Raw genomic sequence first — 144,179 nt, 5'->3', positions numbered from 1 at the left:
TTTTAAATGTAGTGTACCATGGTAAGGTGGGAACAATGACTGTTTTTCAGTTTTTTCTGGTACTATTTATCACAAACATTTACATTGTGCTTCTCTCTCATGCTACTTACCAGGCTGCAGTGTTTTGTTTTGTTTTTTCCTGCTGCTATCATAGAAAGAAACAGATGAGAATAAGCATCATTATGAAGGGCAAACAGCAATATAATACACTTCAGCCTAGAAGTCACATATCCTTTTAATATTTTCTTACTTCAATAGTTACTCACCCATCTCTCCAAGTATTGTCGATTTCACAGCCAACACATTTTTCTATACTAAACACTTCTCCACTGAATGCAGGCTCAGCATGAATTAACTTCTGTACCCTAAGACTGAGGTACTTTAGCCACAAAATACAGAGCCTGTTCAATAGTATCAAACTCCTTCACTTGAACGTGCACTGAAATTGATCATAAACTATTCTTGACATCAATGAGTGCAAAAATCCCCCATTGATTTCAGTGATGTTTCCACATAGTAAATAATGGCTGGATCCGGCAGTGTATATTTTATAAATACATATAGCAAAAAATAATACTCCATTCAGCTACATACACAATCCTGTTTTACTAAACTTTATTTTTAGAAATAGAAGCAAGGAGAGGTTCATTATCAAAAGTTGATTTAAAAGAAAAAAAGTCTACTCAACATAGAAAAAATAAATGGATAAGTAGATGGATGTCTAGGAAGAGTATGAAGATGACTACCTCTCCCATGAAACAGAAAGTATGTCCAAGCTGTTTGCTTATGTGGGTAACTTTCTACCCAAGTACCTCCTGCTTCTGTTCACTTAAAGAAAGATAAAAGACATTTGGAGATTCATTCACCAGCAACCACATACCACACAACAGAACCACTAACCCAGGAACATATCCTTGCAACAAAGCCCATTGCCACCTGTGCCCACATATCTATTCAGGGGACACCATCATAGGGCCTAATCACATCAGCCACACTATCAGAGGCTCGTTCACCTGCGCATCTACCAATGTGATATATGCCATCATGTGCCAGAAATGCCCCTCTGCCATGTACATTGTTCAAACTGGACAGTCTCTATGTAAAAGAATAAATGGACACAAATCAGATGTCAAGAATGATAACATTCATAAACCAGTCGGAGAACACTTCAATCTCTCTGGTCACTCGATTACAGACCTAAAGGTCGTAATATTACAACAAAAAGACTTCAAAAACAGACTCCAAGGAGAGACTGCTGAATTGGAATTAATTTGCAAACTGGATACAATTAACTTAGGCTTGAATAGAGACTGGGAGTGGATGTGTCATTACACAAAGTAAAACTATTCCCTCCCCCCCACCCCCACTGCTCCTCAGACGTTCCTGTTAACTGCTGGCAAAGACCCACCTTGATTATCACTACAAAAGGTTTTCTCCTCCCCCGCCTCACTCTCCTGCTGGTAATAGCTCATCTAAAGTGGTCGCTCTCCTTACAATGTGTATGATGACACCCATTTTTTCATGTTCTGTGTGTATATAAATCTCCTCCCTGTATTTTCCACTGAATGCATCTGATGAAGTGAGCTGTAGCTCACGAAAGCTTATGCTCAAATAAATTGGTTAGTCTCAAAGGTGCCACTAGTACTCCCTTTCTTACAGCTAGATTGTGACTCTGGACAAAATGAAATTCAAGCCAGCCAGCTCTAGCTCTAGGGTTGGCGTAGCAACCCAATGCTCATTGACTGCCTAAACTCAATGTAACCCCCCAAGCAACATAGGAAGTTTGGGACAGAGCCAAGTATTAAACCCAGATCTCCTTAGTAAGTCCAGGGAACTTAATCACAAGACTATCCTTCCTGTTTGCAAGCTCTCATTGCTGAAGAGTGTTCCTTATTGACATTGTGGCATTATAGTTCAATACAATGCAGAATATGGGGTGGGGAGAGGGTTAGTACAAAAGTGGTATGGTATGGGTGTCATCCAGGAAGAAGAAATGTATAGAAGGTAAAATAGCTGCCAGCACATACTGCAGTGTAACAGCTGCCGGTTCTGTGTGTTTACAAAAAAACCCAAAAAACAACTACCACACACACACAAATCCTTCACAAATTATTGTTCTTTATTAGTAAAATCAACATTTTGAATGCTTAAGAGCATTTCCAACAGTAAAGAAATCTTTTCAAGTTGAAGAAAGGATGAGCTACAGACTTAAAAAAAAATCTAGTACACCTTGGATGGCACATAAAAATTGATGTAATTCTATCAGCTTCCAAAAACCTTGTAGCTATGATTCTATAGCAAAATTATTAGTTTGTTTTTATTCAAAGAGTGGCACATCTGCATTTCAGTATTTCCCCAGGCTTCAACACATTCTGCTCTGACTACAATTACACAGAACCTCTCATCCTATGACATACATTTCACTTTCATTTTATTTTTGTCTTACAGGGATTTTTTTTCATGCTAGGGATTTTTTTGTGCTCATATTTGCATTTGAAATGTTTTCTGCTTTACTGATATGGAGTTGCTTTATTTTTAAATATTTTTAAAGGAGATATCCTGTTTCCATCAAAAAGATACGCAATTCCTCTGTGATAATACTGTATCTTACTTAGTAATATGACTATTGGTAGAACTGAACTGCTCCATGTTTAGATCATGTATCTCCAGTATTTCTTTATACATTCACTGTGTTTTATACATACCATTTAGAAAGGTTACTTTGAGGATGAGTGCATGGGTAACATATGGTTTTAAGCAACAATTTTTAGGGTCTCCAAAAACAACTTATGGGATGCTGCACTTGAAATATAGCTGTGAAGGTTTAGGGTAGGTTTGAGCCTAGACATACTTACTAATACAGACAGAATGAGTACATTGATATGGACAATTTCTTTACCATTTTGTACTTTCAGAAGTATGCCTCTGGAAAAAGATATTTCCATGAATTATCAATGCTCTTTTACTGGCACTTGTAGATTTCTCAATTTGGCAATCTGTGTAGGGTCTGCAGGGACTGTATCTAGTACCTACAAATAGTGGACATTCAATTCTTCTACTGGGGAACAAAAAAGTATTCTTCGAACCTGTATGCAATTTATTTTGGAGATTCTGGTAGTTATTCTTGTTAGAAAACACAAACCTTCAGTGAAGGTTTCCATGTGACAATAGATTGCTAATCTTGGCCAGAGCCTCATGTTGTTATGCTCAAAATGCCATTGACACAAAACACGTTTGTCAGAAATCGAGGTTCCTGAGCATAGATTAGTGTAAACCCTAGACTTAATGTCATACACATTTGGAAGCAAAATTCAACTGTTTGGTTTAATTTTAAAGACCTTTTACAGTAGAAAAATTTGCTAATCACTAGACTCAGGGAAATTAGAAATAGACAAGGGGACTTAGGTTTATATAGTCCAGCCCCCTTAGAGTGCCAGTTATTACCTACACTATGGGTAATATACATTTAGCAGAACCAATCTAGGATCACTTTGGAAGCCATTGAAAATTGCTACAAATTTTTCAATTTGTTTATAATCAAAATCAGCACCTTGAATTGCACTCAAAGCTTGTCATGATTTGGATCCTTTCTTGCGTATCCTAGAGATAACTCCTCTTGCAATGATCAGCTGACAGTTCCTAAATATGTTCATTATCTGAAGGCACTTTAAAGCAGAGGAGAGAGCAGGTATTAGCTCAGGAGCATGAAAACATACCTCTAATGCTTCATGGCAGAGGGAAAAGCCTGCACAAATAACCTTAACCACACTCCTTTAGATGGCTGGGAAAAAAATTGTTGAAAAAGGTGCTGTAGAAATGTATAATGCGAGGGAAAGGTTCTCAGTCCCTATCCAAAAACCATGGAATTGATCAGTTTTATGCCTCTTTACTTCACTTCTTCCTCCAGTTTTACAAATTGCTCTCATTTTACTCTCTTGTTCATCCTCCTTCCCTGAACAGTTACAGATCACCTTTCCCCCACCTGCAGCTCTGGTTCCTCCTCTACTTATCCTTTTTGTTCCCTTAGTAACCCCAATATTCTCTTCTTTTTATTCTTTCTACTTCCCTCGCGCCCCCAATCAGTCCTTATTTCTCCATTCTTGTTGACCATTTGTTCCTCTACTCCTTTATAAGGCCCAATTTGTTCATACACTTTCCCTAGGAATGACTAGTTTTCCAGCATGAAGCCCTGGTTTTTAGTGGATATACAAATGAGATAGCCACACAAGCTCTCACTCCTGGGGCAAAGATTACTTTGCCAATATGCTGCCCTCACGTCTGATCTGAAATGAATTGGAAAGGGATGAGTGCATACTGCAATCACTTTTGGTATTTTTAAAAAGAAAAAAGTAACCTAAAATGTATGTATTTGGCTACTGTATCTGCAAAATACATTTTGTAGAATGGTTATACAGCTTTGTACTTAATTTTGTGTGCCATATGTCTAAGTACAGCAAAAAGTTCTTTATGTTACTTGGTCAAGAGTGCAGTAACAGGGAAAAGGGTCTCTCACTCTCCCTTTCTTTCTTGGGCCTTTATCTACTATATAGCACAACATCGGCTCTCCAGATAACCCTCCCTACCCACTTGCTAGTAGGGGTAGGGGGGAAGTTGGAGAGGGACAAGGAGTGGTCAGAACTCTCACTCAGAGCAAGAGGAGTGCAGAGACTGTGTGGCCACCCAAACAAGGGGAGATGTATCATTTACTGGGTGTCTAAGCCCTGGTCTACACTAGGAGTTTAGGTCGAATTTAGCAGCGTTAAATCGATGTAAACCTGCACCCGTCCACATGATGAAGCCCTTTTTTTCGACTTAAAGGGCTCTTAAAATCGATTTCCTTACTCCACGCCTGACAAGTGGATTAGCACTTAAATCGGCCTTGCCGGGTTGAATTTGGGGTACTGTGGATGCAATTAGTCGGTATTGGCCTCCGGGAGCTATCCCAGAGTGCTCTATTGTGACTGCTCTGGACAGCACTCTCAACTCAGATGCACTGGCCAGGTAGACAGGAAAAGGCCCGCAAACTTTTGAATTTCAATTTCCTGTTTGCATGGTCACCTGCAGCTTGCCACGCTGGCCAGAGCTCATCAGCAGAGGTGACCATGATGGAGTCCCAGAATCGCAAAAGTGCTCCAGCATGGACCGAACGGGAGGTACGGGATCTGATCGCTGTATGGGGAGAGGAATCCGTGCTATCAGAACTCCGTTCCAGTTTTCGAAATGCCAAAACTTTTGTCAAAATCTCCCAGGACATGAAGGACAGAGGCCATAACAGGGACCCGAAGCAATGCTGCATGAAACTTAAGGAGCTGAGGCAAGCCTACCAGAAAACCAGAGAGGCAAACGGCCGCTCCGGGTCACAGCCCCAAACAAGCCGCTTCTATGATGAGCTGCATGCCATTTTAGGGAGTTCAGCCACCACTACCCGAGCCGTGTTGTTTGACTCCTTCAATGGAGATGGAAGCAACACAGAAGCACGTTTTGGGGACGAGGAAGATGATGATGATGAAGTTGTAAATAGCTTCACAGCAAGCAAGCGGAGAAACCGGTTTTCCTGACAGCCAGGAACTGTTTCTCACCCTGGACCTGGAGGCAGTCCCCCCGGACCCACCCAAGGCTGCCTCCCGGACCCACCAGGCGGAGAAGGGACCTCTGGTGAGTGTACATTTTAAAATACTATACATGGTTTAAAAGCAAGCACGTTTAATGATTAATTTGCCCTGGCATTCGCGGCTCTCCTGGATGTACTCCCAAAGCCTTTGCAAAAGGTTTCTGCGGTGGGCAGCCTTATTCCGTCCACCATGGTAGGACACTTTACCACACCAGGCCAGTAGCACATACTCAGGAATCATTGTAGAACACAGCATTGCAGTGTATGTTTGCTGGCATTCAAACAACATCCGTTCTTTATCTCCCTGAGTTATCCTCAGGAGAGTGATATCATTCATGGTCACCTGGTTGAAATAGGGTGCTTTTCTTAAGGGGACATTCAGAGGTGCCCGTTCCTGCTGAGCTGTTTGCCTGTGGCTGAACAGAAATGTTCCCCGCTGTTAGCCATGGGGAGGGGGGAGGGGCTAGCCACGTGGTGGGGGGAGGCAAAATGCGACCTTGGAACGAAAGCACATGTGCTGTGTATGTAATGTTAACAGCAAGGTTTACCGTGAAAGAGTATACCCATTGTTCTAGAAAATGTGTCTTTATAAATACCACTGTCTCTTTTTTTTTTTTCTCCACCAACTGCATGTGTTTCAAGCATCACAGGATCTTCTCCTTCCCAGAGGCTAGTGAAGATTAGATGGCGAAAAAAACGCACTCGTGATGAAATGTTCTCTGAGCTCATGCTGTCCTCCCACACTGACATAGCACAGACGAATGCATGGAGGCAGACAATGTCAGAGTGCAGGAAAGCACAAAATGACCGGGAGGAGAGGTGGCGGGATGAAGAGAGTAAAGTGGCGGGCTGAAGAGAGTAAGTGGCGGGCTGAAGAGAGGGCTGAAGCTGAAAGGTGGCAGCAGTGTGATGAGAGGAGGCAGGATTCAATGCTGAGGCTGCTGGAGGATCAAACCAATATGCTCCAGCGTATAGTTGAGCTGCAGGAAAGGCAGCAGGACCACAGACCGCCGCTACAACCCCTGTGTAACCAACCACCCTCCTCCCCAAGTTCCATAGCCTCCTCACCCAGACGCCCAAGAACGCGGTGTGGGGGCCTCCGGCCACCCGGGCACTCCACCCCAGAGGATTGCCCAAGCAACAGAAGGCTGGCATTCAATAAGTTTTAAAGTTATAAACTTTTAAAGTGCTGTGTGGCCTTGTCCTTCCCTCCTCCACCACCCTTCGTGGTGCTTCTCTCCTCCACCACCCCTCCTGGGCTACCTTGCTAGTTATCCCCCTATTTGTGTGATGAATGAATAAAAATGCATGAATGTGAAGCTACAATGACTTTATTGCCTCTGACAGCAGTGATCGAAGGGAGGAGGGAAGGGTGGTTAGCTTACAGGGAAGTAGAGTGAACCAAGGGGCGTGGGGTTTCATCAAGGAGAAACAAACAGAACTTTCACACCCTAGCCTGTCCAGTCATGAAACTGGTTTTCAAAGCTTCTCTGATGCGCACCATGCCCTCCTGTGCTCTTCTAGCTGCCCTGGTGTCTGGCTGTGCGAAACCAGCAGCCAGGCCATTTGCCTCAACCTCTCACCCCGCCATAAACGTCTCCCCCTTACTCTCACAGATATTGTGGAGCGCACAGCAAGCAGTAATAACAGTGGGAATATTGGCTTTGCTGAGGTCTAACCGAGTCAGTAAACTGCGCCAGCATGCTTTTAAACATCCAAATGCACATTCTACCACCATTCTGCACTTGCTCAGCCTGTAGTTGAACAGCTCCTGACTACTGTCCAGGCTTCCTGTGTATGGCTTCATGAGCCATGGCATTAAGGGGTGGGCTGGGTCCCCAAGGATAACTATAGGCATTTCAACATCCCCAAAGGTTATTTTCTGGTCTGGGAATAAAGTCCCTTCTTGCAGCTTTTGAAACGGACCAGAGTTCCTGAAGATGCGAGCATCATGTACCTTTCCCGGCCATCCCACGTTGATGGGTGAAACGTCCCTTGTGATCCACCAGAGCTTGCAGCACTATTGAAAAGTACCCCTTGAGGTTTATGTACTTGCCGGCTTGGTGCTCTGGTGCCAAGATAGGGATATGGGTTCCGTCTATGGCCCCACCACAGTTAGGGAATCCCATTCCAGCAAAGCCACCCACTATGACCTGCACATTTTCCAGGGTCACTACCCTTGATATCAGCAGATCTTTGATTGCGTTGGCTACTTGCATCACAGCAGCCCCCACAGTAGGTTGCCCACTCCAAATTGATTCCTGACTGATCGGTAGCTGTCTGGCGTTGCAGGCTTCCACAGGGCTATTGCCACTCACTTCTCAACTGTGAGGGCTGCTCTCATCTTGGTATTCTTGCGCCTCAGGGCAGGGGAAAGCAAGTCATGAAGTTCCAGGAAAGTGCCCTTACGCATGCGAAAGTTTCGCAACCACTGGGAATCATCCCAGACCTGCAACACTATGCGGTCCCACCAGTCTGTGCTTGTTTCCCGAGCCCAGAATCGGCGTTCCACCACATGAACCTGCCCCATTAGCACCATGATGCCCACATTTCCAGGGCCCGTGCTTTGAGAGAAGTCTGTGTCCATGTCCTCATCACTCATGTCACCTTGCTGACGTTGCCTACTCACCCAGTATCGCTTTGCCAGGTTCTGGTGCTGCATATACTGCTGGATAAATGTGTGTGGTGTTTAATGTACTCCTAATTGCCAAAATGATCTGAGCGGGCTCCATGCTTGCCGTGGTATGGCATCTGCACAGAAAAAAGGCGCGGAACAATTGTCTGCCGTTGCCCTGACAGAGGGAGGGGTGACTGACAACATGGCTTACAGGGTTGGCTTACAGGGAATTAAAATCAACAAAGGGGGTGGCTTTGTGAGAAACTGAATGGCCCCCTCAAGGATAGAACTCAAAACCCCAAGGATAGAACTCAAAACTGGGTTTAGCAGGCCGTTGATTTCACAGAGGGAAGGAGGGAGGGAGGAGAAAATGAATACAAAACAAATCTGGTCTATTTCTTGTTTTGAGCCGCTTCATCTATCTTTACACATCTTGCTGGCAGCAGACTGTGCAGTACGACCGCTAGCCATCATCATCTCCTGGGTGCTCGGCAGAAGACAGTGCAATATGACGACTAGCCATCATCTTCTGCTAGCTGAAGGTTACCTGCCAGTAGGACTCAATCGCCATGAGATGAAACAAGGGAAATGACCTGGCTGAATCACTCCCATGTTTGCCCGGTTAAAAGAGCACCCAAGATTATGTCGATGATGGCTACCAGTCACATTGCACTGTCTGCTGCCAAAAGGAAATAAACTGCTGCTGTGTAGCAATGCAGTACCATGTCTGCCAGCACCCAGGAGACATATGGTGACGGTTAGCTGAGCGGGCTCCATGCTTGCCGTGGTATGGCGTCTGCACAGGTAACTCAAGAAAAAAGGCGCAAAACGATTGTCTGCCCTTGCTTTCACGGAGGGAGGGTGGGAATGGGGGCCTGACGATATGTACACAGAACCACCCGCGACAATATTTTAGCCCCATCAGGCACTGGGATTTCTACCCAGAATTCAAATGGGTGGCGGAGACTGTGGGAACTGTGGGATAGCCACCCACAGTGCAATGCTCCAGAAGTCGACGGTTGCCTCGGTACTGTGGACACACTCCGCTGACTACATGCACTTACAGCATTTGTGTGGGGACACACACAATCAACTGTATAAAAACGCTTTCTACAAAACCGACTTCTATAAATTCGTCCTAATTTCGTAGTGTAGACATACCCTAATACACATAAGATACTATACCATTATGTACTGATCCAAGAGAGAAAAATAATTCTTGAATGAGTCTTTCTAGTTTGTTACACAAATAATGTTTTAAAACAACAACTTAAAGATACATATTTTTTTCTGACAGGCCTGTTTTTTGACAGTGAGTTTTATGCATGTGAAAGTAAATTATAAGTCCTAGAAATGGAAGTGTTGGGTGCCAGACTTCAGCTGTCTTAGCAGTAGTGTCATTACTGAGATGAACCTTCGTTCCAAGCTTAAACTGAATCCAAACTCTTTTCTTATCTTTAATTAAAAAAAAGTTAAGAACATTTTCTATTATTTTTCTTTTCCATGTACCTATTCCTTCTTTGGTTCCAATCAGGACAGGAGCGTGGAGGTTCTGAACTACCACAAGAAAAGCTGTCCTCAAGGTATTTTCAACATGAATGGAAGGGGAGAAAACAGAAAGTGGTACTGTAAGTTTCCTGGGAAACTTGTTCTCCTGGGGGTTCCATCCCAATTGTTCAGCTTCACCAGGATCATTTCAGATTCAGAAAACAACCTGTACTTTTGTGGTGCTTGTCTAAAGCAAACTGGACCTCTGAAATTTTTGAAGTTAGTCCTTAACTACTTAATATGTCTATTGATTACCCTGTTGTCCTGTCTACCACTTCAGCAGTATCCAGAACCTAATATCTATTGTATTTTCCCTGCAGACTGGAACAAAGGTAAAGACTGCAAAATGTAACCTATGAGAACAAGAAAATAAAAAGAAAATTGAGAGAGAAAAGAATATATATTTTTTCAAAGGTGATAACGTCTTAACCAATTATGCCACTTAGTACTACAATGATCACACCCACCACCACCACCACCTCCAAAGGGGGCATTAGAGCCTTCTAATAACGATTAAAGATTTCTTTACAAATTAAGGAATGAAACAGCATTTTCTTCTAGACCCCTGCCTGGAAATTTTTTTTATTGCATTATTATAAGTAGTTTGTTGAGTTTAATGCATCTCCCTCTGCTAATTCAAGTGCTATATTTCTCTCTATGCTGCTACAATACCTCGAACAGCATACATTTTAAATGATTGAAATGAATTCAAGTCTCAAACCTTCATGACTAAGCCAAGGGAAAAATATAACTAAAAGAAAAATGAGTTTTAAGTAGAAAGAATGCGGACAGAATAGGAGAAATGCCAACAATTTATAGAGGATACCAACAAATTTTTAAAAATTACTGAGGTGGGAACAAGCAGAATTTGCTCATGTTTTTTAAGACGCAAATGGTCATGCATAGAAGGCAGTTCGTTCTTATACCATAAGATAGACCAACTATATGTTCTTCTTCCCTATCCAAAATACTACACAAGCTTTTAGTAGAGTTCTACTTAGATATTATAGACAATGAAAATAATTTTATATGGATTATTATATTAAACACATTATAACTTGGCTTTTTAGGCGGGCTTTTGTGAACAGTGGCCTCATTCATTTCAATAAGAAGAATTCTTTGAATGAAACATGAGTAGACTAAAGGGCTTTAGGTGTCTAGCTGCCACTTAAGATGCCTAAGCCTAAAATTTAGATAATCAAAATCCCCATTCAACTGCCACCTCAAGCTAAAGGCACCTACAATTCCCTAGGCATTTAAGCTTCTGGTGATAGAGTCTTAATGGCACCTAAAAATCTACCATTGGGCACATGAACAGCCACCGAAGCCCTGATGCCCAGTATCTACTTCATGATTAAACTCTCAAATTTGGCATTTTTCTGCTCATCTCACCTAGTGTGTCCAATCCAGTGGGCAAGCTCAAAAGCTCTCTTAGAGCATCCCTACAGGATCCACCCCTCAGTGAAGGGAACATCTAGCAATGGCATAATCACTAGGCTATGGGGTATTTTGAGGTGGGTCTTTATCTTTCCTGTCAAAGCTTTGTCCTGAATCCTTAAATATTGTACTTTGTACTGCATTGTTAAATATTCATTGTGGCAGGGAAGCAACTCAGTCTATAGCCCAATGGTAGGACACTTACCTGGAATTGGGGTGGGGATGGAACCAAGTTCAAGTTGCTGCTCCAATCACTATTTAAGTATTTTATTCACTATGGAATGGCTCCACCAGGAAAGATTGAGACCCCCACATTGCAGAAACCCACATCGCAGAAGACACTATAGACCAGTTGTCGTAGAAGACCTGGGTCAATTCCTTCCTTCTTTCAGGCAGAGTGGGGCTTTGAATCTGTGTGAGTTGTCTCACTACTGAGCTATTCGGTATAAAGGGGCACTCCACCTCAGTTCTTGGTGAGAAAGGACTGACCTAGGTTAGGCACCCATCTCCTGGAAAGGGTTAATGGCTGTGAATCCCTAGTGAAGATAGGTGCCTCCCTCAAGCCCAGAGTTAGGCACATAAGTCTGTGACTAGGATGAAGTTAAGGTCAGACCCTTTCTTTGGCATTTCCTATTGGTTATTTTAGGCAACTCCCCGCTCAGTTTGCCCGATCCCATTCTTAGGCATCTAACTCACCCTGTGCACTGCATAGGGAGCCTGGACACCTACCTGGGCTGTGGATTTCACAAGATGGCAGGGCACCTACAATTAAGCATTACAGTGCAGAGCCTAAATTCCTTGTGTGAAAGTAGCCCCACAGCTCATAACTTTGAATTTGGAGAAATTTTAGGATTTAAGTAATCCAGAAAACCACTCTAGGCTAGTTGCTTTGAAATTAAAAGCCATTAGTCTACTTATGTTTTTTAAGCATTAGCTTACCATCTTTATGATTGCATGATATAGCTTCTTGGCATTGTTATCTTAAAAATTTGGCATAAAACCAAAGTCCTGACCACTTACATTCATTAAAGATTCCATAGCAATTCATCTAAATTAGGGGCATGTATCCTAAAACTCATGCCAAATCAGTATAGTTTGCTACAAATTTAAATCCAACCCTATAGATATCAAAATGTATACATTTCCCCCCCAAAAGTAATCAGTAGGCCATAGTTTCAGAACCACTGGGTTATTTCATTCTGCCAGTTTAAAATTCCTTTGTTTCTTTAATTGGATACATTCATTTGGCTCACTACTAGTCACGGTGTGGATGCTAGCATTATTTTAATGGTGCCTCCCCTGAGGTGATGGCATTTTGATGGTGAGTAAGGTGATGTGATCCTTACATCTATATGTACAATATTTGAGTCCTGAGCTTGAAAACCTATGCATGCAGGTGGGCTGTTACCTCCATGTGGAACCCCTTTGGAGTCAGTGGGGCTCCACCCAGGTGGGGCAGTCCACTTGCACAAAGCCAGCTGCTAGAATGGGAGCCATAGTTTCTCATTCTGTGAAGCAATTTGAGGCTTATGAAGGGTACTAGATAAACCAATGTTAACAATAGTGATGAGGATAAAGATGGTAATTACTATTCTTGTTCCTTTATCCATCCATATGCAGACCTGGTGACCTTCAGAAATGCTGTAAGGCTGTTTAGTTTACCAGGATACATCTGATGGGGTGGACTGACTGATGTGGATTGGGAAGTGGAGATCTTATTTATAATGTTTTTTACATTTAATGGATATCAATCCACTAGAATATGGATTAATTTTATTTATAAATAGTGTAGAGGTTGCTAGAGCATGGGATAGGTGTTTTCCATCAGTGTGATGATTCATAATTTGGGAGCAAAGTTGCTGATGACACTGATTTACACAAGCTAATCAGGTATCAAAAATAATATAAGTCACTGTTTGGTACTGAAGAAACTGATGCTACTTTGTTTTTCAAATAACTAACTAAATGAATCAACTTTCTTGTACCAGTTTGAACACAGTCCACAATACTGTTAGCTTCTGTACTGAGACTCCCCATGTAGCTGCTCTGTATGACAGGCCTCATGTCACTATAGAAGTCCTCAGTTACATGTGAGAAGCAGATAAGCCTTCCAAAAGCCCAGTAATAACTAAGAATATAAGTAAAGAGTGATATTGTTTTGTGTCTGTCTGTGAGAGACAACAGCAGCAACAGTATTGGGAGTCTAAGTGTGACAGCTGACATAGGACTTTGGAGCAGAACTGTTTTTTTTCCTTCTTCAAAGGTAGAAATCTTCAAGCCAGAGAGATGACATTTTTCTAAAGTAGAGGTTTCATCAAGGATTCAGCCAAAAGCTTTACCATGGCAACTACTATACCTCAAAAAGCCAATTGATGTAAACGGAGAGATTAGAATAGAGCTGTGTAATTTAACTCTTTTTCCCAGCACGTCAGTGCATCTGATTGCCACAAAGTGGGCATGTTTTTTGCTCAAGCCCCGCTTCACTGCCCCCTGCCAAAAAACCCTTCATCACACCACAAGGAGGATGTGGAGGGGTACATTACATGTACCTTACCAAAATGAAAGAGATCACAATAAAAAAGCATTTGTCAACTATTACCAACACAATGGTTTCTGAAAGCAGTTTTTCCTTATGTTTGGAAATGGAAATAACTTTGAAATCTCCTGGATATTTTAGTGGTGGCCAATATGTGCCAGAAGTGTCCTATCTGATGTTTGCCATTACAGACGACTTCGGCAACTTGGCCAGGAGCTAACGGGCCACAATTTACTGTGGACTGCAGGTTCCAGCATGTTTCATTCAACCTGCCTGGTTGCATTACATGCTGTGGTCTTTGGTCTTTGTGTGCTGCACTTTTGTATAACAGATTAGGGTGGCCATGTTGTAGAACCCATGAGCCACATCTGGCTACTCCTAATGCACATCTTCAGCCACACACTGGGCTTTCTGTTTGCTCTTAAAATTAGCAAAGCAATGACAGCTTTAAAACCTATTTTTACCTTCTAAGAGTGCTAAATATTGATGCAGAATGAAACATATATAATAGCAAGTAAAGATGCACACTAACACAGGTATACCTGTACCCAGCTTAATCAAAAGACATTTAATGTTGATGAAGACAAATATAGCAGATGTGTCCTGACCCTCCATTCATTTGAATGATGTTCTATTAATATAGCTGCTCAGACATCAGCACATTCTCTAAAAGCCGTTTGATGTTAGTGAAGGGTATAGAAGCTCCTTAATCAGTGTCACTAAGTGCTTCTACATAGTCCTTTAAGATACAACTACTATGTGTAATTTATGACATGACAAATGCTGGTTTTCAGATGTATTTAGAAGTGGTGCTGACTGTAGCTATGTTGAAGGGAGAAGCCCTTGGTTAGGCTGATATAATTGTGTCCCTAGAGGGTGTTGATTTTTCACATCTCTGAGCAATGTACTGATACCAATATAAGTTTATAATATAGACCTGTCCTTATTGTGCAGCATGTTGGGGTGTAACTCTGTGTGCAGTGTATTAACTGTTGTACTGCTTAATGGAAATAGCTGAAAAAATAAGGTGGGTTTGTTTCAGTAAGTATCTAAACCCGTTGTGAACAAAAAGCCAAGTTCAAATACTCTAGTATCTTCCCCAACAAAAGCCATTGATATGCTTGGGGTTGGGTGGAGCTTCATTGAAGCTTGTGGGTATAGCAGTCATCCTTTATTCAGGACAAATATAAAAGCAAATCAAAAGGGGTAACACTATTGTTATACAACACTATAATCTGCTCTTATATGATAGTGCCTGGCATACACAAGGTATTTCAAGATGCTTTATAATCCATACACAGGACCAATTGAAGCCCTCCCTGTGAAATCGTTTGATTGGGACCTAACACATAGTCCTACACATATATTTAATAAACAATCTTTTCCTTCCTGCCACTACTCCATTGCTCTATTCAACTCCAGCTGGGACTGTTCAGTTCTTTTTGGGGTAGAATGAGCAACATGCCTGGAATTAGTGTGAGAATCTGTAGTGGTGCTAGGGAATGGGTGTTAAACAGAAGACAAGAAATCAGCCGGGGACAACACCATGATTCTCAAGGTGGCACAAGTTATTACCATGGAGCTCTGCCAGCCTAAAGTAATTCAAACTCCGCACTGATCTAGATGGGTATCGGCATTGTAGCATGAGCAGTAGACATCACGTTAGTACTTCAGACTGTGGCTGGTGGACTGGAACTACATGAAATAGGAACTCTCTGCACCTGCAGTTTCAGCAGCAGGTCTGAAGGGATTCTCCCCATAAAAATAATCTCTGAATAAATCTTTATTATACAGCTCCCACACCTCTTCCATACTATTTTCTATCCTGTTGATCCAGAGTTCCATGAGGGGGGAAAACACGTTTTTTGGGCTTTTTTACATTATTCATAATACTCTTCACTAATGCAGCAAAGAGTTCTGTGGCACCTTATAGTCTAACAGATTGGAGCATAAGCTTTCGTGGGTGAATACCCGCTTTATCGGATGCATGTAGTGTTTTACAGCTTTGAAGCACTGCAAAACACATGAACTACGTAATTAAACTATTAAAATACACCTCATGAAACTTTTTATAAAACAGGCCTGATAATAATTAAACTAGCACAAAAATGATGTTGGCAATAAATACTGTAGGATGTAGAGATTCTGTTAGAGTCAGGCAAATAGTTCATTCAGGTCAGAGGTACAGCTACATGCTTTCATCTCAGACTCTACAGCATGTCTTTTTTTCTGTGCTCTTGTGTGCCTCTGCCCTGCCTCCTCTCCTCAGAGCGGAAAGTAATCTCCTACAGAAAGGCATCAGCTACACTAGTATATGGGACAGAATGTAAATGATAGAAAGCAATGTTACCACAAATCCTGCAAAAAAGTGATTTTCCAGTCCTAGAAATCAATAAAAAGAATGTTAGAAAATTACTGAACCTAAAGCAAGCTCTGAGAACTAAAGATGTGTAAGAGATTAGATGTGAAAGGTCTATGTATTCTTTACAAGCAAAGATTGGGTCTGGGCAGCTGCAAGTGGCTGGAGAGAGAGAAGAAATGTAGGGGCAGACACAAATACAGTCACAAAGATCTGGCTGTGTGGCTCCAGTTAACAGGAGACAGAAGCTGCATTTTCTATCTTTGCTGTTCTTTTCTTCCCCTCTTCTGTGTGTTTGTCTTTTAGGAAAAAGGAATCAGATTTTAAAAGCAACATCCCCAGCCCTCCTATAGTAATTTCTTCTATTTTTCCCCAAAAAGACCGTTACCACCATTTTTATACCTTTTGAAAGACTGTCAAACAAGAGCATTTTCCTTATGAAAAAGGGTTAAAAGATGTTTAATAATGTGTGTAAATGTGCATGGCCATCCCTCCTGGTCAATCTCTGAGGGAGGCCATGCATCCTTGCAGTCATGCCATTGTCATGGCACTCAATCGCGGGGGGGGGGGGGGGGGGGGAATTAGCTCTCTTTAAAGCTGAGGCAACTCGAGCTGGGCTGAGCAGTATTGAAACTATGGTTCCAGGCCATCAGACCGAGTGGAGCACCAAACAAGTTGGGGGTTCTGGCCTGCAGGCAGGGCAGAGCAACAAGGCGTCAGATGACTTGGCCCCTGACAGCCGACAAATGCTAGCATCTTGACCTTGAGTGAGGAGACTGCCAACCCACGGGTAGGCTGCCACCCCTACTCCACCAGGTCCCAGCCCAGGGCCCTAGCAGTGGTGGAGTGTTCCGCCACTGGGTCAGCAGGGATTCGCCCACAAACATGCTGACCTAGAATCTGGCCAAGACCCAACCAGGCTGTAGTCTTTTTTCCCTTGGATACTTCTCATGTCCTCTTTGTGTGGTACCTCCATTTTGTGGGTGTCCTCTGTCTCTCTGGGGTAGGTGGCCAGCAGTTGCTCCATGAGCTCCTCAGTGTCTTGGTTGACCCATAAGTCTGAGAAGTTCTTGGTACAGCTGTGGTCCTCTTCAGGCTCCAGCAGCAAGCAGGCTACATCTGTCTTCCTTAGTGGCTCCAGCCCAACTGAGCTGCAGGGCCCGCCTTTTATACTGCCACTTCCTGTCCCACCCCATAGCTTCCAGTGAAGTGGGTGTGACCTTCCTGGCTCTACAAATCAAGGGGCAGGTTCTGGTCCCTCTTTGTCAATCTCTGAGGGAGGCCATGCCTCCTCACTACAGTGTGGTTGCCATGATATAAAACAGGTTGACTCTATATCAAACCATATTTATAACTGTTTACTGTTATAAAAAAGAGTCATATTAACACCGGTGACTCTTTGGGCCCTTTATTCAATCTAAATTAATAAAACAGACTAAATCAATGGAGAAATGACCTAGGATCAGGTAATCCCGTCCCTTAGAGAAACGTGGGGGAAGAGGTTAGAAAAGACAGAAAACTCTACAAGGAAAATCTAGTAGAGTTTTCAAGATGCAGTGTCCTCTTGTTTGAGGGCTGCAGCATAGGGAGGAGGCAGAGCCGTTCAAACCTTTATATCTAGAAGATCCACAGAGAAGGAAACCCCAGATTTACATAGTAGCAACAAAGGGGACACTAAAAGAGTTAATACTGCTTTAAGCAGTTATTTTGTTATGCATAATTGCTTTCCCTCATCCTAGATATTTAGAAAGTATTGTTAATGATCAACGTTTTGGCTGTATTCCTTATTTTCTTTGAGGTAGAATCCATCTGATTGCAGCAATGTCATGAATAGCACAGAAAATGTTCTACAGGTTATATGCTCCTCTGTAGATAACCCTAAACCACAATATCAATATATATGTGTACAGAATGTACCCATGTCCACATCCTACATACTATTTTAATAATCTTTGCACAAAGTATGCCTTGTGAGGTATCATTTGAAAACTCAAAATTTGCTGGTCATTACTGTTTTGATAAAATGTGTGTGGCAACATAGCATAACCTCACATGCAATTCCATTGTATGGTGTTCTTACCACGTGTTCAAACCAAACTGAGCTTGGCAAACAGGTCTGTCTCAAACAAAGGATTGTGTGCTCTATTTAATTTTCTTTCAAACAGTAAACAGTTGTCAAACAGGGGAGGAAAAGCAGCAGGGAACATCCTTCTATATAGACTCTGTCTCCTGAATCTCAGCTGGAAATGTGTTTGTTTGTTTTTTTTCCAAAAGGGGGACTAACTCTAAAAAGGAGGGTTAGAATATAGGTATGCAGGTCTGCCTGTAAAGGCCTATACTTTAAGAACTTAGGGTATGTCTATATTACCTGCCAGACTGGCAGGCAGCAATTGATCCAGCGGCAGTCAATTTATCACGTCTAGTCTAGACCCCAAGCGCTGTCCCGTCAACTCCTGTACTCCACCAGAGCGAGAGGTACAGGTGGGGTTGATGGGTGAGCGTCAGCAGTCGACTCACCACAGTGAAGACACCGTGGTGAGTAGATCTAAGTACGTCAACTTCAGCTATGTTATTCACGTAGCTGAATTTGCATAACTTAGATCGACACCCCCACCCCCAGGTATAGACCAGGCCTTAGGTGTATTTTTATCACTTAGCTAGTTATAGAGGTATAAAACAAAGAATCAAAATCACAAGTCCGCCTGTGTATGGTCCTTCTCTCACTAGGATAGTCTGAGGCCTTGTTCTTAGGCTTAATCCACAATAAATACTTAAAAGTACTATGGTCCTTGTCCCCACCCTAACTTCAGCCCCATATTGTTTAAATATATTTTTAAAAATAGATAAGCTCTTCCATTCAGAGACCATATCCCCTTCACTTCATTATTGACCTATCTATTGACCTATTGACTATCGACCTAGAACTATTGTGGTAGTCACAGATCAGTGCCACACGAGCTAAGCACTGTACAAACAGAACAAAAACTTTGTACAAACAGAACAAAAACTCTGTTTCAAAGAGTTTACTATTGAAGTATAAGAGGAAAGATAACAGATGAATACAAGAAACAGATAGAGGATAATAAGGAAATAAGGCAATACTGATCAGCACAAAGTAGCAGTCACAGCACACCAGCTGCCTAGTCACTGTCACAATTTTAGTAGGCCTCACAATATAGAGGAGATTCTTAACGATGGACAGGAAAGACAATGAGGTGGCTTTGCACAGGTTTATGGACAAATTCTCCCATGGATAATGGATGGCATGGGAGAAAGTGCTTGTTCAAAAACATAATCTATGAAAGGTGATATCACCATAGGAGTGGTGATGTAGGTCATTGTCCGCAGATTATTTATTGCAGTAGTATAAATTATCACTCATTCTATTTAACGTCTAACATTTTCCAAAGATTACACAAGTATTTTAGCTCAGGAATTACCAGAAGTTACTACAACTTTCCTTTTTTTTGGGTTACTGACAAAGTAAAGTACTGAGATCCTGGGATAAGCCCACTGAACAAAGTTGAATAGACATACTCCATTCCCCCTTTTTAAAATATATTTACCTACCTCAGGCATGTTGTGAGGATTAGTTATGTAATACTTGTGCAGACTTTTGAAAATATGAAGTGCTATTTCAGTGCTGTTGTAGTAGCAGAAGTATTCTGAGTAGACACTGATAGATGTGACAGAACACTTGAGTTACATCATGACATTTAAGTACACCCTATGACAGTATTTCTTGTACCAGACCAATACCTCTTCTAGTCCTCTGATCACATGCTAGTAGTCTGTAAAGAGCGAACAGCAGACGTGCCACTGGTTTCTCTGTACTTTCAGCTAGTTCTTTGAGTTGAGGATCTTCATTGCAGAGAAAAGCCTTGATGCCTCTAAAAGCTGCTAGAAGGAAGGAGGCAGAACTCAGGTGCCTTCCTCCTCTAAGCACAGCTGCTATGTAAGTAAAAGAGATGTGGAAACACCATCAGTACTGGAGCTTCCAGCAGGACAGGAGCCAGGAAATATCAACAAGACCAGAGCTCCTAGTGAGAGAAGGGAACAAGGCAACTAGGAGGGCCAGGTGCCAGATGCAGGTATAGGGAGATGGTAGTGGGAGGAAGGCAGGAACAGAATGGATGGTATGGGGAGGAGGACACAGTTCTAATACCTTTTTCCAACAAGTTCAAACCCCTTGTTGCATGAAAATCCATTAACAATGGTGTAGCTATCTTTTCCTAGTATTTTTTTATATGCAATTGCTGTGCTTGCCACAGGAATGTTATGTGGACCATTTCTCCTTCCACTCACACAGTCATGTACAGAAAGGCTAATGAGTCACAAGAGGCTCTCTACCGAGATGTGGTCCTTGTGATGAAAATATTTGATAGTCCATGTACTAGAGAAAGAATTACTTTCCCAATATTACTAAAAACATCCCGCAGTTGAAAGTTAAGTTTGTTCTGTAAGACTAGAGTTCCAGTCTGCTATGGGGGAGGCCAAGCCCACGATAAGTTAAAGGTGGTTTGGCGTTTCAGAGTTCAGATGTTCTTCACTCAGATTGAGATTAGGAAGGAAAGAGGATGAGAGGATAAAGAAAGCCAAAAGGATCTTCCACCATATGGTAGATATTCTGCAAACCCTGCTGAAGGCTGAGCTCAGGAACCAAGACAAGACCCTAAAGAGAAAGTGGAAATAAAACATATCCAGGCTAACAAAATGTCAGCTATAGCTCAGAATCAAATGAAGATTTTGCAGCGTTAACTGAAAAACATTCCAGTTCAACTAGATGAGGTTGTCTAATGGATTAATAATTTATGAGCAATTTGTGCTGAATTTTGTGTTTTTGTCATGAAGTATCCTGCAATGGATTGTGATTTTTTTTCCCATATTCTTCCAACTTACGGTCTAACTATCTTGTATGAACAATTCTCAGACTGAAACTGGCTTACAAATAGTTAATTGTGTTTCATATTTAAAATATGAATTGTTCTGAATGGAGATATCACACACTTTCTTGTATTCCCTGATTGGGTAAGATGACACTGATCATCATATTTCTGCTAGTTATACTCATGATTAGGAATTCAAAATTCACTTTCTACATTTTTCATTTATTTTTTTTCTTTCTGCCTGTAAATTAATTTGCTAGACTATTAATAGAAAACAGCCACAAATGGGATATGAACACAAACTAAGTGAACCTTTTAACTAACTTGGAATAAGTATCTACTGAAAGTGTTTTGCAGTATTCTCTCAGTTCATTTCCAGAGCTAAGGCAAAAATCTCCATAACAGAGAAATCAGTTGCAAGAGGAGTAGGAGTTTGAAGCTACATTTGAACAGCTAAGGATAGATATAGTAGAAAGAGAGATTATTAAAACCAGTGAGGGTACAACTGTTAGATTCCCACAACATCAAGCAGCATCACATGTGATGTTACGTATTACATATAGACTCTTATTTGAAATTATTTTCTCTCTCTTACTTGCTGTGCTAACTGCAAATATGTACAGTAATGTTGCTGTTGGAGAAATGCAACAATGAAATCAAAAGGAGTGCTAAATGTGCCTATAACTGTCCACTTTAAAAAATGTTTTTATTTACTAAATGCATCCGACGAAGTGAGCTGTAGCTCACGAAAGCTTATGCTCAAATAAATTGGTTAGTCTCTAAGGTGCCACAAGTACTCCTTTTCTTTTTGCGGATACAGACTAACACGGCTGCTGAGGTACTGTGTGTCTTTGGTGTCAGTGTCAGACCTTCCCAACGATATTTTGCATTTACTTCACTTTGGGTTCAGGGTTTGTGGGATCACTGGATCAGGTTGTAAATGTATAAAATGAAAAATATTTGCTCAGAACACACGCAGATTAAAGGCAGTGATTTATCAAATGAAGCTATTTTCTCCAATATCAACTGAGATACCAGCTTGATGAGTCTATCAACTACTTTCCAGTTTCATACTTTCATGCTGACTCCCTTCCCTACTAAACTCAGGTGCTGCTCATACCACCGTCCTTGATGCCTTTCACCTACACAGACACCTGGCAATCAGCTAGCTTGTGTGTAGAAGTACCGAGGGCATGTCAACACTATAAACTTAAGTCAACCTACGTTAGGTTGACTTACATCCACCACAATAATTACTGAGGTGGTTTCATGTCCACACTACTTTCCCATTGGTGGTGCGCATCCTCACTAGGAACACTTCCACTCACTTAAGAGGGTCAGTGTGGGGGGCTGAGAGCCAGGGCTCTCAGCTCCATGCACAGCTCCCTGCTGGTAGCACAGCTCCCCCCTTCTCCACTGCCAGCTCCCCACCAGGAACAGGGCAGCCTCACCAGGCTTCTTGGCTCTCTGCCAGGAAGGGGTAACTGCACCAGGCTTCTTGCTCCCTGCTCCCCACCAGGAATGGGGCAGCCAACTGGACACCGGGAGCCAAGAAGCCTGGAGGGGCAGCCGGATTCCCACGGGGCAATCCATGCCTAGAGTCTGGTCAGCTGCTGTGCCCCTGGAGGGGAGTGGGAAGCTGAGAGCCAGGGTTTCAGCATGGCTCCCCACAGCTTGGACCAGGCAGCAGCCCAACTGGGGAGCCAGCTTTCTTGTCAATTTCATGGCTCTAGCCATTTCTTTTCCTCAGTGCCATGCAGATTAGAGGAGCTGCATACTTCATGTTTCCACATACCAGCATTGACTTGCTGCTCCATGACTTAGTCAAACACAAACTGAAGCCTAAAGTCATTGGGATCTCATGACTTTTGAAGTGGTTTCTCAGCCTGCTGATCTCTTCACCAGCCACACCATGTACTTAGCTTCTCTAGAGTCAGTTTGGACAATTCTATAATCTGAACTACTCAACTCACCAGTGGTGATGTAGTAAAATCCACAATGTATATGATAACCAGTAACTAGCATATTCAGAAGTAGGGATCATTTCTATATTATCTTCTTGTATTGTGGTAGAACAGAGGCTCCAGCCCCATCATCCTGGGGACCTGTAAAAAATGTATAAGAGATGGCCCCTGCATCAAATATCTGACAGTCAAACATACGAGAAACAGGCGAATAAGACAGATAGGGGAGCACAAGGGTCTAAAATGAATCTTTGCATTAGTCTTAAAATGTTTTTTTTAACATAAAATAATTTTCATGTGCTTCCATAAAACTGAGATTCTGCTCTTGCTTGTTCAGAACTGGACTTTAGTTTAAAGTTATGAAAAATTATAATAAAACCAGTTTTCAGAATTTGCTACAATACAGAACTCAGACAAAGTTTACCAAACAGCCTTCTCCTATACAACTGTGCACATTATCCAGAGTCCTAATCTGCATCCATCCTGCTGTTTCATGCATGAACCTCCCCAGAGGAAAGAGTCCAGATGCGCAGACAACATGTTGATGGTATATCTGCTGTCGATAGAATCAAGTCATCCCGACGGTTTTGTGATGTGAACATATTGGTGCTAGCTAGCTGCCCCCAGTACAAAGCCACCTGCACCCTGTAGCTATGTATGTGGCATCAGTAGTCCATGCCACTGCTTGCTGCCACCCACGCTACCCTATTATTGTTTTTAGCATGCTAGCTTGGTAAGAGCTAGCTCACATATGTCTACACAATCTAGGAATCACACCTCCAGCTCCAAGTGTGGGCATACCCTCCGAGTTCAAATATACCACAAAGATCACCTTGAATGGTAATAGAATTAAAGAGCCTTTCATGTCCAGAAAACTAATTCAATTCATCTCAGGCTAGTAGTAACTCAGTGTTCTACCAATGATTTCTGGTGGACTATATGAAAGAAATTGATGGTCTTGGTCCATTTTTAAGTAAACCAGATTCCAGAAGTCATTTGGCACTGACTGAATACTCTCGTTGACTTTCTCAGTCAAGAGACTCCAAGAATTGAATACTTATGGAGACCAAATTACTATATTCTCTTTAAATGTAGCTGAAGAATAGGTACACAGATACCATGTTGATGGATGTGGAGTATGAGCCTGAATACACTAGACCAGGGGTGGGCAAAGTGTGGCCCGCGGGCCAGATACAGCCTCTCAGGGCTTTGGATCCGGCCCATGGATTTGCCACTCCCGTGGTGCCATGGGCCCCACTCCGCTCTGAGAAGCGGCCAGCACCACATCCCTGCGGCCCCTGGGGGCGGGAGGGGCAACCATAATATAATTAAATTTAACTTTGTGTGGGGTGGGGGAGAATACCAAAGAAGCCCACCACAGTAGCATTTAACTTCAGAAAGGGGAACTATACAAACATGAAGAGACTATTTAAATGAAAATTAAAAGGATTAGTCATCAGAGTGAAATGCCTGTATAACGCATGGAAACTTGTTTAAAACACCATAGTAGAGGCTCAGATTAAATGTATACTCCCAAATTAAAAAAAAAATAGTAAAAGGACCAAAAAATGCCTCCCTGGGTAAACAGAGTAAAAGAGGTGGTTAGAGGCAAAAAGGCATCCTTTAAAAATTGGCAGTCAAATCCTACTGAAGAAAATAGAAATGAGCATAAACTCTGGCAAGTCAAGTGTAAAAGTATAATTTAGCAGGCCAAAAAATAAGTTGAAGAGAAATTAGCAGAAGACTCAAAACCTAAAACAGCAACAACAAAAAATTAAGTACCCTAAAAGCAGGAAGCCTGCAAACAAACGATCTGTGGGACCACCAGACAATCAAGGTGTTAATGGAGCATTCAAGGAAGACAAGGTCATTGCAGAGAAGCTAAGTGAATTCTTTGCATTGGTCTTCACTGAAGAAGCTGTGAAGGAAGTACCCACACCAGAGCCTTTCTTTCAGGTGAAAAATCTGAGGAACTGTCCCAGATTGAGGTGTCAATAAGGAGGTTTTGGAACAAGTTGAAAAATTAAACAGTAATAAGTCACTAGGAGTAGATGGTGTTCTGAAAGAGTTCTGAAGGAACTCAAGTATGAAATTGCAGAACTACTAACTGTAATATGTAACCCATCACTGAAATCAGCTTTGTACCAGATGACTGGAGGATAGCTAATACAATGCCAATTTAAAAAAAAAAAAAAAAGACTCCAGAAGTGATCCTGGCAATTACAGGCTGGCAAGCCTAACTTCAGTACCAGGCAAAATGGTTAAAAATATAGTAAAGAACAGAATTATCAGAAACAAGATTTGTTGGGGGAAGAATCAATATGACTTTTGTAAAGGGAAATCAGATCTCACCAATGTATTAGAATATTTTGAGGGAGGTCAAACATGTGGACAAGGATGATCCAGTGGATATAGTGTACTTGGACTTTCAGAAAGCTTTTGACAAGGTACCTCAGTAAAAGGCTCTTCAGCAAACTAAGCAGTCATGGAATAAGAAGGATGGTCCTCTCATGGATTAATAACTGATTAAAAGATAGGAAAAGGGTGGGAATAAATGGCCAGTTTTCAGAATAGAGAAGTAAATAGCAGAGTCCCTCAAGGATCTGTTCTGGGACCAGTGCTGTTCAACATATTCATTAATGATCTAGCAAAGGGGTAAACAGTGAGGTGGCAAAGTTTGCAGATGATACAAAATAACTCAAGATAGTTAAATCCAAATCAGCCTGTGAAGAGTTACAAAGGGATCTCACAAAACTGGGTGACTAGGCAGCAAGATGGCAGGTGAAATTCAATGTTGATAAATGCAAAGTAATGCACATTGGAAAACATACTCCCAACCATACATACAAAGTGCTGGGGTCTAAATTAGCTGTTTTCACTCAAGAAAGATCTTGGAGTCATTGTGGACAGTTCTCTGAAAACATCTGCTCAATATGCAGTGGCTGTCAAAAAAATACAGCCAAACCACAACAAAGCCAAAATGTACAGAATGTTAGGAGCCATTAGGAAAAGGCTGGAGAACCAGAGAATCATAGGACCCCGAGAGGTCTTCTAGTCCAGTCCCCTGCACTCAAGGCAGGACTATGTATTATCTAGACCATCCCTCACAGATGTTTGTCTAACCTGCTCTTAAAAATCTCCAGTGACGGAGATTCCACAACCTTCATAAGCAATTTATTCCAGTGCTGGGTACCACCCTGACAGGAAGATTTTTCCCAATGTCCAACCTAAACTGCCCTTGTTGCAATTTAAGACATCACTTCTTGTCCTATCCTCAGAGGTTAAGAAGAACAATTTTTCTCCCTCATCCTTGTAACAACATTTTATGTACTTGAAAACTGTTGTGTCGCTCCCTCCCCCCAGACTTCTCTTCTCCAGACTAATCAAACCCTTTTTTTTCTTTCAATCTTCACTCATAGGTCATGTTTTCTAGACCTTTCAGCAATTTTAGTTGTTCTTTTCTGGACTTTCTCCAATTTGTCCACATCTTTCCTGAAATGTGGCACCCAGAACTAAACACAATACTCAAGTTGAGGCCTAATCAGCATGGAGTAGCACTGATTAATTACTTTTGGTGTCTTGCTTACAACACTTCTGCTAATGCAGCCCAGAAAGATGTTTTATTTTTTTGCAACAGTGTTAACTGTTGACTGATATTTAGCTTGTGATCCACCATACCCATTTCTGCAGTAGTCCTTCCTATGCAGTCATTTATCATTTTGTATGTGGGCAACTGATTGTTCCTTCCTAAATGAAGTATTTTGCATTTTTTCCTTATTGAATTTTATCCTATTTACTTTGGACCAGTTCTCCAGTTTGTCCAGATCATTTTGAATTTTGATCCTATCCTCCAAAGCACTTGCAACCCCTTCCAGCTTGGTATCATCCACAAACTTTAATGAGTGTACTCTATGCCATTATCTATGCCATTGAAGAAAATATTGAACAGAACCAGACCCAGAACCAATCTCTTCTGGACCCTATTTGATATGCCCTTCCAGCTTGTTGTTAACCAGTGATAACTACTCTCTGGGAAAGGTTTTCCAACCAGTTATGCACCCACCTTATAGTAGCTCCATCTAGGTTGTATTTCCCTAGTTTGTTTATGAGAAGGTCATTCAAGACAGTCAATATATACCACATCTACCACTTCCCCTCTATCCACAAGGCTTGTTACCCTGTCAAAGAAATCTATTAGGTTAGTTTGACGTGATTTGTTCTTGACAAATGCACGTTATTACTTATGTCCTTATTATCTTCTAGGTGTAGGCAAATTGATTGCTTAATTATTTACTCCATTATCTTTCTGGGTACTGAAGTTAAGCTGACCGGTCTGTAATTCCCTGGGTTGTCCTTATTTTCCTTTTTTATAGACGGGCAAATATAGTGTCATTTTCCAGTCCTCTGGAATCTCTCCCATCTTTAAGGACTTTTCAAAGATAATTACTAGTGGCTCAGATATCTCCTCAGTCAGCTCCTTGAGTACTCTAGGATGTATTTCATCATGCCTTCTTGACTTGAAAACATCTAACTTGTCTAAGTAATTTTTAACTTGTTCTTTCCCTATTTTAGCCTCTGATCCTATCTCATTTTCATTAGCATTCATTTAGATGTCAGTTGCTACTAAACTTTTTGGTGAAAAACAAGCAAAAAGCCATTTAGCACTTTTGCCATTTTCACATTTTAAGTTATTGTTTTCCCCCCCTCATTCCCTACCCTGTTTTTGGTATTGCTCTTGCTTCTAATGTATTTGTAGAAAGTTTTCTTGTTACTTTTTATGTCTCTAGTTAGTTTAATCTTGTTTTGTGCCTTGACCTTTCTATTTTTGTCCTTATATGCTTGCGTTGTTTATATTCATCCTTCATAATTTGACCTAGTTTCCACTTTTTGTAGGACTCTTTTGAGCTTCAGATCATTGAAGATAAGACAATGGATATCATAATGTCACTATATAAATCCATGATACACCCACATCCTGAATACTGTGTGCAGTTCTAGTTGACCCATCTCAAAGAAAGATATTAGAAATAGAAAATGTACAGAGAAGGGCAACAAAAGTGATTCATTGTATGATAAAGCTTCCATATGAGGAGAGATTTAAAAAGACTGGGAATGTTCAGTTTGGAATACAGATGACTAAGGGAGAGGGGTGGGTATGTGATATGAGAGAGGTCTATAAAATCCTGAGTGGTGTGGAGAAAGTAAATAAAGAAGTGGTTTTTTGTACCCCTTCACAGAACATCAGAATGGGAGTCACATGGTGAAATGAATGGGTAGCAGGTTTAAAACAGAAAGAAAGTACTTCTTCATAAAATGCACAGTCAATCCATAGAACTCGTTGTCAGGGGATGGTGTGAAGGCCAAAAATATAACTGGGTTCAAAAACAAATTAGATACATTCATGGAGGATAGGTCCATCAATGACTGTATGGAACTACCTGCTCTGAGTGTCTCTAAGCCTCTAATTGCCAGATGTTGGGACTGGACAACAGAAGATGGATTACTTGACATTGCCCAGTTCTATTCATTCCCTTTGAAGCATCTGGCATTGGCCACTCTCAGAAAACAGGATACTGGACTAGATGGACCAATCGTCTGACATAGTATGGTCATTTTTATGCCATTTATTCTGTGTGAACTGTCTGCTGCATTGATTTTAATTGTTTAGTAAATTTAAAAATGATTGGTCTTATTACCTTTTTTTTTGGCCAAATGTTGAATTTTTACTTTTTGCAGCATTACATTGAAGGGGATGGGGCAGCAAAAGGGAAAAAAAGTTAGCATATTTGGCTAAAAAGAAAAGGAAAAACACAGAAAAAGGGGCTTTATTAAACATACTAATCTATCAAGAACAATGCAGCAGAAAGATTTCACAAAGAACGAATTCAAAATAAGTTTTAACATTTGAAAAGAAGCTTCAGGAAACTTGATGAAGACAATAAAGCAACAGAGAGAGACACACAACAAACTACTGAAATTTGATAACTTACAGGGCTTGAACCTAAAGATAGGGTTATTAGCTGAGTCCCCACTCAGAGTGCTGGCTCCTGTGAATCCCATTTCTATCCCCACATATTGTATAGGGAGCTAGATGAATTCCACTAGATGGCAGGGTCCTAAAAGTTAAGCATTGCATTGCTCAGCCTAAGTCCTCCTTTTTGACCTTCGGTAACTAGAATAGATAAAATTTTCTACTCGGAGGTGGAAGCCATTTTGGATATTTAGGATTCCCTGTACCCCCATTTGCATCTTTACTTTCTTCCATTTCTCTTCTTGCCACTTCCTATCAGATCATTTGTCTTGCAGCTGACTCAGTCTGTTCGTGTGATGACAGGGGATAATAACTGATTTCATTATGAAACTCAAGATTTAAAAAAACCAAACACATAAATATATTAAATATAGCCAATTTTAAAAAGAAATACTTGTAAATGTTTTAGTGGCCATAAGGCACAACAGGAATATTATATTCCAAACTCTGTTTTGTTTTGCTGAAGTCATTCATCACAAGTTATATTGATAAAACCACCCCTGGAGTTCATTATTGTTTCAATGCAGTCACTGACCTTCCACAAAAAAAGAAAGTGGTTTGTACAAATCATGACTGTTTTCCATTAATTCCAAGTTCTCTTTAATATTCTGAAGGGAGCAGATCTTTGCCAGAGCTTAGAGATGGTTATTGGACTAAGCTGATTATCATATTTTTCATTTTATAATTTTCTCTTTGGGCTAAAATTACTGCCTTAAAATAATTTCCAAAATACCCATTATTACACTGTATGTCTTTATTTCTAACAGTAAATCATTAAATAATTAGCTTCACATATTTCCACAGGAGGACTTCTGTTCCAAGTAGAAGTGGTTAAAATTATGAAAGTACCAAGAGGGTCAATACTCTGCAGAGATTTAGCAGTTCTTATACAGGGCTCAGATTTGCTTGAAAGGAAAATCTGTAACCATTTTTTTAATGTCAGGTAACTGAAATGAAGCAACTTTTCATGCCCACAAGGTTTTGGGGTGTGAAAATCATAATTCAAAACATTTCCTTACGTCATGAACTACTACTATCTGATTAAATTTTTAAAAATCATGTTTATTGATATCACGGCAGCATTATTCATTGTTTTGTGGTCTCTGCCTTCTCCTCCTCCAAGAATGGATATTTGAAGCAGAAGCATGCTGCATGCTGCCTTACAAATCGGAGGTCTGATATTGCATATCACATCCCATTAAAATCCACTACAGGATTAGGGCCATAATTCTCATTTATTTCATTCTTGAGGCACCGATGGAGGAGAGGGCAAGGGCTTTAAGCTACCTTTTGTGCCCTTTATATTCTCAGATTGTGCAAAGTTCTGTCTAGGAATAAATTAGCGCAACCCAAGGGCCATTTTAGCTTTGCAACCCAGGGGCCTCATTATTAAAGAAGACCAAAACCAAGCTGGTGTATTATTCCTTGAAATGAGCAGACTCTAAATACAAAATAAAAAGGGAGACGTGTTTTTTAATGGCTTTTTTACACTTGAGTTAGAAGAATTTTAAACCCTCATAGTATTTAAGCAGGCTTTGTGCAGGGGAGTTATGCAGGTTGACAGAAAGTTTAATGGAATCCTCTTAATCAAATGAGAGGTAGGGTGTAGAGCACTGTGATGAGATGTACAACTCTTCCTTTGCCTCTCTGCAGCCCTGCCACACTCCACTCTAGGGAGGGGCCCTGCCAATTCCAACAGCAGTCTGGGATTTGGTCAATTAGGGACAGATTTTTAGAGGTATTTAGCATTTCTCTCCTCAGCATTGCAAGTCTGAGGTGAGTAACACCTAAATACCTTTACAAATCTGGGTCTTAGTTCCCCAAAACAGTTTAAGATCAATTCAGGGATATACTACTCATTATAATTATTTTGCAACCTTTGTAAACAGTATCATTCAAACAACCAAACAAAATCTTTTTTTAAACATGTAAGCTCATTAGTCTCCCATGAATTGTATGCCAGTCCCAATTTTCATAAATAGAATATTGATTTTATGTACAATGCTTTATATAATTAAAATCAATTGATCAGTTGAATCAATATAAGGTTCTTTCAATATGATTCTAATACATAGAAATTATGTTGTTAAGCCATATAAAAACATTATTAAGCAAGTAGTAAAAAAGGATTTCTGTTGACTCATGTAAATTCCCCACCCAGACAAGGTAATTTAAAGAATCTGAGCTTTAACCACCAATCCTGCAATGATTAATATGCACATATAATGGTCCATACTCGGAGGCTGGTTAGAAAGTGTGGCCTATTGCTCAGGGTCACAACCAGTGACCCGCAGGGAGTTGTTGGTAGGGGAGCTGGGCCCTTCCCATTTCACCGGGCTCTGACAGAGGGCCTTTTAGAGCTACCAGTGATCTCGCAACTGAGGCTGCCCTCCCTGGACCGCTTCCTATCTCCCTCCCTAGCCTAGCTTAGTCCAAGGCTTTTCCCCACTGAGGTAGTCCAAATCAAGAAAATTAAAAGGGATTACCAATGTCCAGGGTCCATATGTGGGGCAGAGGGGAAATTTCCATTTGTCCCAAAGGGTCCTTCCTGAGGGAAGGGAGGACCCACCCCAAAAATAGGAACCTTGGAGATTCCAGCCTTCCCTCTGCACTGCCGGAAGTGTGGGCTGCAGGTCTGCTCTCTTCCAGGTCTGCTGCCAAATGACCTGTTTTTCCATCAGGTGGAGCATTTGCTGCAGGTATGGTGGGGCAGGGCTGGCTGGGCCCAAAATAATTCCTTACCCCCTTTTTGCCCAGTGTGGGGTTTGTACACCCCATCACAGCATGTTACAGTGTAAACTTCAGTGGGATTAGTCACATGAGTAAAATAACACGTTCATAGCTCTTTGCAAGATAATACTATAGTTTAAGAATCAATGTATACATTTGCATACTCCTCATTGAAGTTCATGGGATTTGTGTGAAAATCCACAAGCATAATTTGACTCTAAAAGGATGTAAACTTCCATCCAATTTACAACTTTGTCTCCAAAGTGTTTTCTAGACTTCCTTTGAATATCCAAGTAAAAAAATCAAACATACCATCTCCTTCCATTCCATCTAAATCTTTGAAAGATTTGTGACCTCAGATGACACCTTTGAGAGTTGTTAACAATAGACAAAAAGAAAAGGAGTACTTGTGGCACCTTAAAGACTAACCAATTTATTTGAGCATGAGCTTTCGTGAGCTACAGTGAGCTGTAGCTCACAAAAGCTCATGCTCAAATAAATTGGTTAGTCTCCAAGGTGCCACAAGTACTCCTTTTCTTTTTGCGAATACAGACTAACACGGCTGTTACTCTGAAACCTAACAATAGACAGACACCTTTTTTGCATTGTCAGTTTACTCAAAGGAGAAAAAATATTTTTTAATCATTAACCACTTTATAAGACAACAAAATTATTAACATATATCATAAATAAGTTCTTCCTTTCTCTTAATGTTAAAATAGTATGCCTTGTTATTTTCAGGACCACGAAACATGGCTCAGTAATTGAACAAACATATTGTAATGGTTGGTTTCTCGGTCAACCTTACATCACAAAAAGCATCAGCCTGAGAATAGTTACTCAGACTTTAAGGTCAGAAAGGACCATCATGAACATCTATTCTGATCTCCTGCACATTGTAGGCCACAGAACCTAACCCACCCACTCCTGTAATAGGCCATAGCCTCTGGCTGAGTTACAGAAGTCCTAGAATCTGGATTTAAAAGACTAAATTACACATAATCCACCATTTCCTTTAGTTCACATCAGCAAATGACCTATGCCCCATGCTGCCCCATGATTTCTGCCAATCTGACCTGGGGGAAATTTCTTCCTGACCCCAAATATGGCAATCAGTTAGACCCTGAGCATGTAGGAGAATCCCATTAACCAGACAACTGGCCAAAGAATTCTCATTGGAATCAGCAACTCTCATCAAACTGAGCTTGTTTCTTTTCCTACTTATCTACATGTTTGGATAAATAACTTCCATCCCCATGAGTTGGAAGTGTAAGATGCTTACTCCTCACATAGGTGCAGGTTTTTAAAGCAATATTCTTGAGTAGCCATAAGGAGTCTCTTTGAATAGGACATATATGTACATAGTGCTTTTTAAGAGGAAGAAATCTCCATCAACTGCAATACCACCACAATGGAATCAAAGGGAACTAATCAACAGGAAAACTAATTTTTAACTTTATAATAAATAAATCAGTCTGGATGCCACTCAATGTGGATGCCCTCCACCTGCCTATTCACACACCCCCTTCATGATGCTCAGCTATTCTGGATGAACATAAACTGCCAGGAAATGCCCAAACCAGAGGTAATTTTTTATTAATATATACAGCAACACTTTGTTCACTTATTACTTCTACTAATTATTTGGATTATTGTAGCACCTAAGAGCCCCAGTCATGGGCCAGAACCCCTTCATGCTAGGTGCTGTACAGACACAGGAAAAAAATACATTCTCTGCACCAAGGATTTCACAATAAATTATAAGACAAGAGACAACAGATGGATATGGATGGAAGGGGAAAGATAAGTAAACAATGAGACAATATTAGTCAGCCTAGTAGGCAGGGGTCTCTGTACGCTACCAGCTTACACTGTCAACTGTTTTTCTGTTTTTTCTTTTAGTCATCAGAGCAAATGACAATTCTGAGGAGGGATCTGAAGGTAGATAATAAAGTGGCTTTGCAAACGTCTAACAGCCAATATCTCCTAAGCAGACATGCCAAACCCGTGGAAAAAAACTGCAGAAATTGAGCTTGTTTTGGGCTTAATTGGTTTGTGCGTTGCTTATTGGCTAGTTTTTGGCTTGTAGCTTGTTGCTTGTTGTAGCAAGCAGGGGCAGGATAGTGGGGAGAGAGAGTCAAGTGTGCACAGCAGATGCATTACAGTCCCCGACTGCATGCCAGGGGGATCTAGTCACACAGAGTGTTGGGGTTCTTAGGGATTGGTTTGTTTTGGCCTTGTTTTGAAATGGGATTAGCTTGATTTTTGGCTCATTGTGAAAGTTGGGGTGTTTATTTACTGCATGAAAGTTGGCAACTGTGCTCCTAAGTATGTGTGGCAGCATGGGAGAAAGCATGAAGGTGTCTGAAAACTTAACAAGGAGGCAGTGGAGGCTGGCATCATGGCTGGTCATATGTGAGCATCTACACCTCAGTAGCAAAAGACTGAGCACTAAAGAGAGTATTCTGTCCCTGTTGCCCAATAAGCAATGACATTAAACAGTTCCATTAATTACCATATATGATGCCCAATCCACTTACCATGAAATAGGAGTTGGATCAGACCCATAGTGAGAAGTAAAGACTTCCATTTCTTATCAGGTTTGTGTTTTACTGAATGTTTTAGACGATTGGTCAGAAAATGAGAAGATGAGGAGAGAAGAGCTAAAACATAGTTGTTCCTTTTATGATCCCAGATGCAAAACAAAAATTATTAAAAAGGGAAAAGGAAATGATTTTAATTTGAGTTTAAAATACACTGATCAAACTTGAAAAACATAAGATACTCCATATTCTTATACACCATGAGTCCAAATCCAAAGCTTGCAAAAAAACAAGCCATGGCCACTGAGATTTTGCCAAAACCGAAATGCCTCCTTCGTCCTGTCTATGCACAGAGGACCTGAAGAAGGGCTCCTTACAGTTCGAAAACATGTCTCTTTCACCAACAGAAGTGGGTGAAATAGAAGATAATGCCTCAGTCACCTTGTCTCTCTATTCTTAGAATTATTTAAACTATCATGGAAATGCAGCCACCTCTGATAATCCCAAATGTAGTAATAAATACTGTATTTCTATTTCATCAGTGTAAAGATATTGACAGATGGCTTAATTTGGAAGAAAATCGACAGATTTGATTGTTTCCTGTTAACAGTTTGTTAAATAAAACAAAAGGAAAGTGCAAAGCATACTGTAGCTATCATCCATCTGGTCAAAGCTAAATTTAATTTATTCCAAAATATGGATTTAAAAATTGTTACTCCAATTTGTATTTAAAATATTTAGAGATGTAATTAGGAAGAGATATTTACAAGGATGTTGACTGATGTTTTAATTTAAATTTATAATTTATATATAATGACATTTTATGTTACAAAATAAGAAGAAAACAACTCATTAAAACTAAAAGCAAGAAAAATCTGATTACTATATCATTCTGTTCTACACATTAATATCACTTCTTTTCAGGAGAAAAAAAATCTGGAAGATACTTAGGGACTTTGTTAAATCCTAGAGGAATCTAAGAGTTTGATTTATTTAAATAAATGAGGAATTCAGGACTTTGAGACATGATTCTACCAGTACTTGCTCTCATTGAATAGTGCCTTATTCTGCAAGTAGTTCCACTGATTTCAGAGATGGGACTGCTCCCAGAGTTAAGTATTATTTAACATGAGTGAGGGTGGCAGAATCAGAACCTTTGACTTCTTTCTTCCTCTTTATAGTTTATCTGATAATGTATCTGATTATTCAGTGCTATCTGAGATAAATGAAAATAAAAACTCAGCACATAAGTAAACCAACCAATCATCCAGACATTTTTTTTCCATAAACCCCACTGCCAGAACCAACCTCAAAAATGGGGAAAAAAATGAAGTCCTCTTTCCCCTCTTCCTCTTTTGATTTTTGGCACTTTGGTTATCCTCTCTGCCACCCAGGCTCACAGTTTTCTGCTCTGTTGTGCTGACTCTCTTCCTTTCCTCATACTTCACCCATGCTGTCACCAAATCCTACTAGTTCTTCCTCCGTAACATCTTCGAAATCTATCTTTTCCCCTCCATCCCGACCTTTCAATACCATATCTATGCCAGTCACATCATTCCCCTTTTTGTATCTATTGACTGGCCTCCCTTTGGCTTCAAAGTAAGGGTCAGACTTACCTTTCAGGCCTTGCATACATGTTGGTTGTCATATATTTCTGCCCCAGTATTGCCAACCTGGGCATTCAAAAAATAAAGATAAAAATCAAGAGGTTGGCTTAAATATCCTGAGATATATAAAAATAAAATAAATACAAAACCAAAGTTATTTATTTCTCTTCTGATTTTGAGCCTTTATTGTAAATTCAGCTCATACGTTCAGGCTTTTCTCCACAACCATGAGGACTAGAAACATTTTATTAATTTATTATATTATTGATGAAAGCAGAGATTCTCACAAAATCTCTTGACTATGAAAGCTAAAATAAGTATCTTGAAACTTTCCATAAAACCATGAGAGTTGACAACACAGCTACTCTTACCCTCACTCCCTTCACTCACCAAGAGCCTCCCTCAAATCAGTTTGCTTTGGGTTTGACTATTCTCTCACCGGTTTTGGTAATCTGGAGTAATGCTGTTGAAAAATCAATAGGTTTTGCTCAGCCTGAAATGAATGACGATGTTGTCACAAGGGAGGGAGTAGACAATGACAATATATTCTGCTAATCTCATGAGAGAATTAGATGGGGAAAGTATTAAGAAATAACTAAAGAATATTTATGTTCTAGCAGTAGTTACCTTAGTTCAAACAAAAAGAAAAGGAGTACTTGTGGCACCTTAGCGACTAACCAATTTATTTGAGCATGAGCTTTCGTGAGCTACAGCTCACTTCATCAGATGCATACCGTGGAAACTGCAGCAGACTTTATATATACACAGAGAATATGAAACAATACCTCCTCCCACCCCACTGTCCTGCTGGTAATAGCTTATCTAAAGTAATCTTCAGGTTAGGCCATTTCCAGCACAAATCCAGGTTTTCTCACCCTCCACCCCCCCACACAAATTCACTCTCCTGCTGGTGATAGCCCATCCAAAGTGACAACTCTTTACACAATGTGCATGATAATGAAGTTAGGCCATTTCCTGCACAAATCCAGGTTCTCTCACTCCCTCACCCCCCTCCAAAAACCCACCCCCATACACACACAAACTCACTCTCCTGCTGGTAATAGCTCATCCAAACTGACCACTCTCCAAGTTTAAATCCAAGTTAAACCAGAACATCTGGGGGGAGGGGGGGTTAGGAAAAAACAAGAGGAAATAGGCTACCTTGCATAATGACTTAGCCACTCCCAGTCTCTATTTAAGCCTAAATTAATAGTATCCAATTTGCAAATGAATTCCAATTCAGCAGTTTCTCGCTGGAGTCTGGATTTGAAGTTTTTTTGTTTTAAGATAGCGACCTTCATGTCTGTGATTGCGTGACCAGAGAGATTGAAGTGTTCTCCGACTGGTTTATGAATGGTATAATTCTTGACATCTGATTTGTGTCCATTTATTCTTTTACGTAGAGACTGTCCAGTTTGACCAATGTACATGGCAGAGGGGCATTGCTGGCACATGATGGCATAAATCACATTGGTGGATGTGCAGGTGAACGAGCCTCTGATAGTGTGGCTGATGTTATTAGGCCCTGTGATGGTGTCCCCTGAATAGATATGTGGGCACAATTGGCAACGGGCTTTGTTGCAAGGATAAGTTCCTGGGTTAGTGGTTCTGTTGTGTGGTATGTGGTTGTTGGTGAGTATTTGCTTCAGGTTGCGGGGCTGTCTGTAGGCAAGGACTGGCCTGTCTCCCAAGATCTGTGAGAGTGTTGGGTCATCCTTTAGGATAGGTTGTAGATCCTTAATAATGCGTTGGAGGGGTTTTAGTTGGGGGCTGAAGGTGACGGCTAGTGGCATTCTGTTATTTTCTTTGTTAGGCCTGTCCTGTAGTAGGTAACTTCTGGGAACTCTTCTGGCTCTATCAATCTGTTTCTTTACTTCCGCAGGTGGGTACTGTAGTTGTAAGAAAGCTTGACAGAGATCTTGTAGGTGTTTGTCTCTGTCTGAGGGGTTGGAGCAAATGCGGTTGTATCGCAGAGCTTGGCTGTAGACGATGGATCGTGTGGTGTGGTCAGGGTGAAAGCTGGAGGCATGCAGGTAGGAATAGCGGTCAGTAGGTTTCCGGTATAGGGTGGTGTTTATGTGACCATTGTTTATTAGCACTGTAGTGTCCAGGAAGTGGATCTCTTGTGTGGACTGGACCAGGCTGAGGTTGGTGGTGGGATGGAAATTGTTGAAATCATGGTGGAATTCCTCAAGGGCTTCTTTTCCATGGGTCCAGATGATGAAGATGTCATCAATATAGCGCAAGTAGAGTAGGGGCTTTAGGGGACGAGAGCTGAGGAAGCGTTGTTCTAAATCAGCCATAAAAATGTTGGCATACTGTGGGGCCATGCGGGTACCCATAGCAGTGCCGCTGATCTGAAGGTATACATTGTCCCCAAATGTGAAATAGTTATGGGTAAGGACAAAGTCACAAAGTTCAGCCACCAGGTTAGCCGTGACATTATCGGGGATAGTGTTCCTGACGGCTTGTAGTCCATCTTTGTGTGGAATGTTGGTGTAGAGGGCTTCTACATCCATAGTGGCCAGGATGGTGTTATCAGGAAGATCACCGATGGATTGAAGTTTCCTCAGGAAGTCAGTGGTGTCTCGAAGGTAGCTGGGAGTGCTGGTAGCGTAGGGCCTGAGGAGGGAGTCTACATAGCCAGACAATCCTGCTGTCAGGGTGCCAATGCCTGAAATGATGGGGCGCCCAGGAGTTCCAGGTTTATGGATCTTGGGTAGTAGATAGAATATCCCAGGTCGGGGTTCCAGGGGTGTGTCTGTGCAGATTTGATCTTGTGCTTTTTCAGGAAGTTTCTTGAGCAAATGCTGTAGTTGCTTTTGGTAACTCTCAGTGGTAACTCTCAGTCTTATCCTTGCAACAAAGCCCGTTGCCAATTGTGCCCACATATCTATTCAGGGGACACCATCACAGGACCTAATAACATCAGCCACACTATCAGAGGCTCGTTCACCTGCACATCCACCAATGTGATTTATGCCATCATGTGCCAGCAATGCCCCTCTGCCATGTACATTGGTCAAACTGGACAGTCTCTACGTAAAAGAATAAATGGACACAAATCAGATGTCAAGAATTATAACATTCATAAACCAGTCGGAGAACACTTCAATCTCTCTGGTCACGCAATCACAGACATGAAGGTCGCTATCTTAAAACAAAAAAACTTCAAATCCAGACTCCAGCGAGAAACTGCTGAATTGGAATTCATTTGCAAATTGGATACTATTAATTTAGGCTTAAATAGAGACTGGGAGTGGCTAAGTCATTATGCAAGGTAGCCTATTTCCTCTTGTTTTTTCCTACCCCCCCCCCCAGATGTTCTGGTTTAACTTGGATTTAAACTTGGAGAGTGGTCAGTTTGGATGAGCTATTACCAGCAGGAGAGTGAGTTTGTGTGTGTATGGGGGTGGGTTTTTGGAGGGGGGTGAGGGAGTGAGAGAACCTGGATTTGTGCAGGAAATGGCCTAACTTCATTATCATGCACATTGTGTAAAGAGTTGTCACTTTGGATGGGCTATCACCAGCAGGAGAGTGAATTTGTGTGGGGGGGGGGAGGGTGAGAAAACCTGGATTTGTGCTGGAAATGGCCTAACCTGAAGATTACTTTAGATAAGCTATTACCAGCAGGACAGTGGGGTGGGAGGAGGTATTGTTTCATATTCTCTGTGTATATATAAAGTCTGCTGCAGTTTCCACGGTATGCATCTGATGAAGTGAGCTGTAGCTCACGAAAGCTCATGCTCAAATAAATTGGTTAGTCGCTAAGGTGCCACAAGTACTCCTTTTCTTTTTGCGAATACAGACTAACACGTCTGTTACTCTGAAACCTTAGTTCAAACAGTACTGCCAGTCAGGAAACACTAGCTTCTGCAGATTCCATAGGATTAGGAACAACAAACCTGAAGAAATAAAGGTTGAAAGTCACAGCATTGCTCCTATCCTGCATGCGGTTAAAAGGGCTGGAGTGGCATAAAGGGACTCTAAATGCCCCTGGCACAGGAACTGGGGAAGACAGTTGGAAGTCTGCCTTCTGAGGAACCCTTCACAAGCGTAGGGTGTAGGGAGTGGTAGGGGCATTTAAGAGGCAAGGCTGGACCGTTCCACACTGCAGAGAGTTCAGGTAATGCTTTAGCCTGAAGGCCTCTTCGTGTATGTCTACACTGCAATTAAAAACTCATTGCTGGACCATTCCAGCTGGCTCAGGCTAAAGCGGGTATTTAATTGTGGTGTAGACATTCAGGCCTGGGCTGCAGCCTGAGATCTGGGACCCTCCTACCTTGCTGAGTCCTAGAGCCTGGGCCCTAAACATCCACACCATAATCAAACAGCCTCTTAGCCCAAGCCCCTAACAGACACATTTTTGGGGACTGTATGGGTCATGGGATGATCAGGTTTGCCACTTACCACTGTGGCAAAGAGAATGATGTATCCACTCTCACATAGAGGTAGACCATCCAGAAAAGGCCAACTGTGTTTTATCTGACCTGTGGACAGATAAAGGACTTAGAACACGCTTAATGTGAATCTACTCGAGTTTCATGAACACTGCATTCATAGTATCTTCAACCCCTAACCCTCAATCCCTACAGACACAAACAAAAACAAAAATATCCACCCTTGTTCAATATCCAGCTTGGTTGCATATTTGAAGAAAAACAATTAAACTCATAATTAAACTCACTTCAAATTTATTTGAATACATTTTCTGTATTTCAGGCATACATGATGAAGAAATCACTTGTAGATTCCCCACTTTCTCTCTCGTCCAGTATGAGCACACAAACGTGTGGTGGAGGTGAAAACTTATATCAAAGGCCATCCTAAAATGAAACAACAACAGTATTGGACATTGGGAACATTGTTAGTGTAATTTTCTGTTTTCTTGTAGACTGTAATGCCCCAAATGCACTCATTTATAAACTTACCAGGTGTACATTTATCTGTTCTGAACATTTGCTAATTGTGTAGGCCTTGACAGAATTAGTCTACTGAAAAAAGAATGTGTGTCAATGTATTGAAAGAAAGAGAGCCCACTTTAGGATTGTGATAATTTTCTAAGGTTTTTTTTTAAAGGTGAGAAAATGACACAAATGGCAGCTAATGCCTAATGCGTCAACGTTGCCAGGTAACTGACTAGAGATGTGTCAGTGAGAGCCGTCTGAATATGATAGATTCAGCAGAAGTAATACAGCATCAGGATGGTAAGACTAAACTCATTACTATCTTGTATTTATCTTTTTTGAAATTTAAGAATGAAAATTTATATTTTTTCTTTGCATTTTAGCACAATAGGAATAAAGAAGATGTAGCTAGGGTGTACTGTGTGCTTAAGACCAAATTTTGAGAATGATATTTTAAACACTGTAGCAGTTATTCTGGGGGTGATAGGTATGCCTCCTAATTATTAAAGAGATTAGGATAATTAAAATAACCCACCCTGATTCATATATATATATTGACAAATTAGGCCGTGATATACAAAGCACAAGCACTTAAGCATAAGCTTAATGTATGTCAGTGGGACTAATCATATGCCAAAAGTTAAGGATGAACTACATAAGCAGTTTGCTGGATCAGAGTCTAAGAAAAGGAGAATTTACTTAAGAACATATGAATGGCCATACTAAGTCCATCTAGCCCAGTCTCCTTTCTTCCAACAGTGGCCAATGTCAGGTGCTTCAGAGGGAATGAACAGAACAGTCAGACAATCATTGAATAATCCATCCTGTCGTCCACTCCCAGCTTCTGGCAGAGGCTACGGACACCCAGAGCATGGGGTTGCATCCCTGACCATCTTGTCTAATAGCCATTGATGGCCTTATTCTCCATGAACTTATCTAATTATTTTTTGAACCTTGTTGTAGTTTTGGCCTTCACAACATCCCCTGGCAACGAGTTCCACAGGTTGACTGCATTGTGTGAAGAATTACTTCCTTTCATTTGTTTTAAACCTGCTACTTATTAATTTCATTGGGTGACCCCTGATTCTTGTGTCACGTGAAGTAGTAAACACTTCTTTATTCATTTCTACACTGATGATTTTATAAACCTCTATCATATCCCCTCTTAGTGGTCTCTTTTCCAAGCTGACAAGTCCCAGTCTTTTTAATCTCTCTTCACACAGAAGCTGTTCCATACCTTTAATCATTTTTGTTGCCCTTCTCTCTATCTTTTCCAATGCAAATATATTTTTTGTGATGGGGTGACCAGAACTGACAGCAGTATTCACAGTGTGGATGTATCATGGGTTTATGTAGTAGCATGATATTTACTGTCTTATTATCTATCCCTTTTCTAAGGGTTGTTGGCTCCAAGGGCCAGGTCCTGATGTGCCCAACTGAAATCAGGACAATGCATCGACTATACCATTATCAATCCCAGGCATATGCTTGGCAGAGAAACATATGTGAAGATTTAAACACTAACATTAATGCCCTTACTAACCTCATAACCTTCAGTGCTCTGGAGGACTTGCAATTGATAAAATTTACTATTACCATGTTGCCACTCCAAAAACTCTTGTGTTTGCAAATCTGTTCCTCAAATAGTTACTGCTACCACAAAATGGTAAAAAAATCCTTTCCTGTACCCCTTTGTATCCTATCTGAGTGCCATTTCTGGACATACCACCTGTTTTTACAAAATACTCAAACTTTTTCCTCCAGATGCATCAAAAGGAATCTTTAAATCTGCCTCTATCATTCCTTCTTTCCTCCAAAAAGACACTCCATTAAATTGGATAAGAAACTGTTCCCAAACCCCCAAATACTCCATCAGCTCTGTATTAACCCTTATAAAGTGGCTGGGCTTTGATATTTCCACAGTGGCAGCTTAGTCTGGTGCAAAATCCCTGCCCTAGGAGCACCACTCGGCATGCAAAGCTAAGATACCCAATAATTGACTTTAGATCCCACAGTGTAACCCCCTTTGCTGCTCTAGTCTTCACAATCAATCCCAAAGTTTCTCTCATCTTATTCTGAGGGAGTCTAGATATACCAGCCCATGCATCTAAGAATGTCCCCAGATAGGTCAGCTTCACAGAGGGTCCCTTTGTTTTTCCATTGGCCAAAGGTGCCACCAACCTACCAGCCAGGACCTGAAATGTAGCCAGTAGGGTGGAACCCTCCTCAGGATCTGCCCTGCCTGCATTCAAATAGTGTACCACTTGGTACAAACCAGACTCCCACACCACTGCTTGTTTCAGTATTGCATAGAATTTTTCAAACACTGAGCAGGAAATGGATAATCTCATTGAAAGTGATTTATTAAAATAAAACTGACCCTCAAAACAGAAACCCAAAAGGGTAAAACTGGAAGGATTCACTGGCAGTATTCGGAAAGCCAACTTGATGTCACATTTTTCCACCACACCCTCACACTCTGCCCCTCCCCCCCCCCCACGCCCCAGGTCTTAATCATGAGAACAATCTGATCAAAAGAAGAACACTGTGGTAAACATAATTCAGTGCATATGACCATTTACTGAATTACCCCAGGGGTATGACAAGTGGTGGATCAAACAGGTGCTACCTTGGAAACCAAGCTCAGGGGAGAAACCCAGACATTCTTCATAGTTAAACGACTGAATAAACCTGAAACTGTTGGTGATTTTTTCCCCCCATGCAATCTTTTCTTACAGTGTGCCCCTAATTCCTCTATTGGCTTCAAATTTTTAGACATTGCATGACCTCTTACCTCTATACAGGGAATCCTAAACCCTGAAGCAAACCCTTCCCATAATTATGCCCTATCTGTCTTGTTAGTATAATCCCAAAGTAATACCCATAACACATTGATTTTAACAGACAAAGCTTGTTCCATTAACCCCCTGCCAGCTCCTCCATCCCGACTTTCCTCTTTCCTCACCTCCATCCTCAGTTTTGTAACCTGGGGTCTTCTTCAAAAGCTACAGCCATTGCAGGCTGTGTGGGCCCCAAAGTATCATAGAATCATAGAATATCAGGATTGGAAGGGACCTCAGGAGGTCATCTAGTCCAACCCCCTGCTCAAAAGCAGGACCCATGCCCAATTAAATCATCCCAGCCAGGGCTTTGTCAAGCCTGACCTTAAAAACTTCTAAGGAAGGAGATTCCACCACCTCCCTAGGCAACGCATTCCAGTGTTTCACCACCCTCCTAGTGAAAAAGTTTTTCCTAATATCCAACCTAAACCTCCCCCCCCTGCAACTTGAGACCATTACTCCTTGTCCTGTCCTCTTCCACCACCGAGAATAGTCTAGAACCATCCTCTCTGGAATCACCTCTCAGGTAGTTGAAAGCAGCTATCAAATCCCCCCTCATTCTTCTCTTCCGCAGACTAAACAATCCCAGTTCCCTCAGCCTCTCCTCATAAGTCATGTGTTCCAGACACCTAATCATTTTTGTTGCCCTTCGCTGGACTCTTTCCAATTTATCCACATCCTTCTTGTAGTGTGGGGCCCAAAACTGGACACAGTACTCCAGATGAGGCCTCACCAATGTTGAATATAGGAGGACGATCACGTCCCTCGATCTGCTCGCTATGCCCCTACTTATACATCCCAAAATGCCATTGGCCTTCTTGGCAACAAGGGCACACTGCTGACTCATATCCAGCTTCTCGTCCACTGTCACCCCTAGGTCCTTTTCCGCAGAACTGCTGCCTAGCCATTCGGTCCCTAGTCTGTAGCTGTGCCTTGGGTTCTTCCGTCCTAAGTGCAGGACCCTGCACTTATCCTTATTGAACCTCATCAGATTTCTTTTGGCCCAATCTTCCAATTTGTCTAGGTCCCTCTGTATCCTATCCCTGCCCTCCAGTGTATCTACCACTCCTCCCAGTTTAGTATCATCCGCAAATTTGCTGAGAGTGCAATCCACACCATCCTCCAGATCATTTATGAAGATATTGAACAAAACCGGCCCCAGGACCGACCCCTGGGGCACTCCACTTGACACCGGCTGCCAACTAGACATGGAGCCATTGATCACTACCCGTTGAGCCCGACAATCTAGCCAACTTTCTACCCACCTTATAGTGCATTCATCCAGCCCGTACTTCTTTAACTTGCTGACAAGAATACTGTGGGAGACCATGTCAAAAGCTTTGCTAAAGTCAAGAAACAATACATCCACTGCTTTCCCTTCATCCACAGAACCAGTAATCTCATCATAGAAGGCGATTAGATTAGTCAGGCATGACCTTCCCTTGGTGAATCCATGCTGACTGTTCCTGATCACTTTCCTCTCATGTAAGTGCTTCAGGATTGATTCTTTGAGGACCTGCTCCATGATTTTTCCGGGGACTGAAGTGAGGCTGACTGGCCTGTAGTTCCCAGGATCCTCCTTCTTCTCTTTTTTAAGTACACCTTGCAGGCATGTTTAAATTTCCAGATGCTCTGAAAAAAAGACCAGCAAATGTTATTCAGTGCATCGGTCTGGTGAGTTTTCCGAGTGATAAATAGGCCGCTTTCAGTCTGAACACCTAAGAACATAAGAATGGCCATACTGGATCAGACCAAAGGTCTGGATCAGACCAAAGGTCCATCAAGCCCAGCATCCTGTCTACCGACAGTGGTCAATGGCTCCCATGGTGTCATCCACTCCATCCAGTGCATCTGATGTGGGATGTGATTGTCCCCATAGGCACTGACTCCATGGGTGCTCCGGGGCTGGAGCACCCATGGGGAAAAATTAGTGGGTGCTGAGCACCCACCAGCATGAGTCAACTGTTTACGGGGCCGGTGGGGGCCCGCGGGCCCCATCAACTGTTCAGCAGGGCTGTTGGGGAACCCCACCACCACCACCCCGCCTCCTTCTGCTGCCTGCTTCTTGTGGACAGCAGGCTGCTTTCTGTGGCTCTGCAGCTGAGCAGCTCCCAGCCTCGCTTCAACCTCAGCCAACAAAAGGCAGTAGCAGCAGCAGCAGCAGCAGATAAGTGTATTTCAAAGGGGGTCTTGGGGTGAGAGTGGCTGGCGGGGGAACTGAAACCCCTTCCCAGGTGGCTGTGCTGAGAGCTGGCACCTGGCTGCTGGTGGGGTGGCTGTCTGCATGGTGGGGGGCGGGGCCCACCAGCTGCTGCCCAGCTCTCTGCATCTGGCAGGGGGCTCAGTCAGAGGTGTCTCCAAAAACATCCCCCAGACTCCCGCAGCACAGAGAGACTGAGAGTACCAGCCCCCACTGGGAAGCTGGACCGGGACGGGCATGATTGTGGGGGGTGACATCTCCTGGGCTGCTGCGGCGTGTGGTGCCCCCCTGCTTGCCTTCCCTGCCCAAGCAGAGATGCCTGCCTCTTGGGGTCAGTGGCCATGTCCATGCAGGGTGTTTGGTCCGCCTCCCTGGCATCTGGGTGGCTGCCTCTTACAGGGGTTGGGGGTTGGAAGGGAAGAGGCAGTGGGGAAGGGATGTGGGGGCGGGGGGAAGAGGGAAACTCAAGCTTTCAGGGGAAACCTTCCAAGCAGTGCAATCTCCGCCTTGGGGTGTGGATGGAATAGTCTCCCAAGGGAAGGGCTAGTGTGTGACCCCGGGGTACAATCTGGGCTGGAACTATCTCCTGTTTAGTCCATGTGCTCTGGCAAACACAAGTCCAAGCATCATGTTGGGGGGCATTGCTGAGTCCCAGGGTTGAGTAATTCTCTGGTGATGGTCATTGAATTGCTAATTGTCATTCACTTGTTGCACAACGGCTGGATATGGTTGTGTAACATCCACCCAGCTATTTGGTCAAGTGCCTTGTTGTTTCTGGGGAGTTGCCTTCTGGGCTACTCCCAAATTTGCAGCATATTTCATTAACACCATACAGCACAATCTCATAATTTCATACAGTTTAATGATGTACATATTTCGACAGAACAGTAGGTTTGAGCAAATCTTAACCTTTCCCATGATACCTTACATGGCACGTTTTATATGAAATATAAAGAATATATACAAATGATGAATATGGGGCTTACAGAGCACAGCACGCCACTCCCCCAAGGTATAGAGCAGTGGCTCTCCAACTTTTTTACTGGTGACCCCTTTCCCATAGCAAGCCTCTGAGTGCGACCCCCACCCTTATAAATTAAAAACACGTTTTATATATTTAACATCATTGTAAATGCTGGAGGCAAAGCAGGGTTGGGATGGAGGTTGACAGCTCGCGACCCCACCACGTAATAACCTCGCAACCCCCTGAGGGGTCCCAACCCCCAGTTTGAGAACCCCGGTATAGAGTGTCACAGCTAGGAACCCCAAGGCTTGGGACTTTTAAAAAGAGACTGGACAAAACATGCAGTAAGGATCAGCCCTGCATTGGCAGGGAGATGGACTGAGCCAGGATGATCACAGAGGGCTTTTTCCCCTGTAACTTCCATAATTCCATCCCACTCTCCTGGGAGTACAAATTCTGGTACTAAAGACCTGGTGCCTGGATCCCATATTGCCTTACACTGGGATTGGGAATTAATGCCCTGATGTACAACTCCTCCCGTTGGGCCAGTGTAGATCCTGCTGTTAGTACAGCTATTTGCAAGTGCCCTTGTGTTTAGCTGAACCCTTGGACTCAGTCCCTGAGCATAGCCCCACTAAACTGAGAGCTAAACTGACACCATTATCCTGCTGTGTGGATCCCAGTGTGCTTGTCCTGTGAGTTTTTGGCATGCACCTGTGGCTGTATTTATCTCATTGTGCTGGTAGTGCTACTTCCTTGGTGTAATGATGACATTCTGCTAAGATGAATCCTGAAAATAGTGCCCTGGTGTGATGGTCACTCTGTGCTGTTCTTGTGAATCCTGCATTTTTGTATGCTGTGTTGTTGTAGCCCTGTTGCTCCCAGGAAATTAGAGAGACAAGGTGAGTGAGGTAATATCTTTTATTGGAGCAACTTTTGTTTGTGAGAGAGAGACAAGCTTTGGAGCTTTCACAGAGTTCTTCTTCCTGAAGAAGAGTTCTGTGAAAGCTCAACAGCTTGTCTCTCTCACCAACAGAAGCTGGTCTAATAAAAGATATTACCTCACCCACCTTTCTTCTCTAATGTGAATAGCCTCCCTCCAAAACTGGCAGAGGTGCTCGGAGCAGGGAGCGGAGAGGAGCAAGCGGTGGGCAGGCGGGGGAAGGGGCGGACGGGGGGTGGGGCCTCAGGAGGGCACCCACGAGCAAAACCAAAAGTCAGCACCTATGATTGTCCCACTAAATCCCAGCCTGTGTTGCAGCCCCAGCTCAACTTAGTTTAACCAAGCCATGACCCCCAAATGTACTATGCACTTGCCTGATTATATTCATATACTTGGACAACACTGGGCTTCTTTCCAGGAACTGCTCTACCAACATAAATTTAAAAGCTGTGTTCCAATTTCCCCAGGTTCTAGCCAAGCTTGGACACTTGGCTTTGTCATTGCTTTGTTTGTCCTGGCCCATCTTACTGTCTGTCATAGCTTCCCTGTGGAGCAATCACAAAATGTCTATTTATTCACCTCTCAATATCTTATCTTTAGTATTGGAGAGAAGGTGACCTCCCACTTGGTCTGACACTTCTGCCTAGCCATATTCCTGGCTAATCTGCCTGGAACCCAGAACATACTGCAGTCCCTTGGATACTCTCAGAACAATGATCCTACCCCATGAATTAACATTCCCTGTTGGGGGAGGGGAGCTTCTGAAATTTTCTTCCGTATTAATGTCTCCCACCCCACTGAATGGGAACTGCAGCATCTGGTTATCTCCCATATCCCAAACCTGAGTCCTTGCAGCGTGACTGGGACCACCTCTGCCTGACTCCACTCTGAGATAAGCCCCCAACCTCTGACATAATTGTAAATTAGTCTGCATCAGATATGAAAGCTATTGCCTTTGAGGTAGTTGTACTAAACTGAGCCACCTGGGGCCTCATCCCCACAATACTGTAGGTTCACCACCACCACTCCTGCTGAGCTTTATTCCAATAGGCTGATTGTTTCTGTAGCTACAGCCCGGGTGGGGTAAGTGGCTGCTCCCCCACACCCTGCTTGTATTCCCAGTTGGGAGCCATAGGTCATATCCCTGTGGCATGCCACTCCTCCCCCTAAGATTCCCAACTGTGGCACTGGATGAGAGGTGATTAAAATCACCATTCCCAGATCCACCATCCTGCTCCCTCCCACCCGAGAGGCTCTTCAATGTGTGTAGCACCATGCTATCCTCAGCCATGTCTATTACACTTCTCTGCCTTGAATTCTTTTGCCCCTCAGTCACCCTTTGGTGTCTTTCTAACTCACCCTTACCCGCCATCTGGGTGTCCGGATAACCACAGCTGTAGTTATATTTGGCACTTAAAAATCATGATGCAATACAAATACTTAGAATGAAACAAGTGAACCCTAGCACTCTAGGGTAAGTGGCTTAAAATAACACATTTTCACCCCTAAAGAGGTAAGCTATAAACTCCCTTTTGCTCCCTGTGTCTGTCTTCAAAGGATTTGCTGCTGTACTTGAGAAAGTAATAACATTTAGTTATTAAATGTCTCTTTCTTGTGAAGCTGCTCAGGGGTCTGCACAATAATTTAAAATACCTTAAAATGTAGTAAGAGCATATAAACAGGTAAAAAGATGGCCGGTATGGTGTCATTTTAAAAATGGAGAGTTGTTCTTATATATAAGTCCAATATGTAAAAACTAAAGAGTACTGAATGAGCTTATGATTACCAGTATAGCAAGCAAAAAAGTTCATGAAGGTCAAACAAAAATACATTTGTTTGTATGATTCTCAAAAGCCTGCTTATTCCCCATGCCTAAGAAAAAATACTGGATTCTGTTTAATGTTAAGCATACAGGATGAATTGACAATACAATTAAATGATCCAAAAAAGTGTAATCCAAAAAAGTCTAATACAGGAAAACAATTTTACTTACGTAGACAGATGGGGATGTTATTAAATACGTAACACATAAGTGCTGCAATCTTTAACACACTGGTTAAGTAAAGAGGTGTTTGTATACTTTGGAGAAACAGTATCGCTATCTTCAGGGGCTCTTAGGGATGAATCTGTAATTCATAATTTATTAATGTTTTCTGGTGCTCCTCATGAAAAATGAATAATATTCTACATAGTCTACAGGCAGAGATACATAATACTAGTAAGTGGCTTTTTGTAGGTTATGCAAATAAAATTAAATCTGATCTATAGGACTGAACATACGAATAAATATAGCCAAGATCCAATTTTTCTTAACATTTTGATACTTTGCCATCTCTAGCAAAAAGGTCTCTTTGTGTGGATACTTATTTGCATGCTGAATTCTTTTTAAGTCAGCGGGACTCTGCAGTACTAATGATTCACATGTGCAGACTCTTTGCCTAATTTCTTGAAATACACTATACACATAACCCCACTAAAATGTTACAACAAAAAGTGAACTGTCAGTAATCTATTTGGCAAGGATCAACAGAGAATATGCTAGAACACCAGTGTTCATAAACCTTTGCAAAATAAAAATGATGTCGTGATTTGGGAATTAGAATTCCTGGTTTGTCTGGCTTTTACTTTGTTTTCAACCAGGAAAAGTAACATCTGACTATTCTCGTGGAAAAGGGTTAGAGTTTACATAGTAATATCTGGTTTTGTCCAGTGATAAAAATGATTACCCATTGACTTCAAAAGCATGTGATCATCAAGAATTCTCAAATCCTAAAATTCCATAGAAAAATGTCTTCCCACCAGCTGTACACAGGATTATATAAACATTTGTCTGTTACCGAAGTGTGTTATGTTGTAACTCAGATGAAGCTGTACAGCAGTTGTAACTCTAAAACAAACTACAGAATATAAATAAAAACAAAAGTTAAATTAGTAACAGCAGAAATTTTTAAATATTTAATATAGATGAACAACTTTGAATAAACTAGATGGCTTGCTTCAGTCTTCCATCTGAACTCACGTGCCATTTTCTGACAGAAAAGCACACAGGTAGCCACGCTTCCATGTGGAGGAAAAGACAGAAAGGTCATGGTCACCATTATCATTCATCAAGTCGTTATTGACTTACTATCTCTTCAGCTTACTTAGGGGGGTCATATTGATCAGCCTCTGTCAGTCTCAGTAAGCCTCAGTCCACAGTATTAAAAGGGGATTTTAGTGCCACAATTATAACAAACTGAATTGACCTGGAGGATGCAAGACAACAGTCAAAGCCAAACATAAGTAACAATGCACGTCGCTCTATAGGAATATATTAAATGACATGCATTTGTGCAGTCCAAGCATCTTAGAAAAAAGAAATCGTTCCTGTCAATGCCTCTTTACTGCAATGCAGCTTTTGTCAATTTCTCTTATTCATTCAAGTTACAATTTTCCCAGCTTAAAGTAAAAACTTCAATATGAAATAAAATACATCTATTTGTGAAGAATATTTTATATATTTTAAATGAGCAAACAATTAACCTGGAAGCTTCCATCTGGAGAGACTAATACAGTTTAGGACACAGGAAATGTTGTTCCACATATAAAAGTGTGATAATAGCAGGAAATGCATAGTTATTGACAGATATGGTCCAAATTGTTTGAGAATTTGGTACAAACCCCAGTTTCATTATTCAATTAAAAAACAACACAACAACTACCCTTACCTAATAACTCTGAAGGTCTCCTGGCTTCCTGAATCAGTAATGTGCTAAGTAGCACTTCCTATTACAGCATTAAACAACTTCCTTCCTGGAAATATCAGTAAAATAACAGCTGTCACTGAAACATCAGAACCACTCTCAATTACAAAGATACTGGAAAAACTAGCAGGTATTTCAGAAAACTGTTTTGAAATGGCACTTTTAAATATTTAAGCCTTCTTTGGTAAATATTTATCTGAATAGTGGCCTGATCCCGCTCTCATTAAAGGCAATGGGAATTTTGTCACTCACTTCAATGAGAGCAGGCCTTTACATGTTCAAAGTAATTACTACAATTTCTCTTTAATTTCCCTTAAAGCTCCTAGTTACATCACACCAATGAGGAAATGCAATTTAGCTTTAATATGCCAGACACAGTAAGAAAGCTACTTAAAAAAACAAACAACCCCTCGAAAAGCCTCACTCATTGTTCCTTTTTCTGAAGGAAAAAGCACTGCACTAAAGTGAAGGAAAGGGATAGCAGTTCAACAGAAGATCCAAACATACCCACTTCAGTCTGAGAACCAGATTCACTTGCACTGGTGTAAAACAGGGATTACTCCACTGATACCACTTTACTTACACCAGGCACAGAAGTAATGGGGAAGGAGAATTAGCCCTGACTTTTTAAGTATGGCCACTTCAAAGGAGGCCACGTTCTTCTTGTTGGTGGTTCTCTCTTGTTGGCAGTTTGATCAGCTGCCAGGATTTCTAAATGTCAGCTGCAATATCCACATCTTTAGGTGAAAGCTTGAGGCTGTCTAAAATGTGTTTATCGCCAGAAAATGGAGTATGTAAAAATGTCACTCAACAGATCTGCTTCCCATGTGTATTCAGACTCACACCTGCTTAGTTTAGCTTTCACTACATTTTACTTGGGTTGTCACTGAAGAGCTGACATAGCTATAGGAAAGGGAGTAAGACGGCCCCCAGAAGAATTTCTAACTAGTTCCAATTCTAGAATTTTTATTACTTGTGATAATGCAGAAGCCTGATTTTCAGGCTACGCTGGTTGTTACTACCCTCACTTCTCTTCCTCCCCCTCCTACCCCCACCTTGTTACATGTGAAACTAAGCACATTTGAGGACACAGTTTGTGCACAGGCACTTTTCAAAATATAATCACACCAAAAAAAATCACCATTTTTGGACAGCCCCACTTGTCAACATAAACATTACCTATTGATTCTGATTTTAATCTGAGGGGTATTCATACACTGTGCCTAGTACAGCACAGCACAGTCGAATTTCATAACTATCAGAAGCAGTTTATAACTTTGACTCATCAAGAACTTGGAGACAATGAGCCAGATCCAGCCCATAAATCATATCAGAACTTGTTAGTTATGTCTAAGGTAACACGAATGGAAGGCATCAAGCTTTTTAATTTAATGCCTATGGAAAATTCAGACCTCACACACCATATAGCAGGGTAGTGAGCACAGGCCATACTAAAAATTGGTTTGGCTTTCCAAAGTCACTTTTAAAAAAATCTTTTCAAAAGACCTTATAACCCATGACATTATCCAAGCCTAATCCAGATAAATTATTCTTCTCTAAAGAAATTATATCTTTCTAGCCTTTACAGTGCAAAAGATCTTCAGCCATGTTGCTCCATCCTTCCATATCATGCACAATTCCCTTGTGAATGGGGGCTTTTCCCTGCAACGCACATAGTGGATAAAGCAGTATTTAACCATGTCAACTGCACCCCTTCATAATCCTTGACAAGACTAACAGTAAAAAAATTCATAATGAGGAAAACAATGCATTAGCACTCTCCTTTTACACCAGTGTATTCCTATTCAACTAATCACATCATATAATTGTTCAATTTCACAGCTGGACATTCAAGTCTTATTACAAAATCAACCAATACAACTCATGTCTTTCACACATTTTAGAGAACGTAGCCATCATTTTCCATACACTCTTGTGTTTAGGTACAGCTAAATATACTTCAGCAGAATCCGTATTTCCACATGCAGTTGTACTATTGTTAACCAGTCTCAGGGGATGTTCACTTTTCTGTCCATCTCCAGGGTTCTTAAGAGCCAGAGGGGCAACAATCCCTACTGAGCAAACAAACTCAGCTATTGTCCAAATGGCTTTGCGGTTTTGGGAAGCGCTTAATTCTCCTTTCAGCACATTCTTAAAGTTCTTGGTAGCCTTATGTCAAACAACATTTTGTATAAAATAGGAAGATTAATATAAAAATCTTTAGAGAATTCATGATACTGAAAACAGAGGTGTCATCTGGTAGTCTACGCCCTTGAAGCTACCCATTGGGAAGAGAGACAATAGATCCAAAAAAACAACCCGCATCTCAGGACTGTAGTTAAATGTAGGGGTTGTTTCATAGTTGATGCTTCCTATTTCAGCTATATTAATAATGAATTTATTTCCACAGTTAGGATAAATGTATCCTCCAGCAGGAATTTTGAGACTCCTAGAGCAGATGAGTTTATTATTTGCTGATGTCCCTCTAGATTAAATGGAAGAGTTATCTTTCATCAGATGCCCTTATATCATAAACTAGTTGTGCATTTCCGCTTTTTAGCTCATTTTTATTAGTGTTATAGTGACCACCCTTCACTGAAAGCAGGGCATTGTTCAGGCTTGCCGGAGGAAGACAGGAGTGCTTTATGGAGGGGAGTGTGAGAACAAGATCAGAAACTGCTGCAAAAAGTTTTGCAGCACTGACTCCCCGCTTGGAACGCAAGGGTGGAAGGCTTTAAAGGTGCAAACTCTGGCACTGGAAACCCCTTTCTCCATGAAGCAGGCAAGACAGATTCAAGCACATGTGTGAGATATGCCTTGGGATCCATTCGGCCCGTTCTTGCCGGAGTGGTAGGGGACAATCGCAAGGGGAAAACAGGATTGGGGGTGGGTGGAGTTCCAACCACAGGTTTGGCTCAGCTGAAGCAGGTCATGAGGTGCAGAACACAGGCAGGGTAGGGAAGCAAGCTGGGAGCAGTCCAATGGGCATGGACACCACTGGCAATTAGGCTTAAGGGTTCAGAGTTTCCTATGGTATTACCCTAATAAAGCACATGTGGCATATTTGGGGGGGGGTTAACTTTGGGATTTCAGATCCCCTTTTCAGGGAGTAGCACCCATGTAAGTTAAAGCCTATTCCGTCCAAGCATGTGCCCGCCATTGGCATCGCTCAAGTAGATGCCGCTGGTGTTATGAAGCTGTGGCATATGGGGATCTGGGAGGCTGAGCACCTATATGGCCCATCAGGAAGGGATGAGTGTTGCAGTACATGGCATTGGCAACTCAGCTGTGGGAGTCCTTGATGATCCCTGTGTAGTGCAAAGGGCAACCGAGTTCACTGGGGGGAAGAGGAGTTCACCGATCAAACTTGGGGGATAACATGTTTTTGGCTGCTATACAAAAGGCCACTGGGAGATGTCTGGGACCCTGACTAGGTGTGGGGGAGGAGGCAGCCAAGCTAATTGCTGTCACCTCCTTGTGGCAGATGTCCAGTGCAGCTACTTCATAGGGAAGGCATCCAGAGTCCAGATAAATGGCCTGGTAAAGGACTTAAAAAGGAGCTGCTGGTTAACAAATAGAGCAGTGTGGGGTTTGGGGCTCCTATGGTTGGAATGGCAGAGAGCCAACCCCCCTTTCTTATAGCCCACCTTACCCCTCCTACGAGGCGGGTGTGGATGGTAAGGTCCCAGCAGTGGATTTGCTGGAGGGACCTGGATGGAAAAAGAGGGTGAAACTGGTGGAAGCCCCCCACCTGGGTAATTACTAATCAAACAGGGTTTACCTGCACTGTACATTGTTATCTGCCAGGTAGTCCCAGACATCTAATAATAAAGTTGCGGCCTGATTAAATCTATATCAAGTGTCTTCTGTCCTTCTTTCAGTATAGCTGGACAATCTCCTTCCCCAATTTCTATTAATCACCTTTTTCTTCTCTTCTCACAACTTGCTTGTAATCACCACATTGTTTCAAAACTTGTTGTATTCATAAAACTGTTAATAATGCTGTTGTAGTCAAGTGAAATTTTTGATGACTTGTATTCAATTTGAGCCATTCACATTTGCCTGGTTTCTAGTTTTGTTACAAATTCTGGGTGCAATCCTGCGTCCATTAAAGTCAATGGCAAAACGTCAGTGGAGACAACTTCAAACCTGTCTCAAACAGAGTATGTGGAAAAGTTTCCCCAGATTTGTGATTTTTATTTTTCTTTGCAAGTTTTTGGAGAATCAGAGTTAAGCTTCAAGAGAACTCATGCTGAATATTGGATGAATCTAGGCAAAAGTAAGGGTTTCCATTTAAACCCAAAGAAAATTATTTTCACATTGTTTCAACCTGAAAATGATCAAAAATTTAATGTTTTTAAATTGATGGGTTTGTTTGAAGTCAAAATGAAACCAGAGTGTTGGGAGGTTGAAAGAGGTGTTGAAACTGAAAAACCCAAACTGCAAAAAAGTTCACACGAACCACTGCAAGCTGAAACCACAGTTTTCACAGCTCTAGGGATAAATTGCCTAAGATTAGAGCCCATAATACCTATTATTTTGTATTGCCACTTCAATGAAAAAAATACAGGCTAGCTAACAGAAAATACCTAGCTAGCCTAAAAGCAAACGTGGAGAATTATATGTTTAAAATGACACTACTAGCAAACAAAATACATCTCATATATGAGAAAAAAAAAACCTAACAATAAACATGATGCCTATAAAAATGAAAAAGTTCATCCCATCAAATTCATCCCAGATTGAACTCCATTAATTTAAACCAGGGGGTGAAATGCCAAAATATTTGAGGAGTGGAAATGTTTTAACATATAACAATATTAAAATAATAGAAACATTAAATCCTGGGAATATGTAATATTAGCTCACTAGCAGAAATATTATGTCTTTGTATTTTTCCTATGCTGTTTCAACAAAAGGAAATAGTTGGGTTATTGTCTGTTCTTGGTTTATATTGAATATTTATATAAAAATATAAAGAATCATTGGGCAGAAATAAATACCAATGTAGTTTTTCCTCTTGCTCTTTCTTGACCTTTGAGTTGATATTATGCAGACTTTGTGTCTTCCATTTTCAACAAAGGCTCTTCTCAGAGAACTTCCAAGCAGTCATCTTAGGACTAAACTAAAAGTAACCTCTTTTTATGTGCTCTAGAATAATATTCCAGCAGTTGTTTAAAGTGTTGAAAAAATCTTTCTTTAAACCTTGTTTCAATTTGACTTCTAGATGAGACTTCTATCAATTGTTGCAAACTGCATTTAGAAGGAACCGTGGCTTGTTTAAAATATGCACCTCTCTTCAATGAAAAGATTCTCGGTCATGTTTATACCTGCTGTAAGCAGGTCCAATTCCATTGTCCCAGACATGCAGGAGGAATGACAAGATCTGAGGGCTGTGATTTAAATAGGCCACAACTTTATTCACTTAGCTCATTTGAGAATACCCAGTAATAACTTGTACACTGCAGGTGATCCATCCTTCCTTCCTTCATTATTTCCACCTATTTGGGAGGGCTACCAACAGCCCTCCCCCACTCTCAGCCTGGTCTCAGCCCATTGCCCTCCCGCTTCCCCCCACGAAGGGAAAGGGGCTGGGAAATGGGGGTTATGTCCTTGCTGTAACAGTTCTTAGGAGCCCCAGTGCATTCCCCATCTTCTTTAAGGGATGTTTTCCCGAATTACAGTTTATCAGGGAAACAAACTCCTTATAGAACAAGTACCTGCACAGGACACCAGCTACCAGGAAGCACCAGCAATGAGCTAGACTGCCTCCCTACACTCCTAGTCAAGTTTCCAGATGGGGAGGGAACTGCTAACTAACATCAGCCAAAAACATATCCATATCCAGTTGGAGAGATGCACTCCTCATCCTTAAATAACTCACGTGTCCAAATGATATTTTTGATGGGTAATTACCAGTTTTCCTTGTTCTCATACAAATGTTGCCACCTTCCGATTCACATATCTTCAGGACTTTTCAATCTCTGGAAGCCTGGTGGCTCCTTGTCATGTCATCTGCAGGAGCATTTCAGACTATTTCCCACAGTCACCCAAGGGAAAGGTCTTGGATCTGTCCAAAATCTCTGTGCCCCAATGACTAAGTCAACCCTCTTACAAAATCACAAATAGTTCATCTGGGTAAAAACTATCATGTCCAGTGGCTGCCAAAGTGTGTCAGAGGGGCATCAGCTGGTCCCAAGCCAACTCCAGATCAATTTACTATTTTGGTCCAGCTTTAAACCCCTAGGTGAACTCTCTGCCCAAATGTGTTCTCAGTAGGCAAAGCTGGATATGTCTACACTGAAATCAGACACCAGCAGCTTGTCCCTGCCAGCTGACTCAGGCTCGGGAGGGCTTGGGTTAAGAGGCAGTTTAATTGCAGTGCAGATGTTTGGGCTCAGGTTGGAGCCCAGGTCTCTAGGAGTCTGTGAGGTGCCAGAGGGCTGCAGCCCAAGCCTGAATGTCTACACCACAGTTAAAGAGCCCCTTAACCAAAGCCCAAGTCGGCTGGCACAGGCCAGCTCCAGGTTTTCAAATGCCGTGTAGACATACCCATTGTGTCTGCAGATCCATACACTATCTCACCTGGCTTGTTCCCAAAAATTTGATAAATAGTAAAATTAACAGTTCACATCACTGGACTGATTGCAAACTGGAGTCCTCATGTATGCCCTAAACGCATTTAGATTTCAACACCCGATTACCTATGTTCCTCTAACTCTTAATCTGTCCCCAAAGAGACACTGCCACCAAGATGGGAAAGAATTCTACTTTATTAGCCCCTTGTGTATCCAATCCACAGGACATTTCTGAGCATATCACCTTCCCTGGTGAAAAACCTCAACCCCCCCCACCCCCCACCCCCCCACCCCCCGGCATGCATTAGAGTGAATTTTTAGATTGACTCCTAGCATCCATTCCTGTCTCCAAAAGGAAACCACACCATATTAACATGATTTAGGAACCATTCCCACACTCAAATATTCCTTTGTTTCTGTACTCTTATAAATTAGCTGGACCTAATTATCTACAGGTGATGGATGAGAGATGGCCACAAAATGACCATTCTGAGGCCATTCTGTTTTAAGTGTATTGTATGTTAACCATTTTGCAATATTCTGGCACTTCTGGGTGGAGGGGGTGACATTTTTTATAAACAAAATACAATACATTATCATAATTATATGCAAATATTTAGAGGACACAGTTTCCAAAGTCTCCAGGGGGAAAAAACGGACACCTATTCAGCATTCCTTTGAAACTGAACTCATATATTTCTCCTGAGATATTCAATATACATCAACAGAGCTAGCACTGGTTTGTGATCAATGATACTGAAGTAGCTAAACAATTTTATCTCCAAAAGGCTGTCCCCCAAACAATAATTGACTTGTCAATTCACAGTATTTCACTAGCATTTAAAAAATATCCTTGTATCCCAAAAAATATATTTTTCTGCATTTTTAAATTAGCCAAAATGAGAGTTTGTGCACTATACTGAGTTCATGCTTGCGTGTATGCAGAATATGTTAGAGAATTCATAAGCTAAAAGCATTGTAAAAAAACAAAAAGAAATATACCATGCTGACATATTATTGCCAGGGAAAAGGAAGCATCAATATGGTAATAATTTCAAACATCCAATATTAACTAGTTACAGTATTGCTATAATTTGCAGAACTTGGGGATTTTAAAGTTCTCATGGTATGAACTAGGGTGTTTTGTTGTCAGCTAGATTTAGAATCCTGGTTCTCTGCAGACCGTGGGCCATATCATGCCCGTGCACAGAAAAACTAATAGCTGAAAAGGAAGAAACGTGGGGAAATGCCAGACCTAAAAACTCCAGAGCCTGCATTGTGATTTATTAATGCTGGCTGAGAGGTCTGGATGAGAGAATTTATTTAAATAGCTTTCTTTAAAAATCAGTGTGCCTGCTTTCAAATACCATCCTTGTAGCAACTTCACTTCTTTCCTCATTCTTCTGTGCTCTTTATTTCTTCTCAAGAGATACTAAGGTTTCTATAGATTGCTTGAGGCACTGCAAAAGCGACAAAGTGCACCAAAATGAAGCAGTCTCAAAGCCTTGCTTACACTACATTCATTGTATTCTGTTTCAAGTTGATGCTAACTTCTCAGTCCTGAGCCCTCTTATGCCTTCTCCAATTACACTAGGGAAGAAAATCTTGGAAAACAAACCTCTCCTCAAAAACAAATATTTTACTATAAAGGATTATGCCAGAAGATTCACTAAAATAACCTAATGTATGCTAATAGTCTGTCACAAAGATTTAGACATGATTCAGCAAGCACTTCAGACCATGCCTAATTTTAAGCATGAGTGTAAGTACTTTGCTGAATTGGGTCATAAGGCTCAAAAGTTAGTTGGCCTTCAAGTCTAACATTTTGAAATACAAACTCCCAAAATAAATGTGCAGTTCAGTTCAGTGAATCAATACCTTTTTTTAGTACTTGTACTTAAATTTGTTTGTGATGATCTTGATTCACTTCTGTAACATGTGAAGTGAAAATATTCATGAATGAATAGTTGGAATGAGTATACTTTCAGTGATATTTTAAGATTTTATATATGGAACATGTGGAACTTCTCTCTTCCTGATTTCTATTAATCTAGTATGAAACCATTTGTTCTCTTCATCATTGATTAAAGTATGGACATTTTGTGTGGAGTGGGGGAAGGATGATTTGAAGATTCCCTCTAGGTGTTCTAAGCATGAGAGTGTTTGTCTATCTATGTATCCGTCCATTGGAACAGGATGCCATTTCCTGCACCAGCTTCAGTTTCTGGATTTATTTTTGTTACAGCCCAAAACAGGTTGTATTGCAATACCTCACTCTTGAGGTGACAGACATGGCTCACTGAAGCAAAGTTGGTAACAAAATGGCAGTTTTCTTTGTTTCTCTGTACAAGTGATCTTGATTTACCTATATATGGTGTCATAAATATAAAGGGAAGGCTAACCACCCTTAAATCCCTCCTGGCCAGAGGAAAAAACCCTTTCACCTGTAAAGGGTTAAGAAGCTAAAGATAACCTCGCTGGCACCTGACCAAAATGACCAATGGGGAGACAAGATTCTTTCAAAGCTGGAGGGGGGGAAACAAAGGGTTCTCTCTGTCTGTGTGGTTTTTTTTTGCCAGGACCAGAGCAGGAATGCAGGTCAGAACTCCTGTAAAGGGTTAATAAGCAATCTAGTTAGATATGCGTTAGATTCGGTTTTGTTTAAATGGCTGATAAATTAAGTTGTGCTGAATGGAATGTATATTCCTGGTTTTGTGTCTTTTTGTAACTTAAGGTTTTGCCTAGAGGGATTCTCTATGTTTTGAATCTGATTACCCTGTAAGGTATTTACCAGCCTGATTTTACAGAGGTGATTCTTTTACTTTTTCTTCAATTAAAATTCTTCTTTTAAGAACCTGATTGCTTTTTCATTGTTCTTAAGATTCAAGGGTTTGGGTCTGTGTTCACCTATGCAAATTGGTGAGGATTCTTATCAAGCCTTCCCCAGGAAAGGGGGTGTAGGGCTTGGGGGGAATTTGCGGGGGAAGACGTTTCCAAGTGGGCTCTTTCCTGGTTATATTTTGTTAAACACTTGGTGGTGGCAGCAATAAAGTCCAGGGACAAAAGGTAAAATAGTTTGTACCTTGGGGAAGTTTTAACCTAAGCTGGCAAACATAAGCCTAGGGGTTTTTTCATGCAGGTCCCCACATCTGTACCCTAGAGTTCAGAGTGGGGAAGGAACCTTGACATATGGTTACTGTTTTCTGTCATGGTTTGGCTACTCTGAGTATCAGAGATATGCTGCATATCTCCATGACAATATACACCCTGTATATATTAAAAAAATAAGTGTCTTAAAAGAAAAAGATTTTTAGTCTTGAAAGAAGTCCAACTATGAAACAATAGTTGTGTGTTAAAAGCTAAAGAAACAAAAAAAATAAGAAAAAAGGGGAGCGAGAAGACTGGAAAGAGGGAGTGGGAGGAGGGTTTTGTTTGTTTTCAATATGGAAGGAGATGGCATTAATAATTTTAAAATGATTAAAAAATTATTTGACCGAATGGAAAGCACATTTATTACCTGTAACACTCACTCATATCCTGTAGTTGTTTTACATTTTAAGTTTAAAGATATGAAAAAAGATGCAAGACTCTTGGGTAGAATAAAAGCTGTAGGTGCTGCTCCTCAGTTGCAAAGACAAAAATGTATCACACAGAGCAGGGAATATGACTACATAAAGGCAGTAGGGAGCATGGCACATACTGCATTGGTAGGGAGTGTGCCACATACCATACCCTTGCAGTAAGTTATGCTGATTAGGGCTGGGTGAAATTTCTTTTTCTCCAGATGAATAGATTAAACATAGAAAAATGTAGATGTGGGTCAATCAAAACTATTTGTGAATCTGGCTCGGGTTCAGTGAATAGTTTCAGAAAAGAAAAAAAAATAAAAAGTCAAATCAGTTCATTTCTATATTTTCAAAATAAAACATTTCAACTTTTCATTTTGAAACAATACTTTTTTTGAAATTTAGCTAGATTTGTTTTTCTAATAAAGGAAAACTTTAAAAAACAAGACAGGGAAAAAATTGGGGGAAGAAGCTTACAAGAAGTGGAAGACTGGACAAATGACCAGGGAGGAGTATAAAAATATTGCTCAGGCATACAGGAGTGAAATCAGGAAGGACAAATCATACTTGGAGTTGCAGCTAGCAAGAGATGTTAAGAGTAACAAGAAGGGTTTCTTCAGGTATGTTGGCAACAAAAAGAAAGTCAAGGCAAGTGTGGGCCCCTTACTGAATGAGGGAGGCAACCTAGTGACAGAGGATGTGGAAAAAGCTAATGTACTCAATGCTTTTTTTGCCTCTGTCTTCACGAACGAGGTCAGCTCCCAGACTACTGCACTGGGCAGCACAGCATGGGGAGGAGGTGACCAGCCCTCTGTGGAGAAAGAAGTGGTTCGGGGCTATTTAGAAAAGCTGGACAAGCACAAGTCCATGGGGCCAGATGCGCTGCATCCGAGAGTGCTAAAGCAGTTGTCGGATGTGATTGCAGAGCCATTGGCCATTATCTTTGAAAACTCATGGTGATTGCGGGAAGTCCCGGATGACTGGAAAAAGGCTAATGTAGTGCCCATCTTTAAAAAAGGGAAGGAGGAGGATCCGGGGAACTACAGGCCAGTCAGCCTCACCTCAGTCCCTGGAAAAATCATGGGAGCAGGTCCTCAAGAAATCAATTCTGAAGCACTTAGAGGAGAGGAAAGTGATCAGGAACAGTCAGCATGGATTCACCAAGGGCAAGTCATGCTTGACTAATCTAACTGCCTTCTATGACGAGATCAGTGGCTCTGTAGATGAGGGGAAAGCAGTGGACGTGATATTCCTTGACTTTAGCAAAGCTTTTGATACGGTCTCCCACAGTATTCTTGCCAGCAAGTTAAAGAAGTATGGGCTGGATGAATGGACCATAAGGTGGATAGAAAGCTGGCTAGATTGTCGGGATCAATGGGTAGTGATCAATGGCTCCTTGTCTAGTTGGCAGCCGGTATCAAGTGGAGTGCCCCAAGGGTCGGTCCTGGGGCTGGTTTTGTTCAATATCTTCATTAATGATCTGGAGGATGGTGTGGATTGCACCCTCAGCAAGTTTGCAAATGACACTAAACTGGGAGGAGAAGTAGATATGCTGGAGGGTAGGGATCGGATACAGAGGGCCCTAGACAAATTAGAGGATTGGGTCAAAAGAAATCTGATGAGGTTCAGCAAGGACAAGTGCAGAGTCCTGCACTTAGGATGGAAGAATCCCATGCACCGCTACAGACTAGGGATCGAATGGCTAGGCAGCAGTTCTGCAGAAAAGGACCTAGGGGTACAGTGGACGAGAAGCTGGATATGAGTCAACAGTGTGCCCTTGTTGCCAAGAAGGCCAATGGCATTTTGGGATGTATAAGTAGGGGCATTGACAGCAGATCGAGGAATGTGATCATTCCCCTCTATTTGGCACTGGTGAGGCCTCATCTGGAGTACTGTGTCTAGTTTTGGGTGCCACACTACAAGAAGGATGTGGAAAAATTGGAAAGCGTCCAGCGGAGGGCAACAAAAATGGTTAGGGGGCTGGAACACATGACTTACGAGGAGGGCTGAGGGAACTGGGATTGTTTAGTCTGCAGAAGAGAAGAATGGGGGGGAATTTGATAGCTGCTTTCAACTACCTGAAAGGGGGGTCCAAAGGGGATGGATCTAGACTGTTCTCCGTGGTAGCAGTTGACAGAACAAGGAGTAATGGTCTCAAGTTACAGTGGGGGAGGTTTAGGTTGGATATTAGGAAAAACATTTTCACTAGGAGGGTGGTGAAACACTGGAATGCATTACCTAGGGAGGTGGTGGAATCTCCTTCCTTTGAGGTTTTTAAGGTCAGGGTTAACAAAGCCCTGGCTGGGATGATTTAGTTGGGGATTGGTCCTGCTTTGAGCAGGGGGTTGGACTAGATGACCTCCTGAGGTCCCTTCCAACCCTGATGTTCTATGAGACACATTTTGGTCAACCAAAAATGAAATGAAACATTGTTTTGAGTCCAATGAAACATAAAATTCAACCCATGGTGAAATTTTTCTGGTTTTTCATTTTGGCAAGAAAAACTGAAAAAAAAATAAGTTTCAGGTTGATCCAATATTTTTATTACTATTAATTTTTCAGTTTGGCCAGGGAATTGAAAAATTAAATGATTCACTCCTTTCTAATGCTGCCTCCATATGAGGGACTGTCACAAGACAAACATTAATTGTGACCCCAACACCTACTTGAATGGGAACAATTCTCCACTCTGTGGGCCAAATTCTTTCATTGGATCCACTTTCTGATCCAGATGAGTGGCTCATGTGAAATATAATTTGAATGTTTGGCTACAGATATTTGGATGGATTAAGAAAAGACTCTGGATCCATGGATCCTAGGCCTGGACTGGGATGGGGTCCGTGGAGTCAACACATGGAATTAAAGAGTGGGCCCCTTGCCAGAATCGCTTGAGTCTGCTATGAGAACTGTGGAATACGAGGTATCTTTGGCAGGGCAGACAGCCAGGAATGCCATGAGAATGTTTAGCTGGATTGGATCTAGCCTTGTTTAGTTTTAGTCCACCAATACAGGATTTAAATATTGTTCTAAACTGGGTTTTATGCTCTATAGCTCTGCATTACAGGAAATAGATCCTTTAAAAAGGGCTGACCTCTAGCCAAAAGGGACATTTTGAGCCCATTTAGATTCCATATCACTCAAAAACAATTCTATTTTAAGGCAGCACATCTGAAGGACAGCAGAGTAGAGCCAAGAGGGGAATGAAAAAGTATGAACTGATCATGAGTGTTTGTGTAGGGAAAATGTCAAGACCTTATGATGGAAATGAGTTACATTGGGAGGGTCAGAGGGCCTGGGCTTATATCTGGTAAAAGTACAGTCACTTTGCACTGTGGTTTTGTCCTGTGTATTTACCACCATTTTGTGGTTATCCTTAAAGAGTATCATATTTGAACTTGTACAAAAGAAACTCCAGATGATGACAGACAAGGAACAGCCATGAAGGATATAGAGTGAGCTTGCTTAGGAAAAGATGATCAAAAACCTCCAAGAGTCTTCAAAAAATGATGGACTGAGTTACAACCAGCATCACTGTTTGAAGACCTACAGAACCTTCATTGCTGTGAGTTAAGTGACTTTCCACATAAAAACTGTTCTGCAGACTACCATAGACCACAGTTTTACATCCCAAGAGTTAGAAAATTACTAAAGAACTTGCTCCATGTTTGGCAACTAAGATACAGCACTATAAGTGCGAATTTGTGCTTAGGTGTAATCTAAGGGGTTAACTATTGGTTGAACATCAACCATTTTACTTGAGTAGCATAGGTACATTGGGAACTCCTTTCTAATCATTACCTCACTGCAAGATTTGGATTGATTTTCAGTGCCTTGTTCATCTTCAGAAGATAGGGGCAATAGGCAGGAGAACTCATGACAGATTCCACCCAGCAGTGGAATTTAGCTATCAAAGCTGTACATCTCTCTCTTGCACCACTTCTTCATTGGGCCTAGGCAGGGAATCATAGGCAAGCAATGCTAGTCCATATAATGATATAACTGACGTCATGAAGCCAGTCCTTCACAGGGGAGCTGAAAACAGCCTTTCGCTTCAGTCCTTTCAAGTAAGATTAAAAACATTTCTATTTTGAAAACCTGCTTACTAAAAACCATGAGAAAAACAGAGATCAGAAACCATCAGGGCATTGGTGCATTACAGAAGAGACTTATCCAGTCAGTCAATTTAGAACATCTTTCTCTCCTCACTGCGTGTCTACTTGTGTCTTCCATTGTACGTTTCTAAATGAATCTTCCAATTGTATCACAGGTTTCTGGCCTCTTTTTCCTTTTTAAAAATAATAAGGAATGTGATAAATCTGTTTAACACAAACCAAAGATAAGCTTTTTGAATTTGCCAGCAGGTGAGTTTAGCAGATTTCACAGATCTCTCATAAATATATCTGCATGATGTTCTACGGTGAGACAGAACAAATCATTTCCTCCAAAAACCTGACAAATAATGTCAGCTGTAATGATGACGCAATGTTTAAGATTACCCATTATCCTTATTTACAGCACCTTGCCTTTTTAGTCCTGTAACTCGTCAAGTGAACAAAATATTGATGGCAGATCTTGTGCTGAAGATTTATAGTTGCTTTTTTTCTGTCATTATTTTTTAGGTGAGAGAGTTTGATTTGAAGCAGCTGCATTCTAGATCAGCACCTAGCGTCTCAGAATGACATCAATCAGCTTCAATATACAATAATTCAATATACAAGTAATATTATTTGGAGAGAATTTTAGTTATAATGATTAAAGACTCAGTTGTTATTTTAAGGCACAGCTTTGTACTGGGGGCAGGATGACTCAGAACCTCCCAGCTTAATGGGAAGGAGAGTACCCACGCTGCACCCATATACAGAGTGCAGCAAGAGTCTGTTATCCACTAGCCATAGTCCGACCCCCTCCCCACTGCATTTGAGACTATGTGCACCTGCAGTGGAGAGTGGAAGGCATAGTCCTTGCATTACTCTGAGTGCAGGGTTCTAGTGTCCTGTTGTCCCCATTATGTATCTGCATAAGGGCCAAGCATAGTCTGGCCAGAAGGTAGGAAATACTTTCATTTATTCAGATTGAGAAGATAATTTTGAAATCCTAGACTCTGAATATGAGGTTTCAATAATAATAAATCACTAACACTGCTGTGTTTTTGTAGTAATCAGGAATAACATCACTGAAGACAATGGAATGGCATTGGTGTAAAATTACAGAAGTCAGAGCTGACTCAGATGGTCCTTAAATAAAATTAAGGCTGTGACAGAAAAAAATCTGAGTCAACTTTACCTCCCAATTTTCTGAGTTTGGTATAATTGGTCTTAATGCTCAAAAGTAGTTTTGTTTGGTTTTAAGTAACAAGACAAAACAAATGTTCAGGTTTCCGCGCTGGTGCCTGAATACAGATATACTTGCCATGTCTTGGGGGATGTGTACAATATTTGTTCAGCATGAAGGGCACATCCGTACATCAGGCTAAATTTCAAGAGGGCCAGCCCCTAGGCCAAATCCTTAGTTGTTGTAAATCAATATAAATGTCAGTGGAGTTACACCGGTTTATATCTGTGGAGGATTACGCCATGTATTTTTACTTGCACCAATGGTATGCAAAAGCTAATCTTTGCACATAAATGCTTCAGCTCACACGATGGAATATACTTGTGCAAAAGCCATTTGTGCTTGATTTGCCTGTACAAAATCAAATGTGCCATGTGTGCAAAAATGCAAGTTTAGAAAAGTAGCAGTCCATGAACACTGCAAACAGATTCAAAACTGCATGCAGAGGCCATACTTTGAAAGCATTGCCCATAAAACAAAACTGAATAAGTGGAAGTAAAAAGACAATATTTTCCCTGTGAAAGTGTATAATCCCATGTTAAGACAACCTGGGTAGGTTAGATAGGAGCTCCCTAATTATCAAGGCACCTTCTTATATGGGATGCCAAAATGATAGATTGACCAGACCTTTAGAAGATACCCATCCTAATAATGTCAGAAAGGAAAATGGTAGGTTAGGAACTTCTGCCTAATGTAACCTAGGATGACCAAATGCAACTTCCCAAGAGGAATATGCAATATTAGGTAAACACTGATAATGCACTGTATTTATTTAATAAATGTAAATGGACTAGCTAATGTTATCTCTTAAGCTAAATCAATAGTGAATGTGGAGGTGGGCATGCCACAGAGGGGGGAAGAAGAGGTCGGGGTTGGGGGGAAGCAAATATATTCCAATCTGCCACCAGAGAACAACAGTAAATTTGCTAATCCTTTCAGCCTTAGCATTAACTAGAGCAACAGACGATGATGAAATTGAAGAGACTGACAGCCAATTACAGAAACACTAATAGTGTGATAAAACAACAACATGTTGATTATATGGGAGTTTAATGTTAATGGGAAGGTTAAAGATTGTGAATATGACGACAATTCAGTGGCTGGGAGATACACAGAATAAGATCACTCACTCATCACACATTATCTCGACATCACGGAAGGAGGAAAAACCACTTGAAGCTCTCCAAAGGAGTCAAATTAATTACATCATTGTACAGAGAAGTTAGAAACCAGCCTTCTTAACTGTAAAACCCAGCTACATGCTGAGTTTATCAACTTAGTTTTATATTTTGAGAGGAAGTTTGAACTATTCGCTACCGTGGCCATTCAGCTAGAAATAGAGCACTATCATGCTTGGAAGCATGTTACAAAATGGAAAAAATCAGAAAACTGTTCAAGTACTAAAATAAAAGGAGAAGGGAAAAAAAGAAATGGGAGCTGCAATGAAAGGCATATTCATTGATATTTCAAAGAATATAATCTATTTGAAAATATGATAGGCAGGAAGCATGGCTCTCAGATGTAGTCAGGAAAAAATAAAGGCACTAAAATGCTGCATCTAGACCAGTGATTCCCAGCTTTTTACTAAGATGACCCATGAACTGCATTTTGTCTTTTGTGACCCGCCCAGAGTCCCAATTTTGGAGCAGGTAGCAAAATCGTAGGCCTGCATCCTTCTCCATCACTGCCACTTCCTCCTCATCCCACTGAGGGGTCACCAACCACCCACAGCATTACTTTCTGCCTTAGCACAGCAACCCTAACCCTCTGCCCTGGGCTGGAAGAGGCTCCAGAGGGGTTGGCCGGAGAACACGCCCACCCTACTGCAATGGCTCCTGTCCTGCAGAACTTGGCCTACCTCTCTGCTCTAGCCATTGCGACCTGATGCACAGGGTTGCAGAACCACTCAGGAATGGTTGGCCAACACAATACAAACAGGATACACTGGAATCTAGTCCTACTTTTCAATCTCATATGAATTTACACCTTTTCTCCATTGCCTATAATAAATAGTAATAATACCATCTAGCTCTTATAGCTTTTCAAAGTTGATATCAATGTGCTTTATAATCTTTTATCCTCACAACACACCTGAAAATTACAATGCTTCCCTACCTCCACATTTTACAGATAGGGAACTGAGCCAGAGAGACTAAGTGACTTTCTCAAAGTCGTGCTAGAAATTGAAAAATGTATATCTCCTTCTGCTATTACAAAGTTAAAAACTGATTCATTAGTCTTAGTTTTATCTGAATAATACAATCTGAATAATACAAAAGTGATTTGTGAATAAGAAGAGTGAGTTTGGTTTACAATTATTTGTGGGTTCTTTATTTGCTTTGTTTAATCAGCATTTTGTCATTTGCTGGATATTTGTAAACATGATTGCAAATCTTGTAAGTCTGATGAATTTTAATGTCACCATTTGTTTGAAAGTTCATAGATGAAGTACGTTAGTCATTGTTTGTTGCTTTTATTGTCCTGTTTTTTAGGAAGTTTTCATTCAAAGAGAAACAATACTGTGATACAGGGAAGCAATCAATCATAAAAAGTAAAGATTTAGAACCATCAGTACAGAAAACCTGTAAGCTTTAAAATAAAATAAACAAATACTGTATGGATAAATGCATTTGCAGAAATCAAGACTTGTTAATGAATGAATTTTCAAACAGAAAATGGGCTACATTTGTGGTTAGTATTATTTGCAACAAAGAATTCAACCCACTGCATAAGTAAGCAATTTGGGTTTGTATGAAAATGCTAAGCAAACTAAATACTCTCTCCAGTTTTCAACAAAATCAATGGGAGTGTTGGTATTGACTTCATTGGGAGCAGGATCAAACTCTAAAGACATTTCACTGTGAGCTTGATTTGCATTTGTCCTCCCTCTGCCTGGCTTACAAAAGGAATAAACCTCTCTTTCAAGAGTACCCTGATTACGCATTTAAAAATAAACCACAGAACTGAAATAAGCACACAAATTCTAATTCAACTTCTCATCTGAGAGGTAAAGTTGATACAAACATGAGGCAGTCTGTTACCAAAATCATTTTACTCTGTTCTAAAATGCAAAAGAAAACCTCTTGAAATTCACTAAATACAGTGACTCAAATGACTCCTATACTTACTGTAGGTGTCACATTTAGAATGTGGTAACTGCTTCACTTCAGATTTACTTTTTCAATTTCCTTGATTTCAAGAGCAGTTAGGAACCCAGGCACTCTTAAAAATCCCAATTGGCATCTGTCTGCATCTTTAGTTATCTAAATACTTTTTAAAAAATCTGGCCCACTGGCCTTCATATCTCCTATGGGACCTATGCTTTTAGGGTATTCCCTGCTATAGCTGCCTCCAGTGCTTGCTTCTGGGGTTTTACAGGGTAGATTCTAGGAGAAGCCCAGTTAGCACTCTCCCCATACCCTTTACCCACCACACTTCCAATGCTGCAGGCCTGGAAAGTAATGGAGTCCATGGGGATGTGGAAGGGAGTATGTTCACTCTATTTTATATATCAATTTTCAGTTTATCTGACTAACATAGTCTCATATTTCCTCTTGCAATCAGTTTCTTTGCGGAAAAAGTCCCTTCTGTCTTAATTTTCCCTGATCAACATTATTCCAAGGAAGATTGGTTAAGAACCCTAGATATCCGGAAATAGCTAGAACTTCTCTTCAGCCTCAAAGATAGGCTTACTTTCTTTCAGTATCCCTAGAATAATCTGGGGATTCTTCATATTCTCTTGCATTGCTATTTCAGTCAGTCAATCATTTGAGCTTTCCTGGCCCCCTATTAGTTGTATTTTGTTAGTGCCCCAAGGTAACAGGCAGGATCAGGCAACCTATTATCCTGTACAACCACACACAGGAAGATGCCATCCCTACCCTAAAAAGCTTAGAAAATAATTTGAACAAGATGCAGCAAGTGCAACAAGCACTAAGAATGAAAGGATTAGAGGTGGAGGGAAGATGAGGGCAACATCTGTAAGTCAACGAGGTTAGCCAGGTGTATAATTTGATGGTTCGGGGTCATTTGAAATGTTTCCTTTTTCTTTTATAAATATTAACCATCCCAAACTTTCACTGCACATAGGTATTATTTGCTGCTTGACTTATAGCCATTCCAGCAAAAATGGGCCTTGAAGGAAGAAGAAAGAAAACTGGGTTTATGGGGGTAGGGAGTGATATTCCATATGTAAGAGGAAACATGGAAGAAAGTAGAGAGACGTTTGAGGGAGAAAATAGGCAACCAAGGCTGGCAAAGCAGAGGGGTCAGAGTGCAACATGATAAAAGACAATGTTGATGTGATTTACAGAGGGCTGGTTTATTATAAGCTCACCAGTGATCTGACTACAAGATAATCAGATTTTTGTCCTAAAATCAAGCCACAGAATTAGAGAATGTAGAGCGTTCAATAGTTTGTAAGGACCCTTGTGATATCCAAGAACACTCACATTGGGGACAAAGCCAAGCTTTAGAGATTTTTATTAAAATAAAGGGGGGGGGGACAAAGCTCCAAACCACAGAATCAAAAAGAAATACAGTTCTACATGTACCGGTGGTATCATTCCTTATAAAAGCTACTTAGAGTAGCATACTCACACCCTTCTTTTGGGACCTGGTAATGGGAAACAAAGGACCAGCCTCATCTCTGGCATGCCAAATGAGTCCAATGGTCCAGGTTCCTCAATGCCAAGATGGTGGAGAGAAGAGTCAATGCTGAGTAGCTAAATTATACTACAAAAGCTAAGCTGGTAGTTAAACAAAAGAGTAGATCTAAAAGACTAAAAGAACTGTCTCCATAGGTGGGTTTGCCCTCTTAGAGGGTCTTGGCACTATCCTGAATGTTCATGTCAGTGCCCAACCTTCCATGCCCAAATTTTATTTCCTCACCCATATAAAACTTCGGGTACACTTACTCTATAGGCTAGCATATTCATACATATTACTAGGATAGCTATACATTTAATATCAATTATCTCATTCTCAAAACCAGTTATGTTTGGCCTGAACTGTTACTTTCATGTTCTTGTGGTGTACCTTGTGGTCACGAGTATGTCCCAGAATTTTGGTAAACCCATTTAGACTTTGTGAAACTGAAACAGTAAGTGGTAGACCATTTATCTATCCAAAGGTTACAAATACTCATGCTAGCTTGCTCTAGTTAATCAATACAAAATATAATCAAACCAGTAAATAAAGACAGGATATATAATATATGGACTAAAATAACAAGAGCTGATAAGCAGGGAGGGGTTGAGACTGAAGATCAAGGATGAGAAACATGAATTAGAATATTCATATCAAATAATTCTCTCATGTGGGGTCTATCTATAGGAGTGAAAACAGTCAATAACTGTATTGACTTCCTAACAGAAAAGGAAATGGATGGATCTATAATTACTTCTAGGACAAAATTAATGGAAACTTACATGCGCAAAACCAGTAATTGTGCAGGTAAGCAAGTATTGGACACATGCAATCGTTCATTCATGTGCACATCTTTGGCATTCAGAGAGAAATTAACCGTCTGGTAAATGCTCACTCTGTAAATTGGAGGTGCATTTGATAATTTGTTGTACTATTGCCAAAAGTCATGCTACTCTCAGGAAATTAGATGATCATATCTCAAGGGCCTTCTCCTAGTAAAATAATGCATAAATAATTAAGTGGCAAATCCTTGGCTAAGGGGAAAGGGGGAAGACTAAAGAGATGTATAAAACTGTGTGCGTGTCTCTGCGTACATGCACTGTATGGGCCACATCAGGCCTGTGAGCCACTTAAATTCATTAAGAGTTCTGACTCAGAGAAAATTCCTTCTAGAGGGGCTTAGGAACAAGGAGGAAAACATTGTTTGTATTATATTAGCATCTAGCAGACCCACTGAAGTTTATGCTAGGCATTGTAGAAATATTGTAAAGTCTGGAACAAGGACTGTCCCTGCCTATATAAATAGACAACTGAGGAAAATAGTAGTATTGTCCCCATTTTACACATCATGAACTGAGCCAGAGAGGGATCAAGTAGGTCATACAAGATGTTTCTGGACAAGCCATTGATTAGATCTCCTGAATTCCAATCCTATGCCTTAACCACTTGTTGAAGAGATATTGTTGCCCCAACATGAGGACTTTTTGAAAGGATGTGTTTTGCATTCTTTGGCACCAGAGCAGCTCTGTTGGCCCAGTGTGTTCATAACTGGGTGAGGAAGGAGGAATAGGACTCACCAAGACTATGGGTCAGCCATTACCAGGCTCTTATTAAGGTGGCTAAGGAAACCCATAACATAGGCCATGAATTCCCTGTTGAGAACTCCCACTCAGATACCACAGTGATGGGTGGCAGTATAACGTCCTAAGAGAGAATGCTAGAATGTGACAAAGGCATAAGATGAGAAAAGGCTCCTTTCAACATCTTTTCTCCATCCTTTGAGCTCTTATCCCAGGCCAGCTGCAACCTGACCCATTATTGCTGGCTAGCCTTTAACTTGCACTGCCTGAATATCTGCCAGCCCTCCAAGAAATTCAGTGTATTTGTTATTGTTTTCTGCATGGTATGGGAGGAACAAGAGCTGTTTCAAGTTAAAAGCAATGGTTTTGCCTCTAGGTTTGTACAGTCTTTCTAGAATTTGGAAATTTGATATTGATTCCCCAAGATTGTTTGCTGTAAATTATTCACATTTAGCCATTTATAAACAAGTTTATCAAATGGGGAAGTTATGGAATGTAGAGTGCAGTCCTAAAAATGTAAAGCCAACTAAAGGAGGACTTAAGCTTGTCCATTTATAAGAAATTCTTGTTTTAATTTAATAAAGCAAAGCTAATGACCTTAATCATAGTCAAAGTACATAGTATAGTCAGTCTGTAGTCATGAGACCAGTGCTGAAAATCATTCAGTAAAGTCAGACGTAGTTACAGGAAAGTATAGAGTAGCAGTGCAAACTCTGACTTTTGAGTTGTAATCCAGTGAGCTGAATTTCAAATCTAAATCCAAAGAGCCAGATTCATCCCTAATATAACTTCATTGAAGTCATTGGAGTTTCACAAGGATTAATTTAGCATATTATGTTTGCCATACTTTAAAGAGAGGTTTTTTCTTGACAAATACGTTAAGGGAAAAAGTATTTTAGGATCTATTTCTCATCACCCACTAGAATAGAAAAGAGTTTATCCAATGCTCTTTTTATGACTTTAAGTGATAGCTTGTTTATTTCAAATCGCTAAAACAAGTATTGAATTGTTTTACACTTGTAAGAGACTAAAAAAAAAATTACAAGCCTTCAGATATTACATTTTGTTGCAAATATAATAACTTAAAGAATCAGAAATAAAATCATATTTGTTTCTTGAACTGTGTTCATGCCAAAATATCATTAATGTATATTTTAAATTGAAAAGTTTAAAACTAAGTTTGATTTTGTACAAGGGATTCGCCTTAGATTGTGAGCTTTTTAAAAAAATATGTAAATTGACATAAGGCATTTAAAAATAATCGTAATGGATTACATCACAATTTCATATTTCACTGCTCAAAAGTAATTCAAAGGCCCAAAGCCCTTCTGCTGTTCTTCATGAATAGTCTCACTGACCTCTTAAGGACCAGATTTTGATGCTCTTGTTAAACTGTAAGGGTGTCAGAATCTGGCACATAAATAGTTCTAATGGAATCAGTGGATGGGCCCCAAGGAACGTTTGTTGTTTAAGAGCCAAATAATGAACACTCTTGTACCTAGAAGGCATTGCCTTTAGTCAGCTTGAAGCAACATTTGAGAAATGCAAATGAGAGCTGACAAGATTCGAACTGTCATAGACTAATGAATTCAACTTAACTTCAATCTTTGTCAAAGCTTCTCTTCAGTGGCATAACTAGCATTTTTAAATTTGTACACAACCTCCCATTATGTTGTTCCCACATACCCTGGCGATAATGCTAAAAATCACATCCTCTATCAAAGTCATTGTCAAAGTCTCATGATTGATCTAATTTTTTAACATTTATTTCATATGCTTAATAAACAGCAGCTCTAAGATTAAAGTTCCATAAAAAACAGGTTTTCCAGTTCAAACAGGTGTCTTCATTTATCCTTTGCTGGGGTTGTTGGGTGGTGGGAATGACAAAATGAATTAGCACCAGGGTCTGTAAAAAGATGGGAAACAAGAAAAAGGGAAGATAATTCTTAGGAATGATTTCTTGTAAGAAATGCTTGGTTACAAGTTCGAAAGAGGAAACTTATGCCACAGTGGATGATATAGAGTATGCTTGGCAAGACCCGATTTGTGAACAGATTGCTTTGTTTGCCTTTGTCGTATATAGATGATGCTCTTGAGAGGAAGTAAATAGGGTTTCGCATTTGAGTTGAATGACTAGAGAGCCATTTACATTGGGTAGTATGTGGAAAAGTAGAATTTCCTTCAGGAAGTCCTTGTCAGGATCTCTGAGATCTGCATTATTACAATACAGTACATTGTTTCTTGAACTGTGGAGATTCTTTTTGAAGAATGGATCTTCCTAATAACATAATAGAAAAAAATATCTCCAGGAGTACTGGAGCTACTGTGGTCCCTAAAATGAACAAGTAGTTTGATATTTGGATTTGGATAGGGCAAGAAAACTCCAGTATATATTCTTTATTGCTGCAGGATTAATCAGAAAACTCATTTTCTAATGTTAGGGTAGTTTTCAAGCAGCTTTTGTCTTGTTTGATAATACAATTTTAACATCGGCATCCAGAAGCTTAAATTAAATGGGTTTCAAAAAATAAGGTTAAAAAAAAAAGCACTTCTATAGCCATTTCTGCTTCTGCTCAAAATTCTACATCCATGAAATTTCAAGTGAAGGGAGCTTTTTCCATGTTTTTATATGGAAGGGAATGCTGCATATCAGCATATTATGAGAAAAAATGGACTGAACCCTTCTGAAATTTGGAAAAGTTCAGATCTAGTTTGGATCCAGAGCCAAAATTTCACAGCTTGAGCTCACTTCTAATTGGGGGCATTGCAATGTTGCAGAGTATGCTGTGCAGTACCATGCGTGATTGCAACTCAGATCATTAGAATGTTTCCATATGCTGAATGATGAATTATGCCTGCTCAGCATGGGTGTACTGGAAGATGCAATGAGCCATTTCCCCCGCTCATGCTCCTGTGCAGGCACTGGGCACATTGACTGTGCTTTTGGCTACCTGATAGCAGAGCTTGACCCACCTGTGCACCAGAGCAGCTCTTGGCATCTTGGGAAGTGTTATGCCACACTATGCCACCTTTCAGCCCCTAATAGAATGTTCCCTCTAATAAGAGAAATGTGGGTAGGGATAGGAAAAGAATGCCCATTGCTTGACTCTAAAGTGCAAATCTATTTTCTTAAACGTTGAAATGAAAAGTATTTCCCTAAGGCACATTTCTTACCAAATTTCTATGCGATAAATTTTAAGCTTTGCGGAATAGAGTTTATGAGAAGGCATGAACAATAAAAACTGTATCAGTCCTAGCAGATGCTGCTGTCCAGTAAACTGTTTTTAGGGTTTTTACTGCCAGCCATCACTATATTGCGAGCATGTCGTATTAAGCACCAGACTGAAAATCTAACTCTTTTTAACTAGAGATGAGAGTGAGCTAATACATTTTGGATCCAGATTTGGAGTCTGAACCGTCCCATTCAATGGTAGCAAGACTACTACATGCTTGGCGTCATGACTACTATAGAGGTGTATAAAATCATGAATGCTGTGGAGAAAATATATATATATATATATTTACCCATTCACAGAGGACAAGAACCAGAAGTCACCCAATGAAGCTAACAGACAGCAGCTTTAAAACAAAGAAATACTTCTTCACATGCACAGTCAATCTGGAAAACTCATTGCCAGGGGATGTTGTAAAGGCCAAAACTATACCAAGGTTCAAAAAATAAACAGGTAAGTACATGGAGGATAGGGCCATCAATGGCAATTAGCGGAGATGGTCAGGGATACAACCCCATGTTCTGGGTGTCCCTAAGTCTCTGACTATCGGAAGCTAGGAATGGAAGACAGGGGGATGGATCACTTGATAATTGTCCTGTTCTGTTCATTTCCTTGGCAGCACCTGGCACTGGCCACAAGGCTAGATGGACCATTGGTCTGAACCAATGTGGCAATTCTTATAGTGTTTTGGGTCATCCCCTTGTAGAAATAGGAGGCAAATGTAAATCAGATTCTGGAGCTTAGATTTGGGACCATCTCACTTTTTAACATCTCAAAATAACCATGTCAATAAGTTGCACCAAAATATAAAACAGCCGCAATATTTTCCAAAGCTTTATTGGGCTATAATTAGTTATCAGATTGAAATCAAGCTGGCATTCTTTGAAAAATATTAATTTTGTTCACATAAGTTTTACTAGAAAATTATGGAAACTGGTGTTGCCTCTACCTATCTATTTGTATATCGTGTTCCAAGAGCCACCAGCTTCCACTGTTAGTTATCTGAAGAGTATCACTGAGAAATATCACTTTATTAGCTAATCAACATTCCTTATTGCAGCAATTTCATTGAAACAGCACTGTACATCCAATGAGAGATTAAATCAATTAGTCATAAGCGCAACCTGACCTTGGAATGGCAAGTGTTCAGAGAAACCTGATTATTTCTGAGACCCATTTTTAATTCTCAGTGAACCACCACCAAATAGAAAAAGAAACAACAAAAAACAAAAAACACACCCCTAAAAGGTAATCTACACACTTCCAAGTAACTAATAGATGAGTTATTTGTGTCCCTGGATATCAAGTCATTGTGAACAGCATCCATTTCAGTGCTGTAAACAACCACTTTACCTTTCAGGCCTAAACATCACTACTTAAATTTCCCTTGTCGGATTTTAGTGATAAACCACACATGGATACAATTAAAAAATGAAACCCAGCATTTATTCTTATCTTAACTCTGGAAAAAGATATATGGAATTAATTTGACACAGCACTTAGCAGCATGCAAGCTCATGCAACTATTAGCTGCTGATCCTGAAGAATTGAATTAATTTTATTTTAAAGCAGTATATTGAAAGCAGTTCCATGATTCAGAAGAGAGCACTTCAGATATTTATTCTACATTTACTCTGAGGCATCAGAGCATGTAGCTGCCCTCAGCAATGTTCAGAACAGTGGGGAACATTATTGGCACCATAGTTGTTTTTCATTCCTTTTCTAAACTATGCTGCAATTAGAATCTGTCTTAATGTACTTTGGTGCTAATGGAATGGGAAAATTACTTACCATTACTAGAAATTGTATTTGTCAGAGTCTCCTTGTCCCTCTCCTTTCCCCCTTCATATGTTATGGAAGAAAGCAAGCCAAAAAAATGTCAATTAAGGTAGAGCTAAATATCCCAACCTTCCCACTATTTCATTGTTTCTCTCCTCTGTTTTTCATCTTTTAGAAAAAGACAAGCTGTTCAAGATATGAGGATAATACAAGGGAAGAATAATGGAGAGGAGAGAGTCAAATTTGATCTAGCATGTGGTCACAAACTGCTTGCCTTTGGAAAGGAGAGGTAACAAAATTTTCACAGAACTGTCCAAAACTGTTAGGGCCTGATCTGTCAGTTAAAAATTTCATCCATCTCTGGCACTGGGACTAAGTACACTACTGTACACTCAGGTAGATGCATCATCATCACTATTGTTGTTTTAGCAACAGCAGATTCCACAAAAGGAACTCCCCTCTTGCAACACTCAACAGCACTGCAAGGAGTGCATGGAGACTTCACCTTATAGTCCTTGCGCGTACACATACACACACACACCGTTCCAGCAGAGCATCAGGAGGAATAAGAGAAGTGCAGCCAAGGTGCTCCTGCACTGTGTGGGAGTCCTGCAGCAGCTGGCACATTTTTCTTCCTACCCGTGCCCACCTGCCTAGCCTAAACACCAGCCAGAGTTTACAGCTTGTACTGGAAAGGAATCTGGAATTTTGTTCACCTGACCACCACCAAAGGGAGACTCATTTTTCTACCCTGCTCCCCACACTACCTGCCAGTAGTCATTAAAAGACCCACTGACCTCAAGAACCATAGAGGAAGAATGTCATAACCAACCCCACAGGATGACTCACTTACCACTGGTACTGTTGTGAACAACGTCTGAGAGGTTGGCGAAGTAATCAGAAGAGAAATTATAGTCCTATCAGTCCCAGGAAAGATAATGGAGTGGCTTATAATGGCCTTACTGATAAAGAATTAAGAGGGTAATATAATTAATGCCAATCAATAGGGGTTTAAGGAAACTAAATCTTGTAAAACTACCTTGAACTCTTTTATCAATCAAATTTGTAATCTCATCAAAAAAGGTAGCAGTGTTGATGTAAATTACTTCAACTTTTGTCAGGTGTTTGATTGTGTGGTACCAACATTTTGTTTAAAAAACAAACAAACTAAAATGAGGATATAAAATTATCATAGCATACATTACATGGATTGAAAACCATCTGATGAGATTCAAAATGTAATTGTAAATGGCAAATCGTCAAAAGAGTCCAGTAGGATCCCACAGGGATTGGTTCTTGGCTCTATGCTACTTAGCATTTTTATCAATGCCCTGAAAAGAGGGGGGTGGGGAAAAGCACACCACTGATAAAGTTTGCAGGTGGCAAACAAACAAACCAAAATTGGGAGAGTGGTAAATAAAGGAGAAGACAGGTCACTGATATAGAGTGATCTGAATAACTTGGTTTACTTGTCTCCTGCTTACAATAAGCTGAGGGCAAGCAAATAATGTGTTTTAATGTGTCTAAATGTAAACATATATATCTAGGAACAAAGAATGTTGCCTATATTTACAGAATGGGGGACTCTATCCCAGTTTGATCCTGTATCCAAAAGGGCTAATGTGATCCTCAGATGCATAAACAGAAGAATCTCAAGTAGGAATACAGAGGTAAAATAATCTCTATTGACACTGATACAACTACTGCTAAAATGCTCCACCCAGTTCTGATGTCCACAATTAAAGAAGGATGTTGATAGATTGGAAAGGGTTCAGAGAAGAACCATGAACATTACTAAAGGATTAGGATACAAGCATTACAGTGATAGCATCAAAAAACTGTTTAGTTTAACAGGGAGAAGGTAAAGGGGACATGTGATCACAGTTTATAAGTACCTACATGGGGAACAGTATTTGATAACGGGTTCTTCAACCTAGCAGAGAAAGGTATAACACAATCCAATGGTTGGATGTGTCTCGCTTCAACTTTCAGACTGTAAATAAGGCATATAGTGAGCGTATTTAACCATTGGAACAATTTATCAAAGGTCATGGTGGATTCGCCATCAGTGGCAATTTTTAAATCACAATTGGGTGTTTTTAAAAAAAGATATGCCCAAGGAAATATTTTGGCAATGTTCTATGGCTAGTGTTGTGCAGGACATGAGGACCACAATGGTCCCTTCTGGACCTGGAATCTATGAAAGCATGACCGATGAAGAGCATTGGGATGGAAGGACTGGTGGATTTAAAAGGGTCATTGGTAGATTGGGTGTGTAGAGTAAGGAACTGATGGGTTAATTTAACTTTTTGATCTAACCCCACGTTAAAAATTTGGATCCCCACATTTCTGGTGTATTTCAAGGAAAGATTTCATTCTAAGGACTACAAGAAAGTGGGAAATACTTCAAACTGAGCTGTCTTATATTCAGAAAGTAAGGTTGAAATGCTTTTCGAAATAGATATATTTGTTTTACCAAACTGTTTATGAATGTAGTAACCTGCCAGGTACTTCTAATATTGCCAATGTTGAGATTTGTCTTTCTTACTGAAAAAATGAAACCAGTGAAAGTAGAAGAGGTGCTGAATATTGCAAATAAATATTTATGCCATGTCCCCTTCTCAGCCACTGTATATTTATCTCCGTCACTGAATGATTTTTTCTTCCCGGGGTACTACAATATTTTTGATTAATATTAATTCACATTTCTATTCATACTTTAGTGTATAAATGGGTGCTGCAATATAAAATCAACATTATAAGAAAAATCCTCCATGTTTCATAAACTGGTTCATCTAGAAGTATTAAACCAATGGGGGCCCAAATCTGTGAGGTTGTGAATTTCTCCTGAGATACTTCTATCAACATCCATAGAAGATTAGGGTAAATGATATTGTCTAAGAAGCATTCATGTTTAGCTGGCTTGAGTCCTAAACAGTGTTGCCATATATTGAGATTTTACCTTGAGACTCACGATATTTAGCGTATCCTTGAAAGCTCCAACTCCGGGAGTCATGTGAATGAGAATTTCAGCATTCGGTTTTTTTTAAATTAAGTTTCTAGCCCTCATGTTTATAGAGAAAAGTTAAAAAACTAGAAGGTTAGTAAAAGGAACCCAAAATGTTTCTTTTAAAAATATTGTGATTTTAAACCACTCACAGATTATTTTGGAATGCTTGGGGTTGGCAATACCAATGCAATGGGATTAAATAATCATGTGTTGTTGGTTCAATGTTCAATACTGCAAATTTGCATGAGTAAATTTTACCCCTGTAAACACATGGGGTAAAATTACTTAGCATGTGTAAATTTTTACAGAGGTGGATCCAAAGGTCAGCCCTAAGACAGTGTAGTTAGTGAAAGCAATGACAGATACATTTACTTTAGCACATCTGACATCAATCTACCTTTCCAGCTGTGCTTGACATTTGCACAGACCAATAGAATAGTGACTTTAAAATATCCTCTAAAATTACTCATCAGGAGCTACTCATTTGACCCGAATCTTCCATGAAAATCTTAACTAAATGATTTTAAAAGTTGATTTATTTCATTAAATAGTCCCTATTCAGCAAATAAGCATTATTTAAACTGAAATCAATTTAATTTCATAAAATGGTCTCTAAAGCTTAAAAAATTAGCATTTTCAATTTCAGTTTGGAAGAATGACTCATTCATATGGTTAATAAAAGCTCACTTAAAAACGATGGCTTTCATTAAATAGTTACACTATTTGGGATAATATTTGCCTGAAATATAACCATGTACTATTTTAAAAAAAAAATTCTACATCATAAGTATTTGTCCTTCTTAGAGTCTTTCTTTAGAAATTATAAAATATTACTTCTAGTAAGGCCCTAAGGAGTGTACAATAGTCTAATAATGGCATGTCCTTGAGGTTAATGGCAGGAACTAAAGTATTCAATATTCTGAAGATCTTAGTGCTTAATTATTTTGGAACAAAAATTTGATCCACATTTTTAATTATCAGCAGCTTTTTAAGTCTTTAGTTGGATAGATTACTTTCCAGGGTCCTAGTCTCAAATCCCCATAGCTCATTGCATACATAGCTTTTTAAAAAAAAATAAGCAAAATGAGCAGTTTGCTAAGGTTGTGCTCCTACTCCTGATGTCAGATCCTAAGAGTAAAGATGGCAATTCCCTGTATAGTGCTATCCCTTTGTATGGTGTAAAGAAGCACTAAAATATTACTTTTCAGATCCACTAAAGTTTGGATAGGCATACTGTTGTCTATGAATACTCCACCATCTTGTCCTGTTGCCTTCATTTTCAGAGCATTAATAAAGATGTTAAATAATACAGCCTTTAAATGTCTCCATGGAATCAAGCTACATACCTCCTACCAGTTTAATATACACATTTGTCATTATCTATTATTTTTAGGGATATTTCAATAAATTTTCAATCCTAACATTTGTATCCAACTCAGGTTCATTTTGAAAATAAGATCTTGTGGGTATTACACAAGATGCAGAGGGAGCATCTGTTAGTCTGAAATGGAAACTGGTTTGAAGTATTGTCCAAATCTGGATTTGATGAAAATTTCTGTTAAATGGATTAAATTACTGTATATGGAGACTCATGTGACTGTCATTTCTACTGAAGTGACATTTCCCATTCTTAAAGGCACTCTAGTGATTTCACTCCTGAAATCCTACCACAAGCATTGATTCTGTTTTAAAGGTATCACCATTACAGGAAAAGAACAGGCAGACAATGTTTGCTGATGATACTCTTTTCCTTTGTGGGAGCACCGTGGAAAATCCTAGAAGAACTATTTAACATCAGTATGAAAATAAGAATGTCAACTTATACGGATTGTTGGGAGAAATCTGAAATAACTCCTATCTAATAAAATGTACAGTGCCAATTTTTCTTTCTTTAAAAAGGGAAGCAAAAAGTTTCCCAGATATGAGCTACAATTCACTATATCTTTCACTGTATCTCTCTGTTTCGGTCTCATTTAAATATTTCTAAAAATAGTTTCCTGTTACCAACTTTCATTCATGTCCCTCTTCTCTTTACAGATAGATGTTTATATTAGCCTTCATTTTCCATGTATTATAAAACACTACTACTCTTGACACATGCCTGTGCTGTTCTGTTTTTTGAAACTGCCTTCCTCAGTATCCCTACTCATAAGCACCATTTCATTTTTACTAATTAAGGAGAAGTTGACATCTGCTCTCACCCAATCACTTTTCTGCTCTTCTCATACAGCAGCATCTGTTTCCTCTAAAGGATACACATTTTCAGGGTTCTTGCACCTACAAAGCCTGCGTGTCATTTCTACCACAGATGTTATGGGTTAGGATTTTTGCTCTATGCAGAAGTCATATATGCTTTTTCCTCTATAGCTTATATTAAATATAAGACTATGAAGGATCATGTTTTAGTTTACATTTTTGTAACATTTCATCCATAAGATTTTGAGGGGGGGTGCGTCAAAAATGAGGGATGGTTCAGACCACATTATACTTGGACCCACATTAGCTTGAGAGGTTCCAATTACAGGTTCCAGATTGGACCATCTCTAGTTTCTGTTTAAAGGTTTCCCCTCACCATAATCTTCGAGATCTCATGTTTTTAATTCCAAAATGAATTTAGTCAGCTGTGAATTTGTTTCCTATTGACCAGTTCTAAATTTTAGACTCAGATTTAAGGTCAGAAGGGATTGCGATAATTTACTTTGATCTCCTGCACATTGGAGGCCACAGTACCTCACCCACCCACTGCTGTAACAGACCCATAACCTCTGGCTGAGTTACTGAAGCCCTCAAATCATGATGTTTAAAAAGGACTTCGGTTAGAGAGTCCATGATTTATTGTGACCCATGCTGCAGAGGAAGGTGAACTCCTCCACCCCTACTAGTCTCACCTGAGGAGAATTCCTTCCCTACTGCAAATATGGCAGTCAGACCCTGAGCACATCAACAAGATCCAATAGTCAGAGATCTGTGAAAGAATTCTCTGCAAAAACTCAGAGCCCTTCCCATCTACTACCTCATCTCTGGCCATTGGGGATATTTGCTACTAGCAGCCACAGATGGGCCACATGCCATTATAGGCAAACTTATCAAGCTCAGCCCTGAAGCTAGGCAAATGTTTTGTGCCACTGCTCCCCTTGGAAGGCTGTTCCAGAACTTCACTCCTCTAATGGTTAGAAACCTTCACCTAATCCTGAGTCTAAACTTGTTGATGGCCAATTTGTCCAAATATCCATTTGTTCTTGTGTCAACACTTACCTTACAATAACTCCTCCCCACTGACTGCATGATCATCATGCTAGTCAGTAGTAAAATGAAAACCTAAGGATTAGATTGTGACTTTGCCTCTGCATATAGTAAGGGGCGGGGCGGGGTGAGCGATTAAGGTAAATGTTACACCTGCAGCAGCTCCTGGGTCAGATTCCTCACATGCTATTGTGAATCAGGACAACTCAAGTGAAGCCAGTAGAGTTACACTGTAAATACAAAACAGCAAGAGAGGTGAATCCAGTTCCAGAGACAATCATATTGATTCCAAGAGCATAAAGGAGCATATGTGCAGTGTTTTAGCTACAAAAAAAAAAAACTTGTAATGCCTACCACTGCATGATGAACTGGAGTTGTCAGAAATTCCACCACTACCTTTTCCATTAGCCATTTACAGCCACCTAAGGTAGATCAAAACTAGGTATTTCTTTTCATAAAAGGGATTTGCATATATTCTGCAGGGGTGATTATGAACAGGTACCATAAAAAACTCTTGTTAAACCATTTTCTCTAAATTTCTGCATAATTTATGTTTCTCATACAAAAGGAGCAAGACATGCACTTTTAGTTTAAAAAACGCTGTACCCCAGAACACACACACACAGGCCATCTCTTACAGTGCAAGACAGCAGCTTTGCAGTTCTCTCCACTGCTACAAAGCTACAGTAAAATATACCACTAAAGAAGCTCTCCACCTATGTTACCCATCCTCTCTGCAGCTAGTGCAAAGAGCATGGTATCTAAAGTTTGGTTGCTGGGGTAGCCCGCTTACATCCTTTGGCAGCTGGAACTATTTAGAACTAAAACTTTAAATTTTAAGCTCTTTCCTACTACACAGATGTTTGCATATGACCATTAGAGTGATAAATGTATGGTCTTTATAGCGCTATAGATTTTCTAAACTGAATTTCCAGCATGAAAATTCTCTGCCCCAAAAGTATACGAGCTGTGCTGCTTGTCAGGATAAGCAAAGTTTCTCCTTCACTGGGAAGCTGCTTTCTTTGTCTTCTGATCTTTCCAAATTCCCATCCACTTCAGTTTATTTTTCTGTCTAAACCACCTCTGAGTTTAGACAGCAAGAAACACCCAAACATAAGAAAAGAAGAACTCAAATGTTTATACAAATTCAACTTTGTGAAGCTGTAAACAGATCTTTCCTAGATTTCAGTTTATTTGAAAATCCAGAAAGAAGAGTTGGATTCTGTGTGAGGAGCAGGGTTCTGTCTAACACTGGCTCCAACTAACTAGATTCCAGTGGAGAAACAGGAGAAAAGGAAAGCCGCAGAATCTTTAAAACAGGCATTTGTCGTTTTGTTTTCACTGTGGAGATTTTTGGACATTGTGTGACTGAGCTGAAGATTGCCATTGAGGAGGATATAGCCTACAGCAACTCATATGTACAGCACTGTCAGCATGATTGTGGAACACTGTCTGTATTCTCCCTGTGCACTAAGGCAATGGGGTTTTTTATTATTTATTTCATGCATCATTCAGTACTTGCTTTAGTGATTCTACAGAGTCAGAACATATTGTGTCCTTGGCACACAAAAAAGGAAAAGCATTAATCTTGTCTGCATTTCCAGAGGTACACAATTGGATACAAATTTTACTGTCATTAATCTACTGCATCATAAGCTACATCAATGACTAGAAAATGTGTGTATCCATAAGCAAAGTAGGAAAGAAAGTTGTGTTTCATTAGTAGAAAGTTTATTGGACAAGGATATCAATTCCCAGCAATATCACAAGCAAAAGTGATTGAAAAAAAGTTATACAGTATCAATGTTGCTTAATGGAAAAAAAAGAATTCTATTTTGAAGGGCAGACTCATTCTTGTGTAGAAGAACAGCCATACTGGATCAAGCCAGTGATCCATCTATCCCAGTATCCTGTCCTCAGACAGCCACCAATGTCAGCTGCTTCAGAGGGAACGAACAGAACAGGGTAATTATAGCGTGATCCATCCCATGTTGTCCAGTCCAAGCTTCTGGCTGTCAGAGGCATAGGGACACGCAGAGCATGAGATTGCTTCTCTGACCATCTTGGCTAATAGCCACTGATGGACCTATCCTCCACAAGCTTACCTGATTCTTTTTTGAACCCAGTTATACTTTGGGCCTTCACAAGGTCCCCTGGCAATGTGTTCCACAGGTTGATTGTGCATGGTGTGAAATATTTTCTTATGTTTGTTTTAAACCTATATTGATTTAATCGTGTGACTACTAATTCATGTGTTATTTACATAAATTATTTACGGGAATGGTGGACGGGACATAAGCCCAAAATGGGGTGTGGAAACCTGTCAAAAAATACATGGTAATGAATGCTATCGAGCCATATACTTCTCATCTTGATTAATGCTGTGCACTATTAAAATATCGAGGGATGCTACTCAATGGTCCCCTACTATCATATTTAAGAGACATTGAGTTTTGTGACATAGTTTAGCAGGTGCCCAGACCCAATCAGAGTGTAAAAAAGTGGTTGAAGCACTACTGCAGTGCAACTACTCATGCCCCCCCAGTTTTGCTGGCATGTCACTATTGGTGTCATTGACAAGAAGTGATGCTTCCAATGCCTTAAAATCAGTTAGGAGGTAAAGAGTTAGTGGGCAATTGCACTGGCACTAGCAGTAGTATTAGGAGGAAAAGACAGTTGGAATCGCAAATTAAATGACAAGGTGAAATACAGTATCAAGAATAATGGTAGCATACTGGCTATACCTTTGGAGTTTACCCCTCCCCTACTCCCTCCCACCGCGCAAAAAAAATCACATGATCTTGTATCACCAAATCATTAGGGTCTTGATCTGACACCACTTCTGTCAATGGAAGTTTTCCCGTTGACATCACTAGGAGCAGGAGCAGAAAAATGTAACTGTTGGCCTGTCATTTCAGGCCTTTTCAAACATATTCTTCTCTGCTGACAGAGGAACATGCACATCTTTTTCACTATAGGATCTTCTGTTGAGAGCTAGTTCAAGACACTGACAAAGATCACATTGTATCTAAATCAAAACAGGGAGATAAAGTCTGTCCTGATTAACCTGAAGAGTTTCTACTGCTCTTCAGAGGACAGGAATTCATATGGTCTCTTAGAAGAATTGGGGCCTGAATACATTCAAAAAGTTTGCTCTGCTGTCAGAGTAATTTTTGAATTTCTAATTACATGTAATGTTTGTTAGCCCATTACTAATATTTGAACATTTTATTTTCAGCACTAATGATTTTTTTCCTAAATATTACTTCATATTAAGTGGGTTTAGAATGCTGGGTGTAACTAGAACTTTCTGACTTGCTGGCACTGATACCCATCCTGCCACAAGGAAAATAGTGAGAGAAAGGCATCTTTCTTTAAAACTTTCTTGTAGACTTTGTAGAGCATTCAGATACCATGGTAAAGATAATGGTATAAAGACATGTATCTTGAGGAAAATATCAGTGTCAGAAATAATGTAGACCTTGACATTTCAGATATGGTTTATTCACAAATACTTCAGCAAGTTCTAAGCTAGGAGCTGGGAAAGCCCTGAAGTACATGCTTAAGTCCCACAGATGTCAATGGAACTTGAGCACATGCTTGAAGTCAAGCATGTGCTTAAGTGCTTTCCTGAATAATGACTTCTTTCCTGTATTGGTACCTCAATACACTGAATATTTTGGAAGTCATTCACTAGAGCTGGACAGGCATTTTTTGACAAACTTTTCTCATTTAAAAAAAGCCAATTTGTCAAATCTGTCCAAATTGTTCACTGAACAGGTTTGGTTTTGACAAATTTCTTGACTTATAACTGTCTGGAGAGAGAGTTGGGAAATTTTCAGTACAAAATGTTTGTTTTCCAAATGGAAATGATGGTTTCAAAATTTTAGCTAATCAGATTGAAAAAAATGTCAAAGTTTCCAAAATACAGTCTCAACTGGCCTGAACCAGTTTTTTTCCCCTTCATTTTTCAGTCTGTGAAAATTGTTGATGTTTTGGCTTTTAGTCCTGATCTGGGATGGTAGTGTCTGAATTCTCAAAAATATTTGTGAAATGAGAAAACCATTTCCCACCCAGCTCTATGTACTACTGAATTTTGCACATCAGAACATTTGGTCAGGCTACTGCAGACTTAGACCCCTAGAGGAGCTTGAAAGATTTGCCAAGGGTCTACTAAATACTGTAAAATATGTCAGAGTGCTTGTTCAAATACAGATACTGCATAAACAAGCTTTATTTGCCCTTCGGATTCCCTGGTACTAAAATTCCCTACCACCATGTAAGCAAACACTATGCTGCCAACCCCCCAGCCACCACCACCACACCCAGGCCCCATGTCTCATTCAGTGCGGAAGATGGACCTGCTCTGGGAAGGAATCAGGGTAGTGTAGTGAAGGAGACTGGTGTGTCAGGACCCCTGCCTCATTTGTTGAAAGTGTTGGAAGATGTGTAGTGAACGAGGCAATGGGACTGCAGAAAGAAAAGAATTGGTCTCATGGTTAAGGAAACTGAATGTCATCCTGGAGACCTGAATTCTATCCCTGCCTCTGCTAGAGAGTGTTCCTTTTTGATAATGGGAAAGTGAAATGGATGTTTAGAGTTGGCCACACTGTTTTCCTCATTTTCTGGATACCTAATATAAGAAACTTGGAGCCAGATTTGCTGAGCATTCACCACAACAATTGAAATCATTGGGAGCTCTACTTTGACCACAGAAAGGGTTATGAAAATATTACTGTACTCAAAAGTTAGACTGTTGGCTTTTTCAAAGGGGTACCCAAAATTACTGGACATTTCTGACAACTGACCTTAAGTTCTATGTGCCTCAGTTCCCTATCCGTAAAATGGAGATAATGTCAGCCAATGTCACTAAGGGGTTATGACAATAAATTCACTAATGTTTGTGAAGAGCTCAGATACTATGGTGAGAGAACCATAAAACTAGGAGGAAATGAATAATTCTGCATTCTGTTCAGGGTTGGGATGGCTTGCATTAAGTATGGTCTGGAGCAACACATTCAGTGAGGATGAAAGAAATACTGAACAGCCCATTTACTCAATTAGGCAGGGTCCTGTGAAAATACAGTAGGTTATATAATAAAAGACTGTCATAATGCATATGTACAAGAGGACTGAATTAAGCTAGTACAGGTAACTAATTCTGGAATCTCAAGACTTGAGTACTTAACTTTGCAACCTTAACACTACACAACTACATTAAAAATGACATTAAAGGAATTGTCACACATGAGAAGTTCAGTGACAATAAAGGGACATTACTATTTCATTGCTAAAAGCTTAAGTTCACAATTTCTTAGTTCCATTTTTAATACTCAAGAAACTGATAAATGGTCAAGGCCATTTCCTTGGAGACTGTGCTTTTGTGTGAGAAATCTGGTGAAATGGTTTACGATAAATAGTAATTAAACAAAAATACCCCTAAAGCTTTGGTTTTGTACGGTCATTGCTTCTCTAAAATGTAGCCCAGGGGCGGGCAAACTTTTTGGCCTAAGGGCCACATCGGGTTTCAGAAATCGTATGGAGGGCCGGTTAGGGGAGGCTGTGTCTCCCCAAACAGCCAGTTATGGCCCGGCTTCTGCCCCCTATCTGACCCACCCGATTCTCGCCCCCTGACGTCCCCCCCCGGGGCCTCCTGCCCCATCTACCCCCCCGTTCCCTTAGGGCCCCCCGGGACCCCTGCCCCATCCAACCATCTCTTCTCCCTGACTGCCCCCACCCCTAACTGTCCCCAACCGCTGCCCCCCCCGACCCCATCCAACCCCCTCTCCTTTCTGACTCCCCCCCCCCGGACCCGTGCTCCATCCAACCACCCCTTCTCCCTTTCCCCTGACTGCCCCCAGATCCCCCACCCCTAACTGCCCCCCGCCGCCCCATCCAACCCCCCCCCAACTGCCTCCCAGGATCCCTGCCCCATCCAACCACCCCTTCTCCCTGACTGTCCCCAGAACCCCCACCCCCATTCAACCCCCTGTTCCCCATCGTCTGACCGCCCTGACCCCTATCCACACACCCAGCTCCTGACCACTCCGAAATTCCCCTTCCCTTTATTCTACCCCCCACTCCCTGCCCCCTTACCGCGCTCCCTGGAGCACCGGTGGCTTGCAGTGCAGCTGCACCAGGACAGGCAGCCGTGCAGCCTGACTGCAGCTAGCCATGCACCACGCAGCACTGAGCACTGGGTCAGGCCACGGCTCTGCAGCTGCACTGCCCCAGGAGCTCGCCATCCTGCTGCCCAGAGCATTGCGCCGGCAGCGCAGTGAGCTGAGGCTGCGCAGGAGGGGGAACAGCGGGGGAGGAGCTGAGGGCTAGCCTCCCGGGCCAGGAGCTCAGGGGCCAGGCAGAACGGCCCCACAGGCTGTATGTGGCCCGTGAGCCATAGTTTGCCCACCTCTGATCTAGCCCTTTCCACAGCAGACTTCAAACTCTTTTAGCGTGGGTGCATCTACTTCAGTGTAGCCAATTGTTCAGATTAAATGCAAGAAAAATATAGACAATTAAGATATTTAAAATATGTCAAGAAAATTGTAGTCAGAAATATCCTAAAAATTGCTATGAAGTTCATCTTTCCACAATCATAGGCTAGGCTGCCTAGATGAATTGCTGTTCCACAGAGGAATATGAAATGTTTTGATTTTTCACTATTCATCTTCTGTGGTCCCAGGTTTTTATTTTTTAAATGTACATTTTATATTGTTACCATTACCCTTAAGGACACTATTCGGACTTTTAGCAAAAGTGAACTACTTCTTGCTTCAAATTATTTTCAAATGGTTTTGGTTGATGTATGGGAGAGAGACCCAGAAGATAAATATGTGTTTCATTGCTGTCAGTCATACTGCTATACACTATGGGCCCGATTTAGTAAAATGTCACCTAGCTTCCAGAGAGTAGACACCTGCATGATGTGCAGGAATACAAGGACTACAAACAGTGGACATAGACTGATTTTATCAGTCATGGCCCTATTGTAGCTACATTAGGGAATATCCATATATTCTGTAGTATTTTTCCACGGGTGATTGACATTAATAGCCCTAACATTTCCCTGGTCAACAAAATATTTATCTAGCATATACTTCAGCCAAAATAATGAGTAGCATTTATCAGCTATGAATGAATTCAGAAATATTTAACAGATTATATGCTTCAATTTTTGGATTGAATTGGTTGGATTAGATGGGACCATCTGACATGAAATAGTTTTCTGGTAGTGCTCAAAAAATGTTGACCAGCCAACCAAACAAAACCTGTTGATTATACTCCAGTTGGCAGAGACATTAAGCATAATTAACTCAAAATTAGTATACACTAAAATTACAACTTCATCTCCCAATGTCATTATATTCTATGAAAAAATAAATATTTAGCTGCTAGATAAATCCCTGAGAAGATTAGGATTATTCAGCCCAGCCAAATTGGCTTGATTCTTAACTTTACTCTGCTGCCAAAAGTTAGTTCACAGTCGAGGTCTTGTAGATAGAAATCTCTTTTTCAAAGACAGGAAATTTTCACTCTCACATTTGGGTCAGGATCCTGTTTCATCTCTGGTGATCTAGTGCCCCTGTGGGCTGCACTCAGCTGCATTTGTCAAGCACATCATCAGTCCCTATATTCACTGGTGCACAGGGAACTGCAAAGCTCAACATTTTTTAAATAACTGGAAATTAATAAATGTTGATCTCTATGATGATCAGCCATAGATAGGGAAAGGTGTAAATTTCCATGCTATAATTAGGATGCACCAAGTTGTAAGAATGGTTGTGCCTGTGTGTGGTTTTCTGCATCTTTAAGACCAGGAACATTCTGAATGGAAAACACAATCTTCCCAACTGGAAGCAGCTGCAGCTGGAGTTGGAGATTGAACCTAAGGAAACAGTGGCAGTGGATGTAGTTTGTAAATAAGGGCCCTTCTCATTAGGCTTACTTGATTATTTCTGTTACTTCATTTGCTTGTTGTTTGGATGAAGTTAGAGTAATTGGACCACATCCTTGGCAGGTTTATATTTGGGTGACTCCATTGAAATTCAAAAAGTAGTTAAATTGAAAGGCATAATTATCTTACTGGATCTGAGGAGACAATGTAGAGATGGACCTAAACCAAAACTCCAGATCCAAACACCAAACTTTGGGTGGGTTTTGAATCCTAGTGAAAAAATCTAGATCTGAACATCAGAACTGGCTTCTTTCTGTAATGAGCAGAGGCAAAACCTCAATTTTTTAGACTATCAGATCTTTTTGCAGCTTGGGCACATAACAAGATAAAATATAAAGTGCGGAGAGGAAGGAACACATATGGGTTTCAATCCTGTACCTGTTTCCATTCACTTTGTGATGTGCCACAAGCACAAAGCAGTCCTAAACCCAAATGATCCACATCCTGGAGGATCACCATGGGGGTGGGGAGGGGGTAGGCCAAGGTAGGGCACCCTCACATAATGTTCATCATAGTAGCTCCTATGCCACCCTTCCTGCAAGCAGAGGATGCCTGATCGAAGGGCCGGGGGTGGGGAAAGGTATGGCTCAACTTCTCTATGCCCCAACTATTCCCAGTTGCTCTTGTCAGTTACCAGACTAACCGCACCTTTAGTCTCCTTGAGTACACCCCTTTTCACATAATTTTCCCACTCTCAGACCAGGATTTGGGCTGCTGTCCCCTGGTACTAACAAGGATTGCCTCACTTGGTCTAACTAGATTCAGCCCCTGCAACATCCTGGGAGCAATGTCAGTGTCCAGCCAACCTTCTTAAAGCAAAAAGTATTTATTTAGAGCCAAAGCAGTTCATAGAACAACACACAAATACACACTCATCCAGTTTACGCATCCATCTTCCCCATGTGAAAGATCCGATCTTCCAATGGGAATCCTGAGAGGTTTAAGCTTTCTACAGAAAGATCTGTGGGGTCTAGGTGAGAACCTGTTCCCTTATCTCACAAACCAGTTCACTCTCTGCTTAAGGCAGTGCATCTTTAAACCCTCCTCATTCTTTTCATTACCCCTCTTTGCAGGTGCCAAGTCACTTATTAAATTGTTAATAGCTCAGTACTTCAATTTCCTAAAGAACGGAAGTACTGTAATGCCAGAACAGCGTTCCAGAACAATCTGAGTCCCTACTGTAACTCTTTGATTTGTTAGCTTCCCAGGGCTGGCAAAAGAAGGTTTGCCACTTAAATGCAGACATGATGTATGATTCTCAAAACAAATAGCTTCCTATTGTCTTCCAAGGATGTGCTGGGATGTTTTATCTGGGAGCTACTGTCCTTTCCCCCATCCCCCAATATAAACATGTAAAAGTATTCCACTTATCCAATATAACTATAGTCTCAAAGTCACACACAGTATTAATAAATTATGTAGCAGTTCCATGTTAGACATAGCTGCAACATGCATTGGGGCTGTTGGCAGGTGGCACAGTCTTTGGGAGGGGGGCAGTTCTCAGCCAAGCAGACTCAGGATTGGAGGAGCACAAAGGACATCTTTCATAGATTCCAAGCCAGAGGAGACCATTGTAATAGTCAAGTCTGACCTCCTTGGTAAGTTGTTTGTTACCCTCACTGTTAAAATGTATGCCTTATTTCCAGTCTGAATTTGTTTAGTTTCAACTTATAGCCATTGTTCATGTTATACCTTTCTCCATATATTGAGGAGTCTATCAAATATTTGTTCCCCATATTGGAAGTTACAGACTAATCAAGTCATCCCTTAACCTTTTCTTTGTTAAGCTAAATTGACTGAGCTTCTTGACTCCAGCACTATAAGGCATATTTTCTAACCCTTTAATCATCCTTTTGGCTCTTTTCTGAACCTGCTCCAATTTAACATACTCCTCCTTGAATTGTTGGCACCAGAATTGGACATAGTGTTCTAGCAGTGGCCACATTAGTGCCAAATACAGCCATTAAAAAAACGGTCTATTGCTATTTGAGATTTCCCCCATTTATGCATCCAAGGATCGCATTATCGCTTTTGGCCACATCATTGCACTAGAACTTCATGTTCAGCTGATTATTCACCTACAATCCCAAATCATTTTTAGAGTCACTGCTTCCCAGGATAGATGAAGGAGGGTGGCTCTAAGTATGGTCTACATTTTGTTCCTAGAAATATACATTTATATTTAGCCATATTGAAACAGTTTGCTTGCACCCAGCTTATCAGGAGATCCAGATTGATCTGTTTCAGTGATCTGTCCTCTTCATTGTTTACTACTGCCCAATTTGTGGCTCTTTTGCAAACTATCAATGATGATTTTATGTTTTTTCCTAGGTCATTGATAAAAATGTTAAATATCTTAGGGCCAAGAACTAATCCCTGTGGGACCTCACTAAAAAACACCTGTTTGATTATTCTCATTTACAATTACATTGAGACCTATCAGATAGCCATCTTTACTTTATATTCTTCTCATTTTTTAATGAAAATGTCACATGGTACCAACTCAGATACCTGACAGTACTCTAAGTATATTACATCAGCACTCTTATCTTGATCAGCCTACCTTGCAATCTCACCAAACAGAGAGATATCAAGTTAATTTGACAGGATGTATTTTTCATAAACCCAGATTGGCATAAAGAAAACAATATAATTTATATTGTCCAATCAAGTCCCATATAAGCCACTTTATTTTGCTTGCTTCGGATCAATAGACTAATAGGCCTAGAATGACCCAGGTAATTATATTTACTCTTTTGAAATGTAGGCACAACATTATTAATTTTCTAGAATTCCTAGCTTCTGATAGATATGCATTACAATCTATTTCCCCTCTCTTCCATGTTATATACTTAAGGTTTTTTTTCCCTTCTTCTCCAGCTATCTTTGTAAGAAGGAAATTTTGTTAACCCACTAACATGCCTAAACCATTGCCAGCAGCTCAAATACAAATTGTTATGCTTATTGCTGAAAGCATCTGGAAAGGCTTTTCTGAAACCTTAGCACAACTAACAGGCCAGGAGGAGGGGCAGAAGTGAGTGTCCATGAGGAGTAAACATGACCCTGTGTCCTCCTGATTTCAGTTTTTGCCAAAGCATGTGGTTTTGCAAGATAGAAAGTCTGGCAATCGACAACCAGCTATATTTCACATACCAACAGTTAACTGGTGGAAATCTCTACACCAGGGATTGGCAATGTTTGGCACGCAGCCCGCCAGGGTAAGCCCCCTGGCGGGCTGGGATGGTTTGTTTACATGCTGCGTCTGCAGGTTCAGCCGTTTGCTGCTCTCACTGACCGCAGGTCACCGCTCCAGGCCAATGTGGGCTGCGGGAAGCCATGGCCAGCACATCCCTCAGCCCGCGCCATTTCCCACAACCCCCCATTGGCCTAGAGCAGTGAACCGCGGCCAGTGGGAGCCGCAATCAGCTGAACCTGCAGATTCGGCAGGTAAACAAACTGGCCCGGCCTGCCAGGGGGCTTACCCTGATGGGCTGCATGCCAAACGTCACCAATCCCTGCTCTAAACAACAACTTCTGCTCAGCAAAGTGTTTTTTTTTTTATGAATAAGGTATGTAATACTAACAAATTGGATATTAAAAAAGGGGAAGAAATCTGAGCTCAGTGGACACTTGAGCACCTTTCAAGTTCCCCTGCAGATGGAAGGCTGACCACAAGGTGTCTGGGTAAATATGACTCTAATGGTAATTTGGGATGCTCTACTAACCTGTTGCAGATGTGTTCAAGTTCTGGGGACTAAATAAAGAAGAAGCTTTGAGTGAAAGCACTTGTTTGCCTTCTTGTCTCAACTATCTATCAGCTAGATGGCCATGTCCCATTGATTTATTTCCTGCCATCGCCTTCCAAAGAATAAAGTTGCCAAGATTTTTGGGTTCAGGTAACACCTTCACATTCCCTCTAAATCAGGTTGTTCTTTTAACCAATATGGCCTTCTTCCTTGATTGTAGGAGTACGGCTTTTGGGGCTCTTAATACCCAATTATCACATTCTTCTGCAAAATTCTTCCTCCCAGATGACTTGGCTCAATTGTTTTCGGCATTGCGAAATTGGCCCTTTTAAAGTGGTGGCGAGAGGACAGGGAGAGAGAGAGAGAGAGATCAGATCTCTCTCTCACTGGTCTGGACTTTATGCTGCCTGCACATTTTAAATGTAATCAAGTCATAGTCACTTGTACCTAAGCTACCATTAATTTTTAGATCTTTGCAGTTCTTTATCTGTCAAGATTAGTTCTAATATAGAATTGCCTCATATTGGATGCAACACTTTCTGATTTAGGAAATTGTCATCTAATAGATTTAGAAGTTCTAAGGCTGTTTTAGTACTGGCAGCATGAGACCTCCAGCATGCCACTCAAATTGAAGTCCCTCATGATCATGCAGCTTTGGGGGATGGAGGGAACATTACAGATTGGCTCCTTATGAACCTATCAATCTCTTCCCGAGTGTGATTTGGTGGTTTGTAGTAGACACAAACCAATACTCCATCTTGTGCTTTATCTGTTAGGACATAAATCCTGCCTTATGGATCAAAGATCCCTTGGTGCCCCACTTCACAGAGCACTTCACCAGTGTTGAGGATCTGGCCCATAATATTTAATTAGAAAGCAAGAATTTCTACCTAGAGTTCCAATGATCTTTATCTGGTGATATAACTCATGTAATGGAAAGTAACAATACAAATGCATTACATTTATGTGGAAAATAACTCCATTAATTAAAAACAGAGGGAGTTTAACAAAACGGATTACTTCCTTTCAGCTTCCTAAGTTGCTTTTATCTTGAACTTTAAAACCAAATGAAGTATTCCATAATGAATATTCCACAATGAAGTATTCCATAATATTACTACAATTTAATGACTTCTCAAAATTAATACCTAAATTAGGTCTTGTACTTCAGTAAGACAAAAGTTTTTTAATATATAAAGAGTATTAAACAAAAAATGACAGCTTGTGTGTACACATGTATGTACACACACTGGAAATGTAACATGTCCCTAAGGACTGGCTGGCCATAAGCAGGTCTGGAGTGGGGAGCAAGGTACCACCTTCCCCTCTTTCTGGCCTTGCATGGACTGCATTAGGACTGCATTACTGCCCCTGCAGTAAATTACTCCCTGGTGATGCCCCAAAGTAGATGGAGAGGTGCAGAGAATATGTGGAGCTGTGGCTCAGCTGACTAGCTGTGCAGGGAGAAGATACTTCACTTTTTGTGCACTGCCATCTGCACTGGTGAACTTTGAAGCATTCCTTCCCAGATGGCGTAGTCTCGCTCTGAGTGAACTATGCAGCAGTATATCTTCATGGTTTCTGACTTGAATGTTCATATGCACGCTTGTCACATTTCACAAGCCTTTTTATTTGAAGGGACACATTATGGCAAAAGCAGGGGGAAAAAAAAGGATGGATTCAGCTAATGTCCTGAGAAACAGACTCTATATGTTTGTGCTCATTTCCCTTATACGGATTTACTATTATTTCAAAGATGCTGCAAATTAAGGGCCTAATCCTGCAAGGTGCTGAGCACTCCCCATTCTCATTAAAGTCAGCCAACTTCTGCTCTGTTAAGCCAAAGAAAATAAGGAGCAACTGCATTGAAGTAATAAATTAATGGAACGTCACCAGATTTACAGCAGAACTTGACCTAAGCGGACAGTTGAGGGCACTCAGCATCTTGTAGGAGTGGAGACAAAGTTTGGTCATTTCTATGGCTGAAGAAAGTAGACAAAAACATATGCTGATATTTATGTACTAAATGTCATCTCCTTTTAAAGCTGTTTTTACTGTAAGGTTGCTACAGCTTGTTTCCCCATGGTAACCATAAAAATTTAATTTCTACTCTAAATATTTAAATCCCAATCAGACCTGCTAACATTTTACCAAACATACACAAAGCAGTCATGTGATTAACTTTGCATTAATCCACGCATCACTGGGAGATTTATCTACTGTAACTGTTTGGATTTAGGGATAGATATTTCTTAGCTGCTTTAAATGTAATGTATTCTGGGATAATCTATTTGTTCCAAGAAAAGCTAGTTACAACACATTAGTAAACTGTCAGCTACTGGAATGTAATTTCCTGCATATTTTTACACTGTAAATTAAAGCATTAATGAATTGCCATACCAGGGAGTTAGCAAGTTTTTTAAATGTTTGCAGTGTTTAGGCTAACATGAATGTAAAGTTATCAGCACTGAAATTCCACTAAATCCTTTGGTTTTTTAAAACAGATTTAAAAAGACATCCCTACCTAATCATCAGAAGTCAGCATTCTCTGAGAGCTACCACATAGTAGTAACTCAGACATTATTATTCAATTTAGATTGTATGCCCTGTGGGACTGTCTATTTGTTCTTTGTTTGTACAGCACCGAGTACAAAGGTGTCCTGTTCTAGGACTGGGACTCCTAGGTACCATGGTAGATAAATAGAAATATATTTCAGTGGTGCTCAGAGGCTCCAGTCAGTTTAAAAGCAAAAGTTTATGAAGACATGATCCCTACCACAGAGAGTTTATAATTTAACTGACACAAGGTGCAACAAATTATTAGAACAGAAAAAAGGGAAGAAGCAGAGGATAACATTAATAAGATCACAGTAATATACGTTTCCTATTGCATAAATTGATGATTCCAGATCATTAAAAAGTTTTCTGTTGTTGCTTTTTTATATTAAAGGTACCTGTTAAATTTATAACCACAGTAGGTGAATAATGAACAGGTCCAGTGCTAATTGCTGAACTGTGATATTTCAAATTATTATTCATAGAAAATTTGCACAGTTTAGTATTTATGGATTCCTAGTTTTTCATGTTTTATTATTAAATGTGTTGAGGGGGGGACCTACTAAACACTTTGATAAGTGGCTTAATGTTGATCTCAGAAAAGTTCTATACCAGAAAGACTCCATTGACTGTGTGTCACTCATGGCTGATTGTAACTGTTCTTTTGAATTTAAAAAAGTGGAAAATATTTTTAGCCATATTGAATTGAGAAAATGAGGCAAAATAGAAAACTAATGAGTCATTTTGCACAGTTTTTGAATCCTCTTTATGTCAGCAGAAATTAGATTGAGAAAATAAAAATCCTGATTTTTTCCTTTTTTAAATTGGATTTTGCCTCAGATTTACAAGAAAGAATTTCCACAGGCTAATCTCCCTACCTCCCAAACAGAAAATAGTTACAGGAAATGAAAACATTCTTCCAACAATCTCAGAGTTGTAGCCAGAGGCACATATAGGGCAACAGGAATGCAATATTTTCTGTTAGAAGAAATAAAAGCTTCTTCTTATGTGTGTAAAGCTGTTGAAGAACCATGATGCATTCTTTTAACATGCACATCAACAAAACAATGTATTCCTTTTATTAATGAACATAAGAACTGGGACTAAGACAATTTGATCTACAACACAGGAAATGCAAGTCTACTGTAACTACAGTATGACATTAAAAGTGATGGTTAACATATTTATTGTGTTATGTGTGGTATTCCCCACCACAATATTCTGGTAAACTTTTCTCCTGTGGTAAAATACCCATGGTGGATTCTGTGCTGCACTTGACAGGTCAGAAGGGTGGGGAGGGTTTGGCTAAAGTGACTGTAAGACACCTGTGTGTCATCCTAATCCTGGTGTTCTCCAGAGCCTGACGTGCCCCTCTACCCCAGCATAATTTAGACAGCCCTGGCGCAGAAGGGTGTCTAAATTATGGCATCCTCCCTGGGCTGCCTTAAGGGCCACACCACTGCCTGGAACCTCTGCAGCCCTGCACAGGAGGCAGCGCTGCCTCCTACACACCTCCCCCCACCCCATACCAGGGCTTCCAAGGGGTCATTGGAAGGCAGCCTTATGGCTGACACTTGCAGTGCCTATGTCAGAAAACATTCCCCCAGGTATAACCAGGGCTTTTTGAGCCTCTCTGGCCCTTGTACTGAACATAAAGGGGCCAGAGCACCTCCAGCTTTCAATCATACTGACTACATCTCCTCCTCTAATAGCTGCATGTTCTATTTGCATTTTTGGAAAAAATGCATCAAGCTTAGTTTTAAACTGAGGAACTGTGCTTACATTGCCAAATTAGCAGCACAGTACATATTCCAACCACCATTTCTATAAAGAAATTTCTACCTAAATTGCTTGTACACTAGACCTTCCTCAATCTAAGTCCATGACCTCATGTTTTTAAATGAGTAACTATCAGTCCTTTCCTTTATGGATCATATACATAATGTAACTTACATCTTTGAAATCCCCTTCAGTCTCCTCTTTACTAAACCACAATAGTCATCATCATCATCTAATCTGAATAATCTTACATATGCATTTTCCTTCAAGATCTGGATCATTTGGGATTCAAATGGCATTGTAGGATGTATCTGAGCAGTGCCTTTTACTTGAATTAAAAATAAACCTATTTTTTCAGAAAATGAATAGAACACCCAAACATGTTCATATGGCATAAACAGGCTGTGTCAAAGATACTTTACATGAACTATTCATCTTCTATATTAAATATGGAAGAACAGACTAACTGTTTTCTGTCACTAGTTGTTTCAAACTGTCTGGAGTCCATGGGAAGCATATGCATAAGTACTTTGCTGAATCAGAGCCATAGAGGATGAAGAGGGGGAAAACCTACTAATTTGGAGAAGGGAAATGATTAGACCATTTGCTGGATCAATAATTTGGATTTTATAATTTTGTTAGATGTTCAGAGAATACAGTGAAGAGCAGTTTAAACACGGAGATGAAGAGACAGATGTCAATGAGTAAGAACTGAATTTCTGAATTTCACTCAGATGTCATTGACCTTAAAAACTTCTAAGGAAGGAGATTCCACTTCCTCCCTAGGTAACGCATTCCAGTGTATCACCACCCTCCTAGTGAAAAAGTTTTTCATAATATCAAACCTAAACCTTCCCCACTGCAACATGTTAGCTTTTCATAGGGCTCTACAGTAAGACAGCAAAACATTCCAGCGATATGCGATCTCCATGGCCCTGGGATGATCTGACTAAGTTTATTGGGCTCTTCAGCCAGGAAAGTCTGTTCTTTATTCAGAGGAGAAAGGATCTTCTTTTCAACAGCCACAGAATGTCAACTGTCACAACTTCCTTACAACCTGATCTCTAGAACAACTGGACTAAAGAGGAATGACACAGAATTGTTTGAATATGGGAGCAAATTCTTCCTGATTAAGTGAACTTCATGGCTGACATCTGACCTATGCCCATTCCCCAGATTAGCCAATCATAGGAAGACATTTTCTCCACCCCAGATATTTTCAGCTGGGGTGTGGAAGGATGGCTGCCTTCACTTTACACTCCCCTCTGTCATTGCTCATAGAGGCCCTATCACTACTGCTCTCCAATAGCAGAAGTGAGAGTGCTCCCCCTCTGTAATACCTTAGGTGTTTTGCTTGAAGGGAGTATTGTTTCTTTTACTTCTTTTAAAAACCCAACTAAGTCCGGTCTTGAAGCTTTAACAAGTTGTAAAATTGCATAATTACATAAATCCACTGGATATCCAATGAAGCATATGGTATTTGGAAACATATACAAGCTGTAAGACATTTACCTTTTTGTACCTTTTCACTATCTAGTTCTTTATCAAAATTAAAAAAAAGCAAAAACCCACACCCCAAACACACACATCCCCTCCCCAACAAGATGGTACATATGTTATGTTTGGGGCCTATCCATCTCTGCTTGTAGCTCAACTTTTGGGTGCTGGAATGCTTCTCACAATTTGCACACTCTGGGGGCAAACAGAAGGGAAAAACAGTGGTTTTTTTATTGGGGGGGCGGGAGTTCATTGAGTATGAAACTCCCTCTTCCTGGGCTACCCTCAGGTACAGAGAGTTTTATTTTCATTGGGTTCCATGGTGGACCGAAACTTTCTTCAGGACACATCAGCCGTGTGCAGAATCAGCATCTTCTGGGACTAATTTATTCTGTACAAGCATGTAGTCTTCTGAAACTTGGGCAGCCTGGAAATTTGCAGATATTTTCAGTTGTACTGATTCCATGGTTCATTAATTATTTTGTTTCAGTAGTCACATATAAATCAGTAACCTCTGGGCAGAGACCATGTCATTATTCTCCATGTAAATTGCCAGGCACACTTAAGGCAAAAGTTAAACAGTAAATAGCAGGGCCAGATTAACCCATAGGCTAATAAGGCTATAGCCTTAGGCCCGCCTATTTTTAGGCCCTACTGGTCAGGCAGGGGGCACGGCTGAGAGGGAGCAAGCTTGTTCAAGCAGCCCTGCTGGAGCGCTCCTGCCATAAGGAAAGGCAAGGCCGGCCTCAGTGGCTTGGAAACGCTCAGCCGGCAGCCAGCCAGCAGCTGCTGCTTCCGCTCCCTTCCGTCTGCATCTTCCTGCGCTGCAGGAACACACTGCCAGTTACCTGGTTAACACTGGTGACTGGACACTAAAAATCAGGTTACCATGGGAACCCTTGCCAGCTGTGGGTGTAGTTTGAGCAGGTATTGTCGCCCCCTGCTCCCCCCACCCCCAATTTTGCCAGAGCTTTGCTTAGCTGTCATGGAGGGAAGAAGCTCCCTCTGTCCGTCTCCTGGGCTGAGGCTGGCAGGCAGCTCCAGGACGCTGCCTCCTGGGTCCTAGTGCCCATCATCATTATCTTCTATGTGTGCTGGGTCCCGTTTCTGGACAACTGGTGAGTGCCTTGAACGGGGAAGGGCAAGGAGGTGGTGGGCAGAAGAGGCAGTACCAGAGTGGTAGGATGGGAAGCTTGTACAGAACCTGCAAACACTCTATCCAGCTCCAGCCAGAACTATTGCCCTCCCATGTATAAGGAACAAGTCCCCACACATTTGTAGGAAGAACAAAACAAAACATCCCATTCTGAATAGCAGTACTTTAACTTTTACAGTACCTTCCATCGAGGGGTGTCATAAACATACAGCTAAGGGTAGTCTAGAATTCCTCCTTACCTGTAAGGGGTTAAGAAGCTCAAATAGCACCTGACCAACAGGACCAATGGGGAAAGAAGATACTTTCAAATCTTGGGAGGGGAGAAGGTTTTGTTTGTGCCCTTTGTTTTGTGTGGGAGTACTCTCCTGGGACTGAGAGGGGCCAGACAGAAATCCATCTTCTCCAACCCATCCCAATCCAAGTCTCCAATATTGCAACCAGTATAGGTAAGCCAGGCAAGGCGGATTAGTTTTTCTTGTGAATTTTCCCTGTGCTAAGAGGGAGGCTTATTCCTGTTTTCTGTAACTTTAAGGTTTTGCCCAGAGGGGAATCCTCTGTGTTTTGAATCTGAATACCCTGTAAAGTATTTTCCATCCTGATTTTACAGAGATGATTTTTGCCTTTCATTTTTTTTAAATAAAATCCTTCTTTTAAGAACCTGACTGATTTTTCCATTGTTCCAAGACCCAGAGGTTTAGGTCTTTGATCATTTTGTAACCAATTGGTTAGGATATTATTCTCAAGCCTCCCCAGGAAAGGGGGTGTAAGGGCTTGGGGGGATTGCTTGGGGAAGAGGAACCCCAAGTGGTCCTTTTCCCTGGTTCTTTGTTAAATCACTTGGTGGTGGCAGCGTTTCTTAAACCCAAGATAGAAGAGAGAATTTGTGCCTGGGGAGTTTTTAACCTAAGCTGGTAGAAATAAGCTTTGGGGGTCTTTCATGTAGGTCCCCACATCTGTATCCTACTTCAGAGTGGGGAGGGAACCCTGACAAGGGGCTTTAGGACTTATGATGCACTGTGTTCAATACTGTACTGAACTGTACTAAAAATCAAAGAAATCCAATTTTTTTCTTTGATGTATTTTTCTGTACTGGGATGCACAGGCAACCAAGTTCTTTCCTTATCTTCAGCCTAGTTCCAAAGGCCAAACATATCTTTGTACTTTTAAGGGGTTGCAAAAGCTCAACATACAATGTTTTAGGTTTCTCCCTCCCCACTCCCTCAAGGATTTTAAAATCACTTCTTAGCAGACTATGATGGAAAGACTGGCTGAATAGGCTAAAGGCAGGTTCTGTCCATTTTCTGGTTCTCTAGCAGTTCAATCCACCAGAAAAGTACCTCACATAAGATTTCTTTTGAGTTTCATTCCAAAAACTTAACAATAAATAAACCTGAAGTTAGTCCTCATTTTTCTGCCCCAACTCAAACTAACTTCTTTCCCAAGTGGAAAATGTTGGGTAAGCATGGAATGTGAGTGATTCGAGAAGGGAATGAGAACACAGGCCAATTCCTGCTGACAGTTACACGTGGTTAGCCTTAGTGTTTTCAGGGAAAACAGACTTTTGCACAAGAATAGATTTTGGTCCCTTCTGCTTTTTCACACCTGGTATAAGCAGAATCTCATTCACTTTCCTCCCCTAAACTCTGAGCACTTTAAGGAAAAAAAAATAAGCAAGGTCTGCTTGATTTACACATGCAAACGAAACAGGAAACGCACCCCTCGTTCTACACCAGCCTTACACAAACACCAGACCTGATGTAACAAGGGTGTCACTAGGGGTGCAGCCTTGGTTGGACTGTTCTTTTGAAAGATCCTTAATGGTTCTTTTAAAATGCTGATTTTCGATGAAGTCTTTTTGTTCAGGGGGGAAGAGATCACAACACAGAGAGGGAATAGTTCTGTTTTGTCAACTCCTAGTCATTCAAAAGCTGAAAGGTTTTAGATTAAGTTTGCTTGATGTTTGTACTGTGATTTTGAAGACTAACATAGTACAGAAGTGCTAAATATTATGACTGGGCAACCATCTAAAGATCTACATCACTTCTAGCTGTTACCTATTTCTTACAGAAAGATTAAAACAAAAATGCAAACTGTAGGGGGCGTGTGCACACAGAGCTCATGCTTAAGATACCTCATGTCAGTGCTGCTGATCACACATTCTAGAATAGATAACACTTAGTCCTGCCATGAGTGCAGGGGACTGGACTAGATGACCTCTCAAGGTCCCTTCCAGTCCTATGATTCTATTTTATTATTCTAATTGTGGAAGAGCTTGGCGGCAGAATGGCCTGATGGGGTGAATCACTGGAGATTAACTATACAAACTGGGTATCATCCCACAAATAATTTTTCACACTGAACCCAAATCAGTAATTCATTGTCCTCAGCCAGTGCAACATCAGGAGACACCTTTCAGAGAAAGACAGCCTAAAATACAATGCCACCCAATGTAATTTTACTACTACTTCCTCTACTTCAGTGGATTTTATACCGGAGTGGTTTTCTTTTACATAATAAAAGCTGGCTGCCTCCCAGACTGCAGTCAGAGTGAGATAGGGTATGTGGTGTGGAGTCCATAGCTTGGAGAAAAGCACCTGCAGGGCTTGGCTTTGCACTGTGACATGTGGAGAGCTGAGAGTAGAAGCAGAAAGTTGAAAGAGGTGAGCAGGATGGGGAATGCTGCAGTGTTCATCCTCATACAGATGAGCATTCCACTACCTAGGAGGAAGGAGGCCTAGGAGAAGGACAGCGTAGCATCCCTCATCCTACCTCTTCCTCAGAAGTATCTGGTTGAAGAATTGAGTGTACTGAGAGTAGAATAAACTTGTTAATTTTACATAAATAAATATGTATGTATATAAATGTTTGATGACTTCATAAGTTTTTTTGCAATAATAAGTAATTCATACTTAGGCCCTTCCCTCCCATTAGTCTTAGGCCTCTCGTAACCTTAATATGGCCCTGGTAAATAGTAATAGTAAAACTATGCACCATCATCAGTTAAAAAGCATATTAAATATTTCCATGCAACAGCAGGTGCAAGAAGGAAAAGAAATGAAAATAGCATACTGAGTCAGGAATCCAGGCACTGACATTTTTTTTTTCCATATTTATGACTTAACTGATTGCAGAAGTCTACACACCATGACCAAAAAACAAGATCACCTTGATTATTTGTGATGGAAAACTGAATATAGCTACATCATAAAATATTTTGGATAATACAAAGAACAGAACATTAGCTCAAATTTTCACTACTCCATCAGAAACTGCCAGCTGACAGCAATCAATACAGGTTGGAAATAACTGAATTAACATTACCGGGAAAAATTGAGTTGACCTGAAAGAGGGATAAATTCAGCTTCTAGGTGACTGTCATATAGAAGGGGCAAATTATGACCCAGCCAGGAACAAAGTACCTGAATCCCATAGTTTTAATAGAGATAGCAATGAAGGAGTTATTAGTGCACAGGTGTGCAATAAAGCAGCATCATGTATTCTCCCACAGACATACCATGGTTTGAGTCTAATGCACTATGATGGTGAGAATCTCATTCTTAAAAAAAATTGAATGTATCTACTGAAAACTGTAAATCACAGAAAAATATGTAGTATATTTTTGAATCGCACCACCACATAAAGCATGAGGTCTTCCAGAAAAATGCAGCTGCATGCAGGGGTGTTGGAACAATTTTTATAGTGGGGGTGCTGAGAGCCATTTAACCAAAACTATTAGCCCTGCATACAATAGAAACCACTTCAAGCCAGAGGGTGCAGTAGCACCCCCAATACCCCTACTTCCAGCACTTATGGCTGCATAGTCACTTTAACAACCATCTTCTCCTCATACATAGCAACCACATTTGGGTGCAGTGGTGAAATTCCTGCAGAAGCTCGCCTTTTGCTATTCAAGCTATTAGGCAATTTCTGTTTCCCTCAGCATTCAAGCATATCAAGGAAATTCTCTAGTTACTCTTTTTGTTGCTTTCCTTAATATACCAACCAACAAATGTTTCATTCATTGGTTTCTCTTTTAAGGATAACTGGTTGGCAAGACAAGTCTGTCTTGTATTATATTCAAGGCTAGGATATTGCAATGCTGCCACAGTAAAAATGTATTTTATTGTTAAACGTCCACTTGTTTCAAATCCTGCTTAGGTCCTATGTTAACTTTGTTTTGTAATAAACCAATAATAATGAAGAGAAGAAACAAATGGCCCAAGCACATGAGCAAGCTGAACCAAATGATCTGTCTTAAGAGCGAACTTCACAACCTGCTGGCAAGCCTTTTTGCCAAATACAAGGGTCAATTCCTTGTTAATAACACACCTGATCTCCAATCCGGTGAATTTAATGGACAGACTGCCGCTGATTTGAGTGAGCATTGACACAGGTCCATAAGGAACAAGCATAGACACACTGAGGATGGCAAAATTATTGTATATGAATTAAAAACAAAACCAGGACTATAGCCAAAAAACAAACAAACAAACAAACAAAACAAACTTAAACTGGCCAAACTGGTGCTGGCTGTATTCTCTGACTCATGGGAAAGATCAGGAATCTCACAAGAGCACCTCTCCTTGAAAGATTTCATGGCCATTTTTGCAAAAACAAAGGCTCTGCTTGTTCAGATAAGAATTGAAATCTGAATCAGAGAAGGACCTGGGTCATAACACTGGATTACAGACCATCTAAAAACACTACAAGATAAGGGAACTTCAAATCTGTTTTGGAGCTTCCCAGCTCACATCTGTTTCCATAAGTGATTATGAGCTGAACCAACATTTTTAATACGAGCCCACAAACCCTGAGAAAGTTTAAATTCAGACCTGAATCTAGATTCACACTCAATTTCATATCTGATCTTAACTGACTCTCTGAATCAAAAGGCTGCATATAATTAACTATAGATAGGACTGGCAACACTGATATTACTCAGGTTTCCCATCACTTCCTATTATAAGACCCTGTTTTCATTTGCATATAACTTTACCAGATTTTAACTATTTAGGCTGAATTTTCCACACAGGGTGTCTGCCTCTAGGGTAATTTGTTTTGAAAATTTGTAGCCAAAATGGTTCAGTTGTTTCCAAAAATGAGGCTAGGGAAAAATACACTGTTTTGCCCACTGTGATGGGGTGCTCTATTCCCCACTGGACAGCACATCCTCCTGGCAGTTCTGAGGATTAGTTCTGCAAGGCAGATATCCCTCCTGCAGGTGCTCTCCACCTTTCTCTCTCACTTTACAGCCCCTCTTTCATTTCAGGAGCTGATACAGCCTCTTCATGACTCAGTCATTTCCCCTTTCAGGGTAGTCTTTCAGAGTCCCTGTCCCCAAGCAGTATCAGGCAGCCCTCAAGTCTCCTGCCCTGACCCTATCACTCCAGCAGTCTTCCTGTTCACTTCCCCTCACAGCATCACACTGCAGTGATTGGTAGGGAAACCCAGATCCACCCTCTACTCTGGGTCCAGGGCCCTGTAGCAAACAGTAAATGTCTGCATCTCCATCAACCTTACTGCTTTCACCCCTGGACGCCTTCCTACCAGACTTGTTCTCCCTTAGCTCAGGGAAGGGGACTACTGACTTCCTCTCTGCTGCTTTCTCTACACTAATTCCAGCCTCCTGGCTTTAGAGAAGCCCTGCCTGTTCTCTCACCAGTGAGCTTCCTTCTAATTAGCATCCACCAAACAGCCTAACTCGCCCTCCTTTGCAGCCTAATTGGCTGATTGGGCCCTCTTGCCTAATTCAGCTCTTGCAGTGCCAGTGTGTGGAGTACACCCCATCACACCCACATTAAAAAATTCTGACCACCTTTTATTTGAAAAGCTGTAGCAACCCTATGCTTTGGAATAGGGACTTGTAATTCACAGGAATGTGCCTTCTTTGTGAAATCTGCCCAAATTTGGGGAAATTATAAGACTTTGAAAACATGAATTTGCATATTCTCAGTACAAACTTCCTAGATTTGAGCAGCTAAATTCCTCAAAGATTCTACCAGCACTGAGCAGGACTTTTCCTGCAATTGGAGCTCTGGGCTGGGCTCTGCCTGATTCAGAGAAGAAATTTGAATGTGGGTCTTCTACTTCCCAGGAGAGTGTCCTAAACACAAAGCTATAAAGTTTAAGTCTCTCTCGCTCTCGCTCTCTCAATCTCTGTTGTAAGAAAGTTCCACTCTGTAAAAATAATTAAATACTAATGCGACCAGAGAGATTGGCTCTGTATCCTGCTGGTTGGGACACTTATCTGGGGTATGGAAGACCAGTTTCTATCCCTACTCAAAATCAGACAGAGCAGAGACCAAAATCTGAATCTCGCACATCTCAGATGAGGATCCCAATCATTGGGTTAGGTCAGACTCTCACACTCCTATGTTTAACCATAAATTCTATCTTGGACCTGAGAAACCTTCCTGGACAGTGTTGCTGAAACAGATATGTTTTGGTTTGGACAAATCAGAATTTTCTGATGGAAATGTGTTTTGCTGAAAATTCCCAACCAGCTCTAACTAGCAACACCCGGGATCTGCTGGAGAAGCCAGACCCATGAGAATGGGAACAGAGAGGACTGGACTGTACTGTGCCAAGTGAAGTCCATCCTCACAGCAGCTTAGCATTTTGTCCCAATGGCTCATATGCCCACCTGGGGCACCACATAAAGCAGCAGTTCCCCAAGGGGTGGAAATGAAAGAGCTGGGCTGGGCTTCCCCCAGCCAACTTCTGGTCCCAACATAGGATACCAGCAACCCATCCCCCTTTTTTGAATAATAGACTTTTCCAGGTATTATAGTTTAGTCCTATAGCTCAAGTAGAAGTCTCTACTATAACATTGAAGATTCAGAGTTCTACCCCTGCTAATGATACATGATAGCAGGTTATTACACTTGTCTAAAATAGATTTTTTTAAAAACTCTTTTCTTTAAAAAAAAAAACCACCAAGAAATGACATACAAAACACCTGTGATAAATGAAGGTTATTTAAGTTGCAAAGTGAAAACCAGAAAAGTTAGGAAATGACAGATTTACAATTGTTCATGCCACCTTAGTTCTGCGCTGTTGTGCTTATGCATTCTGATACAGTCTTTAACTCCGTGATCACATAATATTTTTCCCCACTGACCCCTGCCTCATACAGTGCACAGGGAACTAAAGTTATACAGGCAACCACAAATCTGACATCTCCAAACTTTCAAATGCTTCCTAAATAACTTATTTTTGGATGACGGTGTGTGTGTGGTGGGGGGGGTAATGTGTTTTTATTTAGTTTCTAATTTTTTCTCGGTCAATTTATTTATACTTCCATTGTCAGTGACAGAATTCCTGCACTATCACATTTTTAGAAATTACATTCAGGGTAAAGTTCTATTTGGCTTTGCAGTAAGTAAGCGACCATGAGTGTAGGAGTCTCTGGAACAAATTATCTTAATGTATTTTTTTCCTAATGCCTTTTGAGCAGTGCCTGAGATTATATATTGCATATAATACAGAATAATCAGAGCTAAACCACAACCAATCAGTAGTGTATTTGTGTCCCCTAAAACATCTTTCCTTTCTGAAAACCATGGCTTTATTGTACTTTATATTCATCAAAGGGGATTCATAAGAATTGCTGCCTGTGTAAAAATTCTCAAGCAAACTGGTTTATGCAGTTTCAGCCAGAGCTGAAGAACTGACTCTTTCCACTTGTTTCCAAATAGTCCACAAGAATCAGAGTAATAAAATACCATGTCAATATACTCTGCTGGTAGGAAATCAAAACTATAACAATAAAACAGTTTTAATATATCAGTGTTGCCATGCTCTTCCAATAACAACAATGGGTTATTCAGCAGGAAATTGTGTTATTATTAAGGTATTATGGATTGGTCATTAAAAGATGCAGAGGATTTGTGTTTGAGCAACACCATGAAAACATTGTTGACAGTTTTCATCTTTCTAGGAAAAATGATATGTGTACTACCTGACAGTTTGCCCACAGGGGCATCATTAAAAGCATTTACTATGAGAAATCAAGATAACATTTCTTTTCCTGCAAAATGTAGCCGAAAGCTGTCAGATGTTGGTATGTTCCTGTGCATAATGAACTGCTGCTCTTGCTATATTGTTCTGACTGATGCAGGGATTGTAAGTTATTTATTTAGGCATGTACTCTTACATTTGTCATTTGCATGTTCGTTGGAAATGTTGTTTTGAACGTTTATTATGTCTATAACCTAAGTTCCCTAAACTGTTCATCCCCTGCTCATCACCTGATGGGAATAAAGAGTCTGCATGAAAGCAGCAGAAGGAGCTTCTCTGCAAATACACAGACTCTCAGCTGTAGCATCACATTGAGTTAGCTGTTTGCTTTACCTTTTCTATTTTTCCAATAGCTTATAGACTTTATGACTTAGTCACTTTTAATCTCGTTTGGGCTTGCCAGTTGTAATTTTCCACCCACAGGCAATATATCAGTTGTATGTTTTAAAATGTCAGAAAGCAGTTTTCCCCCCAAAAAAGCCATTTTTTTCAAAAGCAGCCCCTGACTTTAATACATCTTTCGCGTGATTTTCTGACATGCTGAGCACCCACAAGTCCAATTAAAATCAATGGAAACTGTGAGCACCACTAGTACTCCTTTTCTTTTTGTGAGTGCTCGGCACTTCTGAAAATCAGGAATATATATTTGCACACTCACTTTTGAAAATGTAGCTATTAGCGTTCCTGGGTCTGAACCAAAGCCTTTTAGAGCTAACGGGAGTCGTTCTCTTTACTTTATTGGGCTTTGGGTCAGGCCATCAAAGAGAAAAAAGCATCCACTTCCCCAGGGAGCATCAAAACTAAGCTAAATTAGGATCTATTCTTTACACCAGGGGTTCTCAAACTTCATTGCACCACAACCCCCTTCGGACAACAAATATTATTACATGACTCCAGGAGTGGGGAGCAAAGCCTGAGCCCACTTGAGCTCTGGGGGTGCCAAAGCCGAAGCCCAAGGGCTTCAGCCCCTGGCAGGGGGCCTATAACCTGAGCCCCACCACCCAGGGCAAAAGCCGTGGGGCTTGGGCTTTGGCCCTGGGCGGTGGGGTTTGGGTTTCAGCCCTGGACCCCAGCAAGTCTAAGCTAGCCCAAGCAACCCCATTAAAATGGGGTCCCAACCCACTTTGGGGTCTCGACCAACAGTTTGAGAACCGCTGCTTTACACACAAGCTTTGGGTCTCAGTTTCCATGTTTTGTCTGTACCAGCCAGGACAGTGATGATCAAATGGCAACCTACAGCACCGTACATTCCATGCTTACCTGAGAGCAGCTTTTTACCCTGCTCCTGCACTACCAGACCAGTTGATAAATGTCCTGAAACAGCAATAGGCTTTCACTGTCTGCAGAGGCCACCCTCATTTGGGGCTTAAAACCCATAACAATTTTCTAACCTTAATCAATTATTTTTATTATTTCCATACCTGCAATTTTGTAATGAGAAATAAAATACAGAAATTCAGGCTTTAGGTTCCCAAGCCACCAAAAATGGCATTATGGTAACAATAAAGGCCAAGATCAGGCTGCCTCTTCTGCATATGTATAAGATTGTAAAGAGGCACTCAGGAAGTACAAAACCTCACTCCTGAATCCCTTAAAATCCATGGTCAATGTATTCTAGTTTGCATGCCCCTGACCTAGTCACACCAAGATTAATCTGCCGGGGGATGTACATGGGGCCACTGCCAGGTCTGTATTAATGCTGCTTTTGCTTCTGGTAAAGAAGAGCCAGCTCCTTTTGTAGCATTAGTGTATGCCTTCCTTCCCACTCCCAGAATCGATATAGCCCGAGTTTGGCCCTAAGAGCTGTATTTTTTAAGTGTTTATGCTTGGTCACTTTTAACACCTTTTTTATCTTCTTAATCCATTCACATCTAGCTTCCACTGTAGCCTATTTGCAGAAGTAGAATGTTTCCTGCAGCCACATTCAAATGTCATTGTTCAATGTAAATGTGAAATGTGAGGACATGCCAGCACTGGAAGTTGATTTTGCTCAATACTTATGTTAGGCAGCTCTGAACCAGCCAAAAAATTCTTGCCACTCTCAATTGCTAATCATTTTTAAAGTATAATTGTAGAGAGCAGTTGCCAGAGAAAAACTAGGTCCTCATTTTATGGAAGCGGTGTGCGCTTAATTAAAAAGAAAATTTAGAGAATTACAGAATGTGCAAAGTATTTTGTGGAAATACCCTCTATAATTTCCCTTTTCTCCTTCAAAGAATCTGCATTAGCCAGACCCATCCTACTGGCCAGAGTGTGATCATTTTGAATCCCGTCAATTTGCTTTATGGTCAGCGGGAGGGAGGTCAATGAGTGATGCCAAATGCTTTGGCAGTACTCCCAGCTGCCCATGCCAGGCCAAAAATAGTCTTACTGAATGCAAAATGAAAGGAAAAAAATTGCTACCACAGGAAAGCACAAAAAATACAACATGCACTTATTAAGTACAGCAAAACTGTGTCACACTGCACTGATAAGTACAGAAGCATAAAACAATGGTCTATATTCAGTTAATACAAATACTGTCTTTAGTGGTGTAACATTATTGTACTTGTTCTGTAAATGAAACACCCCACAATAAAGAGGAGCTCTTCATGGCTGCTTTAGAAATACATAAGAGACCACACTACAGCTGGCTGAAATTTTTCAAACAATTTTTTCTGTGAAAAAATAACCTTTTTTCCTTTTTGGAAATGTTGGCAAAAATTGTTGGGTTTTTTTAAATGTATATATTTTATTGCTAAAACCAGAAAATAGTGATTTTTTAAATTTTTCCTTCTCCCCCCATCTCTCTTTTTTTTTTAGAGGCATCAAGAATGAAATCCCAAAATAGCCAAAAAGTTTTTGAAAATGAAAAATGTTCAATAAAATATTCACACAAATATTTAATAATGAAAACTCATTCCTTTTTGAAACCTAAGGAATACGAACGTTGAAAAATGTTCACATGTTTCCTCCCTTTTCTGACTAGCTCCAGACTACATTTTGTCGACATATGTGTAATCCTATTTGGTAAGGGCGGCAGGTTTTTTAAAAATCCAAAGATTTGTAAGTGGTTGTGAACTACATAGCAAAGCCAAAAAGGGATTATAAATATTAGAGTTAAGCAAGTATTAAAGAAATATCTGTGAATATTACTGTGTATTCCCATGGGCCATTCTAAATTCCTTCCCCCCATTTTGTGTTCAATTCCTGTGAACATTTATATGATTTTTACTAGCACAAATGTTCACAGAAAATTGATTGCAAAGCAGCATATATATTTGTGGAAGTTAAATTTTAAAGTCTCTCATGCATGATTTCATGCTGGAAGAGCTCTGGGGAAGAGGAGGTACTCTAAACAAATAGCAAATTACATCCTCCTCTGTGGAGGTGCAGCTCCGCTGGCTGACACTTAGGTGGCGGGGGGAAAGGAGTGGAGTAAAGGCTTCATTCTCTCCCTGCCCTGCCTGTCCACTTACAGCTAACCTATATTGCATGTGAGTAGTGACTCTGTAGAGGCTGCTCTACCATGCATGCTGTGTGCTATAGGATGCATAGACCATTTAGAAGAATACGGGCTGCTTTTGGTCACTTTATCTTCCTGCACTCATGGGTAAGGCAAGAAGTGATGTTGCTCTTAAATAGCAAACAAAAAGTATCCAGAGAGACTTGTTCAGATTTAGTCCATGGAATCAGAATTTTCATCCCGAAATTGTAAAATAATTTCAAATAGTAAATAAAAGCAGAGGAAAGCAGAAGCTATCTTGGAGATAGCAGAAAAGAAGTTATATTCCTTGGATAAATTATTCAGTGTGAATTATTCTTTTAGCTCTTAAAGATAAACTACTTTTGGAAAATCTGTTTATCAGTGTTGGGAAAAGGTCCTCATTTTCTTTACATCATTAAAATATGCACTCAGAATAATGCAAGTAACATCCATATGCACACAAAAAAAAAAGGAACTCTTCACATCCAGCTCCACAGATTCTGTGGTGGATCTCCAGGCTCCTGTAGCTTAAGGAATCAGATTTATCGATCATTAGTGCTAAAATCTGGCCCCTAATGAGCCTACCAGTTCTGTTACACCTACTGTGCTGTATCCCAGAACCAGAAATCCCTTTAAAGAGCATGAATTCTCCAAGGCTGGGATTTTCATAGGGGCCCAAGTCCCTTTGGTGCTCAACTCTCATTGAATTTTAATGAAAATTAGGACCTTTTGAAAGGTCTCTGCCCAAATCTTTAAGAAATTAAAAATGTCCTTTCCATTCAGTACGAATTGATTTCTCTCTAGGTTATTTTCTATTATGGGATCTGGACCTTCTAAATTGCTGAAGGAATCTGTTCTTTTGTTTGGTTGGGTTAATTCCCCAGTAGTGAGAGAGACACTTCAGTTGTCTTTTCTTTCTGCAGCACAGCTCTGGGGAAAACACAGAAGCACTGAACACTAAAGTAAAGGCAAAGGAGTGCAGTGCGGTGACCCCTTTCCATACACCAATACATGGATTTGTGCCTCTTCTTCTCTTGAGAGAGCACCATGTGCTCAACACAAAAATCATCTAGAGCGGGCTCTCCTGTCTTCCTGTTCCAACACCAGAGCCCTGCTCTCGACAGGAAAGCATCCTGCAAAGGAGTATTTTCCCTTTCTCCATGATATCAAATATAAGCTATTGCATTTAGTTCAAGGACCTTCATGTCCTCTTCCCCACTGAAAATGATAAACTTATCTTCAGTCTTATACCATGGCTCCAATAATCTACCAGCAATACAACTCCAATTCCGTTCTTCATCCTCAAAACCCAATGGAAATGCCCCAGGTTCTGGGACATTTCTGGATCACCAAATGTTTCACCACACCCTATGGCATTCATCATCTATTTCCAAGGGAACACATCCTTCTCTTTTGGGGCTATTCTGGATGTAGAAACGTCTTAAGTCTTGCTATCCCAAATCAAAGTCCAAGAAAACAGCTGACTGACTGAGCTGGCAGTCAATAAAACAATCAGAGTGGAGACACAATCATTTGTGCAAAACCCAGGCAAGAGGGAAAACAGGCTCTGAATCTTCTCTAATCATACAGTAATACATTTTTTATATTAGGGTTTCAGTGAGATCAAGTGAAAATATGAAAGAAAAGGCCTCAGAAAAATCTAATATGCTGTTTTTACCTTGGCACCTAATACAACCTTACAAGAAATCTAAGGAAATCCATTTACTATTTAAAAAACATAAAACCAAACTTTAAAGTCAGGAATCATTATTCAATTCCTTATGCCATCCTGTGTTACTACACAAAAAAAGTCTGAGTGCTGCCTCAGATTTTGGACCAGATCTTCAACGGAGGTAAATTGGTGTACCTCCACAATCCTTAATGGAGCTACACTGAGTTACACCATTTGCGGAACAGGCCCTATATGGAGCTATGTGCAAAAGGTGTATATATTATCTTAAACCTTTCAGCAGAATCCAAGAGCAAGTGACAAAAAATGTTAGCTGTATTTTTTTTCCATTTCACTTTCCCATTTTACATTTTTCTATGCTGAAACTTTATATCAAAAATGATACTGAATAAGACATTTTGTTAGAGAGTTCTACTCGGTGCAGAGTATGCATTTGAAACCCTCTTCCTCTCACACACACACATCATTCCATTACAGTCTACCCCAAAAAATGATGTAAGGAAATATTTTAAAACCAATTTTGTCTGAGAAGCAAACAGAAATACACTGCTCTGGAGATGAAAATTTGGAATGGCACTAATCTGGTCTCTTGGTGCCATTCCTTGGAGACTAAAACTCCATGGGCCAGATTATGACAGCTTTTACTATGGGTGCATGGGGAAATGGAAAAGGGGAGACAACACACGCACACAAACTTATACTGCCTGCACAAGCGCCTGTCACAATTACAGTCTTTGTATCAAGGGAGTACCAAGGGGCAGGAAAAAAGTAGAACCATAGCCACACCTCCCTCTGGACAGATCAAAGCTGATGGCAGCTACAAATGGTACAGACTGCACTGTTCCCCTGTTCACAAGGTCACTTGGATAAGGATTGGCACACTCCTTCCCCAAGCCTCCCACAAGGCTTGGTGGCTCTTCACCAACACTCAGGACACTGATTAATTGTCACTATTTGGCCCTTTACTTACATATTCACATTAAAAGGTAGGAAGATAAGATGAAACAAATAAATCTGAGGTTTCAGTCTCCTCTTCCTTGGACTCCTTTTTCTCAATTTCTGTGAACACAGAAGGTACCTTAGATTGACTCTACAGATTGTGAGCAGGTCTCTGAGCAATCAACTTTCTAAATATGGCAGTTGAGTTCATTGAGATTATGATTGGTCAGATAAGTCACATACTCTTCTGTAGACTTGGGTGTGTGTAAAACTATTTCCAGCACAAATGCTTACACAAGAAAATTTAATATTCAGTTTCAATTAATATTTCTGTATGTGCTTTGAAATTCATTTGCCATGAAAATTAATTCCAATGAAACTCAATTGTTCAGATGTTCATGGAAGATAATACAAAAGGAGCTTGAACAGGCTGTTACAAATTCATTAAAGGCCTCTGATGCCATGGTATAAGACATTAAATAGCTATTTAATGATAAAAGTTCAAACAAATAGTTGCAGAATTATTTTATATTATTTACCGAGACACTACTGCCGTGATTTCTGTTTAGCTGAGATTGTGATATGAAAGCTGATTTCTCTAAATCCTCTGATCATACGTAGTTGTCTTTTCTATTTATTTTCATGAAAGATCTCATTTAATTAAAGCTGTGTGACAAAGCTAGTCCCTATCCTGGTGCTGACTCAGAGCAGGTAGACCCCTACATCTACACATCACGCTCTGGAAAGTCAATAGGGTTCCACATGGTTACAGACACAGCCAAAACAGACTAAATCCCAGGTGTGGGGCCTGGATAACAGTATCTGAACATAGCAAAACTTCTTCTTTTTTTTTTTTTTTGATAAAGTCTATTAAAAGGTGCTTTTTTTGTTTTAGACAAAATGCAGAGGGACAAGACAGCAGACAAAAGCATCATGAGCTAAATGCATTTTTACAGGACATATAACTCCTTCTCCAAAGCACACATGAAAATACAAAATTTAGGTTAAAAAAAAGGTTGAATTCATTCCAATTTCGAGGAGGCGATGCTCTTTTTACCTCTGAAGGTGTATACTGTAGGTTTTTCCAATATCAGTTTATTCACAAATTTCATATTATCTTCCTCATTTTCTGTGTTAGAGCTATAAAATTCCTTCTATTTCTTTTAAAATTCATGGCTGATCTCTTTTGTTATTGGTAATAATTGAATTTTGTCTATTCTTCGTGGCAGAGATCATAGTTTAAGTGCTAGCTTTTCCTCGACCTTTAAGTCAGGAGTTTGCTGCATGCTAGATTCAAAGTGGTTCAGTCTCCTAAAAAGAACATATTACATCAGCCTTGGTTAACAAGCTGTCAGGGTCAAATGTATCTTGAATCAATTTATGTTCAATTTGCTGTAGAGCCATCCCTACTGAAAATGTCTTTGAATCTTAATTCCAAGGGAATGTTGTGGAATTTGTTGATTTTTACAGAATGAGGAAAGGCAAATGGTTGCTCCACTCAGTCACTCTTAGATGTCTTGCAACATATAAACTAAGTGTCTGAGGGCCTGCAGTAGAACAAGAGAATGCTTCTTCTAAGGTGAAATTGGAAAAAAAAACCCTCCTCTTTCAGGCACTCACCACATCTCTTTGTATATGGCTAGATTAACAAAGGGATTTAGGTGGCTAAATGGCATATTAGGCACCTAAAATCAAAATTTAGACCCTCAAAACCCCTGTTTAACACTTGCCTAACCCTGTAGGTGCCACCAGTGGTATTTGCAAAGTGAAACAGCTTCAACAGGGGCAATTCTTCCCCTCAGAATACCCAGTAATCTGATTGTTAGCACAGCCACCTGGGAGGTGAGAGATCTGGGTTAAAGTTACTGCTCCACATCAGGCAGAGTGGAGATTTAAACCTGGATCTCCCACTGTGCACCAGGATATAAGATCTGCTGCTCCTCCTTGGTTTTTTGCAAGTAATGAGTGATCTGGCTTAGATGACTAATTCCAGAAGAGGGTTCATAGCTGTGAATCCCAAATGAAGGAGGCACTCTGTGGCCCCGAGTTCAGCTCCTAACTCCCTTTAAGGGGTTGAGGTTTTGGCCACATCCTTCTCCTCATCATTTCTTATCAGCTATCTTAGGCAGCTCCCTGCTTTAGGGAGCTTAAAGTTAGGCAATCCCTTTATGGATCTATTCCATACTGTCTAGCTCTATGGGGCTCTAACCCTAATTGGTGTCTTTGGACACTACAGTATAAGTAAGAAATGATAATAAAATGTGCTTGTTTAACAAAGCTAGATTAATAGACATTATAGATTGAAAGGACCTCCCCATGTCAGTGCAGAATTTTTCCTCATGGTATATGTTTTATTGCATTCTCCAGGTCCATTTTTAAGCAAATAAATCATACCATTACACACCACCATTAGGAAAGCATTCCTGAGACTTACTCTGTTACCACTAGAGAAGTTGACAATTTTCTGTACTTATTTTCATAGCATGATTTTTTTTGTTATCCCCTTAGACTATTCTAAATAATTATGCTCCTTCTTGATATTTATGCCTTTCAAATACTTGTAGATTAAACTTCCATGTGGAAGATCCTGATATTGCATCACCAAAGGCAGGGGTTCTTGAACAGTGATCCAAGGACCACTTACTTGTGGTCCAGCTAGAGCTGGCTGACTACATTGTGCAGCTGCATTCTCTTTATATCCACCTGATAAGTTTAATTAAAATACAGCTAAAAATACACTATATGTACTTTCCCATTTAGGCAATTGCGTAATTGTCATATACATATTATGTGACAGTGAACAGGAGGGATTTTATTATCCACAACTGAATTCCTATCACTTGGGCCCCTTAGGAAATAAGATTAGTCTCACTGCATCCACATACTCACCCTTCAGATCAGGACACTTCTCACCTGCATGGAGTAGTTCCCATTTGACCCCTCTGTCACTGGTGACAGTGAGTAGATAATATTAATTGGGCCGAGATCCTTATTACAAGGGGCCAACACTCGCAACATATCCCTTTGTAGTTTCGATAGGTATATAAAGGGTTAAATTAGTACAATGTGCTTTATTGTAGGTATAGGACCTGGGATGTATCTGATCAAAGAAAAGGAAAATGCCCTGGAAAAAAAACGACAAGTTGCAGTTAGGCCTGCAGGACCTAAGAAAAGACTCCAGCCCCAAAAGTACCCAAACTAGTTCTTAGCTAAAGTTAAAAATTGGCAATGATGTCTCTTGTTTGTTAAAAGGTATAAAAGGGTGAATTTTTGAAGGGTTCATTGCTAATACCTGCCTGTCCAGTTGGAGCCAGCCAACATGGGTTTAAGCACCGCTGGGTCTAGCCCTTTTGTGAGCATTTTGATCAATATGAACGAATGTTTTTTACTGGATGGACATATTAATTGCTTATTATTTAGGCTTTTTAGATATGTTTAGAACACCTGTATAAATATAATTTGGCCTTTGGATTTAATAGATTAATTTAGGGTTGAATTAGTGTCTGATGGTACCTTGTATTAATAATATTAATTCCATGGCATTTAATTTAAAGTACACCCACCAAAACATCCCATGATAACAGGTAACACAGAGAACAGGACAAGATGAAACTACAAGGACTTCATCTTATATGATGAGAATAAAAAAATAAATAAATAAAATAAAACATGAAGAAGAAAGCCAGGAATTAAAAATCCTCTAAATAATGGATCTAAAATATCCTCCCTAGTTTTTACCAGACATGAAATGGCCATATATGTTAAAAGTTACATTTGGTAATTTATTAAAGAAATATGAGTAAGTGAGGAAATGGGAATTGAAATAACAGATTGAAAGTGAGCTATGTAAACTGACTGATTAATTTCTCTTTTGTGAATCAAATATGGATTAAATAATGGAATAATTCAGAAGTAAATAATTATTGATTGGATTTCTGTTATAAACTATGCAAATAAAAATATTTCTATAAATATGGAATTATACATTAAAATAGAAATAACTATAATAAATTAGGGCCAGATTCTTAGTCCATTAGCATTTTAGTATTTTACTTCACAAGTAGCATTTTACTTCACAAGTAGTCCCGTGGTTTGGCGGAGGAAGGTATTATTCACCATGGGCTAGACTCAGAAGGGGAACTTTAACTTTTAGGCATCCTGATGCTCAGGCTCCCCATACAATGCTTAGGGAAAGTTAGGCACCTAAACAAAGAAGGGATTCACAGAAGCCAGAACACTGAGAGGGGAGCTGCTAAAGCTAGCCAGTATGAAATTCTGAGGAGAGAAGTGCAGTCTCAGACCAGCCTCTCAAGGAGATCTAGAGCTGTGAATCAGGCCGAAGGGGGATCTGAAATTGGGTAACTCACATTATGGGAGAACTCTGTAACCACTGAGCTACTTACTGTGAGGGGACCACTGTCACCTCCTCCTCTGTGCAGGTGTCCCCAAGTTTGTGAATCCTGCCAGGGCTTTTGTGGGAGTTAAGCACCAAGCAGCTCTGCAGTTAGATATCTTTGCACATGTCCACCAGCAGAAACGTATGTGCTTATGGGACTTTACTGGTGGAAATTTAGGTGTCTACAGGGTTAGGGGGCAACTGAGCCATGGTTTTGTGCTGCCTAAATATTGGATTTAACGTGCCTAAAGGGTTGGACTTAGGCACCTAAGTCCCTATGGTGAATCTGTCTCTATGAGTAAATGTAACTGAATTTGGAACTTATAAAATAGTAATAAGTTAAAACAAATATACTTATCAAGTTAGTGAAAACCGATGTATGCACGCTAAACATCAATAAATTATATGTGAATTACCAATTGAAGATACAGGAGATGTTAACTTTGATTATATATTTATGATTTATATAGACTATTAGAAGCCACTGGTGGAACAAGAAATTAAAAAACAAAAAGGACCGAATAATGATAGTAGTTAGGAAAAAATGAATGCATTGAGACTATAACCAAGAAGAAAAGAATTATTCCATGTACCAAGCTCATGCCTGTGCTCCTGTTTCCCAATTAATGTCTTGACAGCTTCTCTGATGAGTTTTATGGAGCTTAGCCTGGTGAAGTATTAAATATACTTGGGCAGGATCTGAACTGTTCCTGAAGGAGAGGCTCAGCACAGAAGGTGCAGCCCAGGGAGCCACAAAAGTGGTTTTAACTTACAGCAGCTCCCCTGAGGCTGTGTATGGGATTAGGATCCACAGCAGCTCAGAATCCCTGAAGCACTCAGCATTACAGGTGTGTGTCCTTCTGTCCCTGATCCACTCCCTCCCACTTATAGCCTTACCCATGCCCCCTTACTTGGAAGGGGCTGTGAGGGAATTTTCCCCTCACAAATTGTGGCTTGTTAACAGCTTATGTATGCCACAAGAGTAAAGTATAAGGACCAAAAGTTGGGAGGCAGAATTAGCTCTACTCTTAAATCCACTCACTGATGAGCAAAAAAAGCAGCCTCCTGAAATCGATATGACCTGTACTCATTATGGTCACCCCCCCACCCCCGTCCTAGTCACTATTTAAGGCAAAAACTACACATCTCTTCTTGTAATAAATCAGGCTCATAACAATTAGTGCCAATTTCTGCCCTCTGCTTTTTTGGTGTGCAAATTTGTAACAACATATTGAAGAAACTACTTCTTCCCACCCATTGAACAAGAAGGAAGACAAGATACGTCTATAGCACATACTGGGAGGAATATCCAGCTAATGAACCAAATGAGCCAACATATCACCAAGAAGGCATAAACTGAAAGAGGGGCATGATCAGCCCCCAGCCAGCTAGCTAGTAAATATGTTGCTGTCTGCAGGTTACCAAGCAAACTCTACTACTGCTGAAAACAGCAGCAATATTCTCCCACCACTGCCACATAACTATGAGACATCAAGCCTACTTTTGACTAGTAGGATGACTAAAATTCTGGTCACAAAGACACATACGCACCATTACCCTAGCAGGACTGAAGCAGGAAAAATTTCCTTGGAAGTATCCTAACCTTACCCATCTCAAAGGGACCAAGCTGTTAACAGAAAACCAGCTAGCAAAACAAAACAGCTTCTGAAATCCATCAACAAGGCGTACTCAATAGATACTGCAATTGTGGCTTTTTTGCAGAATGCTGAAATTTTTCTAAGAGTAAAATTTGTGCATCTTTTTCAGATCTTCAATCTAGTCAGACCAGCTGCTGACATATTTCATGTTAACTTGGTATTGCAAAAAACTCCATGAAAAAACTGTTATTTAGGAAAAATACATGGTCAGTGTGACACACTGGCACCCCAATATTCACCACTGTCTTGCAATTAGGATATGTTTTGCACAAAGTATACCTTGTCAGGTATCATTCTAAAAGTCTTGAACTGCTAAACATTAATATCTCATTGGACTGTATGTGCTATGGTCGTATGTGAAGTTATGAAGTTTGGCTACGTATGTGTTACTGAAACATGTTGTGAGGTTGAAAACAACCATAAGCAACCTTTCAGATACAACAGTAAAAAGGCCAAACAATGCTAATGGCTTGTTGAGGAAATGCACGCAAGCACAAAGATTACCCCAGGAACTGTGTACAAGTCTCTGAGATAGCACTACACAATTGGAACTGTTTGACCCAGATCACAGCAAAAGAGCTTTCCAGAAAGTGGGAAGAAGATATAAAAGGGGGGAAAATTACATCATGGGGGGACCTCACTCTCCCTACAACAACACACCTGGAGACACCAGAGGAACAAAGACTGAACTGGGGGAAGTGATGTTTCCAGGCTAAAGGGATTTCTAGCCTGTGTATGAAAATCTGGGAAACTCAAGCTGAAAAGCCAACGCAGCTTGTGCCTTAAGAATCTGTCAGCCTGTTTATCACTCAGGGTGAAAATTTATTAATTCATATTTTTTCTATCTAGTATGTTAAACTCAGTTTGTGGTTTTGTTTATTTACTAGGTAATCTGCTTTGATCTGTTTTCTATCACTTATAATCACTTAAAATCTATCTTTCCGTAGTTAATAAACTTGTTTTATGTTTTAATCCAAACCAGTGTGCATTTGACTAAGATGTCTGGGGAAAATCTCAGCTTGGTTACTACAAGTGTGCATGGTCCTCTTAAATTGGGAGAGGCAGACCATTAATCACATATACTGGCCAGATTTGACCAAGGCAGGATCATACTGCTCTGGGGTCTTAGGCTGGTGGTTAGAGAGCCTGCATATGGCTGCAGGTGGGTGTATTTCTACCTGTGTAAACGCTGGTGAAACTGCAAGCTTGCAGGGCTTTGCAACTTGTCACGGCAACACAGTGTGAGAGGGAGCCCAGGCTGGTGGGTCTTAGGGCTCAGTGATACCTCAGTTCCAGGTGGCACCCCAGGGGGGGAACCCGTCACTATCAGATCTTTATAGATTTCTCTCAGTTAATTCTGAACCCTGAAAATAAAGAATATCCTCCCACCACTTCAAGCAGATTTAAAACAGAGGTATTTGGAGACTGTTTAGTTGTGGTATAGATGTTTGGGGTCAAGTTGGATACCAGGCTCTAGAACCCTGAGAGGTGAGAGGATCCCAGAGCTCAAGCTGCAGCCCGAACCCAAACATCTACACCACAGCTAAACAACCCCACAGCCCAAGCCCCACGAGCCTGAGTCAGCTGGCATGGGCTAGCTGCAGGTTTTTAATTACAGTCTAGACACACTCCAAGTTAACAGGCCCTGGGTTTGTTAACCAAGGGCTTGAGTATCTACACTCATGTTTAACCCTAAATTAGGAATTGTTGACCCCTGGGTCCCAACCTGGGACTCAAGCATCTACAACCATATCCCAGACCTCCTAGCTCTAGCTCTTTGTTCAGGGTACAGCATGGGAAAACTTCATTGTTGAGAGGACAAAGAAAGTTGGCCCATGGGATTGTGGAATAATGTTGACAGACTCCCAGAGCATGAAGCCACTGCAGCTGCTTCTACACTGCAGAGAAATACAGCTTGAGCCCTGGGTCCTGGCTTGACTCAGGCTCGGACCCTCCAATCCCATGGGGTCCTGGGTCCAAACCTGAGTTAGAACAATTTGTGTGGAGATAGAAGGGGAAGGGGGTTAAGTTTCAGCCTGAGTTGAACCCTGAGCTTATATTATAGGACAGACATATCCTGGTGGGCCTTGCACATGATGGGCATGTGGCTTAATGTCTTGGGCAGTGGCTTCCATTGCTCCAGCTAACTTACTCCAAAAAAGAGATTAATTGCTTCTTGCATTTAATCTGAGTGAAGAGCTTTAATGAGGTCTGTGATTGTCTGTATACCAAAGACATGCTTCTTGTCAGCCCACTAATACCTTCCAGCATAACAATACTTTTTAAAAAAGCTGTCCATAAGTGTATATGGAAAAGGTATAGTATAGTATGTAAAAGGTTAACAAAAACCAATCACAGTATTAAAAAATGTATTTGTATTTAAATAAAAGTCACAAAATAAGTGTGTTTGCATGATTGGAGCCTAATTGTGAACTTTAGCTGGTTGATACTGATTATTTAAGCATGAGTATAAACAGAATTTTTACTATAATTTAAACAGTTAAATATATATTCTTTTAAATCATTGAAAATTATTTAGCTTTTTAAAATTAGAATTAATTTCTAATGGGGATGGGTTTTGTGTGCTGGAAAATAGCTTTGACAAAAAAATGTCACTACCACTCCTCTTAATGTAGAGCTGAAGGCAAATGAGTTAGGGAGCCATGCCCTTTCAGACATAGCTTAATTGGGAACATTAGCACTGCCAACAGTGCTATGCACCAGAACCTGCTCTTCTACCCAGCATCTTTTAAGTAATGTACCGCTGCCCCAAGATCTAATGTTTTTGTATTATCCTAATGCCTTAGCGATAACAAATTTGGGAAGACAACAATCAGACTAAATGAACTTAGTCCACATGAACAAACCTAGCAGTATTTAAATGGATTTACACAGGAGTAGGGTCAACTTCACATATGACAAAATTCTGATATGCCTGTTGATTGTGTTATTTGTATTGACTTTATCTAATTGTATTATGTTAAATTGCTGGACAATAGTTACACATTCCATGTCAATGTGAATCCTTATTCTCTGTGTAAATTTAAGTAGTTTCCACCCCAAAACTCCAATGATTATTGTAGAGTCTTGTGTTAGCTTTTATCCCTTTATGTTTACCAGCCTTGCCATTAATTGCCCTGATCCCTACTGGGATATGCCAGTTTCACATCACTTTAACTCCATTGATTTCAGTGGAATTACATGAGCCAAAAACTGATGTAAAGCAGAGGAGAATCATGCTCAACATTTGTTTTTCTCCTTATTAGTCAATATTATAGATTAGTTGCACAGTAATATTTATTATTTGATTTTACTGTTTATTAGAGACTCTCATTTACTGTTGCTTTGTTAGTAAATCTGCAAGCAAGACTCCACTCTAACAATACTGACAGTGTCAATATCTCATTGCTCTGATTCTCCGATTAACAGCTTTCATACTTTTTTGTCTGTCACCTTTGTGAATAAAAACTCAACCCTGCAAAGTGTTGAGCACACCTGTGAGATGCTCAGTTCCTCAGTTTCCCTCCAATTTCAGTAGGATTAGCGTGTTCAACACAAGGCAGGAGTGCTCACCACTTTCAGGATGCTTACCATGAAGCAGCCCATAAGGCCACTTATCCACTCATCTTGAGGAAGGCAGGTATTTAGAAAGCATCAGCTAATTAATGATAGGTGGCAGGGGTGGAGGGGGACATCAGTATTAGTCAGTGTGTTTATTTTAAAAACCACAACTCTTAAATGATTGAATTTGGGCACCATCATTAGCCTACATCACCCTGTTACCCTCCTCCTTTGTCACACTCACTTGTCATATTTTATTTCAACCTCCACTAGAGGCACTACAAGTCAGGCACAATGGTTTCCTACAGTCCTCTCAACAGGAACACAGCAGCATTGTGGGGCAAGGTGTGAATGTGGAAACCAGATCTCTGAGGTGGGTTGAAACTATGGGATATCTCAGGGTATGTCTACACTACGAAATTAGGTCAATTTTATAGAAGTCATTTTTAGAAATTGATTTTATACAGTTGAATGTGTATGTCCCCACTAAGCGCATTAAGTTGGCGGAGTGCGGCCTCAATACCGGGCTAGCATCGACTTACGGAGCGGTGCACTGTGGGTAGCTATCCCACAGTTCCCGCAGTCTCTGCTGCCCATTGGAATCCTGGGTTAAGCTCCCAATCACTGATGGGGCAAAAACATTGTCGCGGGTGGCTTTGGGTACCTGCCATCAGTCGCCCCTTCCTCTGTGAAAGTAATGGCAGACAATTGTTTCACACCTTTTTTCCTCGGTTACCATGCAGGCGCCATACCACGGCAAGCATGGAGCCCACTCAGCTCACCTTTGCTGTTGTGAGCATTGTAAACACCTCGTGCATTATCCTGGAGTATGTGCAGAACCGGGCTAAGAGACGCCAGCACGATGACGATTGTGATGAGGACATGGGCATGGGCTGTGGCAATTGGGACATCATGGTGGCAGTGGGGCTGGTTGATACCTGTTCAGTCCTGCTTTGAGCAGGGGGTTAGACTAGATGACCTCCTGAGGTCCCTTCCAACCCTGATATTCTATGATTGTATGATACAGTAGAACGCCGCTTCTGGGCTTGGCAAAAAAACACAGACTGGTGGGACCACATAGTTTTGCAGGTATGGGATGATTCGCAGTGGCTGCGAAACTTTCGCATGCATAAGGCCACTTTCATGGAACTCTGTGAGATGCTTCCCCCCCGACCCACCCCTCCCGAAGTGCAGGAATACCAAGATGAGAGCTGCCCTGACAGTTGAAAAGTGAGTGGCAATAGCCCTGTGGAAGTTTGCAACGCCTGACTGCTACCAGTCAGTCGGGCATCAGTTTGGAGTGGGCAAGTCTACTGTGGGGGTGCTGTGATCCAAGTAGCCAATGCAATCATTGACATTCTGTTATCTGGGAAATGTGACTCTGGGAAATGTGAAAGTCATAGTGGATGGCTTTGCTGCAATGGGGTTCCCTAACTGTGGTGGGTTGATAGACAGAATGCATATCCCTATCTTGGCACCAGACCACCTTGCCAACCAGTACGTGAACCCTAAGGGGTACTTCTCAATGGTGCTTCAAGCATGGGGGATCACAAGGGATGTTTCACCGACATCAACGTGGGCTGTCCGGGAAAGATGCATGATGCTCGCATCTTTAGGAACTCCAGGCTGTTCGAGCAGTTACAAGAAGGGACTTACTTCCCAGACCAGAAAATTACCATTGGGGATGTTGAAATGCCAATAGTTATCCTTGGGGACCCAGCCTACCCCTTGCTCCCATGGCTCATGAAGCTGTAAACAGGCAGCCTGGACAGTAGTAAGAAGCAGTTTAACTATAGGCTGAGCAAGTGCAGAATGGTGGTAGCATGTGCCTTTGGATGATTAAAAGCTCGCTGGCACTGTTTGCTGACTAGGTTAGACCTCAGCACAACCAATATTCCTAGTGTTATTGCTGCTTGCTGTGTGCTCCATAATATCTGTGAGAATAAGGGGGAGATGTTTATGGTGGGGTGGGCAGTTGAGGCAAATCATCTGGCGGCCAATTTTGAGCAGCCAGACACCAGGGAGATTTAGAAGAGCACAGCTCTTGGAGTGGAGTGGAGTGGCTGGGTGCCCGGAGTCTACATCCCCCCCCCCCGTATTCTTGGGCATCTGGGTGAGGAGGATATGGAACTTGGGGAGGAGGGCAGGCAGTTATACAATGGATCAGTGGGGGTCTGTGCTCTTGTTGGCTTTCCTGCAGCTCCAACAAATGCTTCATCATGTCAGTTTGCTCCCCCACTAGCCTCAGCATCGCCTCCTGCCTCCACTCTTTGTGCTCCTGCCTCTGCTCTTCGCGCTCACTTAATGCTTTCTTGGCCTCTAACACTGAATGCCTCCATGCATTAAGCTGTGTCCTATCAATGTGGGAGGACTGCATTAGCTCGGAAAACATGTAATTGCTAGTGTGGTTTTTTTGCCTTCTAATCTGCGATAATCTCAGGGACGGAGATGATAGGGGGAACGTCGAAACATTTGCACCTGGGAGGGAGATAAAAAGGGAGAGTAAAATTTAAGATGATACATTTCTGAGAACAAAAGGGAGACTCTTTCACAGTGAATCAAGCAATTCACAACAGACAACACATGTGCTTTAGGTACAAGATCACATTTTGCCTTTTATATTGAACACCTGCCGGTATGGTGACACACCACACAGAGCTGGGCAACAGAATTTGGTTTCAAGGCAGCCATGGTAAGGCACAGGGTACACAGGGTTGGCTTCTTACACATAACATGTGGGAATGGTTTCAAACTGCAGCGCCATCCTTTCCCATAGCAAGCAATGGGTTGGGTTTCACATTTAAAAGGAGGGGCTGCAGTTTTCGGGTGGATGTGCAGCACACACTTCCCCACACCCCAGCGCATGGCTATTCTCTGGGATGATCCCTTTTAACCATGCGCAAACAGCCCAGCATGAACAGGGTCCTTTTACTGTTCCCTTACAAAAATTCCTCTATTTCAACCAGGTGACCATGAATGACATCACTCTCCTGAGGCTAACATAGAAAGATATAGACCAAATGTTGCTTGAATATGACCAAAACCCAGGACCATTCGCTGCCATGCTTTGTGCTGCAATGATTCCAGAATACTTGCTACTGGCTTGCCATGGCAAAGTGTCTTACCGTGGAGGATGAAATAAGGCAGACATCCCCTTCTGCAAAGGCTTCTGCAAAGGCTTTCAGAGTACCTCCAGGAGAGCTTCATGGAGATGTCCCTGGAGGATTCCGCTCCAACCCCAGACATGTGAACAGACTTTTCCAGTAGTTGTACTGGCCGCGAATGCATCCCAATTCTTCAGGGCAAATCAAACATTAAACGCTACTGCTTTTAAACCCTATACTGTAGTTACAAACGTGCACTCGCCAGAGCTGCCCTCTCCGGCTTCACGGTCGGGGATCCCACCTTCAGAGGGTACTGGGTCCACGGTGATGAAAAGGTCCTGGCTGCCGAGGAGAATGGATTCAACGCTTGCCTGCTGCACATTCTCCTCCTGCTCTTCCTCATCCACAAAATCTTCCTCCCTGTTGCATGAGACTCCCCCCTTAAAGGTGTCCATGGACAGTGGTGTGGTAGTGGTAGGGTCCCCCCTAGAATGCCATGCAGCTGATCATAGAAGCAGCATGTATGGGGGTCTAACCCAGAGTGCCCATTTGCCTCCTTTGTCTTTTGGTAGGCTTGCCTGAGCTCCCTAACTTTCACACAGCACTGCTGTGTCTCCCTGTTGTAGCCTCTCTCCACCATGCCCTGTGCGATTTTGGCATATATATTAGCATTTCTTCTTTTTGATTGGAGTTTTGCCTGCACATATTCTTCTCCCCATACAGCAATCAGATCCAGTGTCTCCCTTTCGATCCATGGTGGAGCTCGTTTGCGATTCTCGGGGGACTGCAAGGTCACCTGTGCTGCTGAGCTCGCCACGCTGACCAAACAGGAAATGAAATTCAAAATTTCCCGGGGCTTTTCCTGCGTACCTGGCCAGTGTATCGAAGTTGAAAGTGCTGTCCAGAGTGGTCACATTGCAGCTCTGGGATAGCTCCTGGAGGCCAATACCGTTGAATTGTGTTTGAACTACCCCAAACTCCTCCCCAGCAAGGTCGATTTTAGTGCTACTCTCCTCCCCGGGGGAGGAATTCAGAAATCAATTTTAAGAGCCCTTTAGGTTGATGGAATGGGGTTGGTTGTGTAGATGTATTCATTTTAAAATTGACCTAACACGGCTAAATTCAACCTAACCCCATAGTGTAGACCAGGGCTCAGTGCATCTGAATCTCCAAACTTCAGGGGTTAGTCCCATAAATATTTCAGGTTTGGGCTCTTATCTATTCCAGACAAAAATGGAAAAGAAATGGGCTGGTTCTAGTTTTGCAAAACTTTTCAAAGTTTTGTTTTGCAAATCCCAAACAAGGCTTTTTAAAATATGAGTCCTATTGTATACTAACCCATTAAGTCTGAGGACAAAGGAGATGGCATTTTACCTCCAAGAGTGTTGCTTTTGAATCCAGTGCTCTCCCATCAAGTATTGTCACAAAGAATATTGTATTGTTAGAACTGATCTCATGCCTAACTAGCTTAATTATTTAAACAAAAAATTCAGTGAATTCTCCAGAATAAAATAAATTTTGTAGTTACTAAGACAGAATCTATGCATGAATTTCCATGAAGCTGTTTAGCAATGTTGTATTATACCTATCACAGTTTCAATATCTACCCAACTGTGAACTGTTCTGACATCTCTCTGGGAGAGCTGCCATTTTAATTGTATTTCCTCAGCAGGAATTCCAGTCTGATGCCTATGGTTTGTGACAAAGAAAATGCTACTGATATCAACAGATGAATGCACAAGAAAGGCTAGAGTATTTTGTTGTTTAAAGTAAACTCTGTTATGGACGAAGATTTGAGGATGTTACTTTAAGGCTTGTCAACTTTTCCACAACAAAAGTAAGCAAGAACATAAAGGAAAGATCTCTTTCTGCCCTCCTCCCCAACCACCTATTTTCTTCATCATCTTTCATTAGATAATATGAGGAAATATATATTTAAAAGACAACATAAAAATCAAATATTACCTATGTCATATTACAGAGACAAGGTAGGTGAGGTAATGTCTTATTGGACCAACTTCTGGTGGATCTCACCCACTTTGTCTCCCTAATATTCCAGGACCAACACGGCTACAACAACACTGCATACAAGTATGGCATATTGGCAGAAACACTGAAATGTCCAAGCAGACTTCTCCATTGGTGTCTGGCAACACCATGAGTGATTGTGAGAAGAACATGCTTTACATGTTGATGGCATGTCACATTGTGAGCACGTTCTGAGGAAAGACTTTTCCCAGGTCATCATGCTCCTTTAACTATGTAGACAGCACAGCTATGGCCACTCTACCTCATAGTTCGTCTGAACGTTCAACCATTTTGTTTAAGTCAAGAAGACCTTGCTTCCTGTGCCTGACTATTCTTCTCCTTCTGTGGCTTGTGATGCTGATTACTGGCTCAGTTGTCCTTTGGCTGACTGCTGACCAGTGACAGCAGTGCATGTGACTATGCTTGCTGAATCTTGCCAGGCTATTTTGCTGCTGGCTCAGATTTCCTCATTCTGCCTGCTGATTCTGACCGCCCTGCTTCCCCTGCAGTCTCAGCTCACCTCACTCTCTCTGCTGACACCTGCTGAACCCTGTTGAACTCCCATCAAAACTTTGGCTTCAGCAGCAAATAAGTGTAAGATCGCAAGGAAGTGTTATGTTGCTTTGAATTAATTTTTGCTACAAGTTATGCAAATTATGGAAATTAGGTGCTGCCTGGGGCTTGTGGGAAGTTGCTGAAGTGTCCTACATTGTCACAATATTTGCATGACCCTGACCTGTGTGTGAGGAATATGAGGAAAATGTAGATCCATCCATTATTCATTCTGCAACATGGACAAATTGGAGCAGCATCAGAATATCATGGAAGTTTTGACAGGTGCAAGTGAGATTTTCCATTATTCACTTTCAAGAAAAACCTTCAGAGTCTAATAATTAATTACATGTGACACAGGTTCAGTCCTCCATAAGCTTAAATACTTAAGTAGAAAATACACAGTGCAACTGGTAAATGTAAGTGCTCTGCTGAAAATGCATACTTAGAGAATCAAAGAATGTGCTTCCTTTGAAGAACTATTTTATGGCAAACAATGATACTCTTCAGTGTTACAGAAAACTGGTATAGAAAAGACTAAAGCCATACCAAGAAGTGAAGATATAAATTCATTTGTCACTGCAGCTGTGTTCAATGCAGTGTTCTGGCAAATATTTTTTAATGGTTATTAATGTACCATTACAACCGTACTGAGAGAGGGAGTCCTAGTCACAGTGTGTGCCCAGATGCAGCAGCCATAATACTTAAGCATTAATGACACAGTGGTCATTTAATGCACCCCGTCCCTCTTTGGCTGCAACTTAATATTTGTACACATACTGATACCAGCAATAGTGCTGGCATTGTAGGACTTCACCCTGACACCAGGCATTTTTAATGATTGTTTTAAAGAGAGAAGTAGACTTGATTTTGCTTGTGCCACACTATAATTTTATTGAGTTTTAGCTTCTTTACATGTTGTAATTTTAATTTTACATCTTTTTCTGAAGCCACGTTAAAAAGGGTAGTTTAAAAAAAGGGGGGGAAATAACAATTCTCAGATTGAATATATTCTGTGTAATGTAAGCAGTTCCGCTCACTACCATAGCACCCCCTAGAAAGGGTTTTTGTCTTTAACATCCCCTCTCACCTCTTAGCCTTCTAGCTAAGTCATGTCTAGCCTGGATCCCCTTTCGGGAATAACAAGAGTCCCAAACAGAAGTCTAACAAATGTTCACACACACAAAAAAAGGGTTCTTCTGCCCTGCTTGGGCTCCTCTTCAGTCTGCCCTCCAGGACTCACTCCCAGCGCCTTGTGAGTTACCTTTTAAGTCTCTCCAGCTCTGGAATAGAGCCCTCACTCACAGGTTCCTTCCCCTCACAGTCTCAATCTCAGTCCCTCTTCCAGACCCTGCTCCAGAGCATTGTGCAAGAACACAGCTTGCTCCCTGTTGTTCTATCCCCCTCCCCCTTCTGAGATTTCTCAGAGGGCCTTCTATAAGGCCCAGGTTTTCAAGCTGTCAGCTGACTCCAATAAGTCCTGCCCCATCTGCTGAAGATAAAGTTAATTATGGCACAGGTGAGATGATTGAACAGGTCTGGCTAGGCTAGCCCCAGTCCTCCTGGCCTTAAAGGGTCAGGCCACCTCATTACAGTAATTTATTAAGATCTTTAGCAAGTACACATTTTTATTAATACCAAAGTAAACTCCTGTGTAAAATATACACATTGTAAATAATAAATATGTTATTCTATTGCTGCAATATTGTTATGGCAAAAGTAACTAAGATACATAGAATGTATGCATTTAATAAAATAACATCCATAAAAGGTGAGAGAAAGTCTCCAGTAGCAAAAAGTTCTAATATCTTCAAAGCATTTATGATGGAGGATTGTTGACAACATTTACACTGAAATGACTTTTCTTTAGTGATGCATAGCAACAAAACACAAGTATGCATCAGGTCATCAGTGAACAATTTTCCTGAAATTCCTCTGAAGCACATGTCAGCACAACTAGCAAAAGACAAATAAGTCTCCATGATTGTTGAAGTTCTCACAGCTTTTGTAGCTGAGCAGAATTTGAGCAAGAGTCATTATGAATAAATAGGAATTCAGTAGCACCTTGCTAGCTGTTACTGGCAGTCCAATTCACAGTATTCTTGAGGTTGCTTTAAGTTGCTCCTTGGAGGCAACCCAGCAGCTGGTGGCCTCCATGTCCCAAGCTGCACCAGGTACCAAAGAACTGCTAGACACAAAGGTCTGACTCTTATATTTGAGTAAGTGAATGGTTTCCTTGCTCCATCTAATGTGTGAAAACTTACATAACTTTGCTTTTCTTTAAATCACCAATAGTTCTTGATTCTAGAGCGTTCAGGCTCCAGCAGCATTAAGCAAAGAACCCTATCAGCCAAGATCAAAGAGAGGCTGTTGGAGAATGTTCTTTAACTCTTGGCCTGATGGACTGACATTGTACAAGTTGTGCTTGCAAACCAGAATAGGTTTATAATTAATTAATTGGCCATGAAAGTGGATAGAGAAAACCTGTACACTTTAGTTAACTATCAGATAAAACTGAAATACCCTGCTGTAGATAGCAAAGCACTTTAATGAAGTTTTCAGGGGGGAAAAGGATGTCAGAGTTACTGAACAATACCAGTTAAAACAAGAAAGGTTCGTTTTAGATTTGTACCACATTTTTTTTCTTTCCCCCCTAAAACTATAAGTGTGAGTATCAATCCTAAATGTGCTGAAATGATTCTATAGTAATATTCATCCTGGATACATTGCCTATTTACTGGAATGCACACAATTAAGTTAAAATGTACTCTCAACAGTGGTCTGAACTTATGCACTGTGCTATACCAATATAAATTCCACCGATCCCTCTGAAATCAATAAAGTTACTCCAGATTGTCAATAGTTGAACTAAGCAAAAGATGGCCCAGGGCTTTCTGAATCTTTGACATTAAAAATATAGTTGGTATTTTTAGGAGATGGGAGATTTACAGTTGTTCAGAAAATAAAAACCTCTCTTTTTCCCTCCCCACACTATTTCCCAATTTGGAGACCCAAAACTAAAATTTGTTGTGAAGGCTTTCAACTGTTTGGTTCATATTTTTGTTTCTCAGTTGCATGCAATTTATTTCCTATCTTGACAGAAACTAGAAGTATTAAAACACCTTTTTAATGAGATAGTTAAAATGTTGAAGATTTGGATAAAGCTTTGGATACGCTTCTCTGAACTTTGGAATGAAAAATAAGTGTTTATCACATTCATGTTAATTTAGGAAGTATTAATAAAGGAAAACGATAACACCTCTAAAAGCTATATTGCCAGCCGAGGAGTTCAGCAACTTTAAACTATCAGGCCACATATTTAGGTGCCTAAATATCAATTAAAATTGAAAATTTTGGTCCCACCGACTTGTGCAAGTTATACAAAGTTAGTGCCAGGAATAGGACCCAAGTTGCCAGTTAGAAATTAATCTTCCCTTTGGAAAAAAACAACTCTCTGTGGTCATCAGAAAAACAGAGTTTACATCTAATTTCATTTGTTTGAGTACAATAAATCATCCTAATTAACATGTAGTTCTAGGTGAATGTATTCATTTCATTATGTTTCTTAATGGCTATTTCCTTGCTGTGCAGACAGCTTTTATATGTTTTCTTGTTATTTTTCCCTCATTACATACTTCTAAGATGAATGTAAATGTGATAAAGACTTATTTTTCATGCTAATGAACAACTCAGACTAGTGAGAAATATATCTGAATTGTTCCCAAATTCACATCAAACCCACTGTTGCTTAGTTTTATTTCTTTGAGTTGTGTTAACAGTTTTGATGTTATACAGAATACCCCTGTATGGTACCTGGGGGCTTTTATGCATTCATACTTCTTAAAAATATAGAGCAATTGATCAGTTATAGCATTACTATAGCTCTGATTGTGTCTAGCCATTTATGTGTTTAGTGAGGAGGCCATGAGGAACCAATCCCCACCTCAAATGTGTCCAGGACCAATAGCTGTCTCTTCATTAAAGCTTATCACTCCCCATGTCTATTTGAGTTGTGTGGAAGGGCCTTTCCTATCAACCATGAAACCTGATTGATAAGGAGCACGCAAAGAGAAGGGAGCTGGCCCCTCCACTCCAGAACTATTAATGCCTAGAGAATTGGGAGGCTACCACATTCCTGACTTCTGCTGCCAGCCTGCCTCTCATTGGAGGAGATGAATAACACTAAAGAGCAGGCCTACCCATATTTAGACAAGGGATTGGTTGCAGGTAGGATTGCCAACAGTCCCATGTTATAAGGGATCTCCTTTATTTAAAAAAACAATTACCTGTCCTGTATTTGATCAGTAAGGACTCCTTTTATCCCATATTTCAACAATGGGTGTAGGGCTGCCACAATGGTCCAGAGCATCACTCTCGCATGTGAAACCTAGGATGGACTGGCACTCTGGCTACACTTTGCAAAGTGCTGCTTGTTGGCAACTTAACCTGGCATACAGGATTGCACTCAAATTTGGCGTGGACATCCCTCCATCATGCCAGACAAAGAGACAGCTAGGCCAAATATGAGTGGCGTTGTGACCTGGCGCACAGGGTTGTTACCTGCACAAAATTCTCTGTTACACACACTCTAGAGCACCCACCGTTACCCTTTCATGGGATCAAGGCATAACCCAGTTGATCTAGTCATCCCCACCCTTCCCCAGTTCTTAGGGCTCCAGGCAAACACCCATTCCCTGTGGACTCAGAGCAAACACCTATTCCTGTGAACTCAGGGCTTAATCTTTGTGGGTTTACGGGGTCTTTTACCAGTGAAAGAGCCTTAACCAGTAATATCCTACTTAACCTCTCTTTATTAACAATCATCAAAACAGAATGCACATGCTTTAAGCATACAATGCTCACCACTCCCAATAAGGCTGATGAACTTTTTTTGATGCCCAGTCAGGATCAGGCCATCTGGGGAACTTCAGCATCTGCTTGGTGTGATTGGCAGGGTGTTGAGGTCTGGCAGTTCTGATCTTGGGGCTGTGTCGTGGAGTTGGTTCCAAAGAACTTCCTTTTGAACCCCAGTTTATATAGTGAAGCTTAAGTCTTGCTTAGCTGTACCTTAACCAATCATTTTACTAAAATATTACTAAACAATTTTCTAGCCAATCCTAACATATTGTAAAACAATTCTTTAACCAATCATACCCCACCACTATAGTTGATTTACACCTAGCAAAATTCTGCAACAGACAGAAACAATCAAAAAAACAAAGACCATTCAGATAAACAATAGAGAAGTGGAAATCATAAAGCCAAACAATAGAAGTACAGATTTTACAAGCACAACTGTTGATAAGTGATTTCTTGCCAGACAGAATGCTATCAAACAAAGTTTTCTTTGACCATCTTAAGATCTGTTTCTTTATCTGGTGATAGTGGGTACTATTAGGGCAGGATCACCTTCTTAACAGCCCAATATTACATAGTTTTAATATAATTTAGATGGAATGCGAGGATGTTACTTTCTGCTTCTTAGCTCATGGCTGTTACTCTCCTAATAAGGCTGCAGACAAAGGCCTCAGACCTTACAATATGGCTACAGGAAAAGGCCTTATCCTTACAGGATCACAACACCACTCAAATTGTGTCTGGCTGCCCCCCTGTCCCTGGACTCCTGCCGAAATTTGCCCCTCACATTGAAATCTGAAATGGTCCCCCTGCTGATTTGAGTGAAGCCTCCTCCAGCTTCTGCCTTCCTCCAGCCCACAACCCTTCTTTAAGCCCCTACTCCTGGTGGCACACAGCAGTGCATCAGGTGGAGACCATCAACTGCAACCACTGGCTGAACTCCCAGTGTCCACATGGAACTTGGACAGGACCTGCAGCAGCTGTCTGGCCCGGTGCCTGAAACCCTGAGTTCTCTGCAGAGCCCAGAGCTGAAGAGACAGAACCTATAGGAAGGGTGGGGGAGGAGAAAGGACTTGCCACCCAGAAGCTCAAAGGCCCAGCAGCCACTCTAGTCAACCTTGCCTTAGGATTCGTATACTTTCTTTTTTGTGGATTCTGTATTTCGAGACCACACATTTTAACAATCTCCCTGAAGACACCATCACTGTTGAGCATTTTGAAATATCAGCATTTCAGTCCACCTTTGCCACTCCCATGCCCCATAATCAGTAAGAGTTTGAATGATTTGGGGCATACAAGATCAAGGCAGAAGAGTTCTAATACATGAAATGTATGTATTTAAAATCTGCAATATCAATCAATAACAACACATATTTGAAGACAAGGAGCATATGAGGAGGAGGGTTGGGGGCATAGCATGAACCTCAATTTTCCTTTGATAAAGTGACCACTTTTTAATGTGAAAAATATTTAACAAATCATAACTACATATTCAACTAAATAATAATAATACAACAATAATAATAATGTTAGCCAAATACTTAATTTTGGAATCATTATAAATTATTACTGATATTCTCTCTCAATTCTCTCTCTCAAATTGCAGTTGAGCATCCTAATATAAGTAATACAGGTCACTACTTGTCATCACCATTTTCATCGGGAAATGCTAACATTGATTTTATGCAGTGTTGTCGGTGGGTTGGTCCCAGGATATTAGAGAGACAAAGTGGGTGAGGTAATATCTTTTATTGGACCAACTTTGGTTGTCTCTCTCACCAATTGTAGTTGGCCCAGCTAATTTTGTCAGGCCATTGCAACACATCACACCTCCTTGGCATGTACAGAATATGGTAGATGGCAGTTTGGTACTGTTACATCTACAATACATAGATTTACAAGGTTCGTCACTCTCACAAGAACACTTGATTAACTTCAAAATATCTGGAATATATATATATATATATATATATATATATATATATATATATATTTCAGAAAAGAAGTCAGCCAAAATTCTGACCAAAACAAAAAACAAAAAAAATGTGTCCAATAAATGAAGATTTTTGATTTTTGGTTTGAAAACCAATTCTGATCTATTTAAAAAAAATCAAAACTTTCTGTGTGTATGTGTATAAAGCAAGGCGGAAGTTCTAGGTTTAACCAGCTCTAGGACAGACACTGTGGTGATGCAGCAGAGATCAGGAATCACCACTCTGACCTGACGCTACTTCCAAGCATGAGCAACCCCGGCAAAGGGAAGGAGGTACACTATTTAGGGGCTAAAGGACTCAGACTAGGAGATAGTTTAGATTTTTCATTGGGTTAGATACACTGTGATATTCATGCAGTGTTGTGCACGACCCCCCACAGGGTCCCCTGGATGTCCCCTTTTACTAATTGAGATTTTGTCCTTGCCCAGATAAAAGCATTGGTATTCTATCTGAGTGTACCATGTATGCCTGCGATTAATTCCTACTTCCTCAAAGGTTATGGAAGAGAATGAAAGCTTAAGGCCTCATGGGATTCTCTTTCCCTAGGGATATGGCTTGGAATTTAATGATCGCACTGTGAACAAGAGTGCCTCCACCACAGAGGGAGGGCATGCAATTGCTCCATTTCTATATCTTGGGGAGTTGAAGAACCTCAAAAGTGGCAGGAAGGTCCAAGACAGTTGAAGCCATTTTCTGCCTCTTCTCCATGCCAGTTCTGAGAGAGGATGGTAAGCTGCAGCCTGTGAAGTGGTTTAGAGCAGTCATGTTCCTCCTGTGTTGCTAGGAGCTCCAGAATTCCATCCTGAGCTTTGCAACTCTGTATCTCCTTTTAGGATGGACTGTATCTAATTATATGTAACCAATAACCCTAGCTGGATTTTAGATTGTCATGGTCAGATAATTAAAGATTAGTTGAATGACTACTTATTCCTTTTACAACAGTTACCACAACATTTATTTGTAGTTAAATTAGAGGAGAAAATTAATTTACAATTTTTCCTCACTCCTCTTCGGGAACCTTAGACATCACATTTAACTAATATATGCAGAGAACATAAAAAATTTCCCTTGCCACCACCCATTTATCACAGAAACACATATCCATGATCTTTATTGTTTGCAGAATGAGGTAAAAATCAATCAATTTCCACCTGGAGAAAAGTGTATCCAGCAAGAACATCAATCCACATCCACTTAGGCAATTTTTAACAAGGTCTGAAGATCAATGATTAAAGCCTTACTTGCCAACACACTAAAAAACCACCTTGAATTTGAACTTGGCATATTCAATCAACCCTATTCAGTGCATATATATAATTCTGCATCTGACTACAGTATGAATTTGAATTGTGGTCTGGTTTTCGACCACTTGAATTAATACTGAGTCTAGATCTTTGCAATGAAGAAAATAAATATTATAGCTGCTATGAACATTGTCACCTAAAGAACAACATATCCCTTCATACATTCAGAATAGATGGCCTTGTAAAACAAAGTTGCAATACACTAAAATGGCTCCTCAATATTTTTTTTAATATTTGCAGTGAATGCTGGTCTCATGCACTTTAAGTTCCTTGAAGTCTTTTTTTTTGTTACTAAAGGATAACGTGAACTGATCCAATGCTTTGTAGCTGTGAAAATTTGGTGAGGAAAAAAATCAGTGCAAAGCAAAAACTTCAGATAAAGCCAACTAACTCAAAGGTCATGAGATCTATAAAATCAGTGCATTCTTACATTATGAAAAGGAATACTTGTGGCACCTTAGAGACTAACCAATTTATTTGAGCATGAGCTTTCGTGAGCTACAGCTCACTTCATCAGATGCATACCGTGGAAACTGCAGCAGACTTTATATATACACAGAGAATATGAAACAATACCTCCTCCCACCCCACTGTCCTGCTGGTAATAGCTTATCTAAAGTAATCTTCAGGTTAGGCCATTTCCAGCACAAATCCAGGTTTTCTCACCCTCCACCCCCCCACACAAATTCACTCTCCTGCTGGTGATAGCCCATCCAAAGTGACAACTCTTTACACAATGTGCATGATAATGAAGTTAGGCCATTTCCTGCACAAATCCAGGTTCTCTCACTCCCTCACCCCCCTCCAAAAACCCACCCCCATACACACACAAACTCACTCTCCTGCTGGTAATAGCTCGTCCAAACTGACCACTCTCCAAGTTTAAATCCAAGTTAAACCAGAACATCGGGGGGGATTATTAAGGATCTACAACCTATCCTAAAGGATGACCCAACACTCTCACAAATCTTGGGAGACAGGCCAGTCCTTGCCTACAGACAGCCCCGCAACCTGAAGCAAATACTCACCAACAACCACATACCACACAACAGAACCACTAACCCAGGAACTTATCCTTGCAACAAAGCCCGTTGCCAATTGTGCCCACATATCTATTCAGGGAACACCATCACAGGGCCTAATAACATCAGCCACACTATCAGAGGCTCGTTCACCTGCACATCCACCGATGTGATTTATGCCATCATGTGCCAGCAATGCCCCTCTGCCATGTACATTGGTCAAACTGGACAGTCTCTACGTAAAAGAATAAATGGACACAAATCAGATGTCAAGAATTATAACATTCATAAACCAGTCGGAGAACACTTCAATCTCTCTGGTCACGCAATCACAGACATGAAGGTCGCTATCTTAAAACAAAAAAACTTCAAATCCAGACTCCAGCGAGAAACTGCTGAATTGGAATTCATTTGCAAATTGGATACTATTAATTTAGGCTTAAATAGAGACTGGGAGTGGCTAAGTCATTATGCAAGGTAGCCTATTTCCTTTTGTTTTTTCCTACCCCCCCCCACCCGATGTTCTGGTTTAACTTGGATTTAAACTTGGAGAGTGGTCAGTTTGGACGAGCTATTACCAGCAGGAGAGTGAGTTTGTGTGTGTATGGGGGTGGGTTTTTGGAGGGGGGTGAGGGAGTGAGAGAACCTGGATTTGTGCAGGAAATGGCCTAACTTCATTATCATGCACATTGTGTAAAGAATTGTCACTTTGGATGGGCTATCACCAGCAGGAGAGTGAATTTGTGTGGGGGGGTGGAGGGTGAGAAAACCTGGATTTGTGCTGGAAATGGCCTAACCTGAAGATTACTTTAGATAAGCTATTACCAGCAGGACAGTGGGGTGGGAGGAGGTATTGTTTCATATTCTCTGTGTATATATAAAGTCTGCTGCAGTTTCCACGGTATGCATCTGATGAAGTGAGCTGTAGCTCACGAAAGCTCATGCTCAAATAAATTGGTTAGTCTCTAAGGTGCCACAAGTACTCCTTTTCTTTTTGCGAATACAGACTAACACGGCTGTTACTCTGAAACCATTCTTACATTATGAGGGTCATCTCTAGGTCACACATATATACTGTGCTCAGGTGAACATATAAATCTGGAGGCTCACTTTTCATCACTTTGTCAGTAGCATGAATACTGAACCTGTCAGAAACTATAATGCTAGAGCTACACTGTACCAAACACAGCTAGACTTGCTATCATCAACTGATTTTAATGCAAAGTCAATACAGTGTCAACTGAGTAAAAATGTTATCAAAGCCATCTACTCTTGGGCAATATTCATGCTTCTAAGTGAAGGTTTCAAAGATATTTAAAGCACCTAGGGTCCAATATTGCTTCTATTAAAGTCAATGTCAAAATACCCATTGACTTCTAAGGGAGCAGGAGCCCATGATGCATTTAACTGTGTATTACGGCTGTGTAAGTGTAACAGAAAAAATTATCAGGGCCTGATTCACTGCTACCTTGTACTTGGTGTTACTACTCTGCAAAATGAGTGTAAAATGCTTCCAAACTATCATGGTAATACCCCAACCATCACCCCCTCAACAGAGCTTGGTGAGCTCTGCTAAATTTTATGGGGAAAGTAAGTAGACTTTTTCTATTCCGTTCGTTGAATTGTATGGATGGACATACAATGAGAATAATTAATAAACATTGGTATTGAACATAGTGATTGAAATGTGGGGTTTTTTGGCCACCACCTAATTTTCTCGCAAACCCCTCCCCCCCCCCCCAATTAACCTTGCTTAGGCACCTAACACAAGGAGAGGATTCATGGCTGTGAATCCCAAATGAAGGGACACACCTCCTTCCTGCCCAGATTTAGGCACTTAACGCCCTTTGAGGGAAGTGCTTAGACTGCCTTCTCCTCATCATTTCCTACTGGCTAGCTTAGGTAGCTCCGCATTCAACCTGTTGGCTTCTGCAAGTCATTATTTTAGGTGCCTAACTCTCTCCATACACTATATAGGGAGCCTGGATGCCTAACTTGGGGCTGTGAATTCCATTAGGCAGCAGCATGATGAAAACATTGGCATTTCAATCCCTGAATCCCCCTCTTGTATCTTTCACCCCCAATACATTCAACCTCGCTTCACAGGGAGATCTTCCCAGTAAGTTTCACCCCATGTCTCTGAACCCTTATTATTATAGCTATATCCTTGGGGAGACAAGAAGGCCAGAAGTGAACACAGCATTCCCAGTGAGTGGGTAACATTAATTTATATTTGGGCATTATATTATTTTTCACAGTATTTTCTATCCCATTCCTTATGGACCAGACATTCTATAATTTTTTTTTAATCTTTGCTGCACAAGGAACAGGTATTTATTAAGCTGTGCACAATGAGATGCAGGTGTTTTTCCTGAATATTTACAGTTAATTTTAAACCCAGCAATTTGTATCGTTCTGGCAACAAAGATGCAAGCCAGCCATTGGCTTTATTGCCACATTCCAGTCCC

This window comes from Eretmochelys imbricata, chromosome 4, assembly GCF_965152235.1.
Source record: "Eretmochelys imbricata isolate rEreImb1 chromosome 4, rEreImb1.hap1, whole genome shotgun sequence".
In the NCBI taxonomy this organism is placed as follows: Eukaryota; Metazoa; Chordata; order Testudines; family Cheloniidae; genus Eretmochelys; species Eretmochelys imbricata.
The sequence above is the reverse complement of the archived record's forward strand: the minus strand, read 5'-3'. Positions refer to the sequence as shown.